At 43.8% G+C, this 144,179-nt stretch overlaps 2 protein-coding genes across 3 annotated transcripts in view; both read right to left on the bottom strand.

Annotated features, from left to right (window-relative positions):
* The window catches only part of PCMTD2 (protein-L-isoaspartate (D-aspartate) O-methyltransferase domain containing 2), a 19,441-nt gene extending 4,880 nt beyond the window's left edge, over positions 1 to 14,561 (bottom strand). Inside the window, exons 1-6 of the mRNA XM_089657493.1 lie at positions 14,421 to 14,561; positions 9,016 to 9,349; positions 7,948 to 8,050; positions 6,399 to 6,570; positions 3,756 to 3,879; positions 1 to 418 (exon numbers count right to left, since the gene is read on the bottom strand). The exon at positions 1 to 418 is cut by the window's left edge and continues 4,880 nt beyond it. Coding sequence (XP_089513619.1) covers positions 36 to 418; positions 3,756 to 3,879; positions 6,399 to 6,570; positions 7,948 to 8,050; positions 9,016 to 9,322 — 1,089 coding nt within the window. The 5' untranslated portion in view covers positions 9,323 to 9,349; positions 14,421 to 14,561 and the 3' untranslated portion in view covers positions 1 to 35. The remainder of the gene's footprint in view (positions 419 to 3,755; positions 3,880 to 6,398; positions 6,571 to 7,947; positions 8,051 to 9,015; positions 9,350 to 14,420) is intronic.
* Positions 14,562 to 32,521: 17,960 nt separating this feature from the next.
* Positions 32,522 to 111,161, bottom strand: MYT1 (myelin transcription factor 1). 2 transcript variants are annotated; one of them, XM_089657491.1, is made up of 24 exons: positions 110,822 to 111,161; positions 79,728 to 79,828; positions 73,571 to 73,622; positions 69,544 to 69,577; positions 67,519 to 67,581; positions 66,985 to 67,244; positions 63,799 to 64,620; positions 60,888 to 61,022; positions 60,632 to 60,722; positions 59,537 to 59,647; positions 58,561 to 58,775; positions 56,946 to 57,151; positions 55,573 to 55,842; positions 55,317 to 55,471; positions 54,528 to 54,629; positions 51,059 to 51,121; positions 50,875 to 50,943; positions 47,633 to 47,695; positions 46,060 to 46,143; positions 39,430 to 39,651; positions 38,830 to 38,921; positions 37,118 to 37,221; positions 36,160 to 36,303; positions 32,522 to 35,832 (listed from the first exon to the last, which is right to left on the bottom strand). In XM_089657491.1, exons 3-24 carry the CDS (start codon positions 73,620 to 73,622, stop codon positions 35,692 to 35,694), a joined length of 3,498 nt encoding a protein of 1,165 aa, XP_089513617.1. In that variant the 5' UTR covers positions 79,728 to 79,828; positions 110,822 to 111,161; the 3' UTR covers positions 32,522 to 35,691. The 2 variants fall into 2 exon arrangements, with proteins under 2 accessions (XP_089513617.1, XP_089513618.1); XM_089657492.1 differs by lacking the exon at positions 50,875 to 50,943.
* Positions 111,162 to 144,179: the final 33,018 nt, after the last annotated feature.

Here is a 144,179-nt window from a genome sequence, read left to right as displayed (position 1 = left end):
CCTCAGGCTTGGCCTGCAGGAAAAATACCCAGCATTCACTTCTCTCTGTAATAGAGCAGGTAGTTTTTCAGAGGGTCCGGCAGAGGAAGGCTAAGGATTTTCTCTCGGAGAAAGTTGACCGGAGGATCGGCTTTTGTGTCGTAGACCACCTTCTCTTCCTCCTCCCTTAGATCAGTTTCAGCGTCTTCATAATTGTTGTTGTCGTCGAAGGGGTTTGGGATCTGGCTGGCGAAGACCTCTTTGTCGAGGAAGACGATGGTCCCCATTCGGCGCCTTCGTAGGCGTTTGCGCTTGTAACGAGGCTGGCTTTTCAGCACTCCGCCCCCTCTGGCTCCGGTTTCTTGGTTGATGGTCTTTTTAAGGCGGCCTCTGATAGTAATGCGGGCTAGATCTTGCAGAGTGCGCACATTTGGCAGGGCTGAGGAGTAAGAACGAGGAGAGACAATTTGATAGAACATGATATGTCTTGTACCTGGTTGCCCTGCTAGCACTTTCCACTGAATGGACCTAAAAACTGAGCATGTACAATTACATGGTGTGTGTTCATTGGTTCAGTCACCACCCTCTATCATCCCACTGCAACTTTTTTTAAAATTTCATAATATGAAAGAAATTATATTGATAGAATCCATTAGATCAGTTTTTATAAACTAAGATTTCCCCCAGAGATTGCTAGGGGCTCCTAGAGGAATGATCAATTATTGCCTCTTTCAAAAGACACCACCAAAACCAATGATCTTAGCCATTTGTAGGGATTTGGGGGGGGGTTGGTGATTCTTCTCACTGACTGCCAGCATTAGGGGCATTCTCTCCCACTGACCGCCAGTGTAAAAATAAAAGAATACACTCTCCTATTTCATTTTGTTATTTCTAGTGCCCAGCTCCGGAGAGAAGCACAGTAAGAGGCACAGGGGCGGACTGACCATTTGGAAACTCGGGCACTGCCCGAGGGCCTGGGGTTAGTAGGGGGCCCCATGAGATGCCCCTGGTACCTTTTTCATAGGCTTTTTTGAGTTTGGGCAAGGACACAGGGGCCCCATGATCTCCTATTGCCCGGGGGCCCCATGATTTGTCAGTCCGCCCACGAAGAGGCACATTGCTGGCCTCTTGTTTAGGGTGACATACAGTGGGGATCGAAAGTTTGGGCACCCCAGCTAAAAATTTGTATTAATGTGCATAAAGAAGCCAAGGAAAGATGGAAAAATCTCCAAAAGGCATCACATTACAGATTAGACATTCTTATAATATGTCAACAAAAGTTAGATTTTATTTCCATCATTTACACTTTCAAAATAACAGAAAACAAAAAAATGGCGTCTGCAAAAGTTTGGGCACCCTGCAGAATTTATAGCATGCACTGCCCCCTTTGCAAAGCTGAGACCTGCCAGTGTCATGGATTGTTCTCAATCATCGTCTGGGAAGACCAGGTGATGTCAATCTCAAAGGTTTTAAATGCCCAGACTCATCTGACCTTGCCCCAACAATCAGCACCATGGGTTCTTCTAAGCAGTTGTCTAGAAAACTGAAACTGAAAATAGTTGATGCTCACAAAGCTGGAGAAGGCTATAAGAAGATAGCAAAGCGTTTTCAGATGTCAATATGCTCTGTTCGGAATGTAATTAAGAAATGGCAGTCATCAGGAACAGTGGAAGTTAAAGTAAGATCTGGAAGACCAAGAAAAATATCAGACAGAACAGCTCGCAGCATTGTGAGAAAAACAATTCAAAACCCACGTTTGACTGCACGATCCCTCCAGAAAGATCTGGCAGACACTGGAGTTGTGGTACACTATTCCACTATAAAGAGATACTTGTACAAATATGGTCTTCATGGAAGAGTCATCAGAAGAAAACCTCTTCTACGTCCTCACCACAAAAATCATCGTTTGAACTTTGCAAATGAACATATAGACAAGCCTGATGCATTTTGGAAACAAGTTCTGTGGACCGATGAGGTTAAAATTGAACTTTTTGGCCGGAATGAGCAAAGGTATGTTTGGAGAAGAAGGGGCACAGAATTTAATGAAAGGAACCTCTGTCCAACCGTTAAGCATGGGGTTGGATCAATCATGCTTTGGGGTTGTGTTGCAGCCAGTGGCACAGGGAACATTTCACGAGTAGAAGGAAAAATGGATTCAATAAAATTTCAGCAAATTTTGGATGGTAACTTGATGCCATCTGTGAAAAAGCTGAAGTTAAAGAGAGGATGGCTTCTACAAATGGATAATGATCCTAAACACACCACGAAATCCACAGGGGATTACATCAAGAGGCGTAAACTGAAGGTTTTGCCATGGCCTTCACAATCTCCTGACCTCAACATCATTGAAAATCTATGGATAGACCTTAAAAGAGCAGTGCGTGACAGACAGCCCAGAAATCTCAAAGAACTGGAAGACTTTTGTAAGGAAGAATGGGCAAAGATACCTCAAACAAGAATTGAAAGACTCTTGGCTGGCTACAAAAAGCGTTTACAAGCTGTGATACTTGCCAAAGGGGGCAGTACAAGATATTAACTCTGCAGGGTGCCCAAACTTTTGCAGACGACATTTTTTTGTTTTCTGTTATTTTGAAAGTGTAAATGATGGAAATAAAATCTAACTTTTGTTGACATATTATAAGAATGTCTAATCTGTAATTTGATGCCTTTTGGAGATTTTTCCATCTTTCCTTGGCTTCTTTATGCACATTAATACAAATTTTTAGCTGGGGTGCCCAAACTTTCGATCCCCACTGTATGTAGTCATAGTAGACCAGGATAACTCTTCTCCTGATCTGTTGCTCTTGTCATAACTTGGGTTGAAAGGAGTATACACATGTGAGAATCACTGGACTGGTGGATTGCATCATCAGTGGGGCTGGTATTTAAATCCAAGACATAGGTGAGAGGAAAGGAGAGGTAAGGGAGATTCTGATACAAAACTGATGACAGCTTGGAGAAGTGACAATCCTCCAGAGAAGTCAGCTTCTTCACAGCATACTGTAGATTTAGATTCATAGGCCTTTATATATGATTGTCAGGGTCCAGTTCTGCTTTAAAGGTATTAAGAAACTGACTTCTACCGTGCCACCCCCAAATCTGAGTGAAGAAAATATATGTAGATAAACCAAATCTTGCACAAAAAGTGCTTTGTTTTAGCTGCACATATTTTGAGCAAACCTCTAACTGCATTTCCTTCTCTTTGGTTTTGACAGAATGTGAAAGGGTTGGAATCTCAGTCTGGTTTTATTGCTGTGTCCCCGCTGGGTAAATATTTCTTCACTTTCTCTTCTGGTGACACTCTAAGAATTAGTCAATGAAAATCTCTACAAGTTGACAGTTGTGGCCAGATTAGGTGTCCCTACTAAGAGCAGATCTTTGTTCGTATCGCTCGAACAGGAGCAATCTCAAACTGGGGACACATGTTCAGGTGACAACGCAGAACGTTCATGTTTTCTCCTCATTATATCCAGGTGATGGGATATACAAATGTGGAGAGATGTAGCTGGCATCACAAACCGCAATAAAAAAAAACTCCAGGAAAGAAGTTATCAGCCTTTGATCTGCCCTACATTTCATCCCGTGACGTGGGGACGAGACGCGAGGGCAATTTACTCATCAGGAACACAGCAACAAAAACCAGACAGATGTTGAAACCCTTCTCAGCTCTTTAACAAACTCTAAGCTCTGTCTCGAGTTCCATTTTAACAGGTTTCTAGGTATCGTAGGCAAAATAGTAATGTTTTACAGAGCTACAATTTGTCATTTTAACTTACGGAGATTGAGAGGTAGTCTCTTCCCTATGTCGGATTTACCGGGCTGTACTAGAGGAGCAAAAGACACGGCCAAGATCTTCTCGGTCTCCCAGCTTGAAGGTCCAGTGCGCTTGATCTTTGTCAGCTGGATCAGAAGCAAGAGAAACAATGAGATACTTTGGAGATCAAAAATTCTATACTCATGAAAGTTGGAGCAGGTTCATGTGTGGAACCATTCCAGGTCCTCTAAGCTCCTTAAAAGATTCGAAATCTGCCCTAGAAATATTTGTTGGTTGTGTTATGCGAATTCAAAGATTTCAACACTTCTCAAGTTAATAACTGGGAAAAAAACTGTTCAGATCAGGACCTCCGATGTGTCCCATGTCGGGGTCTCAAAAGTACTGATTCCAAAAAACTGGAAAGAGAAACACTGATACATCATAGGTGAAGAACTACCATGTTTCCCCGAAAATAAGACACGGTCTTATATTTATTTTTCCTCAAGACACACTATGGCTTATTTTCAGGGGATGTCCTATTTTTATTAAGTATGGTACGTATGGGGAGCAGCAGCTTTACTGGTGTTTGTGGGGGGTGAGAGACCCATAGACTGTTGCTGGTCAGTGCTGCGGAGCAGCAGCTTTACTGGCGTTTGTGGGGGATGAGAGAGACCCACCAACTGCTGTTGGTCAGTGCTGGGGAGCAGCAGCTTTACTGGTGTTTGTGGGGGGTGAGAGAGACCCGCAGACTGTTGCTGGTCAGTGCTGGGGAGCAGCAGCTTTACTGGTGTTTGTGGGGGGTGAGAGACCCATAGACTGTTGCTGGTCAGTGCTGGGGAGCAGCAGCTTTACTGGTGTTTGTGGGGGGTGAGAGACCCATAGACTGTTGCTGGTCAGTGCTGGGGAGCAGCAGCTTTACTGGTGTTTGTGGGGGGTGAGAGAGACCCATAGACTGCTGTTGGTCAGTGCTGGGGAGCAGCAGCTTTACTGGTGTTTGTGGGGGGTGAGAGAGACCCACAGACTGTTGCTGGTCAGTGCTGGGGAGCAGCAGCTTTACTGGTGTTTGTGGGGGATGAGACCCACAGACTGTTGCTGGTCAGTGCTGGGTTGCAGCAGCTTTACTGGTGTTTGTGGGGGGTGAGAGACCCACAGACTGTTGCTGATTGGTGCTGGGGAGAGAGACCCACAGTGCTGAGTAAAAGAGCAGGCATAGCTTTACTTCTTCCCCCTGAGGACACACAATACGGTACCTAAAGCGTCCTGCTCCTCACTTCACTGAGGAGACTTTCACTTTCTACATCTTCACTGTCTCCCTCTATGAATCAGCTTGCAGCACACAGAATGACCGGGAGCCGACCTTGTTGATGGGGCTGCCCGTAACCTCTCCATTCACCTCTGAGATAGCAGCTGTCACAATGGGGGAGATGAGAAGGGCCGCCTGTCCATCACTATGTCTTATATTCTATTGCGCAAATGCTTAGAATTCCTGCTACGGCTTATTTTATGGGTAGGTCCTATTTTCGGGGAAACACGGTATGTTACTTACGAAGATACAAAGATAAGTCATTGCAAGTTCAAGTATGGGACCATTCCAGGTCTTTTGAACTCCTAACTAGAGGTTCTCAAAGGAAAAGTTCACCTTTTGGACAAAAATAATAAATGCACTATTTTTTGCAGTTAAAAAAAAAAAATGTGCATTTATTATTTTTGGCCAAAAGGACCCTGGAAAGCATTGCACCAGCAATCAGTAGATGGCTGATGCCATGCAGGGCTCCTGCAGACCTGTCAGAATATCTGCTTTGTGTACAGGGATGTATGGGATATACAGCCAAGCAGATATTCTGACAGGAAGCTTCATTTAACTACCACGGAGCTCCACAGCACCATGGTAGTTCACTGAAAATGACAAGCCGACAGTTGCTAAGGCTGCCGGGACTTGCAGTTCATTAATTCACAGAAGTCCATGAATGAATGACGCAGCTGTGTGGGCGTAGCCCCAAAAGGCTGCGTTGTTCTCAAATCTGACAGATAGTATGGGGAAACTTCTCCCCGTATTAGCTGTCCGAGAGAAGGGCGGCAGCAGCAGCACCAAGAACATGTTACATGTTCCACCTTAAAAACGGGTGGAACATGTAACATGTTCCCAAAGGTGAACTTATCCTTTAAGTAGTATGGTGGCTGTCCTGGATACCCTAGTTGGCCATGTTATGCAAATCCAAAGGATTACACACTTTCCAGGTTACTAAGCGGGGAATAGCTGTTCAGATCAGGAGTTCTGATGTCCCAGATCAAGATCTCAAAAATTACCAAACTAGTGTTTTCATGAGATCCGCAAAGCCAGTCTCAATATTTTAGCTGTTTAAACCAGGGGCGGACTGACCATTTGGAAATTCGGGCACTGCCCGAGGTCAGTAAGGGGCCCCATCAGATGCCCCTGGTAAATTTTTCATAGGCTTTTTTGAGTTTGGGCAAGGACACAGGGGCCCCATGATCCCCTATTGCCTGGGGGCCCCATGAGTTGTCAGTCCGCCCCTGGTTTAAACTGATATGAAGGGTTCTATGTAGTCTGTAAAGTGCTATAGGGTCAGTCAGGGCTGTAAATACAGCAATAAACTGATTCTTTGACAAAGTCATCTGATGAGCCGGAATGTTGAATGGAAGCTACCTTTTCCTCTAAAGGCATGACAAGAATCCCGCCCACTTTCAGCAGATTCTTCATGTAATCTTCATGCTCCTTCTGCACCCCAGCCCCGCAGTAGACACGATCGTAGGCAGAGCACTCCAGAGAGATGTCCAAGCAGTTTCCAGCCACAAAGGACGGCTCGCAGAACTCAAACCTTATAATAAACAAAACAGACAAAAAATTATGGACTGTCTGTCTGTCCAACAAAAAGGCCCGTCTGGTGCCTCCCTATGGATCATCGATCATGAAGGTGAATTGATGGCTAGGTTTGGGAAAAGATAAAAGGAAGGCTCAAGCAGGACTTTGGTTATGAACCAATAGTCAAGTGTGGGAAAAGGAGGGCCCCGAGTGCAAACTCAAGAATAGACGTTAGCATTTTTCATAGCAGAGCCTCCCAACCCCCGAGTTCCTGGAACTATGCATTGTACAGGAGAGCACACGTTACTCTAGGTGCCATCTATTTTCATAGCAGAGCCTCCCAACCCCCGAGATCCTGGAACTATGCATTGTATAGGAAAGCACACGTTACTCTAGATGCCATCTTTCCTTGCCATCAATTTTCATAGCAGAGCCTCCCAACCCCCGAATTCCTGGAACTATGCATTGTACAGGAGAGCACACGTTACTCTAGGTGCCAGATTTCCTTACCATCAATTTTCATAGCAGAGCCTCCCAACCCCCGAGATCCTGGAACTATGCATTGTATAGGAGAGCACACGTTACTCTAGGTGCCATCTTTCCTTGCCATCAATTTTCATAGCAGAGCCTCCCAACCCCACGAATTCCTGGAACTATGCATTGTATAGGAGAGCACACGTTACTCTAGGTGCCATCTATTTTCATAGCAGAGCCTCCCAACCCCCGAGATCCTGGAACTATGCATTGTATAGGAAAGCACACGTTACTCTAGATGCCATCTTTCCTTGCCATCAATTTTCATAGCAGAGCCTCCCAACCCCCGAATTCCTGGAACTATGCATTGTACAGGAGAGCACACGTTACTCTAGGTGCCAGATTTCCTTGCCATCAATTTTCATAGCAGAGCCTCCCAACCCCCGAATTCCTGGAACTATGCATTGTATAGGAGAGCACACGTTACTCTAGGTGCCATCTATTTTCATAGCAGAGCCTCCCAACCCCCGAGATCCTGGAACAATGCATTGTATAGGAAAGCACACGTTACTCTAGGTGCCAGCTTTCCTTGCCTGCAGTCAAAGCGACCAAGTGCTGTGTCAATCCTGTACCCCTATTGGATACCAGCTGAGCACAAATGGTCTGACTGTTATGGGAAGTGCCGCCATAGATACTTATCCATTTCTAGAAGCGTAGCGGCATCTTTTATAACCAAATAAGAGCCTCAAGCAGCCATAGACATGTCAGGACACAATGACCTGCATACTTGTTCCAGAACTCCTTAAGGAGTTAAGCAAGGACCAGATTAAAGTCTGCATCCTCATTAATGATGGCCACCACCTTATCTCTGCTGCGATAGGTTCCTTGTAAAGATCTCTCCTCACCAACGAAGCCTTACTTGTCAAAGCTGTCACTGGTGCGGACAAACTGTTCCAGCTTTTGTTTGGCATATTCAATGACATCTTGGTGAAGCTCAACGCCGTGATTGATGCCAAATGGTCCTGAAGACATAGAAGGAAAAGATTAATGTTTTTGCAATGTCCTATAGATAAAAGCCCACAATTACACACCAAAGCGTTGTGTACATGGACCTCTAAATCACACCAGTAAGCTCCAGTTGCACTTGTTCTGGAGTAAACAATATGCTTCGAAATAGAGGGAGTAGGAAAAAGGAACTGCACTTGAGCTTTGCTGGGAAGTGTATTTTGAGGTCGCTCTTAAAATGTATTTAAATACAACATTTTGGCTTTAGATACATTTTAAAGCATATGTCCAATTTTGAAGTCAAATTTGAGGAAACCCCACAATATGTTTTGCCCACTTCCTGACATTTTAACAGACAAGAGGCGAGAGAAAAATGACCAACAGCACCAGGGGAAAATCAGATTTTTACTGATCTGGCCCTGTTGCAGATTTTTCCTCGTTTTCGGTCTGTGAAAGCAGTTGTCAGCAGGACAGGAAGTTAAGGGAAGTTGCTCTAACAGACACCCAGACATTCTTCCCCACCCCAGCCAAGGTTCTGGCTTCATAAACACCTTAAGCTTTGTTTACCTTACCATTAAAACTTCCATCCATCCATTAAAAATTGCCATCAGACATGCCAACCAACACTTCCAATAGGTTCTCTGTAACGCAAAGTAAAGTGCCACCTTTCCAAGGGGAATCGTGCGACTGGAGTTTCAGAGAACATATTAGAGTCTCAAAGTATCCAAAACTATCTTAGGTCGTCGCTCTTTTATCTCTACCTGCATTACAAACCTTGCAGGGTTGCTTCTACATGGTTGGAAGAAGAATGAGCATTTATAAAACCCAAGAGTCTCCTGTTAATAGCAGCCAAAGAAGTTGATCCATCAGATTGCTTGGTGCCAAGTGTACCACCAGAGAAAAACAGAGGGACAGCCCTAGATGCCAATGGCAAACCCAGCAGAGGACACCGACATTGAAGACCAATAGAGGTTTGGCTTACCCAAGATTAACCCAACCATTGTGCTAAGGTAGCCGGTTCCACTGCCCAGATTGAGGAAGGACAGTCCAGGGTAGAGCTCCAATGCCTCCATCACTTCAGAGTAAATGCACGGTGCGGAAAGGTGAATGTTCCCATGCTTCCATGCCAAGTCCTTATAGGCATTCTCCTTAAATTCTTCCAGGTAGTAGTCAGCCCGGTCAATGGCTCGAAAAGCCTGCTCCACCTCCTCGGTGCGAATGTACTGAGCTTCTTTCAAGTTATCGATCAAGTCGTCATTGTCCTCTCCGGCACTCACAGCCCCTCCCATGGTGATTAGACTTGTGACTTGCCTAAGCTGCAAAAGAGAATATATGTAAGCCAACAACCAATAGGATTATCAGATGAGTTATGGGGGTGTTGGAAGCCTAGAGTCACCCTAGCCCTAGAGTCATTGTTCTGTTTTTTTCGGTACAAAACCAGTTCCAGGATAGTCGAAAGGAGCCCCCCTAACCTTCTGAAGAACTAAAAGCCCATTTCACCTTTATAAACATGAACATAACATGTTATATCCTGAATATGGGTGTAACATATTATGAAAGGTGAACTTATCCTTTAAATCTAGACAAGGGGAATAAGACCAGCTAGCTTCACAATGGCTGAGGGGGAGGGAAAATCCTCAGCCTATAACCCCCAACAATTCAACCCACCATCCCATAGGTGGAACATCAATTTTAATAGCTGCAATACAAGATGCCAATGTTCCAGCCAACAGTTGAGTAAGAGCTTTACAGATGATCTTAGTAACTCAACTGCACTACTATTTTATGAAACGCTGCATAATCTGTTGGCACTATAAAACCTGTAGAATAATAATAAAAATTGATAATAAATGGGACAAGTGGCGTTCTATGGTGTAGGCTAGACAGACAGAAAACTTACACTTCCATGCTCCAGCCAGAACACCATCCTGCGCAGGCCAAAGTTTTTTCTATTACCTTTCACAATGGTTAATTGGTTTATGACACCATAACTGTGGAAGGGTAAATCGTCCAGATCCACAGCAACCACAACTGTTTTGCACCAGCTAGAAGCTGAATAAAGGCTGCCAACTGGCTACTATATGTTTCAGCACTCTGCTTTAGTACATGTACGTATGATCTAAAAAACAGGTGCTAATGTAGTAATACAAACGTGGCACGTGTGCATTCAAGCAAAAATTGACACAAATTATTCTGATATTTATTTTTGCATCCTCCTGTGCCAGGATGCCATGGAGCCATAGGGTCCCTCCAGTGCCAAGCTGTGCTGACTGACCTCCAATCTGATGGTGTCAAGATGTGACAGAGCATTTTGGGTGCCATGGAGCTCTAGGATTCCTCAAACAGTAAGCTGTGGCTGACTGACCTCCCATCTGATGGTTTCAGGATGCCATGGGGCATCCTGGGTGCCATGGAGCCCTAGGGTTCCTCCAGCGGTAAGCTGTGGCTGACTGACCTCCAATATGATGGTGTCAGGATGCCACAGAGCACCCTGGGTGCCATGGAGCCCTATGGTTCCTCCAGTGGTAAACCGTGGCTGACTGACCTCCAATCTGATGGTGTCTGGATGCCACAGAGCATCCTGGGTGCCATGGAGCACTAGGGTTCCTCCAGTGGTAAGCTGTGGCTGACTGACCTCCAATCTGATGGTGTCAGGATGTGACGGAGCATTCTGGGTGCCATGGAGCTCCAGGATTCCTCGAGCAGTAAGCTGTGGCTGACTGACCTCCAATCTGATGGTGTCAGGATGCCACAGAGCACCCTGGGTGCCATGGAGCACTAGGGTTCCTCCAGTTGTAAGCTATGGCTGACTAAACTCAAATTGAATGGTGTCAGGATGCCATGGAGCATACTGAGTGCCATGGAGCACTAGGGTTCCTCCAATGGTAAGCTGTGACTGACTGACTTCCAATCTGATGGTGTCTGGATGCCACAGAGCATCCTGGGTGCCATGGAGCACTAGGGTTCCTCCAGTTGTAAGCTATGGCTGACTAAACTCAAATTGAATGGTGTCAGGATGCCATGGAGCATACTGAGTGCCATGGAGCACTAGGGTTCCTCCAATGGTAAGCTGTGACTGACTGACTTCCAATCTGATGGTGTCAGGATGCCACGGAGCTTCCTGCGTGCAATGGAGGACTAGGATTTCTCCAGTGGTAGGATGACCTCCCATCTGATGGTGTCAGGATGCCACAGAGCATCCTGGGTGCCATGGAGCCCTGGAGTTCCTCAAGTAGTAAGCTGTGGCTGACTGACCTTCCATCTGTTGTCTGGATAGATCTGTGTCTAATACCCCTTGCCAAAGCCAGCAGAATGGCCCCAATGACCTTTTTAGCTGTCAGTAAGGGTAGAATTGTGACCATCGCTACAAGGTGGGGATTCTTTCCACAGTCACCCAATGAATTTAATTCGGCAAGGGTTCCATGAGACCTTAAGCTTGTTTCAAGGGTTCCTCTGGGGTAAAAAGGCTGAGAAAGGCTAAACGTGAGCTCAGAGTATGATCTGTATTGCATAGTTATCCTGATCCATGATGTAAGTATTCATATCTCACACCTGATGGACCACTGAAGAAGCTAACAATCTGTTGTAGTTGGTGCTACTCTTGTGATTTCGGCAATCTTCTGGTTCTGTAGCGAGTGCCCTCCCCCTCTTCACACTAAGGATGTCCACCTCTTGGCATTGCCACCATTTACAGAACACCTTGTATTTTAAAATAACAAATTCAAGGAATTTTCCGATTGGATGAGGAGGGGTGGTGATGTCATGCCAATCAAAAAAATGCTTTGTGTGCATTGAAAAAAAACACACACATGATGTTCTACAAATGGCAGCCATGCCAAGCAAGTGACCCCCTGTGGTCGGTATACATAGTGGACTCTGCTCACAGCGGAGATGACAGACCGTGGCTATCACTGTAGTAGCGCCAACTACTACAATTGTCAGCCTCCCTCCTGGCCCCCAGGTATGAGATATGAATACTCACATTGTACCTCGGTGGACAAGTGTCACTATGCAAAAAAAGATCATACGGGGAGTTCAGAAAATCTTCACCGGAGGACTTCTGAACACTAAAAGAAAGTCTCCGGCTCCTACAAACCAAAGTGTTCACCACTCAGGATGGCCTTTCTCCAACCCTTTTGAACCCTTTAAATAACTTATTGGCCTCAGAGAATTCCTGCTAATAAACAGATCTATAGTTCGTGTGATGGACAGTACGAAGAATTATTACATTTGGGAACACTGGAAAGAATTACCGCCTTACAGAAAACTAAAAACATCAATGGAACTTATCTGAGAGGAAGAAATTGCTCATTGTTCAAGGAACCCCTAGCAACCTCTCTAGGAACCCTAGAGTTCCATGGAACCCTGGTTAGGAAACCCTGCTCAAGGTTTTTGTAGACCTTTGAGTAGGTGGAAGGATGGTTCTTCAGCATGCAACACAAACTGTGAAGCATGGTGGAAGGGGGGGTCCAGGCACTTTTACTGGATCTATGGCCGATGACTTGCACAGAGTGGCCAGCATACTGAACCAAAAGGCTTACCACAGCATATCGCAGAGCATGGCAATTCTCTCTGTTCTACACCTGGATAGCCAAGGCTTCATGTCACAGCAGAATGACCCAAAACATATGTCCAGGTCACAAAACCATGGAATTGCCATCTCCAAACCTGAACCCCACTGGGATGAGTGGGGAAAAAAATGGCTAAAAAGTGCCACACAATTTTGGGAATTTCTATACAAATTGCAAAAGTAGAGGTATGATAGAACATTTAACTGGTAGCGTATATGAAGACACAGGGCCGGGATAAAGGTGGGGGAGGGGGGATTAGAAGGGGTGCACTGGGAGCAGTGCTGATTTGTGGAGGGGGTGGGTGCCCTGGTCAATCTTCACCCTGGGCTCCGGGTGGCCTCCTCCCAGCACAAACCTGTATATGTTTATGTATTTATATTACAAAATAAAAAACAACAAAGTATCATTGTCAGGAAGCAGATGGAGATCACAACAATCTCCGGTCACAACAGAACAAGCAGAGGGGGGGGGGGGGACCATAGTGCTCCTGGTGTTGGTGTTCACACTTGTGCTGAGGCAGGGTGTCAGGATGGGGGAGGGGTGTCCTCTATTGGGTCTGGTGATCAGGTTGGGATGGAGAACATCAGGACAGGTCACGCTGCAGAGGATCCTCCAATCTCTGACTATGGGAGGCCAATGTACAGTCACGGACCGACCCACTGGAGACTAAAGGGGAACTCTGGGCAATGTGTGGTAGGAATATAGAAGGGTGTGGGGGTTAGGGAGGAGTCCTATCACTACCTGTCACCGTAATGAGAATAGAAGGAAACCCCCCAACACTGATCAATGTTATCTCCTGGAACCCCAACACTGCACTCCTCCCCCAGATCACTGCAATGCAGGTCCCCAGACACCGACACCCCATTCCTGTCACAGGGTCCCCCACTTACAGCTCTGACTACACCTATCAACCCCAATGTCAAGACAGCTCAGACTCCTCCCACTCATGACAAAACTGGACAGTGAAGTCTCGGCCCCTCCCACTCACTGACACCACATTACAGTGCAGTTCTGGCCCCTCCCACTCACTGACCCCTCCAGTACAGTACAGTCCCGGCCCCTCCCACTCACTGACATCCCCCCCCAGTACAGTGCAGTCCCGACCCTTCTCACTCACTGACCCCAGTACAGTACAGTCCCGGGCCCTCCCACTCACTGACCCCACAGTCCAGTCCCAGCTCCTCCCACTCACTGACCCTCCAGTACAGTACAGTCCCGGCCCCTCCCACTCACTGACATCCCCCCCCCCCCAGTACAGTGCAGTCCCGACCCTTCTCACTCACTGACCCCCAGTACAGTACAGTCCTGGTCCCTCCCACTCACTGACCCCACAGTCCAGTCCCAGCTCCTCCCACTCACTGATCCTCCCCAGTCCAGTCCCAGCCCCTCCCACTAACTGACACCACAGTCCAGTCCCGGCCCCTCCCACTCACTGACCCCAGTACAGTACAGTCCCAGCCCCTCCCATTCACTGACCCCCAGTACAGTCCCCTCCCACTCACTGACCCCCCCAGTCCAGTCCCGGCCCCTCCCACTCATTGACCCCCAAGTACAGTCCAGTCCCGGCCCCTCCCACTCACGGACCCCCAGTACAGTCCCTCACACTTGTTGTCCCCCCCATAGAGGAATCTCTGGCTCCTCCCACCATCCTCGCTCACTACTTCAGAGACAACAACACAGACAAGCCCCGCCCCTCTGCTACAGCCCGAAGCACAACCCCCCCTCCACCTGTCCTCGCACCCCCCGCATCCTCCGCTCCCTCCCCCCTCTCCTCCGTGCTCAGTACCGGCTGTGCAGGGTGCCCGGTTCTCCTCACCTCAGCTCAGCCCGAACAGCACCGACCACACTCCACCAGCTGACCAGTCGTGACGTCACCATAGACGCTAATGAGGCAGCAGGGGCGGACTCTTTATTCCGGGCTCCGCCCCCACCAGCCCTCTAAGCCTTAGCTGCTTCACCAGAGGGAGTGTCACGTGCTCTGTATCGGAGCGGCCCGGCCCTCTGCTCGGTAGCCCCGCCCCTTCGCCAGCGGCTGAGCGGCCCGTGCAGTCACGTGTCCTATCGCTGGAACATTTAATTTAAAGGGACAGTCCGCTGAAATGGCAGCTTTCCACCTGCACATCTGCTGGGAACAATCCCTCCCCATGTGGATGTATGCAAGGCTAGGAGGTGATTGTGATGGTGTGCATGCACTTCTCCTCCAATCCCAAGAGCACACACCATGCAATCTGATTGTACAATCTCTTTGTATTTTCAAAAATATACTGGGGGGGTAGTGTTGAAATCTCTTGTACCACAACATTGTAAGTATGTCGAATGTAGACCATACACAGTACAATCTGATTGTTCCATGCCTATTAGACATGTGAAGGCATGTGCCTGAGTGCATACTATACATGTACTGTTTATGTATAATCTACATACATGGCTATGATAAATCCACAGGAGATTGTATGAACAATCAGATTGTAACGTGTGTCCCGCTCTCCTGTGTCCTCTGTGCACCTTCTGCGGCTGGCCACGCCTGATGTATGTATTCCAAACAACAACAAACCTAAAATCAGCTCTACCAGATATCACCTCTAGGGGGCACACATACACATGCTGAAGAAGAAGAAACACAACTACTCCCTGCAACCAATCCGAGCTAGAGTCTGCTGTTGTCCATAGCAACCTTCTAGACTTTCTTAGCAATAAAATCATCAGTAATCTGAAACAAATTTGCCAAATGACCCAGATCACCGGGACCAATAAACTCTGTCCTTGTATGTCTGTGGCCCCTCCCCCATCTGTCTCCATCTCTGCCTCTTCTCTTTGCACCCCCAACCTAGTGCTCCCCACTTCTGTTCCTGCTTCTCTCCCCCATCCTATCCCTCACTAACCTCTCTCCATATCTCTCTCTGTCTCCCCCTATCACATTCTCCATATTTCTCTCGTTTCATATCACTCTCTCCCAATCTCTCTCCCTTTCTATCTCTTCACATCACTCTCTCCTTATTTCCCTCTCTCTATAGCTCTCTCCCTCTCCCCGTATCTCTCTCCATAGCTCTCTCCCTCTCCCGGTATCTCTCTCCATAGCTCTCTCCCCGTATCTCTCTCTCTCCATAGCTCTCTCCCTCTCCCCGTATCTCTCTCCATAGCTCTCTCCCCGTATCTCTCTCTCTCCATAGCTCTCTCCCTCTCCCTGTATCTCTCTCCATAGCTCTCTCCCCGTATCTCTCTCTCTCCATAGCTCTCTCCCCGTATCTCTCTCTCTCCATAGCTCTCTCCCCGTATCTCTCTCTCTCCATAGCTCTCTCCCTCTCTATATATCTCTCTATAATCTCTTTCATTAAGTATCTCTCTCCATAACATGCTCTCCGTATCACTCTCTCCCAATCTTTCTCTTCACATCACTCTCTTCATTTATCTCTCTCTCATCTCCCTCTCTCTCTCCATCTCTTTCTCCATATCTTTACCACTCTCCATTTCTCATTTCTCTCTCTCTCCTTATCCCTCTCCATATTTTTCTCTCTCTCTCTCCGTATCACTCTCTCCCAATCTCTCTCCCTTTTTCTTCACATCACTCTCTCCATTTCTCTCTCTCACCCTCTCTCCTTATCTCCCTCTCTCTCCATCTCTTTCTCCATAGCTCTCCCACTCTCCCCATATCTCTCATTCTCTCCACCTCTCTCTCTCTCTCTCCTTATCTCTCCCCATATTTCTCTATTGTTCCATATCTCTCTCACCATAGCTCTCTCCCTCTCTCTATATCTCTCTCTCCATAATCTCTTTCAAAAAGTATCTCTCTCCATAACATACTCTTTGTATCACTCTCTCCCTATCTTTCTCTTCACATCGCTCTCTCCATTTCTCTCTCTCCTTATCTCCCTCTTTCTCCATCTTTCTCCATATCTCTCATTCTTTCCATCTCTCTCTCCTTAGGTCTCTCCAAAGCTCTGTCTCCATATCGCTCTCTTTCTCGCCATCTCTTTCTCCATAATTCTCCCACTTTCCATATCTCTCATTCTCTCCATTTCTCTCTACATAGCTCTCTCTCTCCTTATCTCTCTCCATATTTCTCTTTCGCCTTATCTATCCCCATATTTCTCGTTCCATATCTCATTCTCCACTGCTCTCTCTTGTTCCATAGCTCTCTCCCTCTCTCTATACCTCTCTCTCCATAATCTCTTTCAATAAGTATCTCTCTCCATAACATACTCGCCATATCGCTCTCTCCCTATTGTTCTCTTCACATCATTATCTCTTCATTTCTCGCTCCTTATCTCCCTCTCTCTCCATAGCCTTCTCTCTCCATATCACTCTCTTTTTCCATATCTCTCACTTGTTCCATATATCTCTCTCCATAAAGCAGGTCATAGACGGGTCGTTTATTGACCTAATTTTCGTCCGCATGAAAAATCGGCCGATATTCACGCCGTAAGTGGGGCCAACCCGTCGGCCATTTTTCGTGGATCTTTACATTTATTTTTATCGGTCATACTGGAAAATCCACAAAAAAACGTCCATTTTTCATGGATGTTGGTGGCAGCATTTTTTGTTTATCGGCCAAAAAGTCAGCCGATAAACGTCCCGTCTATGGCCTGCATTACATGCTCTCCGTATTGCTCTCTCCCAATCTCTCTCCCTATCTTTCTCTTCATATCACTCTCTCCATCTCTCTCTCTCTATACACAGTATATGTTCCTCCCCTTAGCCATCTCTCCTTCGCATCTCTCTATCTTTCTCTCTCTATATATCCCTCTCTCTTATTCCCCCTCCCCAGCTCTCTCTTTCTCTCCACTCATAATAAAGACAATTTAATGCAGCCAGACACGGGGATATATCCTGAGAGTGGAGCTGAAATGGTGTGACACAAAGGCAGGTGATGGAGAAGTCATTATATTGGGATAATGGAAGAGATGACTATTGTGTGTCTGCAGAGATCCGCAGCCGCCGTGGCAGGCCTCGGCTTCCATTCATGCTGTCAGTTACATGTCAGTCACACATTAGGGAAGGTAAGCCTATCAGTGGCCAAGGATGAACTCCGAGTAATGGTCTGCTCACAAAGACTGCGCGGTGGTTGTCATGTCTCAAAGACCTCTGATCTCCGTCCATCACCATGCACAGCTACCTACCTCTGGTGTTGCTCTTGGCTGTGTTTGGTGTTTGTATTGTGAGTGGGAAAGGGATTGATCTAGTGGTCAGCCGAAACATTTCTACTGTGCTGGTCAATTTTTATATATACCTTAGAGTTTTGGTATTTCAGTTCTACATCTACAAAAATGTTTTGGTTAAAGTCCAGAATATGTATGTAGACAACTGAGCAGTACATGTCTTCATTGTGAATCATTAATGATTTGAGTTTGGAGTGGCAGATGTTTGATCCATCGATATGGTCTATGGATGTAGAAAACTGGTTGTGTTATAAACAAGGCGAATAATACACAGACCTGACATTATCATTGAAAAATGCGGACAGCAATTGTTCGTGACCCTTTACATTTCCTTTAGATTTACAAAGTAAGGATCTACCTAAGCAAACCATTTAAACCAGACTTTAGCTTTCTATGGCCCATGGGTCACATATGGCCCTTTGGCTGTCCCTGTCTGGCCCATGTGAGGTCATTTGGAAATTAGAAATCCCTGGATCCAAGCTGGCCAGTCAACAAGATGGTGGTGGCTGTACTTCTGCTCTCATCTCTCTCACCATTTCTCTCTCTCTCCTTATCTCCCTCTCTCTCCATCTCTTTCTCCATATCTCTACCACTCTCCATATCTCTCATTCTTTCCATCTCTCTCTCCATAGCTCTCTCTTCGTTCTCTCTCTCTCCTTATCTCTCTCCAAAACTCTGTCTCCATATCGCTCTCTTTCTCGCCATTTCTTTCTCCATAATTCTCCCACTTTCCATATCTCTCATTCTCTCCATTTCTCTCTACATAGCTCTCTCTCTCCATATTTCTCTCTACATAGCTCTCTCTCTCCATATTTCTCTCTCTCCACATTTCTCTCTCTCCTTATCTCTCTCCATATTTCTCTCTCTCCTTATCTCTCTCCATATTTCTCTCTCTCCTTATCTCTCTCCATATTTCTCTCTCTCCTTATCTCTCTCCATGTTACTCTCTCTCCTTATCTCTCTCCATATTTCTCTCTCTCCATATTTCTCTCTCTCCTTATCTCTCTCCATATTTCTCTCTCTCCTTATCTCTCTCCATGTTACTCTCTCTCCTTATCTCTCTCCATATTTCTCTCTCTCCACATTTCTCTCTCTCCTTATCTCTCTCCATATTTCTCTCCTTATCTCTCTCCATATTTCTCTCTCTCCTTCTCTCTCCATATCTCATTCTCCATTGCTCTCTCTTGTTCCATAGCTCTCTCCCTCTCTATATACCTCTCTCTCCATAATCTCTTTCAATAAGTATCTCTCTCCATAACATACTCTCCGTATCGCTCTCTCCCAACCTCTCTCTATCTTTCTTTTCACATCGCTGTCTCTCCATTTCTCTCTCCTTATCTCCCTCTCTCTCCTTATGTCTCTCCATATCACTCTCTTTTTCCATAGCTCTCACATTTCCTTTGGATTTACAAAGCAAGGATCTACCTAAAGAAACCATTTAATACAGATTTTAGCTTTTCATGGCCCATGGGCCACATATGGCCCTTAGGGTGTCCCTGTCTGGCCCGTGTGAGGTCATTTGGAAATTAGAAATCCCTGGATTCAAGCTGGCCAGTCCACAAGATGGCGGCAGCAGTACTTCTGTCCTCATTGGCCTGCTTGTTGCCAAGATGGCGGCACTCACCCTTTTCAAATGGCTTTGGTTGTGTAGGAGGGGCAGCACTGCCCTTCACGTGACTGGGATGGACCATGAAAAGTAGGCAACAATGCTATGATCACACACAAACAAAAGAGAAGAGTGCACAGGCTCTGGTGCAATAACTTTTATTGTATGGTAAAAACTAGATAAAAATGCACTCACAAGCAGAAATGAATCAGGGCTTGTCAACCACATTCCCCACTACGGTACTGCACACCAAAATCATCTCGCCACCCTTGATTGGAGCTCCAGCTGACAGTGTGGATATGGCAGCAGTCTTGGACCAAATGCAGCCACCGCTGTCTATCATACAATAAAGGGTATGGCACCAGAGCCCGTGCACTCTTCTGTCTTGTTTGTGTGCTTGCAGTTTCCAGTGCCCACTGGTTATGAGAGCAGCAAGGTTGTGGCACTATTGAAGATGAATCCTTTCAAGGTTGGAATTATATTGAACTTTTGGACCCCTTTTGTGCAGGTCAACTGTGGTGTTAGCTTAATTACTGGCATCTGTATAAACAAGGGTATGATGCAGGTGAGGGCACGTAGGTGTCGCCAGGTCTTGCTCCCCACTTTCCACAGGTAGGGGGTAAAGCCTATACCCCCGTGGGTCAGCCTTAGACCCTTTGCTTTACAGCCAAGCAATCATCATTCATAGCCTCTGTGTGATCTGCAGTTGGTGCTAAAGGCAGGGGCTGACTGACAATTCATGGGGCCCCCGGGCAATAGGGGATCATGGAGCCCCTGTGTCCTCGCCCACACTCAAACCACACCCAAAAAAGCCTGTGAAAGGTACTAGGGACATCTCATGGGCCCCCTACTGACCCTGGGCCCTCGGGCAGTGCCTGAGTTTTCGAATAGTCAGTCCGCCCCTAGCTACAGGTGTGTTTCTGCACGCAACCCTCCCACGCTCCACATGTCCAGCAGCCCATTCATTTTAATGGGCTTGCTCACAAGTGCAAAATGCAGGAAAGAAGTCCTTGGATTCTTTTTCAGAAACATGCCACACCAAACCACATGGTTCTGCGTCAACATGGACTTTGGTGCACAAAAATGCGAATTTGCAGATGCTGGAGACCAGTGATGTATTTAGGTTTTGTGATGTCCTAGGCAACACAAAAATGCCCCCCCCCACACGAAGAGACCCTGACACTGACCAACACCCCCCACATCCAAAAAGAGAGCCTGGCATTGACCAACAATACCCCAACCCCACCACCCCCACCCCCACCTAAGAGAGCCTTCCACTACCACCTCCCCCCATACACTGGCAACCCCCCTCATCCCTGCGAGAGAAGACACTCACCTTCTCAGCTCTGGACATCCCTGGGAACAAGAGTCAGGCTCTGCATACAACATCAAGCAGCCTACAGCCTCTCTCAGATCCCACCTAGTCCCCATGTTGCGTCTGTCCCTTCTTCCATCCCTTCTTTTGGGGGCTGACACTGCCCCCCTGAAAAATGCTGCCCTAGGCAAATGCCTTGTTTGCCTTGCGGCAAATACGCCCCTGTGTGAGAGTACCATTAACAATTAATGGCAGCACCACGTGTCTGCTAAATGGCAGCACAGTTGTTTGCACGTGGGGTAAGAGCACAATTTTAAGCGTGTTCCCAACACGCATAGACGTGAACCTAGCCTAAAGCACAACCCAAATGTTACAATCTTCTTCAGGTCCATCAAGAACTATATGGTGCAAGGACCAGCATGACTGGAAAGCTTAGCCTATTACATCGTTTTGATAAATCCAAAATTGATTGTACAAAAATTGTCAGCTTGTAACGTCTATGGTGACCCCAACACTAAACTCTTTCTGCGTCATACTTACCTTTTCCTGCGCCAGAAACCGCAACACTATAAGCCATCAATCCTGCTTGATGGTCTACAGAGAGATACCGGCACTGGAAACGCCGTCAAAGAAAACGATGGAACGTTGATTCTTTGATGAACAGACCCCTTTGTCTTCCTAACAAAAGATTCGTCTAATTAAAGTCCCGTTTGGCTCGTTTGCTGATCAACCCCAATTTGTGCGAGAGCGAGTTCTCACCCCATGGAGCTGCCCCATCCACACCAAAGGCCAGAAGCTGACCTGTCACCATTTGTCCCCCCCCCCACGTCTTATCAAAGGACAAGCTGGAGGAGTATGTCAGCAGCAGAGGGAGTTCAGTTTCCCATGAAAATCCTTCTCACTTCCCAGATGTCACCTCTCCTGCCCTCACTGGCTTGATGAATACATTAGCGCCGACTTCTTAACAACTGTTTCTGTGAGGTTAAGTCGGTTCCTTTGTGTCTGACGACTTGGCCGGAGGGGGGGTTGTTGATTAATTCCTTTGCTGGCTTTGGTAAAAGTTGAGGTGCGAAGGACGGCAGGAACCTGCAGAGCGAACGTAACATTCACAGCGTTTTAAATATGGCCAATGTGATAGGGGCCTAGAATCGTCAGTGAAGAATGCAGATGGCGAATGTGTTTTGCTCACCTGGAGAGAAAGGAAACACAGAGCTCATTGCCGTCCTCTCTTTCTGAAACACAGAAGTCATTGCCGTCTTCTCCTTCTGAAACACAGAGGTCATTGCCATCCTCTCCTTCTGAAATGCAGAGGTCATGGCCGTCCTCTCCTTCTGAAATGCAGAGGTCATGGCCGTCCTCTCCTTCTGAAACACAGAGGTCATTGCCATCCTCTCCTTCTGAAATGCAGAGCTCATTGCCATCCTCCTCTTCTGAAACACAGAGGCCATTGCCATCCTCTCCCTCTGAAATTCAAAGCTCATTGCTGTCCTCTGCTTCTGAAACACAGAGGCCATTGCCGTCCTCTACTTTTGAAACACAGAGGCCATTGCCGTCCTCTACTTCTGAAACACAGAGGCCATTGCTGTCCTCTACTTCTGAAACACAGAGGCCATTGCCGTCCTCTCCTTCTGAAACACAGAGGCCATTGCCATCCTCTCCCTCTGAAATTCAAAGCTCATCGCCATCCTCTGCTTCTGAAACACAGAGGCCATTACCATCCTCTCCTTCTGAAACACAGAGGCCATTGCCATCCTCTCCTGAAATGCAGAGCTCATTGCCGTCCTCTCCTTCTGAAACACAGAGGCCATTGAGGTCCTCTCCTTCTGAGACACAGAGGCCATTGCCGTCCTCTCCTTCTGAAATGCAGAGCTCATTGCCGTCCTCTCCTTCTGAAACACAAAGGCCATTGCCATCCTCTCCTTCTGAAACACAAAGGCCATTGCCATCCTCTCCTTCTGAAACACAGAGGCCATTGCTGTCTTCTCCTTCTGAGACACAGAGCTCATTGCCATCCTCTCCTTCTGCTAGCCATTTAGCCACTGTGCTGCCATGTATATATATATATACATACACACACACTGTATACATACTGTAATTATATGCATATATAATTTTTTATATATAGTTATAGTTACATATTTTAGATATTTACATATAGTTACATATTTATATGTATTTGATTTATATTTTTTATTTATTTTAGATTTATTTCTATTTGTACTTTTTATAAAATTATAACCATAAATACATATATATTTTTTAATTTATATTGTTAATAAAAGGGGCGTTCAAGTCAAACCGGGACTTTTGAGTTTATATAATAAAAGAACAGATTTCAAGAAGTGGAAACTGCATTTATTTTTTTGACATACTCCCCTGCTACATTTATACACTTATCCCAGCGTTTAACCAATGCCTGGAAAGCTTCGGCATAGAAAGATTTGTCAGTGCGCCTGAACCATCCTAGGCCAGCCGGCTTCACTTGGTCATCATTGTGTTCACCGGTCCCACAGAAAGATTTGTTTCTTGTGCAATTTCAGGACAGGTTATCCAGGATCGGGGGTTCCACGTGCTGAATGTTCACAGAAATGACTGCTGTGGGCTGGGAACCACCACGGCTGGGATTGTCAATGAAGGAGGGACGGCCATCTTTGAAATGTTTACACCATTCAAATTACTTACTGCGGCTGAGCGTCTCATCACCGTTCTGTGCTTGAAGTCTTCTGTAGATATCTGCAGAATTTACGCCTTCTTTCACAAGAAAATTCATCACCACACGCTGTTCCATGTACGCACTGACACTGCTGTCTGCCATCTTAACGGTCTCTGGAATGGTCCACGACATGTGCGCTGCCTATCAGTAATAGGACTCACTTGCCACTTACTACTGCGTGTAGTACCGCCACGCTAGCAACCATTTTTTATTATAAATATATATAAAACATTATTATTATTTATTTTTTAATTTACTTATTTATCTGTGCAGCCACACCACCAGCACAGAGGAATGCGGACCCGCGAGCAGGTGCCATTAATTCTAATGGCACGCCGTCCGCACTGGAAATCGCAAACCGTACTGGGAACCGAGGTTCCCGTGCGGGCTGCGTTTTCCAAAGAGGTGCAGGGACTTCTTCCCTGTATGTCCCGGGGCACGGGAGTCCATTCAAATCAGGGTCGGACTGACCATTTGAAAACTTGGGCACTGCCCGAGGGCCCGGGGTCAGTAGGGGGCCCCATGAGATGCCCCTGGTACCTTTTTCATAGGCTTTTTTGAGTTTGGGCAAGGACACAGAGGCCCCATGATCCCCTATTGCCCGGGGCCCCATGAGTTGTCAATCCACCCCTGATTCAAATTATTGGGCTCTTGTGCCCCGCAGGAACACGGAGATGTGAACCTTAGTCCTTGCCCAGTTGTTCCAGCTGGTGTAATGACTGCTGCCTCAGGTTTTATGTTTCATGGTGGCTCCTTTGTCTTGCAGCATCCTATGGAGTCACCCTTGTATAAAGGGACTAGACTTCTGTCTTCCTACCAGGGGCGGACTGACAACTCATGGGACCCCTGAGCAATAGGGGATCATGGGGCCCCTGTGTCCTTGCCCAAACTCAAAAAAGCCTATGAAAAAGGTACCAGGGGCATCTCATGGGGCCCCCTACTGACCCCGGGCCCTCGGGCAGTGCCCGAGTTTCCATATGGTCAGTCTGCCCCTGCTTCTTACACTGTGTGCATCAATAGAAACACACAGCCCCATAGCCTAGGATGGAAAACACTCCACTGCTCCTTCCTGCTCCTACCCCCTCCTGTCTCCAAGCTAACAGACTCCCTAGACACTGCACTGTCCATTGTTAACTCTTTCCTACGAAATTTCAGGGAAGAAGCACTGAGGTAACAGGGGCCAGCAGCATTGAAAGTTGTAAACTGCAAGTGATGGGGGAAGATAGTTTACCGGGGAATGTTTATTTTATTCTGCTTCATGTGTTAAACTGCAAAAGTGAAGGCAATAATACTACTTTTTTAACATATAATATATTGTGCGTTAGCAAACTAAATGTCATCCAGTTATGTTTTACAATGTTCTTAGAACACATATTAACAAGCTACATTTAAACAGCATGAAAAAATTTTTTTTCAACAAAATTTTAATTTAAAAAAAAAAAAAAAAAAGTGTGTGTATTTACATATATATATATATTTTTTTTAATTTTTTTTCCCCTAGTGCAGATTGTGTTCACATAACAAGCTTACTTTCAACAGTCACTCCGCCAAAACTTTTTTGTGTGTGAAGTAACAAGACAAAAGGAAGGTTCTGTGGCGTTCCATCTGCCACTTTATTTCGGAGGACCTGATTACCATAATAACTGCAACAGATTAAAGCAGAATGTCAGGGGTTTGAAAAATGGAAAAAAGACCTTACAACTTCAAATAGTGGGGGGTTAGTTACTAAAACAGAACTGTGCAGAATCTGGTGCAGTTGTGCATAGAAACCAATCAGCTTCCAGGTTGTATTGCCAAAGCTTAATTGAACAAGCTGAAGTTAGAAGCTGATTGGCTCCCATGTACAGATGCACCAGATTCTGAGAGCTTCAGTTTTAGTAAATCCCCCCCATTTAGTCAAAGTTTGTATAGAGCGTCCTCCTGCACCTCTCTCCAGCCCAGGGCTCCACACTCTAAATTGTATGTAAACCATAACCATGAACTTCTCCTATTTGCTTCTTTTTAGTTTGTTAAATATTCAATTGAAATGTGGCCCTTTGCCTTTCTGCATTTTTTGGGGCACTATTTCTTCAACTGACACCAACAATGGGGTACAATTCCTCCTACTTACAGCAGTGATGGGGCACTATTCCTCCTATTGATACCAATGATGGGGCACTATTCCTCCTATTGATACCAATGATGGGGCACTATTCCTCCCACTGATACCAATGATGGAGCACTATTCCTCCTATTGATACCAATGATGGGGCACTATTCCTCCCACTGATACCAATGATGGAGCACTATTCCTCCTATTGATACCAATGATGGAGCACTATTCCTCCCACTGATACCAATGAAGGGGCACTATTCCTCCCACTGATACCAATGATGGGGCACTATTCCTCCCACTGATACCAATGATGGAGCACTATTCCTCCTATTGATACCAATGATGGAGCACTATTCCTCCCACTGATACCAATGATGGGGCACTATTCCTCCCACTGATACCAATGATGGGACACTATTCCTCCCACTGATACCAATGATGGGACACTATTCCTCCCACTGATACCAATGATGGAGCACTATTCCTCCCACTGATACCAATGATGGGACACTATGCCTCCCACTGATACCAATGATGGGACACTATTCCTCCCACTGATACCAATGATGGAGCACTATTCCTCCCACTGACACCAATGATGGGGCACTATTCCTCCCACTGATACCAACAATGGGGTACAATTCCTCCTACTTACAGCAGTGATGGGGCACTATTCCCCCTACTGTCACCAATGATGGGACACTATTCCTACTATTGATACCAATGATGGGGCACTATTCCTCCCACTGACACCAATGATGGGGCACTATTCCTCCCACTGATACCAATGATGGGGCACTATTCTTTCCCATAATACCACTGATGGGGCACTATTCCTCCCACTGACACCAATGATGGGCACTATTCCTCCCACTGACACCAATGATGGGGCACTATTCCTCCCACTGACACCAATGATGGGGCACTATTCCTCCCACTGACACCAATGATGGGGCACTATTTCTTCTGCTGATACCAATGATGGGGCACTATTCCTCCCACTGACACCAATGATGGGGCACTATTCTTCCCACTGACACCAATGATGGGGCACTATTCCTTCCCGTAATACCACTGATGGGGCACTATTCCTCCCACTGACACCAAAGATGGGACACTATTCCTCCCACTGATACCAACAATAGGGTACAATTCCTCCTACTAACAGCAGTGATGGGGCACTATTCTTCCCACTGACACCAATGATGGGGCACTATTCCTCCCACTGATACCACTGATGGGGCACTATTCCTCCCACTGACACCAATGATGGGGCACTATTCCTCCCACTGATACCACTGATGGGGCACTATTCCCCCCACTTATACCAATGATGGGGCACTATTCCTCCCACTGATACCAATGATGGGGCACTATTCCTCCCACTGATACCACTGATGGGGCACTATTCCCCCCACTTATACCAATGATGGGGCACTATTCCTCCCACTGACACCAATGATGGGGCACTATTCCTCCCACTGATACCAATGATGGGGCACTATTCCTCCCACTGATACCAATGATGGGACACTATTTCTCCCACTGACACCAATGATGGGACACTATTCCTCCCACTGACACCAATGATGGGGCACTATTCCTCCCACTGATACCAATGATGGAGCACTATTTCTCCCACTGACAGTAATGACAGAGACTATTCCCCTCACTGACACCAATGATGGGGCACTTTTCCTCCCATTGATACCTATAATAGAGCACTATTCCTTCCACTGACACCAACAATGTACTTTTTTTACTCCCCCTAACCATAAAGCCTATGGCAGTGTTTGCTCCCACTAATTCCAGGACATTTTCTACTCCCACTGACCATAGTCAGGGCCCCCCCTAAAGCTTGAAGGGTAGTAAACTGGCCCTTTGTTTTAAAAATTTGGACACCCCTTGTTCAGTAAAAAAAAAAAAATACTAATGTGGCTACGACATCTAAGGACTGGTAAACTGCAACATATAAAATCTGGTAGACCTACATCTTTATTACCTTTACAATATTAGTTGACCACCAAACGCAGTTTTTTGCCCACACATCTGCAATAAAACACAAAATAGTGAGCATTCAACATACAAAAACATACCAAAGCATAAGCAGAATCATATTTGCTATCAAGAAATATACTTGGCAGGATCACAGGGGTTGCATCAAATGCAGTACTCCAATTTTTCCCATAGGTGTCATTTTGCTGTAGTTTTGGATTGATTGTGAGTTGACTTCCATATTTCCTCCTATGGCTTCATTGGAGTTTAGGAGACCCTTCCCATCCTTGCATGGCATAAAGGTGGTTCAGATCCCCAGTGGCACAGCAACATCTGAACATTGAACCCATGCCAGTTCAGGCAATCAGGTAATCGCATCATATCTTCACCCCTTTTACGTAAAAAAAAATGGCACCACTCGTCCACCATTGTCCAGAGACAATCGTAGGCAGGTGGACAACACAGGTGCCCACTAATGACTCCTCATGAGGCCATCATCACCATGTAAGATATCAATGGACCTGGTTGATCGGGCAGCTACATGTCAAATGAGATTAAGTATAAATAAAATGTAACACTTGGCTAAAGACAAGCATGCAACATAAAATGTGAAAGTTTGGTGGGGGCACCAGGGGATCAGGTGAGGAAAAATGTGACCATCCTAGTTGATCATACCATCATGGAAAACCAATCTGCAGCTCTAGAGTGAGCAAGGTACCTTGATATACTTAAAAAGACATAGACTGCAATGAAAGAGGCATCATTTTGCTACTATACAGAGCGTTAGGCCTTAGGGCTCATGTACACAGGCATGAAAATCGCTGCATCCAGATCCATACAGCGTATAGTCCTTTATGGATCTGAACACAGCAGTGTTGTATGTAATGGGCCCATCAGGGGTGGACTGACAACTCATGGGGCCCCGGGCAATAGGGGATCATGGGACCCCTGTGTCCTTGCCCAAACTCAAAAAAGCCTATGAAAAATGTACCAGGGGCATCTCATGGGGCCCCCTACTGACCCCGGGCTGTCGGGCAGTGCCCGAGTTTCCAAATGGTCAGTCCGCCCCTAGGGCCCATGCACACAGCATTTTCACACTGTGTTCAGTTGCTGAAGCAATTTTTTTTTTTTAAGTCCGCAAACGTGCAAACTAGAATGAAAAAACCCGTAAGTGTTCACAAAAAAGTGCAAGTGCAAAACACCACAGAAAAAGTGCACTTAGGGGTGTGCTTTGTCCTACCCCCGAAGGGGTTGGACCACTACCCTGATCCCCTGGGGCACGAAGCTCCTGAAGGGGACAAGGTTCCCATTTGGTCCTCCTGGCCAAAAGGCCTGGTGGACCACCGTTCCTTGTGTTCAGCCGAAGCCGGACACCCAGTACTTGGTCAGGGGGCTCTCCCGGAGAGAAAACCCCATGCTGTTAGTAAAATGAAACAAAGAAGACGTGGAATCAGTGGTGTATTTAGGTGTCGTGCTGCCCTAGGCAACACAAAAATTGTCTCTCCCCCCCACGGAGAGACCCTGACACCGAGCTGCATCCCCCTCCCCCACAAAGAGAGCCTGACATTGACCAACAAAACCCCACCCCCACCCGAGAGAGCCTTCCACTACCACCACCACCCATACACTGGCAACGCTCCCCCCCCCCCGACCTTGCAAGAGAGAAGACACTCACCTTTACAGCTCTGGACATCCCCGGGAACAAGAGTCAGGATCTGCATACACCATCAAGCAGCCCCTCTCAGATCCCACCTGGTCCCCATGCTGTGTGTGTCCCTTCTTCCATCCCTTCCTTTGGGGGGGTGGCGCTGCCCTCCTGAAAGATGCCGCTGCCCCCTTGAAAAATGCTGCCCTAGGCAAAAGCCTTGTTTGCCTTGTGGTAAATACACCCCTGCATGGAATACCATACCTCCCAACCTTCTGAGATCAGAATGAGGGACACATCAGAAAAAAAATCATCTGTAATGCATACGGAAAAGTAAAAAATGTGCTAAAAACACACATGCAGAAGCGCATCTGGAACGTGTCTGGAGTGCATTTTTGGGGTGTGAACTAGCCCTCAAGAAAAATTTCATGAAAAAATGACTACAGGGCTGTTGAGTAGCAGATGCATATGGATGGTTTTTGGAGGACAAGGATAGGTGCTCTTTCTGCATACAGAAAGGATTCTTTACTGTACGAGTCGTGCAAATGGTGAAACTGTCCTCTACAGCAACTGGCTCCAGCAGCGTCGGTTGATTGTTTCCAAAAACGTTCTAAAAGCCCAAAATTTAAATGTATATTCACAGTTACTAGGAATAAGTAATTGATCCAGGGGGTTATCTGACCCAGGCAGCCAATCCCTAGACCTGAACAAGTCATGTGGTGTCTACGCAAATACAGACTCTGAGATGTTTCCTGACTCTACAGCATAGCTGGTTATAAAAGCTGAACTCAAGCTTCTCGGCTGCCAGCACTCGGTGTAAATAGCAAACGGGTGGTGAAGCCCGGCTATTATCAATGACATATATCCTGCCAACATCCTGCCGAAATCTGCTAGCCCAGTTTCCATAGTTACTGGTGGCGGAAAGAGCATCTTTCACAGTGTAATCATTCATTCTTTCATTGCTCAATCTTACCAGGACTATATATACATAAACAGGTAGTGCAGAACACAGACACAGTAAGCTGAACCGATGTATGGAGGTGTAGGATGGCAGGTTCTTCTTCATGAAATGAGGATCGCTAGGTGGAACTACAAGACCCAGCAAGGCCTGCCTGGAGGAAGCATACCAATAGACTAGTGTTGTACAGAATTAGAAGTGAAATGGCTCTTCTGCTTTCAGGGTATAATTCTGAATTTTGTTTGGATTGACTTTTTATACAGACTCAGAAGCACTGAGGCTCTCGGGGTTCAAAAAAATGATTCGGCAACTTAGAACAATGATACACTCAACTTGGGGGTCCCACATCAATGACATACTGATACCTAGGACCCAAAACAGTGGTACACTGCCGCTTGAGGTTCAGAACAATGAAACATGTAAAGTTGGGGGAACCGAACAATGACACACTGACTCTTGATGTTCTAGAACAATGACACACTGACACTTGGGGGTTTATTTACTAAAGCTGGAGAGTCCAAAATCAGACTCCCTTCTGCATAGAAACCAATCAGCTTCTAACCTCAGCTTGTTCAATGAAGCTTTGGCAATGAAACCTGGAAGCTGATTGGTTTCTATGCAGAAGGGAGTCTGATTTTGGACTCTCCAGCTTTAGTAAATAAACCCCTTGATGTTCTAGAACAATGACACAGACTCTTGATGTTCTAGAACAACAACACACTGACTCTTGGGATCCAGAACAATGATACACTAAAGCTTGGGGTTCCAGAATAATGCCACACTGACATTTGAGGTTCTAGAACAATGAAACAATGACACTTTGAATCCCAGAACAATGACACGCTGACGCTTGGAATCCCAGAACAATGACACACTGACACTTGGGATCCAGAACAATGATACACTAAAGCTTGGGGTTCCAGAACAATGACACACTGACACTTGAGGTTCTAGAACAATGACACACTGACACTTGGAATCCCAGAACAATGACACACTGGCAGTTGGGGGACCAGAACAATAATATTTGACACTTGGGGTCCCAGAACAATGACACACTGACACTTGCGGGACCAGAACAATGATACACTGACACTTGCGGTCCCAGAACAATGACACACTGACACTTGGGGGTCCAGAACAATGACACACTGACACTTGGGGGTCCAGAACAATGACACACTGACACTTGCGGGACCATAACAATGATACACTGACACTTGGGGGTCCAGAACAATGACACACTGACACTTGGGGGTCCAGAACAATGACACACTGACACTTGGGGATCCAGAACAATGACACACTGACACTTGGAGGTCCAGAACAATGACACACTGACACTTGGGGGTCCAGAACAATGACACACTGACAGTTGAGGTTCTAGTACAATAACACTTTAGATTGTACGCCCCTTGAGGGTTAGGGCGCTGCGTAAATTGAAGGTGCTATATAAGTACCTGTAATAAATAAATAAATAAATGAAACACTGACACTTGGGGGACAAAAACAATGATACACTGACACTTGGGGATCCCAGAACAATGGCACACTGACACTTGGGGGTCCAGAACAATGACACACTGACACTTGCGGGACCATAACAATGATACACTGACACTTGGGGGTCCAGAACAATGACACACTGACACTTGGGGGTCCAGAACTATGACACACTGACACTTGGAGGTCCAGAACAATGACACACTGACACTTGGAGGTCCAGAACAATGACACACTGACACTTGGGGGTCCAGAACAATGACACACTGACAGTTGAGGTTCTAGTACAATAACACTTTAGATTGAACGCCCCTTGAGGGTTAGGGCGCTGCGTAAATTGAAGGTGCTATATAAGTACCTGTAATAAATAAATGAAACACTGACACTTGGGGGACAAAAACAATGATACACTGACACTTGGGGATCCCAGAACAATGGCACACTGACACTTGGGGATCCCAGAACAATGACACACTGACACTTGGGGATCCCAGAACAATGATACACTGACACTTGGGGGTCCCAGAACAATGACACGCTGATACATGGGATCCCAGAACAATGTCACTTGTCAACAAGGGGTTTATTTACTAAACCTGATTGACTCAGAATCTTGTCCACGTCTGCATAAAAACCAATCAGCTTCCAGGTTTTATTGCTGAAGCTTAACTGAACATGCTGAGGTTAGAAGCCGATTGGCTACCATGCACAGGTGCCCAAGATTCTGAGTCAACCAGTTTTAGTAAATCTCCTATCAAGTGTCAACTTGGGGGACCCAGAACAATGAGACACTGAGACTTGAGGTCCCCGAACAATGTTACATGGGGTTCAATACAGATCATATTTATAGGAAGTGCTGTAGACTCTTCACTTTATGTGTATATTAAAAAAAAAACAAAAACAAAACGGTGACGCAATAAAAAAAGACAGCTTTCCGCAAGTAGAACATGACCTTTATTTCTGAAGTGAAGTCAGGTTGATTTTTGAAAGTTCCCTGAGACAGGAATCACAGTATCTGAAAGATTATCACAGAACAACAGCAAGTCAGCCTTGACCTTCATTGCAACCTTTTATTATTAATATTCTTTTTTTTTATTTTACTTTAAATATTAACAGGATTTTTTTCACATAAACAATCACAGAACAGACTCACAAACATGACAAAATAAATATACAAGTTTCACAAGTTCATTTTCTTTTTTTTTTTACTTAAATAATTAATAAATAAATACAGCATTTTAATATACTGTTGTCAGTGCCTGGAATATCGTGGCCCTTTTTGTGATAGAGAAGGACGCAGTGGATTGTAAAAAAATGACCACTGAAGCCTTCACCAGCAAAGAAGGGGGTTACATAAATTAAAAAAAAGTTACAACAAACAAAAAAAGAAAGAAAAAAAATAACTTTTTTTTCCCTTTGCCCAATAAAATGAAACTAAACAAAAATATCAAAACTCCTGCTTTATAAAATATCTTTAAAAAAATCCCATTGCTTAAAAGAATAAATAACAAAATATATAAAAAATAACTAGGTTTCTTCAAAACTATTAGCTGTAGATAGTGTCTTTTATTTTTTTTTTCCATGGAATATAATCTGTGAAAAGTTTTTTTTTTTTTAATTACTGTTTTTCCATATTTTTTTCTTTTTTTTCTTTTTTGCTCTTTCCCCTTATTGACATGGGTGTCCAGTTAAAAAAAAAAGAATAATTTAAAATAAATTTTAAATAAATATGAAATGCTCATGTGTGGATTAAAAGGAATAAATTACAACAGAACTTCTTAAAAATTAAATAATTTACACAATTAATTAAAACTATCGCTATTTTTTTTTCCCGTGGAAGTGCAGCTGTTCTACTGGTTATTATGCTAACTGTTTTGTATTCACAAACCTCGTGGATTCTATTTACAAAACTAGGGCCTTTTTTTTTTGATTTGCAAAGTACATGCAAGCTTTAAAAACCAGACATCAGCTTGGACAGATCCAATTATTTCTTGGGGATTTCCTTTTCTAAAACATCCCTACTGATATTCTGGAAAAAAATTTTGGAGATTTTTTTTTTTGCCCATCCATTAAAAATACGTATCCACGGAAAGCCTCAGTGCACTAGTCAGTAGTTTTTTTTTTTTTCGACAGGCAGTCAAGAGTTCATGTAAGTCCTAAAGTGCACGGTGAGAAGTTAAATATTGTTTTGAACCCCCGTCAGTGCTTTGTGTCATGCAGTAAAATTTTCCTAACAGTCCCCAAAAAAATAACAATATATGGGTGGAAAAGGATAAATTAAGAAAACGATAAGGCTGGACTTAGCAAATTAAATTTTTAAAAGTTAAAGAAAACACTTAAAACTATTTTTTTTTAATCTCTATGCCTAAATACAATAACCTATTATCTCCGTTACAAAATAATTTGAAAATACGAGCTGTTGATAACTTTGTTAGGAGTGGTATTATTTACAAGGAAATGATTCTAGAACTTAGCACCTGAGGAAGGTTGCCTAGCTCTTTCTCTGGAGTTCATAACCAAGGTCTAGCCACTGGTTTGCCTGGTTTTTTGTTTTTTTTTTGCTTTTTTTTTGTTTTTATGGGTTTTTTTTTTTTAGTTCATGACTATGGTGTAGACATTTGATGCTCAATTATATAGTGTTAGGCATAGGTAATTCAATTATCTTTCTTTTAGTGGGGTCCAGGCATAGGGTTTACCTGTTTATGGTATCTAAAATCTAGACTTCTATTAAATAGTTATAGGCATTTTACTTGAATTTTGGACTAAGGCCCAGGTATAAGTTACATGCTTAGTTACTGAAAACAGATATAGGGGTGCCTGCTTGTTTTTAAGGACGTACAGATACAAGTCGCTTAGTTTTTTCACAGGAAAATAGAGGCAGGTTACCTAAATTCAACATTTTTCACAGCGAAGGATCGTTTGACTTATTTGCCTTTCACTGCGGCATAGACATAGGTCACCTAATCATCCAACTTTCCCTGAAAGTTCACCTAAAAGCCTACTATAGGATTGGAAAAATGTATTGCAATAAATGTACAACTGTTTTCAGCTGTTTTCCTGAATAATTAAAAAAAAAAAAAAAAAAGTTAATAAAAACGTCCAACAAATTTTACATTTAGGCACAGCAGACTCCATTTAACGCAACAGATATTGTTGCCCTCGTAGGTGGGGTGGTACTGCTATTTTTGTTTTTCTTCCGTTAAAAACTAAAGAAGAGGTGCCAGGCATCCAATCAAAAGGCATCCCCACCCTTCCTGCAAGATGCAAGGAACATCGTTGCTTTACAATTCTTGCACTGCAGCACACAAGGGACAAGAACAATACCAAATTTTTTTTTTTCTAAAAAAAATCATAGACACGGTAACATGACAAAGAGATCCGGCCCTCCCACATCCACTCGACATCGGCAAAATCACGTTTAAGGACGTTCACGTTAGCAACGTGTTTTGAAGCGGCTAGTTTACTGATCTCCAACTGCTCATGGTAGGGTTAAGACGCAAAAAAAAAAAAAACTGCGCAGTTGGTAACTCCAAAAGCTTTCCCTGAGAACCGATAATCCTTTGCGCTTCTGTCGGAATTATAGAACTGCTCTTCAAATGTTTTTCTCGCAGAAAAAAAAAAAGTAAAAAAAATAGTGAGGACTCTTCTTGTGTATAATACTTTGTCTTTATCTTCCCCTGCCAGACTTAGTTGCAACAGAACACAATGACTGACATGGCCCAGACAGTGAATCCGTGGAGATTACGCTCCCATTTTGGCTTCCGGTTGGGTGTGGTCCATGTACAAATCTCAGGGATTTGCGGCGGTCAAGTAATTTTTCCGGGATCTCGTACGCGGGACGTAGATGGTGGGGGCTGGATTGTGACCATTTTTCACTTGCGGGAACCTCCTTTTTCGCAAATGATCCCCACATTCTGTCTGGTAACCACATACAACTGACAGAAAAAAAAATGCAGTCCAACTTTTTGGGCTTCTTCATTTTCTTTTAAATTATTTTGGTCCTTTAAGTTTTGATTCAAAGTACAAACCGCGAAGGTTCGTGAACCTGAATACTAAATGGGAAAGTCCATCTATTCCCTTTTTTTTTTTTTTTTTTTTTTTTTAGACCTGAATACCTTTAACCGCTTGTTTGATACTTTCAAGCAAAGCTTTGTTCTCCGGGTTTTGGTAACACTCTTTGTTACTGTACATGTCGGTTAGGGTGTTGACATAGGCATCGAAATTCTGTTCACTGATGGGCTCCTGTTTATAAGAAGAAAGCAAAAACATTGTTTTATAAAAAATGATACATTTCTATACGTTTACTGCCTTAGTGTTCATTCTTCATAACCTATTAAAGTCTAATCTAGACTCTTGAAGCTGTCAAAGAATGTTAGGCAAAACAAAGATAAATGGGAACGACATTTGGTTTTTGGGACGATAAGTGCTCATGCTATAAAAATGGCTCACGAAGATCTAGAAGCACATTTGTGGTGTTAAGTGATGGCAGAGTTTGACCTTCTGGAGGTGGCTGCAGTTCTGTATTGTTATAAAAAGGTTTTTGGGTTTATCTTTGAATCAACAACTCACCAGATGTGGAAGGCGAATGTTGGTAAGACTTCGTATGAGAGCCTGACTTAGTCCAGAAAGTTCTACAAATAGGGCCTCATTTTGCTCCTCGATGACCTTGTTTTCATCTTCAATGTTCTTCAGATTCTTCTCCATTGATGTTATCTGTAGTCATTAAAAAAAAAACACCATTAATGTCTTGCAGAATTAAACCTGACAATGCAGCCTATCCATTCACTACAAACCAGTGACATCACTGAGAATGCAGCCTATCCATTCACTAGAAACCAGTGACATCACTGAGAATGCAGCCTATCCATTCACTAGAGACCGGTGACATCACTGAGAATGCAGCCTATCTATTCAGTGGAGACACATGACATCACTGAGAATACAGCCTATCCATTCACTAGAGACCGGTGACATCACTGAGAATGAGGCCTATCCATTCACTAGAGATTGGTGACATCACTGAGAATGCAGCCTATCCATTCACTAGAGACCAGTGACATCACTGAGAATGCAGCCTATCCATTCACTAGAGACCGTTGACATCACTGAGAATTCAGCCTATCCATTCACTAGAGACCAGTGACATCATTGAGAATGCAGCCTATCCATTCACTAGAGACCAGTGACATCATTGAGAATGCAGCCTATCCATTCACTAGAGATCAGTGACATCACTGAGAATTCAGCCTATCCATTCACTAGAGACCAGTGACATCACTGAGAATGCAGCCTATCTATTCAGTGGAGACACATGACATCACTGAGCATACAGCTTATCCATTCACTAGAGACCAGTGACATCACTGAGAATGCAGCCTATCTATTCAGTGGAGACACATGACATCACTGAGCATACAGCTTATCAATTCACTGGAGACCAGTGACATCACTGAGAATGCAGCCTATCCATTCACTAGAGAAGTAGCTAGGATGGAGGGTCAGAGAGACTTTGATAAATGTCACTGACCTGAGACTGTAGGTTCACCATGTCTGCTTCCATCTCGGTGTTGGACTCTGTGAGCTCGCTAATCTCCTTGTTCAGCTGTTTAATCTCTTCATCATTCTCTAACACTGAAAGAGGAAGCCAGCTGTCAGGAAGGCACAGGAGAGCAAACCAAATGTCGAGAGCGATGGTTTTATAGAAACTTTATATCACCTTGGTATTTACATGGTAAACCTGATACAGAAAATCCTAACTGGTTTCAAGACCCATCCCCCAACTCTCCTTCTTCTACCTATATATCTGTGCACAAAGCACATCAGAAGTGCACAATTACAAGTTCCAAAACATTCTAATGCCTATTTTCTTCTTTAAACTCCTTTATCCTCTGCGCTCTAACTCCTCTTCAGGTGTGCAAATCTCCATGTATGAGTTAAGATGTGCACAATAAATTTCTATCATTTCTGTAGGACTTTGTACAGGACGGAGGTGGACATGTTGATAACAGATTTTTACATAAAGCATATCACTGTCCTGTCAGAAATAGCGGTCTTTTTGTTACAGTTGATATGGGGGGCACTGATATATAAAAACAAAAGACAGCAACATATCCAGAGGTATAACTAGAACCTTCAGGACCCCAGTGCAAGAAGCCGCGAAGGGCCCCCCCTGACTGCCAGTGCCCTTTCCATTGTCCTGGGGCCCTTTCCTCTGATCCTAGGGCCTTTCCCTCCGAGCCCAGGGCCCTTTCCTCCCATCACAGGGACCTTTATAAGCCTAGGTTTACACTATTGCAACTTATTATGCGACTTGCGACACATGGGGGTTTATTTACTAAAGCTGGAGAGTGCAAAATCAGACTCACTTCTGCATAGAAACCAATCAGCTTCCAGGTTTCATTGCCAAAGCTTCATTGAACAAGCTGAGGTTAGAAGCTGATTGGTTTCTATGCAGAAGGGAGTCTGATTTTGGACTCTCCAGCTTTAGTAAATAAACCCCATAAAGTCACATGACAAGTCAAAACACATTCATTTCAATGGGTGCCGTCTTACTCAGTGCAACAAAAATAAAGGTTCTTGAACTAATTTTCTGCGACTTTGGCACAATTTGAGTGCCATAGACTGCAATGTTAAATCACAAAAGTTGAAAGTGAGATGCAAGGAATTTGTAAGGAAATCTCAATGAAATTGCAAGCAAGTCACACGGCTTTGGGGGTCACAGCAGTGTAAACCAAGTTTTGCTGTCACAGCAGGACCCTTTCACGTGTTCTGCAAAGGGCCCCCTTCCTGCCATCTTGGGGCCCTCCCATGATGGCGGTACGCCAGGGACAAGTTGCAGGAGCAACCTTTGCTATCCTGGTAGTTCCACCACTGAACATATCTGTCCAGTTCTGCTGAAACTGCATATTCTAGGACCCATTTTGCCTTTAAAGGGGACCTGTCCAAATGGTTGTTATTTGACACAGTGCAACCTCCCATCCAGTGCTGGATTCAGGGCAGAGACTGACTCTGCTGTGGAGCCAGAAGCTGGCTTGGGCTTGATAGTTAACAAAAGCATTATTATTATTATTATCATACAGGATTTAAAATGGCACCAACAGTATGATTCCCTTTTATACCTGCCTGGTTGACATGGATGTGGTAGGTGATCGTTTCCCTTTCCATTGGAGAAAAAGGAACACTGTGAAACAAAGACTTGCTGTTTGACAACGCAACCTTTCAAAAATCCAGGGCACTTACCATCGCTGGTTTTGAATTTTGTCCCTAGAAGCTCGTCACCTGAGAGTTTTCCCTTTTTGGAAGCAAAAGAAGCCCGTGGACAGCCTGACAAGCTGAGGATAAAAACGTGAGAGAAATTCAGCCTCCTTTACTGTAGGCAAAGCAGCAATGGCAGACACAAAGATCAATTTAAAACCAGCAGAAAGGGGGTATGGTGTATGTGGGCAGGGTGGTACACAGATCAATACCAACATTCCCAGCACACTTTTTGGCTTATCAGGACAAATTAATTAAACTGAAAGTCATACGTTTTGTGATGCATACATTTGCAATTACATGTAAGGCCACACTACCTTGTCAAGGCGACTCTGCAATGGGTGAACTGCTAAACAAAATATGGAACATAATGACCAGGAACAGCAACAAGAGACCCCAAGATGAGCAGAAGCAGAGCTAAGAAGGTGCAGAAGATGCTGCCATTTGAGTTTCCATGTTATCTAAGAAGCTATGTGGCGACTTGGCCCTCCAAACCCCATGATGAAGATGGGCGATAATTTGCCCCTGTCTGGAAGGTGTAGAGCCCAGCCTATAACCATTAATATATTTTTGTTATTTCCTTACCTGCGGTGGGTTAAGAAGCTTCCGTTAGCGTGGCCTGATCCATCGCAACCAGGCGTTGGGCAGGTGGGACCCTCGTTTTTCAGAGACTTCCAGGAAAAGGCAGATCCGTTGAGAGTTCCTTCTTTCTGCCTGCGAGCAGCTAACGGACAGCCGGATGCACTGCGGTGAGATGCGTATTTCCCACTGATGTGTCCCAATCCATCACACCCCGGCACTGGACACCTGTGTGCAGAGAAATGTGTTATATAAATGCAATGCATTTAATAACATGAACAATTACGATATATCTAAAGCCCAAATTTTTTCTTTTTTGGGTAGGGAACGGTCAAGTTTTTTTCTGTCATTTGTGTCCCATTGGAGAGATTCATCTTGACCAGGGGCGGACTGACCATTTGTAAACTCGGGCACTGCCCGGGGCAGGGCCCGGGGTCAGTAGGGGGCCCCATGAGATGCCCCTGGTACCTTTTTCATAGGTTTTTATGAGTTTGGGCAAGGACACAGGGGCCCCATGATCCCTTATTCCCCGGGGGCTCCATGAGTTGTCAGTCCGCCCCTGACCTTGACTTCCTGTCTTGCAGACACAAATGGAAGTGAAAGGAAATCTTTTGACAATTAAAAAAATTCTCTTTTGTCACCAGAACCATAGTCCTCAATGCGGGTTGTGCAGATGAGCCGAGTTTTTGCCACCCAACAAACCACCCCCCCCCTTAGCTGCAATAGGCAGTGGACGGGGATGTTTACATGTCGTGTGCACAGCTAACTTGACCCGACATGTATCACTCAGCGGGCAGCAAGCTCGCCAAACACTACAGATGCAAGTCAATGGGGAAATGCAGCAAACGCCCTGCAACTGTGTGCAATGCACACGGTTGTGGCACAATTGTTGGCAAAAATGGGTTTAAAATAGGCGATGAAGAGGCATCACATTGCTTCCTCACCTCCTGCCAATAGTTTCTGGAGTGTGATTCTAACGCAGATCAGGCATCAGAGGCAAGGGAGATTTAGATGGATGTCTAAATCTACCCTATTAGGCATACAGGGTACACACTACACATTTATTTATTACAGATACTTATATAACGCCGTCAATTTACGCATTGATTACATATATATTGTACATTCACATCAGTCCCTAACCCTCAAGGGGTGTACAATCTAAGGTCCCTAACCCTCAAGGGGAGTACAATTTAAGGTCCCTAACCCTCAAGGGGAGTACAATCTAAGGTCCCTAACCCTCAAGGGGCGTACAATCTAAAGTCCCTAACCCTCAAGGGGCGTACAATCTAAGGTCCCTAACCCTCAAGGGGAGTACAATCTAAGGTCCCTAACCCTCAAGGGGCGTACAATCTAAGGTCCCTAACCCTCAAGGGGCGTACAATCTAAGGTCCCTAACTCACATTCATACATACACATACTAGGGCCAATTTTAGACAGGATCCAATTAACCTACCAGCATGTCTTTGGAGTGTGGGAGGAAACCAGAGTACCCGGAGGTAACCCACGCAGGCACAGGAAGAACATGCAAACTCTAGGCAGGAGGTGCTGTAGCTGGGATTCAAACCAACGACCCTAGTACTGCCAGGTGGAAGCACTAACCATTTAGCCACTGTGCTGTCCCACACATAAAAAGCAAGAGATACCCCTGAAATCCTGATAACTTCTGGACTGCAGAGTTTGTCTCAGCAGCCTCTTCTATGGGGCCCCCTCCCACCCACAGGCACCACTGCAGACACATGAGCTGCTATGGCTATGCTTTCACCGTTGGATTAAACGGCAGAAAAAGAACAAAACCAGATTATAGCAACATAGTTGCTATATTTGTCCAGTTCACACTTGCATAGTGATCCATGCCATACTGGGATGGCTCACAAGGAACAAATATTTTAATTTATCCGCACGGTCCAGGCAAGTAGAAGCGGGGAAACGTTAACCATGGTTTTTTTTATTAAACTGGGCTATGCTGTGTGAAGTAGAGTTTAGCGGAGTCCTTCCTTAATCATCTCTCCGTGCCGCACAATTTCCTTCTAATATTGTCATCAGCGGGAACCCAGGAAAACATTGCAAGAAAGGCGCTGTGCACTGATACATTTGCAAGCAAATTAGGAGGTCCTCCAGAGAGGGGGAGCGTCACACCGTTATAGCAGTTAATCTATCAGATTTACACGGCTATTAGAAAGTTTATGACATGTTTGAGGGAATAACTCACAGAGCTGAACATCTGTCTGCTGCGCCCGTTGCACCCTCGGAGGATTTCCTGCGATACGCTTAAAAAGGCATTCTAGTCACAAAAAATGGATCTACTTGAGTAGGTATAACAGTGACTACCAGACTGGAATATCTCCTTCTGTGCAGCCAGGACTTGCGGTATCAGTGACTCTCTGACACATACTTGACCCGCTACCCAACTTTCAAGAGTTGAAACATGAGACTGCAAGATCTACATTTTCTCTAGAGAGTCTACCCCATTTCTTAACACTGCTGATTTATCACCTCCCACTTCCAGTTCTTGAATCATACATCAGCTGGATCTTTAGTTCTTACTTTAGCAGTCAGTGCAGGCGTGCCCACTGTCTGATCTAAAATTTCAGCAGGTGTGCAGGGAATGATGTGTATTTAATATGAAGAAGGAATTAGAATGATTATACTTGTTTCAAGCTGAACCTGATGCACATATACAAAAAATCACTTTTTAACTCAAGCAAATATTGAAAAAAAATCATGACGTGCCGTTTTAAATGCAGCTAGTATAAGTACCTGAGTCTACCTTTAAATTAGCTTCCTATAATCCTTTTCACAGCAATCTCTAAGTTTGGTCAGGGAGAGACAACATTGCCAGTCAGCCTCTACTGCACAGCACTGTGCTGTCAATCTTACACTGGAGGCTTGCAGACAAGAGCAAGAAGCACAAAGATGATCACATCAGCATGCTGCTATTTCTTCATCTTCTAAGCAGCTGAACGGGGAAGGCACACGGCTCTGAACAAAATTACAAATCTATGTGTGTGTTTGTGCGCGCGCATATATACGCATATATATATACAGTCATGGCCGAAATTGTTGGCACCCTTGATATTTTTCCTGAAAATCAAGTATTTCACACAAAAAAGGTATTGCATTAACACATGTTTTGCTATACACATGTTTATTCCCTTTGTATGTATTGGAACAAATATAAAACAGAGGCAGAAAAGCAAATATGACATAATGTCACACAAAACCCCAAAAATGGGCTGGACAAAAGTATTGGCACCCTTAACTTAATATTTGGTTGCACACCCTTTGGAAAACATAACTGAAATCAGTCGCTTCCTATAACCATCAATAAGCTTCTGACACCTCTCACCCGGAATTTTGGACCACTCTTCCTTTGCAAACAGCTCCAGGTCTCTCTTATTGGAAGGACACCTTTTCCCAACAGCAATTTTAAGATCTCTCCACAGGTGTTCAATGGGATTTAGATCTGGGCTCATTGCTGGCCACTTCAGAACTCTCCAGCGCTTCTTTGCCATCCATTTCTGAGTGCTTTTTGACGTATGTTTGGGGTCATTGTCCTGCTGGAAGACCCAGGATCTTGGACGCAAACCCAGCTTTCTGACACTGGGCCCTACAGTGCGACCCAAAATCCTTTGGTAATCCTCAGATTTCATGATGCCTTGCACACAGTCAAGGCACCCAGTGCCAGAGGCAGCAAAACAACCCCAAAACATCATTGAACCTCCACCATATTTTACCGTAGGTACTGTGTTTTGTTCTTTGTAGGCCTCATTCCGTTTTCGGTAAACAGTAGAATGATGTGCTTTACCGAAAAGCTCTATCTTGGTCTCATCTGTCCACAAGACGTTTTCCCAGAAGGCTTTTGGCTTACTCAAGTACATTTTGGCAAACTGTAGTCTTGCTTTTTTATGTCTCTGTGTCAGCAGTGGGGTCCTCCTGGGTCTCCTGCCATAGCGTTTCATTTCATTTAAATGTCGACGGATAGTTCGCGCTGACACTGATGCTCCCTGAGCCTGCAGGACAGCTTGAATGTCTTTGGAACATGTTTGGGGCTGCTTATCCACCATCCGGACTATTCTGCGTTGCAATCTTTCATCAATTTTCCTCATCCGTCCACGACCAGGGAGATTAGCTACAGTGCCATGGGTTGCAAACTTCTTGATAATGTTGCGCACTGTGGACAAAGGCAAATCTAGTTCTCTGGAGATGGACTTGTAACCTTGAGATTGTTGATATTTTGCCACAATTTTGGTTCTCAGGTCCTCAGACAGTTCTCGTCTCCTCTTTCTGTTGTCCATGCTTAGTGTGGCACAGACAGACACACAATGCAAAGGTTAAGTGAACGTCTCTCCTTTTTATCTGCTTTCAGGTGTGATTTCTATATTGCCCACACCTGTTACTTGCCCCAGGTGAGTTTACAGGAGCATCACATGCTTGTAACATTCTTATTTATCCGCAGTTGTGAAAGGGTGCCAATACTTTTGTCCAGCCCATTTTTGGAGGTTTGTGTGACATTATGTCGAATTTGCTTTCTTTCCTCCCTTTTTTTGTTTTGTCCCAATACACACAAAGGGAATAAACATGTGTATAGCAAAACATGTGTTAATGCAATACGTTTCGTGAGAAATACATGATTTCCTGGAGAAATATCAAGGGTGCCAACAATTTCGGCCATGACTGTAGATATATACACACACACACGAGGGGTCTTCAAAATGTTTCCACACTTTAATACACATATATATATACTGTATATGCAGACACCTTTTGATGAACTCTTGTGTGTGTGCATATTTTTATTTTATATATATATACTGTATATTAAAAAAATATATATATTTAAACTTAGGCTTTATTTTTTCCTTTAAGAGCAAGAAAGATTCCATTGAAAAAATGTGTCTGCTTGTCACGTGTGGGTAATTGCAACGAGAGTTATTTGTGTTAACATCTGTGGTGGCTTCCTTGAAGGATAATTAAAGTGGCGATGGGTTCGGAATTGCTCGTTGCCCAGTGGGTGGCTGCATAGCTCAGTCTTGTTCCTGAGTGCCGCACGGTATCCCGCCGCTGCCGCAGAATAACTTCCATTCTAGAAAACTTAGCCCCACCGCTGGGGGTGACTATTGATAGAAGGACGCTCTCCTGCCCCCAAGGGCCAGAGGCAATTGGCAGCTGTGGGGGTTCATAAATGTGCCGCTTCTACGTGATGCGCTCACCATGGTGACTGTCACTTGATGCCGACGGGAGCCCGCCGCTTAAATGCGTTTCATTTTTCATCCCCGGCTGATATCGCCCTGCATCGTTCTTGAAAACATGGGCAGTTTTTATAAGGTGACATCCCCCATTAAGATACAAAGTACAGGAAGGTAGCGAAATTATTTTGAGCGATATTTCTCATATTCAATTTGCACATATAAACATTTCTGCAGGATGTCAGATTTTCATTTGTGATAGTGTAATAGTATGTATCATAGTGACGTGTGTGTTCAATAATGAGCTAATGAGATCACGACAAGGTCCGTAAGGTACAATTGGAACGTCAGGGATGACTCTCTGGTGGCCTGACACTTGATGCAGCACCTCTTGGGAGACTGAAGAATCTCCTGGTGAACAAGTAAGAACAGGAGGGCGCCATCTGAGTGTAGTATATTACAAAAGTATTGTGAAGAAAGATAATTAGCAACTCACACGTGGCAGATCAAAACATGTTGATGTTTTTTATCTGCCACATGTGAGTTGCCAGTTGTCTTATACCACAACAGATTTGTAATGTACTACGCTCAGATTGCGCCCTCCTGTTCTCCTTACTTGTATCATAGAATAAAAGTGATATCACATGCATTAGAATCTTTGTATCTTCTTGTCCAAGTGACAACTACCCACCTTGTTTTATGGTCCTGCTGTCACGTGGACAGGAAGTGAGGTGTAATATCCCCATCAGGGGTGACAGACAAAATTAAAAATGCAACAAAATGATTTACTATTATAAGTCTATCCTAAACTTTAAAAAGAACAGTTTGGCTGAAGTTCAGTTTTGATAGTCTTTAACTTTTGACACAGCCCCACCCCCTTTTTATTATCTGAGGAAGGAATTGTATGGTACACTGCCTGCTACTACATAGTGAGCCAATCAAGTATACAAATCAGTAGAATTAGTTTTTTTTTGACAAACAGAACTTTCTGGAACTTGCATAAATAATGTTATATAGCGGCAATGGTTTGAACCTCAGGCACAAAACTACCTGCATGGACTTTGCATGTTCTTCTTGTGTGGGTTTCTTCCCAGTACTTCGGTTTCTTCCCACACTCCAAAGACAAGCCGCTAGGTTGATCAGCTCCTGTCTAAACTGGCCCTAGTATGTGTATGTATCCATGTGAGGTAGGAACCTTAGATTATAAGTTCCTTGGGGGCAGGGACTGATGTGAATGCACAATTTGTAAAAATGCTACAGAAATTGTAGGTGCTATATAAATAACTAGTAAAAAAATAAATATAATCTTTTGAGCTGTCTTTCCTGATTGACTTTATATACAAAAAACTGATTGCATTTGTATATTTTGTGTTTGTTTGCATCCTTTATTCTTCATTGCTTGACATGCCTTTTTTTTATCCTGAGCACGTTCCCATGAGGTACTCACTTCAGAAGTTCTGGGTCGTCCTTGTCGTCTTTCGTGGGCGTAACCTTCATTCCGCTTTTCTTGGCACGAGGACAACCTGACAAGCTGTAAATCGAAAGAAGAGGATGTAATTATTGCCGTATGGTTTGCTGAGATAGCGTACATCCTATTCCCAGGCTGCTGTTCACCTGAGTGGCCTGGCAGATGCTATAAGGAGGGTTCTAAGGGAAATGAAGGCCAGTGAGTCAGACACTGCTGGGTCCCCGGGGCAATTAAACCAATCGCTTTACTCAAGGCTATTCAAATGCAAAAGGATTCTCTTTCCAGGAACGGTATCAAGTCATTCAAATGTCATTTTAAAAAGATTTTCAGTTTGGCAAGCAATACTTGTAGCAAGGCAAGGTTTTCGAGATATGTCAGTATTTGGTGGATGAAGAAAGGTTATTTTACTTGACAGCATCCTGTATTTTCTTGATGGCCAGGGTGATAAGATCTTCGTGCTTGGATAACCAAGGCACTTCACCTGTCATGGCCATTATGATGGTCCCATTCTCTCTGTTGGGTTCTTAGAAGATGAGGATGCTTAGTCTGCTAAGGTGGGTGGAAACAGAGCCAGGATCTATGGTATCTCATCTCCAGAGTCTTCAAGAAATACAGGACGCAAGGGCTTGACTCACTCCACCAGGCTTCTCTATAATGAATAAAAAAGCATTGGGTGCACACAAAATGACCAGCCTTACCCCAGTTCTACTGCTATATTTATTATTCAGAAACTGGAGACCAGTGCTCTGGCTGGGGCGTTCATCTCCCAAAGCTTAAATCTATAATGTATAAACCAGCCACTTGGTGTACTCTTGATAAGAAAATCCTTTTATTGGCTACATGTGAAATGACACATCAAAAAATGCAACATGTTTCGGCTTATACAGCCTTCTGCATAGCATGGTATGCTATGCGGAAGGCTATATAAGCCGAAACACGTTTAATTTTTGATGTTGTGTCATTTTACATGTAGCCAATAAAAGGAATTTATTATCACTGTGTACACCAAGTGGCTGGCTTTATACATATTGGGTGCACACACCCTTTAAAAGGGAAGGTCCACCCAAAATTTGAGGTGGGATCTCTTTGACAGACTTCTCAGTTCTGCCTTTCTCCTTAGCCCTAAGAAAAAAGTCAGCCCGGCCTTCTTTCTGGCTTCTTTATGATATCCAAATATTGTAGGTAACTATCTTGTAATGTCTGGATAAGGTAGTTGAACCCAAATATTACAAGAACTGGGAACTCAGGAGAAGAGATTAAGACAAACCGTTTTTGTTGCTTTCTTTTTTCATCCAATACAAAAGATGCAAACAAAATGTAAAATCTTGAAACATGACATGAGGAAGCAACATCAACCAGGCATACTGGCTCCAACAATCTGATGTAGATAGCATAGAACGGGTTTGCTTTATTATCCCACTGTGATGAGGTTCATAATGAAAGTCATGGAAAAGGTTTCTCCCATGTGTTTTGGGCACTTGTTTCGGGAGGTGGTTGTAGGAACATGACTCGGGATATAAAAGAAACATAATGATGTCTCAGGGGACCATACCTCCGATGAGATGCATAATTCCCTGTGATGTGTCCAGACCCGTCACATCCTGGAGTGGGGCACCTGGAGAAGACCAAACAAAAGAAGGAAGTTAGGGCTCTAGTTTAGTTCACCTATCTGCAGGACGTTTCTTACTGTAAGTACAGTGAAGAATTGAACATTTTACAGTGGTATATCTGTTCATATAAAGAACAAATGTCTGGGAACCATATCAGCTCCTGAAAACTGTCTAACAATCTTAGGACAACACCACTGTATGGAGCCCATGGTGGACAATCAAGATATAGTTTGTTTTTGGTCTATGAATGAACCAATCATTTTTAAGACAACCTGTCATCTCTATACAATGGTGATGACTACAGATCATTTTCACATTCTCTTTTTTTTTCTTTTTGCAGTTAACTATGGAAAAGTTTTCATGCAGCAGCATGGCAATTCGCCTTGAAGAAACACAGACAAAATCTGCTTAGAGTTGGCAAGTCTTGAGCTGCTCAATCACTTTTTTTTACAATATAGAGTTTGTTTTGGAAATATAAAGCTTTATTCCACCTTTCTGAGAAACCAGATATTCCAGCCAAGGTTAATAAGAAAACAACGGAATCCTCATTATCGAAGAAGATGTTGGTAATGACCTGTACAGACAGTGAGAGTATACCTTGTGCTCACTGGGTAATGTTCATGGTATACTGGATGTCTGTCTGCTGCTGCCTAACCACAAATTACAATGGATTCTTCTGAAATGCGTAGTGAGCGTGTGAAACAGCTATAAGTTAAGCGATGAGCCTGCAGGTCTGAGGGTCTGAGTACAAATATTCAGCTAAATTAAAAGTTTGATAGTTTCTGATTCTCTTAAAACCTGAATGTCACAAAAAACTGTACTTGGACTTTCAATAGCTAAAAACCCCACGCAGAGGTTATTGGGAGGCATACTATTAGGCACAGTGGATACTTCAAAGTCCTGTACTAAAACATCAATGGGTAGGATGGTTTAAATGCCTGATAATGTCCCGAAGAATAATCTAGAAACTTGCAAAAGGTGGAATAATCCTTTAAAGCACATGTATATTTTAGGATTAAATATAATGCTGTAAAAGAGGAGGGTAAGGGTAGGAAATTCAGAATTTTCAATGAGAAGTGTATTTTAGAAGCATCATTTTTTAGGCCTACTAAAATCTGGCCATAGGCACTACAACCAATTTAAAGGACTACGTAACAATTCATTCTTTTTGTATGTAATCAGGCAGGGCATTGTGCTATATGGTTGTTTAAGATTCTACAATCAAACTTCATATGTATAAATGTACCAATTCTGTGGTGCCACCAATGATTTTGAAAATCGGTTGTTTTTCATGAATTTTCCAACATGCCAAATAAATGAAATGGGGAGGAACCACAAAAAGCGCATGGTGCCATTGCCTCACTAACAGAGCGAAAATCAGTTGATTATTCTTAGGTCCGATTTCCGCACGAAAAATGTATTTACATATGTATACAGTATATGACCATCTTTATCTTATGTTCATCTATGCCACTGGTCTCCAAACTTCAGCCGGGGGGGGGGGGGGGGGGATATGGCCCTTTCCATGCCTTTAACTGGCCCTTGAGGCACTATTCTTCCCACGTACCCCCAATGATAGGGACTATTCCTCTCACTGATACCAATGATGGGGCACTATTCCTCTCACTGACACCAATGATGAGGCACTTTTCCTCCCACTGACACCAATGATGGGGCACTATTCCTCCCACTGATACCAATGATGGGGCACTATTCCTCCCACTGATACCAATGATGGGGCACTATTCCTCCCACTGATACCAATGATGGGGCACTATTCCTCCCACTGATACCAATGATGGGGCACTATTCCTCCCACTGATACTAATGATGGGGTACTATTCCTCCCACTGACACCAATGATGGGGCACTATTCCTCCCACTGATACCAATGATGGGGCACTATTCCTCCCACTGATACCAATGATGGGGCACTATTCCTCCCACTGATACCAATGATGGGACACTATTCCTCCCACTGATACCAATGATGAGTCACTTTTCCTCCCACTGACACCAATGATGGGGCACTATTCCTCTCACTGACACCAATGATGAGGCACTTTTCCTCCCACTGACACCAATGATGGGGCACTATTCCTCCCACTGATACCAATGATGAGGCACTTTTCCTCCCACTGATACCAATGATGGGGCACTATTCCCTACACTGATTCCAATGATGGGGCACTATTCCTCCCACTGATACCAATGATGGGGCACTATTCCTCCCACTGACACCAATGATGGGGCACTATTCCCCCCACTGATACCAATGATGGGACTCTATTCCTCCCACTTATACCAATGATGGGGCACTATTCCTCCCACTGACACCAATGATGGGGCACTATTCCTCCCACTGACACCAATGATGGGGCACTATTCCTCCCACTGACACCAATGATGGGGCACTATTCCTCCCACTGACACCAATGATGGGGCACTATTCCTCCCACTGATACCAATGATGGGGCACTATTCCTCCCACTGACACCAATGATGGGACACTATTCCTCCCACTGACACCAATGATGGGGCACTATTTCTCCCACTGACACCAATGATGGGGTACTATTCCTCTCACTGACACCAATGATGGGACTCTATTCCTCTCACTGACACCAATGATGGGACTCTATTCCTCCCATTGACACAATGATGGGGCATTGTTACCAATGCCAGGACATTTTCTACTCCTACTAGCCCCTCTAAAGTCTGAAGGATAATAAACTGGCCCTTTGTTTAGAAAGTTTGGATACCCCTGTTCTATACTGTTTTTCTTTTACATGGCAGCTTTTGAGGTTGGGTTATTAGGGGAAGTTAGGTGCAAAAAATTAATTCAGTGAAGTATTTCATGACCAAATTTCAATCAGCTGTCACGGTACCATGAATATATGTTGCATGGCAACTTAGCATTTTGCACTTTTTCCTTGAAGTCAAGGGATCCTTTGCTTGACTACAACCAGTGACCTAATTTGGATGGAGATTGATTTTTTTTATACTTCCTACCCTCCCCATTTGAGTGTATTGTATAATTGTCAGGCGAGATCAAATCGGGTCAATCTAAGCAGATTTTGGCATGAAGCAGGAGGATGCAAGAGCAGGGGGGAAGAGGACAGGCAGAGGCAGCGGGACTTTCAGCAGCAGCAGCAAGTGCAGACATATCTCAGTGCAAACATACTTGAGATCAGCAGAATGGGCAGCCATGAGATTTCTGAGACTCTTGTCAGCAAGAGGACAACCAGAAAGGCTGAAAGAGAACAGATAGAAATCCGGATAAGCAAAACAAAAAAAAAGGAGAGTGCGGGATAGTACTAAACAGCCTGCAAGCCAAAGCGGAGAAGAGCATTGGAGAAACCACTAACCTGCGGTGGGAGGCATAGTTTCCTGTGATATGCCCACTGCCATCACATCCTGGGGTTGGGCAACTGTGGGGAGAGAAGACGCTATTAGTACCTGCTACAGCATATGCATCACTCAGACCTGGCAAGTGTCAGTTAATGGTTACATGTCTAGAAGGCCTCATTTGCTAAAACCTGTATCTGTATTGCAACTAATCTGAGCACAGCTGTCATTTACCAAGAGCAATTGGGAAAATAAAACATCTGCATGTGTCCTATTGCATAATTTCCTTTCTGCCGGAGGTATGTAGGTGAACCACAGAGAGAAAGGCTCATTTAGCAAAACTGCAGTCAATGATACCGCCTGTAGCAACAAGCTTGCACTAGAAACATGAGAGATGGACGACGTGCCCGGCTAAAAGCACCAGTTAACAAATAACCAACTGGAGGGAGTTTATATATTGCTAGGGTGTATTGCTAACAGAAAGAATATTTTAAATTGTAATCTGATGGAAAGCAACTGGACTTTTCGCCACATTCCATCAGAACCCATTGCTTACCCAGCAGATATTTTGTTAAATTTTATTTTTAATTCAGCTTTTTATTATTATTATACAGGATTTATATATTATTATACAGGATTTATGGCGCCAACAGTTTGCTCAGCGCTTTACAATATAACGGAGACAATACAGAAACAATACAGTTCAATACAAGAGGGATAGGAGGGCCCTGATCCTTAAAATTACATTGAAATTGGGATTAATTGTATTCCTACATGTATGGCTAGCATATTATTTTTTATTTTTAAAAAGAAAAAAGCATTATGCCTGTGGCTTAACCACTCTACTGGTAGGGCCTGAATAGTCACAGAAATCAAAAAGCGACTGTAGTCTGATCTTTGCAGATAGAGACTGACCCGACATGCTACAATGCCCCATTCCCTGGCTGCTAAGCATGAATTGAGCCATTCATTGTTTAGCATTTCAGGGTGCTTGGCATAGGACCAGCTGCCAAGGGCCCCAAAAATGCCATAGTATAACTGCTCTTTTCCAAGGAAGAAGATCATGGATAGTTCCTGTGTTTTATCTTGTGAGTGGCAAATTCATTGGTTCAATACGCAACTAATATTGTATATAATGCCATTCTATCTACTTTTATGTGCTTTCTTGGTGCTGCCTTGGCCATATTGGATTAAAAATGTATTAATATTAAAAAAAATCTAGACGTCGGCACCAAATTTATAGCACACAAAAGGAAACTTGTTACCCCAGGGAGACCAATTTAACTTCCTGTTTACATTTTCAATTAAATTAAAGCTGATTGTACAATGTCAGTACTATAAAACTTGATAAAAAAAAAGATACTTAAACATAAATAAATAAATAAAGCTGATTGTACAATGTCAGTACTATAAAACTTGATTAAAAAAAAAGATACTTAAACATAAATAAATAAAGCTGATTGGCTGCTACTGGTAACAGGTCTAATTTTCTGCTCACCATGGTTTTGTTAATCAGCCTCAACTGAAAAAACCTGGTTACTTTGCAATGCAGTGCAATTGATGCACGCGTCACAATGAACATTAAACGCAACAAAAATTGCGACACGAAAAACCACGCGCAATGCTGTGGACAATTGTCAACCTATAACACATGAGGCAACATGATCCTGAGAAAACGAGAAATAAAAATCTACAGGCTATTCTGGCAGGGAGGTCGAAGCAGGTGGCGTCCGTGGAATAAAAAACTCAAATTACTCTCTCTGCGGAGTTAAACGTTCTAGGGTTACCTGGGCTCCTAAAATTAAAGTCTCATCGGTTTTCGGCAGTCTGCTCTGTTCCAGGAAATCTAGCCAGGCAGATAATCATCTTATCTATTTTCTAACACGCTATTTCACACAATGGAGTTTCAACAAAACACGCAGTCTGAATGGGGAAGGAATGAAAAACGCAGTCCTGGAAAGACCAGAAGAAACCTAAGCTGAAATCTAGGGCCGGTTGTTTGGAGGGGGTGGCGGGAATTTAATTTTGAGAATGACGATACAGTTGTATTTCTAAGATGACAGTAACAAATCCAGTCTACAACATTGAAGTATGGATAGAGCAAGAGTCTGGGGCCAAACAAATCTAGAACTTTTATCAAATGGTCTATAACTATACTTTACATTCAAGAATTGCAGCCATATTTCTCAGAGTGGAAAATTTGAACGCTATTCTGATAGGTTTGTAAACTTGTGACCTGTGTATGTGTATATCAATGTCAATTGCCAATCTGCTGCAGATTAAAAATTTGCAAAAATAATTCAATTAGGGGGTCATGTGATTTCATACGAGATAAGACTTAAAACCCATCTCCAACAAAAACGTTTTCGTTTAGGATAGGGTGCGGAATTGCAATAGGGTCTGTCAACATTTTATTGCTATCTGTGTCCCAATTTTGAAGAATTTTCCTTACTTCCTGTGTGTTTGAGGAATGTTGGAACAGAAAATAAGGCAAGCCATAGATAAATCAATTTTATTTGGAAGGAAAGAAAATTGCTCGATTCCCCCATCAATACAGTCAGTGTTGGGGGAATCACTCCTGCAGCACTATTGGGTCGGCAGGGAGCCTTTCCAGCTGGCAGAATACAATGATTATTGCTAATGGCTATATCCTGGCAGTAATCACATGTAAAAAATCCCACAAGCTGGTTGTACCCAAGTCAACTGATGGTTCGACTTGGTACAATCATCCCGCCCATAGATAGATTAAATCTTGGCCGGTCCCTACTGAATTGTCCAAGATTAAATCCCTCTATGGCCAGCTTAAGTAAGAAAGGAGTGGTAAAATACATTTTGTTGAGATTGAGGGAATGTTAGGACTTTTGCAAATATTTTATTGCTCTCTATACCCTATGGAAGATTTCCCCTCACTTCCTGTCCAGGTTTTATTGAGGGAAATCTCCCCGACAGGAACACATGGACAATAGGAACATGTTTTCCATTAGAGTGTTGAAGGTTTGGAACCTTTTGAAGGTACTTTATTGCCATGGGTTCACACTGGGGAGAGTTCTCCTCACTTCCTCTGTCAGATTTCAGAAAGAACAGAAAGAGACAGAGAGCTTTGAAAATGTGAGGTTCTAGAAAAAAACTGTTTGGCTGGAGGCGGGTTTTGAGCCTCTGAAAGTTATTTAATAAAGTAAATTCATCAATTCAACTAACTGCTGCTTTACCTGTTCTCAGGAACCTTTAAGACAAGTCATGAACAATTAAACATTACTATCTCGCTTTTCATGAAACATTACAATCCGCACATTTCCTAGAGTATGTATCTATGCAGCAAAAGAAGCCATGAAAGTCTAGTCTGGTTTACAGTGAAAAACTAATCAATGCACTGGTTGACCCATCATGCCAAATTTTGTAATATCCCCATTCTCATGGTGCTCTTGCTGTACAGATACATGGCTCCCAACAGCTACATCATTCTACTTTAATTATTGAAGCACAACTTACTCATTCAGGAGAGCTCCTGCCTTTTTTCCAGCTTCTCCCCCTTTTGGACTTGCGCACCCCCCATCACGTACTGGCCGAAAATCCCGTTGAGCAGCAAAATATCTGAGAAAATATCGGTTTCAAGTAAGTTCAACGGGAGGGCCATCTTCTGCCAGACTTAAAGTGTACCTGTCCACCTACACATGGCAGAGGCTGACATTTTAAAAGGCTCAGCAGCTGCCCAACAAGTAAGCAGCCAATGACATCAGGGCAGGAAGCATCTTGTGAGCATGTGTTGAGCCTACGGTATGTCTTTCTCAGCCATGTGTGGGTGAAGGTTACGCTTTAATGCAGGGGTACATCTCGGCAAAACAGGGGACCCTTTATATTTCTTGAGGAAAAAAGGAGCTGACTTACCTGGACCATGAAGCTCAAGGCTAAAAAATGGGACACTTTTTTGTGTACCGTTTTGTAGCCTTGAGTAGTGCTCCACAAATGCAAAAAATACAATATCATACATCCTATAACTGCGCAGTAGCCAATATATCAAAGCCTATCTTCTTGCTGTTCTTCAATAAACGTTGGCTATATCTCGTATTTGAGAACCATTACTAAAGAAAATCCTCCTGGGCAACTCAGGGCACTCCTTTTGTCCACTTACCTGGTCGTCCTAACACACGTATGGGAGGCCATAACTGGAACCTTCAGAAAAGCCTACTGGTTGACTTAGAACTCACGTTTTTGGCTCCCAGACTAAGCTATTGACCCATACACAATTTACTTAGCCAAGTCCCTTCTAATTTTACTTACGTCAGTAATTCTTTCTTGCTGTCCTTGGAAAGAAACTTCAGTTTGAAGTTGCTGAGTGTGACGTCGCCAGGATATTTGCGGTCTTCAAAGCTCTCCTCCTGCATCTCTTGATCATCGGCTTCTGATGAAGCAAAAGAGGCGCCGGCGGGTTCGGACTTTAAAGGAAGATTTTATAATTAAGTTTTACTTTTTTTAAGTTAATTAGAAACTCTGCATCACCAGACAGGGTTGAAGGAACATGTCCTCCGCAACCTACTTCTTCTGGCTCTTCTTCTCGCTGGCGATTTGGCTTAGTGTAGTCGATGGGCCCATCCCAGTCATCCTGTCGGGAAGTCTGGCTGGACTGGGGTGACGTCATGTTGCTGCTGGTGGCACTTGTGCAGTTTTGGCGTTGTGACTGTTCCGGGGATTTCATGCTGGGACTGCTACTGCAACTGCTGCTACTGGGGAATGTGCTCTCCCGTTTCCGGTGTTTGTTCATGCTTAAATCCAAAGTGCCGTTTTCATCTACTTCAATGTCCATTGACTGCAACCACAGACAGATCATTTTTTTTCTTTACTGAACCATTATCAAAATGTACTGGTATAACTGGATAACATCTCCAGAACAGGAAGGAAAGAGTGTGAAATGATCTTCTACCAGTGACTATACATAACTGAAAACTTATTTAAAGTGCCCCTGTCACTTTAGGACCAGATTCAGTATATAATGGGCAGCTCTGCACTTTGTCAGTTATGAAGATTTTGGTCTGTTTTTTTTTTTTTTATAGTGAACCTACCTAGATATTTCAAACTGAGCTCATCATGAATACATTAGCTGAGGTCTTCTTCAGTTAAGACTGCATGTCAAAATGACCAGTTAGGCAAAGTCACATGCAAGTCTTGACTTTGATAGAGTCTAGTTTGGCCTCACTATCTTCTGCTTCCCGAGCATACTTGTTCCTTTAATGTAATAGGAGGCCTAACTAATTAATGGCAGATGTTTGGGTGGTTCCATATTCAATGTTGGCTATAACTGTAGCTGCCTATATCTCAGGGTCTACTAGTCTTTTTGGTATACATTTTTTTTATTTAAGGTAACCAATGCTTATGTAATTTTTTCATATACTCAGTTTAAATTACCCAAGTGTGGCACTGGTTTATTTAAGAGATGTATTTCTTGTGCAGATGTTACCATTGCAGCAATGAGAGGTTAGGTTCTATGAATTAGGTGTAATTAGCACTGATGTTATCCTTAGAAGTCTATTGGAAAAAACTACACAGAGTAAACCAGTGTGATATAGTCACCAAACAATGACAAACCAACCCATCTTACAACACTGTCAACATGTTGACTCTGATTTTGAGCTTGGCTTGGAGTTCTCAGCTACTTGATCTGTCCAAACCTTAAATTCCACATTTTCAATGGTTTTCCTAAAACTGATAGGTGATCAAAGATGTATTTACAAAACATGGGTGATATTGCTCTGAAGATGGGGAAAAATCCCCTGAATTTCAGGCATCCAATACATAACATTCTGCATGTCAGCAGGTATGGACGTGACAGAGCTGGAGGAGTACCAGTTATCTGAATAGACATTTTTATTCAGTGCTTGTCAATAACACCTAATCTTTTAGAACTGAACTCACTTTGTTTGGCAGGTCCTGCTGTTTCGTGCTAAGATTCTCTGGCATCTCCCAGCACCGGGTGGAAAGGTTCAAGATAGCTGTTGCTGCCATGTGAGCAGCCTCTGCATCATGGGTGTAGTCAAAACCAGAGGAAGAAGAGGAAGTGCTTTTAACATAACTGCTGGATGGGCTGTGGTTGGGGGATGAGGCCTTTGGGTATGGTTTAGCTGAAAAAGATTAAAACACAAGTTAGCATTCAAGACCCAGAGGGCCAACACGGTATAAGATCATCTTTAAATCACTCGGAAATGATCACATCATAAGAGGGGCAGCACCCTGAACCAGTGAATGTCATCAGGCTATCATTGCTTTAATGCTTACCCAAGGGGAAAGGTTATCAATGACCTTGCTGGCGTTCTGCTGCTTTTTCATTGTCCAATCAGAGGCATGGGGGGAGGTAAGGTGACTAAAAAAGACATTTCTAGTCACCCATTAAATGAGGAAGAACCATTACCATGAATTCAGGGGGAGAAGGTTGTCAAACTTTGTTTTTAAAGGATAGTTAAAGTCATAGTAAACTAAGGTGGGACATATATGCGGAACTTATAATTGAAATCCTAGATTATGATTTTTCCTTGATTTCGGCCTTAAAAGTCAACTTGGTTGCATATTTAAATCACTGACTGCAAGGAGAGGAGTCTCTGTTTGCTTTGCATGCCTTAATTTTTTCAGTGCAGTTACCCTTCTCTGCCATTCGTGTCCTTAGTCCTTTTCTGCCATTAGTGCAACTGAGCAGATCCTATTACACCAGAAAATTATATTTTCCAATGGAGCAAAAATGACTCTTTCATTGGGGCTAAAGCGAGCTATCAGCAGCACAGGCATATTTGGCTAGCTGCCAATGTTTCTGGTGTGCCGTGTGCATGTTTGGCCTTGGCAGCAAAGGAGGGCATACCAGTATGTTGCAACAACCAGGCCTGTGTGCAGCCTGAGCGCTCCTTGCTGAGCATCTGTGGCAGGATTACATAAGGCTCTTGGAAAGTCGGATTAGTTATGAACACTAAGGACTCTTGAGGCCACTGACATCCTTAAAACATTTTTCTACAGCTTCAGCATGGAGATCAACGCTTCCAAATGCAGACTGCCACCACCTCCTCAGACTACTCATCAAATAAATAAAAAAAAGTTTAATCCAAGTATTTATGCTTTCCTAAATAGTAAAATTATTTTTCATTACTACTTCTGAATGAGCTGAAAAAGTTGAAATCAGGCTTGCAGTGAAAATGTCTGCTCTGCAAGCTAGTGGGTGTTAAGGAAAGGACTTATTCTGGACATGACCGTGACCAGTGTGGTTAAGTGTACCAGTAGTTTAAATATCAGGCTAGAGGGAGGCATGCTCTGTGCATAACTGCAGATACTGAAAAGTGTTGTGACCTCCTTATGTTATGTGGTATATTAGCGCACGAGGGGGATTAAAAAAAAAAAAAAAGTGTGTAAAACTTTTTTGTTGGTTCTCTGGTAGAATTCACAAACTGCACAAGCCATAACATACCAATGTAAGTGGCATTGTTTGGTACAGTTGTCATTCTAAAATCTAAAGCTCTCTTTTCGTTATGGCTTGGCGTCTTTTACTTACATTTAAAGGCTTTGGGTGAGTTTTCGCTTGTCTGAATCTTTGGGGCAATCAGGCGTTTGCCGAAAACCTGAGCGTCGAAACTTGCATAATCGAAGGTAACCTTGGAGTACTTTTCCAGTTCCTTGGCTAGATTGGCTCTTGGCGTCGCAGGAACCATATTGGGTCTGTAGCTGCCATACTGAGGGATCTCCAGCTGCTTCACGAAGCACATGGGCCTGTCAGATACAAGCAATCAATTGTTTTTTCAAGAAGCCTCTGTGCCAGAACCCAAATATCCTAGATTTCACATGTGGTGGGCAAGTCTATTTCTTGAATCTGAACTGCGTACCTTGCTCTATCCATGGGGTTGATTACTAAAGGCAAATAGACCATGCACTTTGCAAAGTGCAATTGGTCCAGAGTTTAGTAAATGAGCAAGAGCTCTGATGACTTCCATCATCCAATCATGTGCAAGCAAAAATGCTGCTTTTTTTAAATTTTCCTTGTATGTGATTTGGAAATCTTTTCAAAATGAAGCTTTACCTCATTTACTAAGCTCTGGAGCAACTGCACTTTGCAAAGTGCACAGTCTATTTGCCTTTAGGAAATCAACCCCGATGTGTAACATTAATTAGGTTCACATTTCCAATGCAAATATGAATTTGACAAGTGGCTGTGGGGAAATTCTTAGTATTATCCCTTATTACATCAGGCTTTATGTATGTGAGAGACAGCAAGGAGTCTACAGTGGGTGTGGTGAGGAATACCTCTTCTTTATTACAAACAAGTCAGCAAAGAGGGTTCCCAGATCACTAGTTCTCCTTTAAAAGAAGAGTTGCATGCAAATGTATTACAGCAATGCCTGGATGGAAAATTAAAGCTATTAGCGGGTAAGCTACTTTTAAACCTTTGCAGCATTGCCCCACTTTCCATTTACCTCTCCTCATTTTCCATATCAGTCAGTAATCTATATGTAGGCCACTTGGCATTATCTAACCTGAGTATCCTGTCGGAGTTTGTGTTATTTTTGGTGAGATCTCCAGGCTGTTGTTGCTTCTCGTGGGACCGAGCCAACTTTTCAGCTGCAGCGATAGGACATCCAGATAAACTGAAAAAAAAAATACTATCAAGACCCACAATTCACATGATCTGCAGTATCCAATTTGCTTCATGTAATATTTAAAAGAGTACCAGGCTCAAAAAACTTTACTTGCTTCTTGGTGTTAAAGTAAAACGATATATTTGCCTAACATTCTTAACACCTTCATAGAAACTATGAGAAAGTTCTAGCACAAGAATACAAAAAAAATCCCTAAAAAGAGGTTCTTCAGGAAACGCTTGTCTCATTTAGCAGCCTTCTCATAGATTTGCAAGCATCAATTTTTTTGTGAAAAAAAATTCTGCTCATCTCAGCATGAATGATCTAAGACAGGGCTCTCCAAACTTTCTAAACAAAGTACCAGTTTTCTGTCCTTCAGACTTAAGGGGGCTGGACTGTGGCCATTGGGAGTAGAAAAGGTCCTGATGTCAGTGGGAATAAACAATGCCCCATCTTTGATGTCAGTGGGAGGAATAGTGCCCCATCTTTGATGTCAGTGGGAGGAATAGTGCCCCAACTTTGGTGTCAGTGGAAGGAATTGTGTCCCATCAATGGTATCATTGGTCCCCATTGTTGGTGTCATTGGGAGGAGTTGTACACTATTGTTGGTGTCATTGGGAGGAATAGTGCCCCATCTTTGGTGTCAGTGGAAGGAATTGTGTCCCATCAATGGTATAATTGGTCCCCATTGTTGGTGTCAGTGGGGGGAGTTGTACACTATTGTTGGTATCAGTAAATGAAAATAGTGCCCCAAGGGCCAGATAAATGCAAGAAATGGTCCGTAGCTGGCCCCACTGGGTCACAGTTTGGAGAACACTAATCTAAGATAAGGGCTTGGTTCTTATTTACCTCAGAGCTTTATTATGGACGTTAATGAGCTGAAGATTCTAAATCATAGAACAGTAGCCTAGTAGGCCAAGTTTAGGTATTTCACAAAGAACATCCAATGGAAAAAATTAAAATAAATTGTTATCTAGTCACCAGCGCAGTTACCTTCGGTGTGTGTTGCGGTTGCTGTTGACATGACCCTGTCCTGTACACCCAGGTGTTGGACACTTTAATACATTCTCATGCATGGCCAGAACTGTATAATAGTAAAAGGACAATGAGAAAACTGTACAAAGAATTTGTTAAAGAAAACACAGCACATCTACATCCTATTACTGTTCCTGTCCTTGATTATAAAGGCAGCAAACACACTTTTTTGATAACTTTGTGGCCCAGTTTGAGGAACAACAAGTATTCTTACTCTCTGGAGGGATTCTGTCTTTGTGAGGACATCCTGAGAGGCTCCTGTGATGGGGATAAAGGCCGGTGACGTGGCCGGTGCCATCACAACCTGGAGTAGGGCATTTGATCTCTCGCTTTTCAGGTCTTGCTGCATCTGAGAAACAAATGCAAAATTTTAATGAGGGAAACATCAGAGCAGACCTCACCAAGATTCATAAAATTTGAATATCTAAATATTCCGACATAGTGGAGAGAGTAGGGAGGGTTTAAAACCCCTAGCATGTTTGGGAGAGATTTCCCTTCAACTTCTTTCCTAGAGAAACAAGAAAAAATGAGGGGATATAGTCTCTAAAATAGGAAAATCTTCTCTTAGATAGGTGTCTCCATTGGACAATATGTCCACTATTCTTATTCTATTGTGACAGCTCAAAATGTTGGAATTTCCCTCACTTGCAATCCTGGTGAAAATGGTGATTGGAAGAAAAAGAGAGCAAAAATCTATATAAGAGGCCCATAAAAAACAACAAGAACCTCACAGAGGTTCTAAGCTCTCGCCATACTATCTTAAATTCAATTTTGGCTTTAATTGTGCTTTAATAGATGACATGAGACTGGGGTTTTTGTTCAAGCTGGTGGCAGAACTTTCCTTTAACTCAGACCTGGGCAAATTGCAGCCCCAAGGCCACATCCAGCCCTTTAGCTGTCACTATATGGCCCTCAATGCCTCCACTGTCAGCATGCCCCTGCAGGAGACATCTTAACACTCTCCCGCAACTCTGCTACCTGCCAAGTTCTTTCTGAGTTAACTCCTTCATGCTGCAAACCCCAGGAGCCGTGCACCTGTTCTTCACTCCAGGTCAGGATCTGCAGAAATCCCTACAGTACCCATTTCAGGCTCTCTCCTTCCAATCACAATGCATTACAGAGGACATTTGACAGGTAATGAGGAGGAGTTATGTCGCTCAGCCCCCCACCCCACCGCCCCTCTGGAAGAGAGCTCTTTCATGAGAAGTTGTAGCTATTATTTCAAGTGTGATGTGTTTGCTTTTTGTATGTTTTCATACTTACAGACCTTCCCAGGTCCAAAATTAATATTGAGCAGAATTAAGTTTGGTTCTCCACAACAGTCCCAGTTTCTCATGTAGCCCCTTTAAAAATGAATTGCCCACCCCTGCTTTAGCTTAATCATTTATTTATTTTTTTTAAATCTTTAAGGATGAAACAATTCTTGGGCACATTTGCATCTGACTGGCGAAATGCATGTGGTCAAGCTGGTGATAAAAAAGGAAATGTCCTAGTATCACGGGCTTGTAATTCTGATGGGAAAAATGTGGTCCCAAAATAATCTGAGTTTTTCAGCAAGATGAATTAGTAGCAAGGTGCTTTTTTTGAGAAAAGTGATGCAAAAAAAAAAAAAATTACACATCAGCTAAAAATGACACGAGAATCGATGGTGAAGATTGTTTTTCCCTCTCAGTTTGGAGGATCTGTTTCCGGTAAACCATCAGACGGCCTCGAAGGGATTATTTTACACGTTGTGTTCATGAAGCTCTCAGATAAGCGAGAGAAAGCCGCGGCAGGGATCAAAGGCTGGTAAATTGCTTAGGAAGCAAAAGTTTTAATCACCCTTGGCAACAGAACAATGATCATTATACTGAAGTGCATTCTGCAGTGATTTTGGAAAGTGTGTTTCCTTCACCAGATAAAAAAATAAGACTTCATAACATGTTTCTGCAGAGTCAGAACCGTGAGAGCATTTGCTGATTATTTAAAGCTGAACTCAAGGTTGATTTAAAAGACATAAATTAATGATATGAAGGCCTACCTGAAGTGGAACTAGACAGCATCTGAGCACCACAAACTGAAAACACTGATTAATTAATTTTTAATATTCAAAGCAAACTTCCTATTCATCCAGGTCTCCATGAATTATTTTGCTGAGAAATCACTTTGAAAAACACCCCCCTAGCATTTCTAGCCACAGTCACCAGATTATTCATATAGCAGTTACTTCCTGGAATCTATCTGCCTTAGCTCAGGCAGGCAAGCAGGAAGGTGTGCTGAGCTGAGAAAGCCCCTCCTCCCTTCCTCCAGATGAATGGAAAAAAAAATACCCATGAAGACTCCTAGGATGTATCACATCATTTTTACCTAGGCCAGAAACCAGAAAGCAACTGAAGAAATGTAAAAAAAAAACCTGAAAGTTTAAAAATAGTTGATTGAGAGAGTTTAGTTCTGCTTTAGGGTTACCAAACTGCTGGAACCAGTAGCAAGGTGATGGACATTCATATATTTACATATTCCTAACATACTGTCAATGTTGTTTAAAACAAGCCCTCATTGACCTCTGTAGCTGCAAGCAATGAGGAGCAACTCATCCTGGAAAATCAGAGCAAGTCCTTCAGCAGCTCAGCCCACCCTGTACCTCACTCACAGCTTCTGGTTTGCATTTACATTAGAAATTAGAAGGTTGAAAGGCTGCTGAGTCACTGCCAAAAGAGGGGAGCAAAGCAATTGGGTCATTGCTGGGATGGGAAGAATGGGGAGCTAAGCCTCTGAGTCATTCCTGGGAAGGGGAGCAGGGGAAGAAAAACTGCTGAGACCCTGCTGGGAAGGGGAGCTGAGCTGCTGAGAATAACTAATAAGAGAAGCAGGGGGAGCTGGGTTGTTGAGAGAAAGACTTGAAGTACCTGAATGCATCTGCTGTAAACTACTCCACATTGCCTGCAGCTATGTAGGTCAGTGAACGTTTGTTTGAAAGCCCATTTACTGCTTGTTAAGGTGATATAAGTAAAGTACTTACATTTTCATAGCCTGGCCACAGGTTCACTTTACTTTTTCCTAAAGGTCCCATATTGGCCAACCTATTTACCCAATATATACATCAATTATACTATATATAGTAGTAGATAACAAAGAAACTGAATTACCATAGAAGCTTTTTCTCATGGTGTCTATTGATCTATTTTGCTTCTCGTCAGTTTGAAAGCTTTTAATGTTGTCCGACGTCACCCTGCTTGGTTCCCGGACAACTTTAACTTGCTCGGCTTTCAGAGCTATTGCCTGTTCCAGAAGCCCCAGGTTCCCTCGGGTCATCATGTCATACATTTCAGACTCGTCGGTCACAGCCGATTTTTGTGAGTGGCTGTCGTCATCCTTATCGTCATCCGACCTGACTTCCACAGTGACCGAGTATTCAGGTTTTGGGCTAAACTGTTCTTCACAGTGAATTTTTGGGGAGCCCTGAGAAACGCGGGGGGCATCATGAGTCATAATTTCTGATGTCTGTTCTTCTTCTTCATCATCATCTAAGTCATCATCATCATCGTCATCGTCAACATCATCATCCTCGTCGTCTTCATCCTCGTCGTCCATATCTTTCTTACAGGTCTCCTCGGAATTGGCGTCCTCTCGAGGCTCCAGACATGATTCGCTACTTCGTTCACTGGCCACTTCAATGACTTCTTCTGCATCTTCTGTCTGGATGATGATCTCTTTCTCGCACACTTCCTCCACCGCTGCTTCTTCCACCTCTGGCTGGACAATCTGCACTACCCCGGAGCTCGGTTTGGGGGTTTCCAATTCACTTTCTGGCAAGTGTCCCTCTGACACCAAGGTTTCTTTAGCAATTTGGCCCAGATTTAGGAGGGAATTGGCAATGATTTCTTGATAACTGCTGTAAGTGGCTTTTGTGGGCGTCTCATTGTTCGATGGTTGATCTTCATAGGTCTCTTTCGTGGAAGAGTTTTCAGCTGCAGCACAGAGAAATTGAAAATAGGTTATCTTTATCACGTCTGCAATTACCGCCTGAAATGTTCAGATCTTGTAATTATGCAGTTCAAAAGCACAGCTGGAACAAAAGCCTGATTAGCAATGTCACGGAGAAGCAACAAAAAAGACGAGGTAATGGATAAACACCAAAATTACAATGATGATGTTTCCACTAGAGAGACCCATTTGAAAGATTTTTGTTTGACACCTTTGCAACTGAAATTTTACAAACAGAAATCTGGAGCGTACATTAAAGCTTCAATCAGCCTAAATAATAGGTCATGTAAACAAATTGCTAATGCCATCAATGAATATATGTAAATGTATACCAGCAGAGGAAATTAGACAAAAGTATTTATCTAAGTTTGCTTGAAGCCTTTTGCTTTGTACTCAGCTAAAGGAAGCTTTAAAGTCTTGGTGTCCAACCTGTGGTCCTAGGGTTCCATGCAACACTTTGGTACTTATAATGTGCACCTTGGGTCCCAGGAGCCATTAGCAGATTGGAACCCTTAATTTGTGATGGTCTGGGGATCTCTAACACTCTCATATGACATGTTCCCAGTGTCTATGTCCTGCAGCATGTCACCAGTCTCCATCCACACCAGTAGGATGTGGTCAGTCTCTTGTAGGCAGGTGCAGTCTACATTCTCCACTGCAGGTGGCGCTCGTCCAGAATGGCAATACAGCTGGAGGAGGAAGTCAAGAGAAACTGGTTTTCTCTATGATTCCTTCAGTTCCCTGGAGCAGAAATCCGGTTGGCTATGCTGGATCCAGGTCTCCCTGGCAGCCATCTTGGGTCACACAAAGTGTTTTAAAGTCCCTACCCCCAGAATTTGGTGCGCATTTTGCTAGTGGCTAGTGTAGGGACGGGTTACGCGTCTGTAAGGGAGAGCACTAGCGGTAGGGAGAGGTTCTGCAGGAGTAGAGTAAGCATAGGGCCTATGTTTTCAGCTTCAGCAAGCTTCCCTTTGGGTTAGACCGGCCAGGCCGTATTCTGCTCTCCTTGACAGGTGCTGTCTCCAGCTCCAGCTTGTACTTTCCTGGTCATGTGTGTTTCCCCTCCGGGCTGTTGTACTGTTTTACATGTTCTGCAATACATCGTTATCTGCAATACGAAACTTTGTGTGCTTTCTGCTGCCACGCCACACTGCACCTACCCAACACTCTGACAATCCACTGTAGTATGTCTGGAGTTTCTGACACATCACATAAAATTAATATTATGTGACTGGATCAAGTGCCAGTTTAGGGTTTTGCAAGGTGTTTTTATTTCATTATTATTGTCTTTTGGTTGAACCTTCTGGTGTCTTTCTATAAAGAGCTCATTGTAATGTGGAGGGTCACGGTTGAGGCTCTTTATATGTTGAGTACCATTGCTTCAAAGTAATCATTGGAAGATAGCTGCATGTTGGGAACTGTTGCCCTGCGTTGTACCAACTTCCTTTTAAATACAACTCTTCCTTAAGATGTTATCTATGGATGTTATTATAAGCTGACACAACATTCTCTTTGATTGGTGTAAACCTCTGAAATAGAAAGTGAACAGAGCATATGATGTGTACTAGCTTGAATCCAAGACACAGAGTGTGATTTCTGTCTTGTCTCTCTTCCCTCTGCTATCTGCACTTCTGGCAGATTATCCTGACATCACAGAATCTTTGAAAATGGCCCCACCCCCCACTGCACACAGAAGGAGATTGACAGTCTCAGATGTGCATGTTTCCCTATGAGACATTGTAGAGTGGGTGTGTCCTTTCTCTCCATCCAGATCTCAGATTACACTCAGCTCCCTGCTGTAGGATGTGCAATGTGTGGTGTCAGATCCCCGCCCATTGCCTGCTGAGCTGAAAAAAACTCTTTGGCCTATGTGTTTTTGAAGGCTATAGAGAAGAGATATCTGCAGATAAACAGGTACAATGTATGTCAGAGGACTTGTTTCATATCTGTGTATCACCTTAGATGTGTCACTTCAGTGGGATATATGTAAGAGTGTACAACCACTTTAAGAATTCCCTGGACCAATGTATTAAAGGGTTAGTCCATCAAAAAGAGATATTCCAGCTATGGGTGGATTCTGGTGGGTTGTCAAACTAATTGGTTTGTTTTTATATTTCTAAAGGATTTGTCTACAGCATTCCAATAGGATACAATAAAAGAAAGATTCAACATGGAGACAGAGGACCCATCAAAACAGCCATGGAGTGTGGGTAGAGTTTGGAACACCGGTGCACTAGAACCCAGTGACTTACTCGAAATACTTAGCAGCATCTAACTGAACTTGAAATGTTGGTTTTAGATGGACCAACCCTTTCATAGTCATAGACAGGTGTAAAATAAAGAAGCACCTTCTCTGGGTTCAGGGCTTGGAGTCTCTTTGGGTTCAGTGCTTTCAGATTCCTCTTCCGTTTCTACTATTGTCCCTTCGGAGTCTTCTGTTCCTGATTCCTCATCTTTCACTTCTGTCTCCTCACTGCCATCGCTGTCCATGTTGTAGCCCTCGTCCATGGCCAGTTTGAGAGGATGGGACTTCCTCTTTGACGATGGAAGCTGCTCAGTCTCTGTGTCTTTCAGCTTGCGTTTCCGGGCCAGGGGGCAATTCTGTAAACTGCAAGACAAAAAAGAGCCTGATAAATACTGAATTGTATAGTGATTTCACATGCGGCTTCCTGCTTAATGACAAAGCATTGATTGTCAAAACAGCACACAACCAGAGCTGCTTATCCTTTGACTGGTTTACTTACAGCGGTCATTCAGCAGGTATGCTGATTGCATTGTCTAATATCTGGATGGCCAATAGAGGGTGCACCAAGACATCTCAATATGAAATATGGGAATTAAAAAATCATTATACACTGGTTTCATGCATAATGTGACCTTACCTTCTGTGTCGTGCGTACTTTCCGCTGATGTGTCCTGAGCCAATACAGCCTGGGGTTGGACAGCTACAGAAAACAGAAGAAGCACAAAGCACAGAATTTTATTGCTTGAAAGCAGAAATGAACCATTTCTGTTTTTTTCCCAGCTCAGAGTTGTGCTGCTCGTTTGGATTGCGTTCTGGTGAACCATGTGACCCGGCCTCCACGTGCTCCAAAACAGATGAAACACTTCACCTACTTTAATTAATTGAGTGCTTCATTACGGTTTTATGGCTATGCTTAATTAAAGATTTGTATGTGCAACTACAGACGAAGACACCTTCCAAGCCGACATTAACTCGGTGACTGCATGAAGAAATAATTAACGAATGCTATTTGACATCGGATGTGTGGAGGATGATAGCAAGGGGGAGATGAGGCTCAAGGCGCTTCTCTTACTACATTTTTAATTGCTGCGTTCTTCTCAAATCTAGTGAGTATGAATTTTACTTTTTTTAAGAATAAAAAAAATAATAACTAGAGACCGCTTACATCACTGAGAATGAAGCCTATCCATTCACTAGAGACCGGTGACGTCACTGAGAATGAAGCCTATCCATTCACTAGAGACCGGTGACGTCACTGAGAATGAAGCCTATCCATTCACTAGAGACCGGTGACGTCACTGAGAATGAAGCCTATCCATTCACTAGAGACCGGTGACGTCACTGAGAATGCAGCCTATCCATTCACTAGAGACCGGTGACGTCACTGAGAATGAAGCCTATCCATTCACTAGAGACCGGTGACGTCACTGAGAATGAAGCCTATCCATTCACTAGAGACCGGTGACGTCACTGAGAATGCAGCCTATCCATTCACTAGAGACCGGTGACGTCACTGAGAATGCAGCCTATCCATTCACTAGAGACCGGTGACGTCACTGAGAATGCAGCCTATCCATTCACTAGAGACCGGTGACATCACTGAGAATGCAGCCTATCCATTCACTAGAGACCGGTGACATCACTGAAAATGCAGCCTATCCATTCACTAGAGACCGCTTACATCACTGAGAATGAAGCCTATCCATTCACTAGAGACCAGTAACGTCACTGAGAATGCAGCCTATCCATTCACTAGAGACCGGTGACATCACTGAGGATGCAGCCTATCCATTCACTAGATATCGGTAACATCACTGAGGATGCAGCCTATCCATTCACTAGAGACCGGTGACATCACTGAGAATGCAGCCTATCCATTCACTAGAGACCAAAGACATTACTGAGAATGCAGCCTATCCATTCACTAGACACTGGTGACAACACTGAGAATGCAGCCTATCCATTCACTAGACACTGGTGACATCACTGAGAATGCAGCCTATCCATTCACTGGAGACTAGTGACATCACTGAGAATGCAGCCTATCCATTCACTAGAGAGTGGTGACATCACTGAGAATGCAGCCTATCCATTCTCTAGAGACTGGTGACAACACTGAGAATGCAGCCTATCCATTCACTGGAGACTAGTGACATCACTGAGAATGCAGCCTATCCATTCACTAGAGAGTGGTGACATCACTGAGAATGCAGCCAATCCATTCACTAGAGAGTGGTGACATCACTGAGAATGCAGCCTATCCATTCACTAAAGAGCGGTGACATCACTGAGAATACAGCCTATCCATTCACTAGAGACCGGTGACATCGCTGAGAATGCAGCCTATCCATTCACTGGAGACCAATGACATCACTGGGAATGCAGCCTATCCATTCACTAAAGACCAGTGACATCACTGAGAATGCAGCCTACCCATTCACTAGAGACCGGTGACATCACTGAGAATGCAGCCTATCCATTCACTAGAGAGAGGTGACATCACTGGGAATGCAGCCTATCCATTCACTAGAGAGCGGTGACATCACTGAGAATGCAGCCTATCCATTCACTAGAGAGCGGTGACATCACTGAGAATGCAGCCTACCCATTCACTAGAAAAGTATATATCTCATCATAACCCTTCTAAGAATTCACTCCTTACCTCACTTCCTGTCCAATAAGTTCAACTGGGATACCTGAAAAAAAAGAACAAACAATATACACACATTTACAATGGCTTCAGTGAGAAGCAGTAAATTGTTTCCTGTGGGGGCGGGGCCAGGTAAGAGTTGAGTGTGATGTCATCAGTAGGGCCAATAAAAGAGGCGGCAGATCCAGACAATGGGTTGATTTCCTAAAACTAGAGAGTAAAAAGTCTGATGTAGCTGTCCATGGGAGCCAATCAGCTTCTAACTTCAGCTTGTTCAGTTAAGCGTTGGCAATAAAACCTGGAAGCTGATTGGTTTCTATGCAGAAACTCTCCAGTTTTAGTAAATCCCCCCCTCTGCCTTTACTGATAAATCACACACAGAAATAAAATGGAACAATCAATACCTTTTTCCTGATCTGGTTGTGAATCAATAAAGAAAATGTAAGAGACAGCGGATTCCTTTAAATGTACTTTAATAAAATCCAAGGCAATCTATTGATTGTTCTTATTACAAGTAAAATGCAGGCAACAAAAAATACTAAGCGCTAAACTCCAAACACTACTTAGGAAGTGCTGCACTAAAGTTAGACACTCCTCCCAGTTTAATCTGGATTTTGTATCATTCACATCAGCTAGATTCAACAGGATTTTCACAGTGCTTCTAATGGGAAAGCAGAGCAGTCTCTGGCTATATTATTCTCCTCCTCAGAGTACTACAGAGGGTGGAAATCTCTGCCCGTGATCTCACGGCCTTCAGAAATAAAAAACTCAGCTGAATCTGAACACCATGTCCTCGTAGACAGACCCAGCATGTGTGCCCTCGCGTCTCTTACCAGCCAACCGTTTAGTACCGGCCCCCAGGGACCCCTCACACTCTCTGCTATCTATGCTCTGGACGTGAATCCTTGTACGTAATTAAAGGCTTTCTGGAGTTCACACAGGATTAATGAGAATCTGTGTTGGTCTATATTTGTGAATGAATCTAATGAGAGATGACTTAAAGGGCCACTCTGGAGGGGAAAAAAAAGATATGCAAGATGGGCCATTTCTAAGACTTTTTCCACCAAGAACACTATTAGGATGATTTACTCCGAAAATGGTGAAATTATTTTCTAAACTTGCTTTCTTCTTGAAACACGAGACTGTCTGATCTACAACGAATTAAAGGTACACTCCAGCCAAACACAAACTCTTCCTATTTAAACTGACTCCGTGGGCTCAGCGGGGATCAGTTGCTGCAATTTGCAATGCTATTTCCTCATGGGTGGGGCAGGTATCTTCTGATTGGTCCTGAATCCAGTCTAGCAGCCAGAATATGGCTTGGTGTGTTTACTGGTTCCAGCACTGCACTCACTTCCAGCTAACTGTATCCTCAGACTGCACAGCACAGAATCATGGGTTGAGAAGCTGTAGTCCCTCCTAGAAGCTTTAATCTGGTTGTATTGGATTTTCTAAAACACTTATAGGAGGCAAACAGAACAAAGGTTCTGAAGTTAGCGTGGCTGCAGAGTTATCTGGACTGAATGAATGTACAAATAGACTGTGCACTCTGCAAGTGCAGTTGCGCTTATTTTCCCCAGAGGTTAGTAAATGTGGTAAAGCTCTGCTGATTTCCATCATCCAATCATGTGCAAGAAAAATTGCGTTTTTTTTCCCCTTGTTAAATATTTGCTAAACTCTGTGAAAAATGAGTCAACTGCACTTGCAAAGTGCACGGTCCGTTTGCCTTTAGTAAATTCACCCTATTGTCTAAAGTTGTCATTTAAAGGGACCCTATAAAAGAAACGTACTTTCTACTCAAAGCGGAACTAAACCCATTGATTTGGCGCATTTTCAAAACGGTTACATTCAAAGCATGCCAGGCATGATAACTGTCACAGTTACCTGTGCTCTCAGCCGAACTGTCAAGCCATCAAATGGCCGGTGTCATAATGGATCACATGTGCAGCAACATGGCAACTGCAGATCAGACAGAGGCTAAGATGGCAGCTTCCTTGGCTGTAGGAGGGTTTAGTTCCACTTCAGGATCTGGCACCTCAATCTGCATGCTTGTGCCTATAAGTGTGCAACCCAGATTCCCCAACCCAGCAGCTCCGAGCAAGCAAGGGCTTGACTTTTCTCTGACTTGGAAACTCTTAGGCCTCATGCACACTGGACGATTTTAATGCTGCTCCTACGGGTGTCTGGCATTTTTTTTTTTCGCCTACAAACACTCCTGCATGTTAGTCTGTGGAGTTGATTTACTAAAAGCAAATAGTAAATGCTGTTTTTTTTAAATTTTCCTTGCATGTGATTGGACATTGTTTGCAAAGTGAAGCGTTACCTCATTTACTAAGCGCTGGAGCAACGGCACTTGCTAGAAACAAACGCTTGACGCCTGAAAATCTGTCTAGAGTTCATTAGCGCTAGACACGTTTACAGCTTGACTGTTAACCACTTGCCGTCCGGCCGTTGTATATAAACGGCCGGACAGTGGCAGTCCAGGGGTGGGTTGCATTTCATAAATAGCACCTGCCATTATGGACTGTGCGCGCTCCCTGGGAGCGTGCAGCACTGCGATCCGGTGTCTGCTGTGTCCTCCGGACACAGTGGAGCACCGGTCCTCGTACGGGACCTCTGTGCGAGGTCCTGCTCATGCGATCACTGATTGGCCAATCAGTGATCACATGCAGAGTAGTAAGCAAGATGTCACTTCTGACATCATTGCTTACTACATGTGAAATCTGTGAATGATCACAGAGGTCACATGGTATAGGGCTATTCACAACAGCCTTGTACCATGTGACAAGCTGTGACCAATCACAGCTCACACAGTAGTTCTCAATGGCTGCAAGAGAAGGAGAAATGATTGCTTTTACAGCCTTTATGGGTGTAAAAGCAGCCAGTGTAAAAAAAAAAATCTTCATCACCCCCCACAAGTAGTACAGTGTCACCATGGTGACACTATACTGCTAGGGTGACAGTATGTAGAAAAAAAAAATAATAATATAAAAAAAAAATTTAAATTTAAAAAAAAAATTAAAAAATTATAATTTTTGGTTATAAACTAATTTGGGTTATTTTTCTTTTCATAAAAAGATAACAGAATAAATTTTGGCCAAGATTTATGATGAAATATTATTTATTTGCAAAATTTTATAAGAAAAACACTTTTTTTCAAAATTTTTGGACTTTTTCATTTATATAGCAAAAAAAATAAAAATCCCAGTTGTGAATAAATACCACCAAAATAAAGCTTTATCTGTCTCAAAAGAATGCTAAAAAATTCATATGAGTACAGTGTTGCATGACCGCGCGATTGTCATTCAAAGTGTGATAGCGCTGAAAGCTGAAAATTGGCCTGGACAGGAAGGGGGTGAAAGCGTCCAGACTGGAAGGGGGTGAAAGTGTCCGGACTGGAAGGGGGGGAAAGTGTCCAAACTGGAAGGGGGGGAAAGTGTCTGGACTGGAAGGGGGTGAAAGTGTCCGGACTGGAAGTGGTTAATTTGTTTCAATGGCCTGAATAAGTGATTACCCTGGCCAATAAAATTAATTAATGCCCAAGCGCTTGACGCATCTAAACGTGTTACACGTTCTTACAGGCATCAAGCATTTTCCAGGACAAAAGACGTCTAGGATAGATAGCAATTCACCCCGTGTGCATGAGACCTTATCTATACTCCACCATCCCACTATCAATGGAACATTTCTCTATTGCTTGGGAATGCTCTCAATTGGATGGCAAGGCCAAGAGCTCCAAATCCAAGGTGTGGCTTGGTAAGTGCAGCTACACGTAAGCAACCTTGAAGTCCCTGCCTCTTAGTACTGCTGGTAAATGGGAATGTAAAATTCAATGACAGGTTCCCTTTAAAGAGAATTTGTGCTGCTCACTCCGGCTCTCTGCCTTCTCTCTCATTCTGGTGTGCAGGGAATGAACATGCAGGAGGAATACAGAGATTGCACAGAGCAGAAACGAGGGGAATTAGTAACACATACACTAAGCTGGGGGTTTCCTGGAGTGATAATGTAACAGAGAAATAAAATGATCGGGGGGCCTTACCTCTGATTTTGGATCTTGTGCGTGCCCTTTTATCATCATGGTCTACATTCATCTGAAATGAAATATTTCCAGGAAGTGATGTCAGCAGATTTTATAGTATAATTCACATTTTAGAATCACACCGAAGAAGTTGGTTTTACATGGACAAGATACAGCAAAAGCTAATAATAATTAATGCTGCTCTGTACTCATTCATGCATTAATAAATGTATTTTCTAAATGCAGTGCCCTGTACAGCAGAGCTCTGAGCGGGGGATCGAGAAGCAGCCCAAGCAGTCAATCAGAAATGCTGCAGTGCTCATGTGCTGAGAATAAGCATGCTGATAGAAGAAGAGTGCAGAGTGACAGAGAGAGGAGCTCATCAGTTTACTGCTTCTCCTTTCAAAGGCTGGGGGAGGGACAAGACCTATAAGTGGGCAGCACAATGGCTAAATGGTTAGCACTTCCGCCTGGCAGTACTCGGGTCGTTGGTTCGAATCCCAACCCCGGCACCACCTGCCTGGAGTTTGCATGTTCTCCCTGTGACTGCGTGGGTTTCCTCCAGGTACTCCGGTTTCCTCACACACTCCAAAGACATGCTGGTAGGTTAATTGTCTCCTGTCTAAATTGTCCCTAGTATGTGTATGTATGAATGTGAGTTAGGGACCTTAGATTGTACCCCCCTCGAGGGTTAGGGACCTTAGATTGTATGCCCCTTGAGGGTTAGGGACCTTAGATTGTACCCCCCTTGAGGGTTAGGGACCTTAGATTGTACGCCCCTCGAGGGTTAGGGACCTTAGATTGTACGCCCCTCGAGGGTTAGGGACCTTAGATTGTACGCCCCTTGAGGTTTAGGGACCTTAGATTGTACGCCCCTTGAGGGTTAGGGACCTTAGATTGTACGTCCCTTGAGGGTTAGGGACCTTAGATTGTACCCCCCTTGAGGGTTAGGGACCTTAGATTGTACGCCCCTTAAGGGTTAGGGACCTTAGATTGTACACCCCTTGAGGGTTAGGGACCTTAGATTGTACCCCCCTTGAGGGTTAGGGACCTTAGATTGTACGCCCCTTGAGGGTTAGGTACCATAGATTGTACGCCCCTCAAGGATTAGGGACCTTAGATTGTACGCCCCTTGAGGGTTAGGGACCTTAGATTGTACGCCCCTTGAGGGTTAGGGACCTTAGATTGTACGCCCCTTGAGGGTTAGGGACCTTAGATTGTACGTTGAGGGTTAGGGACTGATGTGAATGTTCAATATATATGTAAAGTGCTGCATAAATTGGTGGCGCTATAGAAGTACCTGTAAAAAATAAAATAAATAAATAAGTGTTACCTACCTGCAGCAGGGTTCACCCCAACAGACAGGACCAGGGGCAGACTGAGCATTTGGAAACTCGGGCACTGCCCGAGGGCCCGGGGTCAGTAGGGGGCCCCATGAGATGCCCCTGGTACCTTTTTCATAGGCTTTTTTGAGTTTGGGCAAGGACACAGGGGCCCCATGATCCCCTATTGCCCAGGGGCCCCATGAGTTGTCAGTCCGCCCCTGGACAGGACTGTGCATTGTGGCAGAGCTGTGTAAATCTCAGTGCTGGATGGCAGGTAAAAGAGCTCCCTTATATGTCATTAATCTGTATATTATAGCTGGAGTTCATTTCATCATTATTTATGATAGTGTTATCAAACTAAATGCCATCTGGTTAGGGTTTGCGTCTACGTCAATGAACAACACAATGGCCTTGATAAATAAAAGCATCGGTAAAATAACAGCCTGGGTTCTTATTTTACATATAGTTTTAATTTAATATATATTTTACGACAGAAAGCCCAAGGCTCCCCGCTCAAATAGATGGGCTGTTTGTGTGGAGCCAGGAGAGGGCATCTAAGCTCCAGCAGTGAACAGAAGCGACTCCATATTGTTCTCTCCAGGGAACGGCCATGAACTGCTGCTTTGTATAGTGTTTGCATAGCAAGAAGAGTTCTTTCAATTTTTTTTTCTCAGCTCAGATTGCTCTCTGGGATGTTCCATTTCCTGGGAACAAAAAAGCCCCAGGCCAGATCTGCTTTCTAATTATTGTGCGTGCGTGTCCTATAGCACACTCACTGATCTGTGCTGAACGCTTCCTCTGTTAATAAGTGCACAAGACAGCCAGGTTTGTTTAATGATGTAAAGTGTAGTAACCAATAGCAATTATCTGAGGATCAAATGGTGATTGGTTGTTAGGGTTACTGAACTTCACTGAGTTCCTGGGTCAGTTAGAGGGGCTCCTGCCACCATCCTTGTGCTGCGTTCTCAAGTCAGTACACCTGTTGTGCACATTATGAGGGGTTCCCGCCATCCCTGCCCTGAGTTCCAGGATCTGTACAACTGCTGTGCCCATTATGAGGGGTTCCCGCCATCCCTGTGCTGTGTTCCAGGGTCTGCACAATTGCTGTTATTTTTATGGGAGGCTACCACCATTCCTGTGCTGAGTGCCCAAGTCGGTACACCTACTGTGCTCATCATGAGGGGTTCCCATAACCCACAGACTGAGTTTACAGGTTTGTACTTCTGCTGTATCTATTACAAGGGGTTCCCTCCATCCCAGCACTCAGTTCCTAGGTCTTCACATCTGCTGTGCCTATTACGAGAGGTTCCCATCATCCCTGTGCTGAGTTACTGGGTCTGTACACCTGCTGTATCTATTATATGGGGTCCCAACATCGCAGCACTCAGCAATTAACTGAAGTTCAATTAAGTGATTGCTTGTTAGGTGTTACTGAAATTCATGTAGCTTGAGGTCCTGGGTCTGCACAACTGTGCTCATTATGAGGGACCATCCCTGTGCTCAGTTCTTGGGTCTTCACACCTGCTGTGCTTATGAGAGGCTACCATCATTCCTGTACTGAGTTCCCAGGTCTGTACGCCCACTGTACCCATTATGAGGGGTTCCCATCATCCCTGTGCTGAGTTCCCGGGTCTGTACACCTGCTGTGCCCATTATGAGGGGTTCCCCCATCCCTGTGCTGAGTTCCCAGGTCTGTACACCCGCTGCGCCCATTATGAGGGTTTTCCATCATCCCTGTGCTGAGTTCCCGGGTCTGTACACCTGCTGTGCCCATTATGAGGGGTTCCCCCATCCCTGTGCTGAGTTCCCGGGTCTGTACACCCGCTGTGCCCATTATGAGGGGTTCCCATCATCCGTGCGCTGAGTTCCCGGGTCTGTACACCTGCTGTGCCCATTATGAGGGGTTCCCTCCATCCCTGTGCTGAGTTCCCGGGTCTGTACACCCGCTGTGCCCATTTTGAGGGGTTCCCTCCATCCCTGTGCTGAGTTCTCGGGTCTGTACACCTCCTGTGCCCATTATGAGGGGTTCCCCCCATCCCTGTGCTGAGTTCCCAGGTTTGTACACCCGCTGTGCCCATTATGAGGGGTTCCCACCATCCCTGTGCCAAGTTCCCAGATCTGTACACTTGCTGTGCCCATTATGAGCAGTTACCACCATCCCTGTGCTGAGTTCCCAGGTTTGTACACCCGCTGTGCCCATTATGAGGGGTTCCCACCATCCCTGTGCCAAGTTCCCAGATCTGTACACTTGCTGTGCCCATTATGAGCAGTTCCCACCATCCCTGTGCTGAGTTTCCGGGTCTGCATACTCGCTGTGCCCATTATGATGGATTCTCACCATTCCTATAGGATTTAGTTATTTATTGTATATCATGGAAAATCTAACAGGAGGAGGTGGGAGACACAAAGGAAGGCAGGAATACACAAAACTCCAATTATGAACAGATCCAACATTTGTAGCATTTCTAGCATTGTTATTACAAATTAAAGCCAGGGGCTGATTCACCACACCAGTGTCCACATCTGAATAAAATGTCACTATTGGGTGGACTGACCCTTTAGGCAATCCCATGAGTCTGTATGGAAAGGATCCATTCATAATTCAGTTTTAAAAAACACAATTTGGAGCAGCAATATTCGAGCGTTATAAATATTAATAATGTTTCCGATCTTTGTAGTCACAGTTTGGAAAGGGCTGAGGTATAAGTAGGGTCTAACTGTCGAGGGGTTTAGGTAAATCCGGAGTGGCATTTTCTTTATTAAACTTAAAGGAAACCGAATTATAGGTGGATCGACTGGAAAAATCTAGACTTGATGCTGGGGGTAATTAGGTTTCCATAGATCTCCACGTATCGGAGCTCAATAATACCAATTAGCATTGGAATTTCAAAGCATCCTTTATTTTATTTGTATTTATAGATCATGTGACTTTGGCTGCCTAGGCTGGGAGTTCAGGAACAGCTTTTGCTCTTTTTCTTTTATTAAAGATAATCTTGTAATCTTGATGTAATGTTTTCACATAGGACAGCGTCCATGTTGCCTTTAAAGGAAAACTCCTAATTGAGGTTTCCTAGTGTGCAAAGTTGATGCTTGGAGGCAGGGGCGGACTGACCATTTGGAAACTGCCCGAGGGCCCGGGGTCAGTAGGGGGCCCCATGAGATGCCCCTGGTACCTTTTTCATAGGCTTTTTTTGAGTATGGGTAAGGACACAGGGGTCCCATGATCCCCTATTGCCCGGGGGCCCCATGAGTTGTCAGTCCGCCCCTGCTTGGAGGAGCCACTGTTGGATACAAGTGTATTGTGCGATGGCTGATGTGTTCCTAGAAAACCCAAAATTGTAAGGAACTGGCTTACATTGCATGTCAGGCCAAAACGTTCTTCCTTCTCCTGGATACATTGGGAAAAAATGTGGAACCTATGTCAGGTTTCTACAGCTATGCAGGGCTGTTAGAAAGATTTCCCTTGACTTACGGTCCTGGTGACCACGGGATTTACCAGACAGGTGGTAGCAGAAACCAGTGTCACCATGGCAGTAAGTGTGGAGAAATCTCTGTTAAGAAGTAGTAGAAACCCAACAGAGGTTCAATTAATGTCCTACTTGACCCAAAACTAAAAAGAAAAAAACATTTGGTGGAAATACATTTTAAATTTAAATTCTCAAAGGTTTGTTAATTTTTTTTTCTTCCCAACAGTAAATCCAACAAGCAGAAACGTTCTATAGATATAATTCTGAATTCTCCTAGAATCCCCCTATAAGGAGCGGTCCTCTTAAAACTCCAGTCACGTGTGAGACTCGGAGGCATGTTTTATTTTGATGGTATTCCCTCTGGGGGTGTCTTCCCCGCCGCTTCATTTAAATACCCCTGACAGCGGGTCCATTGTTAATGCCATTCAGAAGACAAACACGCAGCAGTGGCTTCCTGATCGGCTGACACAAAGGATTCCATAGCTGTCTCACTCCAAATGACATTAGCGTGGGTGCGTGTGTTTGTGTGTGTGTGCATTCATTTGTGTTTATTGCAGGGCAGGCGGCGCCCTCAGCTCAGAGTCATATTCATTAATGGTTTACTGTGTGACCTTCTTCTATTTTCGAGGGACTGTTCCTGATTTTTAAACTTTGTCCCTGTTTTCCTAGAGTGCAATAAAGAACAACTCTGACCGCCAAAAGAGCTCAATATTAAACACAGAGAATTTCCAACTTCCTAGACAATTTTTGTAAAACAAAAGTCCCTTCTGTACTCTCCTTCCAAGGAAAAATAGATGTCTAATTGCCCACTGTTCTTGGCGAGACATCTCCTGTTTATGGGCAACTTTCATATGTATTTGCATCTAGGGAATACTTAGTGACAGTTCCTTATGAGTAAACGTTATCGACCAATCAATATGTTTATCCCTCGTCGGTAAGAACAGGTCAAGAATGGCCAATGAACAGGCGAAGACTGGCAAATAAACAGGCCATGACTGGCCAATGAACTGGTCAAGACTGGCCAATGATCAGGCCAAGACTAACCAATGAATGGACATACACTGGCCAATGAATGGGCAAACACTGTCCAATAAATAGGTCACACCTGAAGCCAGTCATTTCACTGGGCATATGTAAGGGTTTACTACTGCCAGTTCTGTGTAGCTTCTCCTATGTTCTAGCAGGAGTCAGATGACCAACCAACTTAACACAGTTGGCCAAAGACTGGCCATAGAATGAGTCAAGACTGGCCAATGAATGAGCAAAGACTGGCCAATGAATGAGCAAAGACTGGCCAATGAATGGGCAAAGACTGGCCAATGAACAGGTCAAGACTGGCCAATGAGTGAGTCAAGCCTGGACAATTAATGGATTTTGGTCTCTTACCTTGGACTCTCGGCTGGTTAGTCTTGGTGTTGTGAGACAGCTGTTGATTTTCTCCCCGCGGGTCCACCTTTGGTTCAGAAGCTCACCTCGGAATTCATTTTCTGAGGGAAAAAAAAAGAAAAGGTGACATTAGCAAACAAAGACTCAACTTCACCAGCATTGTCAGCAACCCAATTTTTAACGCAAGTGAACACGTGGCTTGGACAAGCTGTGAAATGTCCTCAAAATTCCAGTTGAATGTGACCAACTACAACTAGCTATACCGTGACCTTGATAAGAGAGATTCTTCACAGACACCAACATGTACAATACATAAATCAGCTAATTTCCACTACAAACAGAAAATTGATAGAAACTGGTAGAACAGTACTGGTTAAACAAAACTTCAGCACTAATAAAGTGAACATCAGTAAAGTTTCGAGACAGATATGTGTTGGGCACTTGAAGTTTAGAAGAAAGACAAAAAGGGACAAGTCCATCAGGTATTAAGGCTCAAAGAATAGTCTTTTATTATAAGTTGTAAGTATATGGCACGCAAAGCACATATAATATTTTACAGAAGCAATAATAATATTGGAGATCCTAAATCAGGGTCATTTACTCAAACCCTAACTGGGTCTGCACAACAGCAACTACTATTTTCAGAAGAGAGAATAACATTTTGTCATGCATTTTAAAAATGTGTGGCTATCATTGAGAATGTAAACCAACTCTGTGTATAATGGGCCCCCTGAACCTGAAGTGCCCCGGGCCCTCCCAAGGTCTAAATCTGGCTCTAACACCCATGGCTCGAAGTTTGGACAATTCAGCAAGAATCAGCAGGAATGGATGGCTGGCTGAAATATTGTTCATTTACTTTCTACTTTCCCAAAACAAGTTTAAAGGTGAACTCAGATATAAAAGGAACAGCATTGATGCAGCACTGCAGTGGTGTATTTAGGTTTTGTGCTGCCCTAGGCAACACACAAATTGTCTGTCCCCCATGGACACCACCCAACACCCCCCCTTTCCCCCCTCCCTCAGGAGAGCCTGACATTGACCAACAACACCCCTGCCCTCCACCTGTGAGAGCCTTCCATTATTCCCTCCCCCCCCCCCGGCGAGAGAGAGAAATACACCCATCTTCACAGCTCCAGACAGCCCCGGGAATGAGAGTCAGACTCTATATACACCATCAAGCAGCCTGAAGCCTCTCTTGGATCCCACCTGGTTCCCATAGTGCTCCTGTCCCTTCTTCCATCCCTTCTTCTGGGGGGAGGTGCTGCCCCCCTGGAAAATGCCTTGTTTGCCTTGTGGTGATACATCCCTGCAGCACAGTAATTGTTTTTACATCTTTTTTTTAAAAAGCAAAGTGCAAGTACTTAAATATTGCTGTTCCTCTTGTCAGCCTCTTGAAATGGCCCTGTACAGCAGTGCTGAGAGTGGGGAAGGGAGAAGCAATATAAGGAGCCAGTCAGTTGAGCTACAGTGCAGGGAGCATGCTAACAGGAGGAGAGAGCAGAGTGACAGAGAGATGAGCTCATCATTGAGCTGCTTACTGTCCAGTAACAGGCTGAGGGAGAGACAGGACCCGCAGACAACAGTCAGTGGCAGAGCTGTGTAAATCTCAGGACTAGATGGACACGAAATACAGTTCCTGTATAATTATTTCATCTGTGTATATAACTGTTTGCTAGAGTTCAGCTTTAAGTTGTAGCGTTTGACTGAGACCCAACTGTGCATGTTTATGGCAAGAACCATGGCCACAAACATCTTCGGATGGTCAGACTGAGTGATTATGAAAAAAGTCTTTAACATAAAGCCGCTTATATTGTTTCCCATTCTTTATATCTTAAAATGGGAGCTTAATATAATCCACAGCCAAAAGCACTGCATTGATGGCTGGAAGGAGAAATGGGAATTGATTGCAGGGCTGCGGTGCGGCAAGGCAAGAGGGCTAATAACTCATCCTTCTGGAAATGACTAGCCTAGGCGAATCCCAGCAGCAGCAGCTATTTAGGAGAACAGGCAGTGTAGTGATTGATTGTTTGAGGGCTGTGCACCTGTCATTGAGATAGAACAACAAGTACAAGCATGCCCTGGGCTGCGGGGGGCCTCTTTACGCTCGCACGCAGCATGTAAGGAGATGTGGATTTTACGGTGATCTCATTTGCCAGCCCTCGGCAGCTTGCCTTGATAGGAGTGGATAGATCACAGAGCGGCGGTGGGGTGAGGGGCTACGCTATTATATTGCTTTTCCCTCCTCCTTCACTCTCTCTTTTGCATTCGCTGTAATGAATTTCGCCTGCAGTAAAAATGGCATTTTATCCTTCCTCCAACCAGGCCCACAATGCCCTCTCCCTTCTCTCATTTGCTCTACAGCTAATGTTTGTTGCGTGTCGAGCGATCACAACATGCCAGTCACGAAGGAGCGGTGGTGGCGTTCTGGCGGTTTTAATGCTAATTGTGAATATTTGCTGCTGACAAACACGAAGGACAGATGACTGACAGCTGCGCTCCCCGACAGGCGCTGGCAAACCTCGGAGAGGAGCAGGTGGAGATGTGCTGCCTGTTTATCAAACGCAATGTTCAAATCTCTACAGCGCCGCCGACTCATTATCTGGGGTTGATGTTCTATTAAGCTCCAGCCAAACGGTTAAATAGTGGGAGCACAGATACGGGGATTGTTTACCTGACAAAGGATTTGTAAAGTGAAGCATTTCGTTTTGTGATTACCCCCCCCCCCCCACACACACACACTTCCCACCACTGCTGCGCTACAAAGCAGTTTCCAGACCCAGTGCCACTGCCCCGCCTCCTTGTGAACTTCACCACACTGGTGACGCCCACTGGGAGCCTTCTACCTTCTGTAAACCCCCCCACTACAAGACTGATATCACTTTTCAGCTGGCAATTGCCAGATTAATGGCAACCACATAGGTTCCAAAAAAAGAAACATGTGACCCAACAACTGTATTATTCATTTGCCTAAATGTATTCCATTAAAGTAGGGGTCTTTAAACGATGGCTGGTTGGCCATATCTGACCCCCTACAAAATTTTATCTGGTCCTCAGCTATATCTTCAACACGCATTTACTGAGGATTAAGGTCAATGGAGCCCATATGTGGTCTCTGCCTCTGATGTAAGCAGCGACTCTGGAGGGGACCCTGATGTAAGGGGGAACTCTGGTGGGGATCTTGATCCTGATCTAAGGGGGAACTCTGGTGGGAATCCTGATCTAACGGGGAACTCTGGTGGGGATCCTGATATAAGGGGGCACTCTGGTGGGGATCCTGATATAAGGGGGAACTCTGGTGGGGATCCTGATCTAACGGGGAACTCTGGTGGGGATCCTGATATAAGGGGGCACTCTGGTGGGGATCCTGATATAAGGGGGAACTCTGGTGGGGATCCTGATCTAAGGGGGAACTCTGGTGGGGATCCTGAATTAAGGGAGAACTCTGGTGGGGATCGTGATATAAGGGGGCACTCTGGTGGGGACTCTAAAGAGAACCTGATGTAAGGTGGGACTCCTAAGGCAGACTCTGATGTAAAAAGGGGGGGGGGGGCATTGATGAGGACCCTGATATAAGAGGGATTCTAATGGGGATCCTGATGTAAAGGGTGCCTCTGATAGGGACCCAGATGTAAGGGGGCCCCGATAGGGACTTTTTTCATCCAGCGATTATTTATAAAATATAAAATGCAGCCCTTGCACTGAAAAATGTGGAGACCCCATGCATTAAAGGATACTTGATGCATGAAAACTATGAAGGTTGCCATCACCAACCTTCTGAAATACTAATTTGCCTGGCTGTTTTTTTTAATCCTGTGGCTTCAATGCTTTTCGGGTCACTGATCAAGCACATAGGGAATTCAGAATGAAATTAGGATCTCAGGGCCAGGTTACACTAGCGTTAGCAGTCCATGGTGGATCGCTCTTCAAAGGTTGTTTGATAGATGGTAAGAAGGTGGTATTTTTCCTCCTCACTACCTGTTTTAACACCTAAAAATCCACCTCACTGAAGGCGGTTGCAGCCCGGATCAAATAAAGTAACTGGGTCGCATAAAGCAGGCAGTACTGCCCATTGATCGTAACAGGGGGCATTATTTTGCTACACCACGACGCAGCCATGACATTTGTACACCCCAATCCTCTGCGTTTCCAGTTTAAGGAGGAACGGTTAGCGGCAGGTAAAAACAGTAAATCAGTTGGAGATATTGTCATTTGAGCAATCGTGTGACCTGATGATATTAATCTCTTTTCAAAAAATTCAAGAATGATAGCAATATTCTGATCACAAAAATTTCCACTGACCGATATAAACTGGAGATACTGGGTGGCGTTCCCTACGGCTCTTGTTTTAAATACAAGTCATCCTGTAAAGTCTAAGACAATTACAATCTAAACAACATCAAAACACAAGTGAATGCCAACACCCATAACCCAAAAACAAACAGTTGCAAAATAGAACTGACTGCCATTCTTTTACACATTGAAACCTGAAAAACTGTCCATCCATGAGTATGCTAGAAACAGAGATATCTTCCATCAGTATAATGAAATAAGCCCCACCGCCTGGCAGTAACCGGAGAACAAGTCCTTTTACACTCTCCAAGCTGCGCTACCAGTGTTTAAGAGCCATAAAGTGATCGTAAAGCAAATATCCTGCGGATAAAAGGATTCTTCATCAGCCTGCGGGTGGGCGGCAGAATCTGTGAATGAAAAATTTACAGTGCCTTCCGACTCGCAGAGATTGGTAGTAATGTTTACATTTTTCATATGCTGCAGAAGATAATTCACAGAACACAAGCCAGGGTGACAGCCGCCCTAGGAAAGCAGGCACACTTACTCATAGCTGCGTTCTCTGGCAGGGAAATCGGCAAACTTATCTCTCTACGATGGCTTGTTTTATTCTAAGGACTGAGGTGGGAAGGTGCAACTGTGACTGTGTAGCATCGCTCCATAACATGGCAGCACTCTGGTCACATGGTCATTTACTAGCACTCTGGTCATTTACTGGCACTCTGGTCACTTGGCAGCACTCTGGTCACATGAGAGCACACTAGTCACATGACAGCACCCTGGTCATTTGGCAGCTCTCTGGTCACATGATAGCACTCTGGTCATATGACAACACCCTGGTCACTTGGCAGCACCCTGGTCATTTGGCAGCTCTCTGGTCACATGATAGCACTCTGGTCATATGATAGCACCCTGGTTACTTGGCAGCACCCTGGTCATTTGGCAGCTCTCTGGTCACATGATAGCACTCTGGTCATATGACAACACCCTGGTCACTTGGCAGCACCCTGGTCATTTGGCAGCTCTCTGGTCACATGATAAGCACTCTGGTCATATGACTGCACCCTGGTCACTTGGCAGCACCCTGGTCAGTTGGCAACATTCCAATAATATGGGGCATTCTGGAGAAATGCTATTCTTCTATCATGATAGTTTGATTTTATAACATGACACTGCCTTTGGTAGTTTGTTGGCTCTTCTGTATCAATAGCTGGTGCTACACTGGTCACCTGACATAGTCGGGGATCACATGGCACCAGGGGTGGACTGACCATTCGGGCACTTGGGCACTGCCTGAGGGCTCGGGGTCAGTAGGGGGCCCCATGAGATGCCCCTGGTACCTTTAATAGGCTTTTTTGGGTGTAGTTTGAGTGTGGGAGAGGACACAGGGGCCCCATGATCCCCTATTGCCCAGGGGCCCCACGAGTCGTTAGTCCACCCCTGCATGGCACTGATTATGGCCATGTAATATGGCTCCCTTCTGTCTCTGAAGGTTTTAATTCCAATACTAGTTGGAAATGTTCTGCCAGCCAGCCAGCCAAAAAGCTTATGCTTGAAGCCAATCATTTGGGAGAGTTTGTTTGACTTCTGGAAGGCATTGGTTGTTTTGTGCTTTTCTGCTATAAACCATTCTTTATCATTAAAAGATTTTGGATCCTTGATCATTCATTTGGCACTCGCATTAGACAGTACACACCAAGGCACAATATGGCCACCACAACAGCCCAAGGGCATATAGAAAACACTCATTATAGCCATATATTTAGTAGTCATTCCTACAGGGAGTCATGTCTCTTTGATGACACACTGGGACAAGGAGCTAATTAAAGATAGTGCAGGGTAAAAATTACTTCGCTGCTTGCAAACAGTTACATCATCAGAGGTGTTTTAAGAACTGGTATGATTAAGCTCTTTCACTGGTATTAATCAAATAACTCCTCAGTTCCTCTCTCATCAAGAAGAGCTGTCACTGCCGCAAGCTCTAAACTTTCACCAATCAACCAATAGAAAGTCTGTGTTGGGAAACTACTAAAAGCAACGTAAAGGATAACTCTACCATGCTATTAACTGAAAAGCTATATATTAAATGCAGAGCAGAGTAAGGAGTATTAGGCATTTGATCGGCAGAGGAGCTTGCCATCTTTCATAGGAATCCTAAGGCACATCACAAATGGATTAAAGGATTAAAGACTTGGCGTTCTACCCACTGAAAAAGTTGCAGGACCAACTTATTCGCCTTGACTTTGAGTAGCCCCAACCAGGGGCGGACTGATCATTTGGAAACTCGGGCACTGCCCGAGGGCCCGGGGTCAGTACGGGGCCCAATGAGATGCCCCTAGTGCCTTTTTCATAAGCTTTTCTGAGTTTGGGCAAGGACACAGGGGCCCCATGATCCCCTATTGCCCGGGGGCCCCATGAGTTGTCAGTCTGCCCCTGGCCCCAACAGTACATGTGAGAGGTCTTCCTGGGTGTCACCCAAATTCCAACATCCCTATCGTCACTGCCAGTAGAGCAACTCTACACCCTTCTCTACACACTGTGCCAAATCTATATATCCCCGTCTCCACAGGCTGTTGGGGCTAATGCCATGCAATGACTGGCTTGTCCTGGCAGGCCCATTCACACCTATAAAATACATGCAACACTATGTTGCATCTGCACGTTTGTTGCCTTCAGGCTTTCAGTGAGGATCAACATGCCGAAAACCATACCTGGCTATTTTTGGCCAAAGCACTGTACTACGAAACATGTGAATTCACATCTATGTATTGTGGTGCTATGTTTACTGAACTGACATGTGTTGGGGGTCCTTTAAAATGAATGGGCTACCCCCCCAGGAATGCATGCACAATAAGGTAACACCTATACATAGGAGTGAATCCAGGCCAAGAGAGAACTCCTGACTCTGTAGTCCACTAGGCAGTGAACTTCTGGAGCAGAGTCCTCACTACATCCTTCATCTTAAATGCTGAACTCCAGGCAGATATAAAAAAAATACACAAATTAATGCAGCTCTGTATTCATTATTATATCATTAAATATATTTTTGTAAAAACCTAAATTTGACCTGATATCAGTCTGAGTCCCAGGCAGCACAGCAGAGCTCAGAAGAGAGCCAAAGCAGGACACGGGGCCAATCAATTGTGCTCAGTGCAGCGGACATGCTGATAGGAGGAGAGAGCAGAGTGAAAGATGAGCATATAAACTGCTGCTTCTCCTTTCACTGACCAATCACAGGTGGGGGGAGGGACAAGACCTGCAAGTGTTACTTATCTGCAGCAGATAATAAAATCAGGTCGCCTACCCTGCTAGACAGGGCTGTGCTTTTTGACAGCGCTGTGGTAATCCCAGGACCAAATAGACAGACATCCAAGTACTTTGGCAGGTAAAACAGCTCCCATATATACATTTCATTTGTGTGTTGAGCTGTTTGTGTGGAGTTCAGCTTTATTAAAGGCTCAATAAGGCGGTATAGTGCATTTCTCTGATGCTAATGGACATAATACGCACATCCATGTCAGTCATAATGTCATCCAAACTAGAAATTGGAGTCATCCACTCCAAATTTAAATCGGGTGTTGCTAATGATGAATTTCAGGACAAACAGCCAATCAGAAACTGTATAAGGAACCATGCTGTACATCAACTGAGCTCCTAAGCTCAGAGCAGCATCAATGCATCACCATTTGTACCGCAGCTAAGCCGCGTGAGGGCTCTTTATTAATCATCACTGTGCCGAAATAGATTCTCTCAGTCACTCTGCCTGTGCATACATCCAACCCACTCCCAGAATATATTTTCCACACTTGCTTGTTCTATTATTATTCTGCAGCCAGCGAAAAACCGAGAAAGAGTGAAAAAAAATGGATGCAGGGAGGCGTGAAAGAGCCAATGGGAAGGGGTTGCATTACAATCTAGCGCAATGTAATAATAAATGATGGCATCACATATTCCTGCCCACTTCCTGGATGATATTTGTGGCTGGCGGACAAATTGAGAGAAAGATGCATTGTTAGCAGGCGGGGAGGGGGCTATAAAACAGGTTTTTTTTTCATCTCCATTTCAGCATTATTGAAAAACTGGCCTTTTACAGGATTTCCGCTCCAGCCATTCCGAGAATTTGCCAAGGAATCGCGTTTAATGGGGGATAAATAGGATAACTCTGTTTTTAAGGTTGCTGATTTTCAGGTTGGGTTCAAAGGATGTATTATTACTGATAATTGAATACGCCATATAGAAGAGTGGGGAATACACCTAGAAAAGGGGACTGATACACCTAGATTGTAACTTGGGCTACATCAAAATGTGACATTAAACTATGTATAAATATTCCAGAACAGGAGACAGGCGGTAAAGTCCTGATCATGGGTGCAGGCAGTTTCCTGTGCACTGCTTGCTTCATTTCCTGTATTCTTAATGGAAATTGTTGCCAAAAAGTGGCCGGACTTAAAGTATATCTAAAGTCAAAACTTTTCTTTTCATTCCACAATGCTTTCACCATGAAAAAAACAATAGCAATGGAGCTAAACCTTTCCTCATTGGTTAATTCTCAGGGAATGCTTGATTGCTCCTGCTCCATAGACATTGGGCCACCATCTGATCCGACCAATAGGGGTCACACTCGATCACCATCTGATCCAACCAATAAAGGTCACAGTGGACCATCATCTGATCCAGCCAATAAAGGTCACACTGTCCCACCATCAAATCCAACCAATAAAGGTAACACTGGACCACTATCTGATCCAACCAATAGAGATCACACTGGACCACCATCTGATCCAACCGATAAAAGGTCACACTGGACCACCACCTAATCCAACCAATAAAGGTCACGCTGGACCACTATCTGATCCAACCGATAGAGATCACACTGGACCACCATCTGATCCAACCGATAAAAGGTCACACTGGACCACCACCTAATCCAACCAATAAAGGTCACACTGGACCACTATCTGATCCAACCGATAGAGATCACACTGGACCATCTGATCCAACCGATAAAGGTCACACTGGACCACCATCTGATCCAACCAATAGAGATCACACTGGACCACCATCTGATCCAACCAATAAAGGTCACACTGGACCACCATCTGATCCAACCAATAAAGGTAACACTGGACCACTATCTGATCCAACCAATAGAGATCACGCTGGACCACCATCTGATCCAACCGATAAAGGTCACACTGGACCACCACCTAATCCAACCAATAAAGGTCACACTGGACCACCATCTGATCCAACCGATAGAGATCACACTGGACCATCTGATCCAACCGATAAAGGTCACACTGGACCACCATCTGATCCAACCGATACAGGTCACACTGGACCACCATCTGATCCAACCGATACAGGTCACACTGGACCACCATCTGATCCAACCGATACAGGTCACACTGGACCACCATCTGATCCAACCGATACAGGTCACACTGGACCACCATCTGATCCAACCGATACAGGTCACACTGGACCACCATCTGATCCAACCAATAGAGATCACACTGGACCACCATCTGATCCAGCCAATAAAGGTCACACTGGATCACCATCTGATCCAACCAATAGAGATCACACTGGACCACCATCTGATCCAACCTGTTTTTATTTGCCTTCTGTGTCCCATTGGAGAGGCTTTACTTCCTGTCCTGCAGACACAACAGGAAGTAAGAAGAAATCTCTCCAAGGTGAAGGAAATCCCATCTTCGCTGTCACTGGAATAAGTGTCCTCATTGAAATATTTCCCCTCTTATCCTGTTCTGGTGACAGCTCAGTATATTAGATTCCCTACCACTTTGACAGTGGCCACTAGAACAAATAGCAAGGATGACACAGACAGCAATAAATAAGGGTGAGGCCCCATGTATTGTTCCACCAACAACCAGGCCTTCTCCCATAAAGAGTTCTTTTTCCTAAATGCAGTGTCCCATGGCAACCAGCATCCCCTTCCAGGTCCTACATCTTTAAAGAGTTTTAGATGCAGTGCCTCATAGCAACCAGAACCCTTTTCAAGGCCTTACTCTTGTAAAGAGTTTTTATTCTTAGATGCAGTGTACCATAGCAACAAGATTCCCCCTCAAGGCCTCACTGGTATAAAGAGCTCTTATTCTTAGATGCAATGCCTCATGGCAACTAAAATCTCCCTTGAGGCCTAAGGCTACTTTCACACTGATCCCTAGCAAAAACACAGCAAAAACGTGTTTTAACGCATTTTTACGAGTTTGTGGTGTGTTAATGAGGTGCAACATGCGACTCAAAAATTCGCACCAAAAATGCAATGCGGGTGTGTTTTTGCCATGTTTTCTATTGATTTCAATGGCGAGGTGCATTTTTGGTCAGTTTTTTTTACCACACCAAACCTGCACCAAAATGCAGCAAGCAGGTTTTTAAAAAACGTGCTGGACCCGTCACTTGTGAAATTGACCACCAGAACAAATAGAGAGGATTACACAGACAGCAATAAATACCTGACAGGTAACTTCTCAACACTCTATCCAAAACTACGAAAAAGTTCAGTCTTTATATATACTTTAATGGAAACATGCCAAGACAATTTGGAAACTGAAATTGTAGGAACATTTTTTTCCCCCCAAAGTGAAAGGAAATTCCCTGGTGGACAGTTGTCACTAGAAGAGGTATATCTATTGAATGGTTTCCCCCCACCTCCTGTTACTAATGTTGAAAATCGAATACATTTTGGATTTCTTATCACTTTTGATACAGGAGACAATGGTCATCAGAACAAGCAGAGAGGGCGAATCTCCTGGGGGAGAATCTCAGGGATGCAGACTGTAATAATAGCTAACTTCATAATAATAAAAAAGTGGGTTTTTATACACTTTCAAAAAATGTTTTACCTTTTATTAAACCAAAAAATTTACTCGTAAAATGAGTTTTTAACAATGGAAAGAAATTAAACATTACATTGGTGGTGAGTGTAGAAGTGACTCTTTGTGTTGGTGGTCAGTGTAGGAGTACCCCCTTATGTTGGTGGTCAGTGTAGATGTAACCCCTTACATTTGGTGGTCAGTGTAGATGTGACTCTTTGTGTTGGTGGTCAGTGTATATATGACCCTTTATGTTGGTGGTCAGTGTAGAAGTGACCTCTTTCATTGTCAGTGCAGAAGGGACCGTTTACATTGGTGGTCATGGTAGAAGTGACCCCTAACATTGGTGGTCAGTGTAGATGTGACCCCTTATGTTGGTGATCAGTGTAGAAGTGACCTGTTACATTGGTGGTCAGTGTAGGAGGGACCCTTTACATTGGTGGTCAGTATAAAGAGGATATCAACCTGCCACTGCTCTCTTCTCAAAGAACCCCTGGCATACTTTGGAGGAACCCCAGGGTTCCCCAAAACTCTGGTTGATAAAATCTGTTGTAATCTGAGAACTTTGGCACACAGCATAGCCAATCCGACGTTACATAGAGGAACTGGGTCACCTTCAGGTGTGCTCAGGGCCTGTACATGTCCCTCGCTCTTCGTCTCTGGGAATACAGTGACATGAGAAGTATGTTATCCGCAGACTGAGGGGGAGGAGGTGGGGACAGGATGAGAAACAAAAGCTCTGGCAGCAGGTTGAGAACTGAGAATCGAGCAGGTGGGTCAAGTGGTTCTTATCTGCTGTCACTCTACGCCTCGGTAACCAGGGAATAGGAAGCAGACGTTAACCATCCATCTGTCCTCGGTTGACAAAGTGAAGGTGGCAAGAGGAGAGTTCATACTACTGGGAGGATAAAGATACTCCCTTGGATGTTGTTAGAGGCCTCTCTTGGTTATTGGTGCCACACCTTTTCTACCTACATTGCTCCCATCTCCCAGAGGCATTGCCTGCCCATCTGTTACTCTGAAAGTGGGAGAAGAAGATAGAATGTCTTTATACCACATGGCTCAGATGGAAAAGTACCCAGAGATGGTAGAATTATCATGCCAGTCTCATTAACGATATGTCACCCAACTTATTATATGTCCACCAGAGTCCAGGTTGTGTGCTGCCACCAGTATGCATTTTTGGGTTGCCTCACCCAAAAATTTAATCCAGAGGTGTCAAGGCCTGAGCTACCCATTGGTTTGCTTTATCTCTTAAAAGGTATGTCAAACTTTTTCCTTAGTTTTGGATAGGGAGGGGGTATTAGGATCCCTTTTTTTATTGCTATCCGATGCTCCATTAGAGAGATTTTCCCTTACTTTTCATCCTGCTGACAATGGTTTCACCAGACAGGAGGTGAGGGGAAATCAGCAAGAGGGACATGGACAGAAATAAAGATCTGACAGGGTTTCTAGACTTCTATTCTAGTTTTGGTTTGTGTTACTATTTGAGAGTTCCCCTTACTTCCTGTCTGGTAAAACATTGTCAACAGGATAGGAAGTGAAGTGAAATGTCTCTAACAAAGCTTTGGATGAGTTCTAACCTTTCCCTGAACTATTCAAAACTAAGATAACATTTATGGCTGAACATACACCCTTATCAAGCACATATATCTCCATCCAAAATTGTATTTGTTCTGGTTATTTCTGTGTCATTGTCACAGGAATTAAGGGGAAATCTCCAAGAAGGATACAATCAGCAATAAATGGAGATTCTCAGTAAAGTAGGGTGTCACACTTTAATGCTCTGCTCACCAATTCAAATACTTTCATATTTGATTCCAGCCTGCAGAGTTGAATGAAATTGATCAAAATCCTAGCGAAACATGATTGATAAGTGCTAGGTTTGATCAGAATATTGAAATAATCATTTAGTCAAATAGGGAGGAAGTATGAAGTTATTATTGCTGCCCTACCCCTCTGAATAGACCCCCACCTGTCATGATGATCCAAAGGCTTACTTTTTCCATTTCTGACCTGGAACAAGCATATGGAGTCCTGAGTTTCCTCTGACTTTACTGGTCCACACGGTCGTTCCAAGTCAGGGACTCAAAAAATAATAAAGCTGGTGACATCCAGGTAAGTAACATTTTTAGAGGGAGTCCACCAATGGCAAGCCTCCAAGTGTCTCACAATACAGGGAGTTTTGTCGAGCGTTAGTGTGAGGCTTTCTATAACAATACAAAATTAAACATAAACATGAGGTTTTTTTTACTAAAACTGGAGAGTGCAAAATGTGGCGCAACTCTGCATATAAACCAGTCAGCTTCCAGGTTTTATTGCCAAAGCTTAATTGAACAAGCTGAAGTTAGATGCTGATTGGTTACCATCAGGGGCGGACTGACCATTTGGAAACCCGGGGTCCGGGGTCAGTAGGGGGCCCCATGAGATGCCCCTGGTACCTTTTTCATAGGCTTTTTTGAGTTTGGGCAAGGACACAGGGGCCCCATGATCCCCTATTGCCCAGGGGCCCCATGAGTTGTCAGTTCACCCCTGGTTACCATGTACAGCTGCACCAGATTCTGAGTGCTCCAGTTTTAGTAAATCTCTTTCAAAGGCTCTGTAAAGCCACTAAAGATTGATGGCTAAGAGTAATAACTAATCCAGCCTTTCCCAACCTTTTCAACACAGAGGAACCCTTGAAATATACTTTCTGGTCTCAAGAATCCCTGGTAACAATGACTATACAGGTGTACCTCGGTTTACAAACGCCTCGGTTAACATAATTTTCGGTTTACAAATGAAAAGTCATTGAAAATAATGCCTCGGTTTACAAATTTTTTTCGCAATACGAAGTTAGTTTCCCCAAGATGCATTGCGCCTGGGAGGTTTATAACGCTAGCCCCGTGCCTTTAAAGTGCACTTTATAAAGAGTTTTGAACAGATAAGACTATTTTTTACTTTTTTCTGACCTCCTGAACGGATTAATTGGTTTTCAATGCATTTACGAATACATTTTTAATCATGTCCCTATACAGTATTTATGTCTTTAAAGTGCACTTGATAAAGAGATTTGAACAGATAAAAGACTTTTATTTTACTTTTTTCTGACCTCCGGAACTTTTTTTACTTTTTACTGACCTCCTGAACGGATTAATTGGTTTTCAATGCATTTACGAATACATTTTTAATCATGTCCCTGTACAGTATTTATGCCTTTAAAGTGCACCTCATAAAGAGTTTTGAACAGATAAAAGACTTTTATTTTACTTTTTTCTGACCACCGGAACGGATTATTTTCAATGCATTCCTATGGGAAACGCGTTTCAGTTTATCAATTTTTCACAATACAAAACGTTCCGGAGAATGCAATAAATTCGTAAACCGAGGTACACCTGTATCTACAATTCATGATACTATAGTGCAGCCTTTCTCAACGCAGAGGAACCCTTGACATAACTTTCCAGTCTCAGGGAACCCCTGCTAAAAATGACTATATCTACAACTCATGAAACATTAGTGTTAAAGAGGTAAGAATGCCCCTTACAATTGTGGTCATTGGGAAGAATTACCCCCTTACAGATTACTAAAAAGATCAATGGTGTCAGTGGGAACTTACCCAAGAGGCAAAAATTGCTCATTCCTCAAGGAACCCCTGGCAACCTCTGGAGGAACCCTGGTTGAGAAACCCTGCTATAGTCTGATGGTCAGTGGGAAGAATGTTCTTTGCACTTCCGCTTGTTCAATTAAGCTTTGGCAATAAAACCTGTAAGCTGATTGGTTTCTATGCAAAGTTGCACCAGATTTTGCACTCTCCAGTTTTTAATAAATAATACACATTGAGTTACCAAAAATGTTCCTATGTAGCTCTGATCTTTAGTGCTTATGCCTATACTTTAGATTGTACACCCCTTGAGGGTTAGGGACCTTAGCTTGTACGCCCCTCGAGGGTTAGGGACCTTAGATTGTACACCCCTTGAGGGTTAGGGACCTTAGATTGTACACCCCTTGAGGGTTAGGGACCTTAGATTGTACACCCCTTGAGGGTTAGGGACCTTAGATTGTACGCCCCTCGAGGGTTAGGGACCTTAGATTGTACACCCCTTGAGGGTTAGGGACCTTAGATTGTACGCCCCTTGAGGGTTAGGGACTGATGTACAATATATATGTAAAGTGCTGCGTAAATTGACGGCGCTATATAAGTAACTGAAATAAATAAATAAATAAATCCACAGAATCAAAACAGTGAGGGATCTCATGAAGCGTACAAGGATAGCCAGATGTCTTCTGATCATTATTGAATAGAGACCTGCTTTTCCTCTTTATACAATGCTATCCACATACATGCAGTGAAAAGATCAGCATCAACAGCATAAAATTTCCAGTGTGCCGTTTAGTTATTGCAACCAGCACCATTTTTTTTGCCACACCTCCTATAAAAAAAAAAAAGACATTTATTGTTGCATCGCGCTCGGGCTAACATCCTGAATCTATTTATTTACCTGCGTAAACATGGGCTAAATGTCGCTATCCTCCACTGCCGGTCTCCATCTTGTTTCCTCTTTTTTTTTTTTTCCCTCATTACTTTGCCTGTGATTTAGCATCTGAACCCTTTCACATTTAGCAATAACCAAATGCAAGCTGTGTACTTTAATCTTCCAAACACAGGCGCACCGCTGTGAAAATCATACACACGCGGCTCCCCCTGCATCGCGTGCCCCCATCCTTTTCCATTTATATGCAAATGCCGACCTTTCACCCCAGCTGGCTATGCACAAGAATATTCCTAAAAATGCAAATAAAAGCGTGCAGTCATTTTCACACTGCTGGAAGGTTTTATTCCCTAGTGCGCGAGTGAGAGGCCGGGCGTAGTGGCCGGAGTAATTGTGTTCTATGTATCGAGCTGGGGATTTACAACAGCCGCTGAGGAACTACAAGTTCCAGCACGACAACCCAGCCAGTTTGCACTCCCGCGCCGACTTGGAAACATTAAAGGGATAGTCTGATTGGATGATTGGCATCAAGGGTGCTTCTAGTCACCAAGTGCTGTGTGTTGCCCATGGCAACTAGAATCCACCTGAAGACCTTATTTGCAGTCATTTTCACCCTGCTGGAAGGTTTTATTGCTCATTGCATGAGTGACAGACCTGGTGTAGTGGCTGGAGTAATTATATGCTATTTATCTAGGCGAGTATCTACAATGGTCACTTAGGAACAACAAGTACCAACAACAACAAGTACCATCGTGACATGCCAGCCAGACTTACACAAGCAGTGTACTGCTTTGGAAACATCAATAATCTAAATCATTGATCGGCGTCAAGGGTGCTTCTAGTCATGAGGCCCCGTATGTTGCTTCACCAACAACCAGGACTTCTCCCATAAAGAGTTCCTATTCCTAAATGCAGTGTCTCATGACAACCAGCATCCCGTTCCAGGTCCTACATCTGTAAAGAGTTTTAGATGAAGTGCCTCATAGCAACCAGAACCCTTTTCAAGACCTTACCCTTGTAAAGAGTTCTTAATCTTAGATGCAGTGTCCTATGGCAACCAGAATCCGCCTCAAGGACTCACTGCTATAAAGAGTTCTTATTCTTAGAGGCAATGCCTCATGGCAACTATAATATCCCTCGAGGCCTAAGGCTACTTTCACACTGATCCCTAGCAAAAACATGTTTTGGCCACATTTTTACCGTGTTTGCGGCGCGTTTTTGCAAGACATGTGACTCAAAAACCGTACCAAAAATGCAACATGGCTGCATTTTTACCGTGTTTTCTATTGATTTCAACGGGGAGGTGTATTTTTGGAGAGTTTTTTTTACCGCACCGAAAATGCAGCAAACAGGATTTTAAAGAACGCTCTGGACCTGGACTGAATGAATCAGTGTGAAGAGTTCCATAGGAATATGTTTTTTTTCGCTTTTTTTTCGTGCAAAAGCAGAAGAAAAAATGGATCAGTGTGAAAGTAGCCTTATAGTAAAAAAGAGCAGTGCCTCATAGCAACCAAAATACCCCTCAAGGACTTACTCCTAGTAAATGTTCTTAGAAGCAGGGTCCCATAGCCACCAGAATACCCCTCAAAGATAAACTCCTAGTAAAAATTCTTAGAGGAAGAATCCCATAGCAGCCAGAATACCCCCCATGGTCATACTCCTGTAAAGAATTCTTAGATTCAGTACCCCATAGCAGCCAGAACCCCTCTCAAAGCCTAAAGCAGGCCATAGACTGGTCGAAAACCGGACGTTTTTTAAAAAAAAATGAAAAATCGGTCGTTCGATCGGCCGACGTTATCACCAACGATGAAAAAATCATCCGGTTTTCAACCTGTCTATGGCTGGCATAACTCCTATTAAAAGTTCTTAGATGCAGTGCCATAATCTGAATCATTGATTGGCGTCAAGTGTGCTTCCAGTCATGAGGCCACGAGTGTTGTTTCATCAGCAACCAGGCCTTCTCCCATAAAGAGTTCTTATTCCTAAACGCAGTGTCCCATGGCAACCAGCATTCCCTTCCAGCTCCTACATCTCTAAAGAGTTCTTAGATGCAGTGCCTCATAGCAAACAGAACCCTTTTCAAGGCCTTACCCTTGTAAAGAGTTCTTATTCTTAGATGCAGTTAGATGCAGTGTCCCATAGCAACCAGAATCTCCCCTAAGCTCTTACTCCCATAAAGAATTCTTAGATTTAGTGCCCCATAGTAACCAGAACCCCCCTCAGCCTTACCCCCATAAAGAGATCTTAGAGGCAGCACCCCATACCAACCAGAACCTCCTCAAGACCTTACTTCCGTAAAGAGTTCTTAGATGCAGTGCCTTATAGCCCCCAGAATCCTTCTAAAGGCATTACTTAGTAAAGAGTTCCTAGATGCAGTGTCCTATAGCAATCAGAATCCCTTTCAAGACCTTACTCAGCAAAGAATTCTTATTTGTAGATGCAGCACCCCATGGAAACCAATCAGGATCACACTCTTGCCAGGCCAGGAAAATTCAGGTTCTGATTGATTGCAAAAGATTATGGGCATGTAATTAGCACCTAAATATTGAGCCCAATGCGTTATCCACCCTACAAAAAATAAAAGGCGGAATCTGAAGAGTTGCTATGGTCAATACACAAGACCTCTAGACTAAGAATGCCTGAAAGAACTCATCGTGTTGGCCAAACCACCCAATTAGATTTGCCCTTGCATAGTTTAAGTGAGAATAGGTCATGGTCATTGGAGGAAATAAAAAATGCTGTCCCTTCAGTCTCTTTTGAGGTCTGAAAATATAAAGTAGGGTCTATCTTTAATTTGGAGCCTGTGACATCACACTGTAGGTGGCCATTTTGTTTGCTTGACCAACTGTCATCAGGAAGAACTGTATGTAAACCTGCATATGGAGAAATTGGCCTCATAATTAGCACATGGGGTATGATTTGACTTGGAAAGGTTACAAATTCTGGCTGCCAATAATGAGCCAGCTGAAAGAATGGCCGTCGAGGCATCAGCCACACATTACGACAGAATGTATCATAAAGCATTTCAACGAGCAAAATGGCTCATCATCGGTGGAGGTCTAAACCCCCCCAAGAAAATACAACCAGATTGAACATATATTCAGGCTTCTTTTGGGCAGTGGGCACTAGCCATACCAATGAGACGTCTTCCATTGGCAACCAGTAGCGACCTTTGCTGCTATGGGTAACTGCACTTTGCACACAGCTATTGCCCTGCCAGTTCTCTTATTGGATAAGGCCCGCAAGTGTCAAATTAATTTGCAAGCTAATAAAATTATTTCCAAAACAAACCATAGCAAGTATCTACACATTTTTTTCTCCCAACGTAGCCAAAGCCGGAAGCTGAAATCCAGGCAGGAAATAAGAGACAGCTGTGCAATCTGGACAAGCTGATTATACAATGTAATAGAAATTGAGGAAAATGAGCGGCCGGCTACCCAGTAAATACCAGCTTTTAAATAAATGAAAGGCACGCGCCTTCAGAGTTCGTGTTTAAACTGGTTCAGGGGGCTCAGCTACCTGCTGGCTGTCTCTTTTTTTTATCCTGGCATCCATCTGGTACACCGTACTGCATCCCCACTAACTAAACCTCTGTGCTTGCTGGTATCATCTATCCCTGGTTTCGGCATTCTACCCACATTGCATGATGGACTTAAGCTACACACAACTTGCAACTGATTGTTTATCCAATAAAAACTGTGAAATTTTGTTACCAGTATTGCTGGTAAAGGTCTTCTTTTTCCATAGTGCAGGGAATATTTTTCCATGTCCAAACAGCTAAACATACAGTTGAAATTAGAGATATGTTACCTACTAAAGGATTTCTATATTTGTCCATCCAATCCTGAGATTTACACAGCACAGCCAATTCAGTGATCTGTCTTTTTTCTACTGCAGTTAAGCAAGGCAGCTAGGTTGCCTGCCTGCCCCCTGCCTGCGATTGGACAGTGCCTGAGCAGCAGAATACTGATGAGTCATTTCTTTCTTCTCTTCTTCTGTTGGCATTTTCCTTGTCAAAATATTTGCATTCAGCACTTAGTGTTGCCCCTCCCTCTCTCAGTTTGAAATCTGCTGTTTGGCAGATGAAAAGAGGCTGGTGTCAAATCAAATTCAGCTGCTTTCACTAGTTACATGTAATGATTTTATACCGGCCTGGATTTCAGCTTTAAGATAGTCTTTCCTAAGCAGGGTGCCACAGCATCCTGGAGTGCCATCTGGGTTCCCTCTGGAATGCCTCAAGCATGGGGCCCAATTTGCCTTGGATCAGTGTGAGTTGGACGGGCCAACTCTGTGATGGGGGAACTATGTGATTCAGGGGCTTTGTGCTGATGGGGGGACTCTGACACGATGGGAGACTCTAATGTATAAGGGGGCCTCTGATGTGCTGGGGGGACCTTTGATGTGAAGGGGAACCTCTGATATGATGGGGTAGACCTCTAATGTGAAGGGGGCACTTCTGATATAAAGTGGACCTCTGATGTGATGGGGGGACCTCTGATATAATGGGGGAACCTCTGATGTGATGGAGGGACCTCTGATGTGATGGAAGGACCTCTGATGTAATGGAGGGACCTCTGATGTGATGGAGGGACCTCTGATGTGATAGGGGCACTTCTGATATAAAGGGGACCTGTGATGTGATGGGGGGAACCTCTGATGTGATGGAAGGACCTCTGATGTGATGGAGGGACCTCTGATATAATGGGGGGAACCTCTGATGTGATGGAGAGACCTCTGATGTGATGGAGGGACCTCTGATGTGATGGAGGGACCTCTGATGTGATAGGGGCACTTCTGATATAAAGGAGACCTCTGATGCGATGGGGGGAACCTCTGATGTGATGGAAGGACCTCTGATGTGATGAAGGGACCTCTGATATAATGGAGGGAACTCTGATTTGATGAGGGGACCTCTGATGTGATGGGATGCCTCAAGATTTTGCATACTTTTTAAAGGGGGCCACTACTGAAAAAAGGTTTACAAATGCTGAGGTAACCAAACAATCGCAACATCGGTGCAAATGATAGCATTGTTTTGATTGGGTTGGGAACTGCTGCTCCTGTGTTTTGCCAATAAATGATCTTGTTACTAAAAGAAACTCCAATTGCATTGATGGGATGATCGCTTGGATGTATGGAATCTTTTCTATAAGAAGAGGAGGAAGGTTGCACCTTAACACAGCTGCAGTGTTTCCTGAATAGCATATCTGCCATTGTCTTGCCTGAATTTGCTGTGGAACAGCGTAGGCCTAGAGAAAAGGGTTAACAGCTGAAAATATGTAAAAAGCATGCATGCAGCGGTCGTGATTCTGCACACTCAGCTACCTCTGGTGGGTCACGTGACTTCCAGCAATAATTCAAACGCTTCTGGTGCAATTTCACTCCTATCTAGTTACACTCAGACGCGCAGCGTCCCCTCTCCCCCTGTGTTGCTTTTTTTTTTTTTTTTTGCTTCTCATTTCCAAACCGGCATCAGTGTTAATAAAAGACTCAGCCTTGAAATGACAGAGAAAGGAAATTGATTTTTTTTTTTCACTGCATTCAAAAGATATTTTGCAAATTGCTGCACGCGCGAAACCCGCTGAAACGGTTGTAACTTCTTCGGTGCTGGAATACATATCGCATAGAACTTAAAGAGGACCAGTCACCTTTCTTTTTTAATGGGTGATCTATATTTATATCAGTAAAATAAGCAATTTGCCATTTGATTTACATCTTATTTAAAAAATATGCCCGGCCCCTTTTTTGTTTTTTGCCATAGAATGTATGATAGGCTATTGTTGATTCAAATAAATGAAACCCCAGTAAATAAAATGACAGCCTTATTGTAATAATGCCCTCCCCTTTATTCTACATAGTTGATGGTAAATCTAAAGGTGGCCACACACATTACAGTATGATATTAGATTTAGTATGTAGTATGAAGGCCCACCTATATAGTCCATTCAATTTTTATCCAATTGGATAGACCCCCAGGCTGGAAAGTTAATAAAGTTAGTAAACTCTCATTCCACTCTTCTACCTACAGGGAAGCCCTTTAATGAGTCTTACTCATAGGTACAGTGATTATCTCCTAAACATGCGCCATTTAAGTGATCAGCTGTAACTGTTGACGTCACTGCGCATGACTGCGCCGTGACGCTCTGCACTGGGTGCACAGTGTGACATGCAATGTCTCTTCTGCAATGAAATACAACTACCTGCCTGCTTGCTGTCTTCTCCAACAATGTAAATTGAGCTGCACATGCCCAGCTTAGCTTTCAGCATCGGCCTGATCCCTCTGTGCCGGGATGACTGGGTTCTGCGCATGCACAGGAGTGACATCATTTGATGCCCATTAAGACGGACGAAAACTGGCACACAGCAAAAGATGCCAATGAGGGATGGTCACCGTTGGAGGAAAGGTAAGTATAGACCCCTTAGGTTCTGCTTACATTTCATTTCCTATGGATCTACAACTCCCCTTCACAGCAATATGCTATATTAAAGTGGAACTAATTCACTGTTACTTACCTTTGATTCAATGGTCATATGCCTGCGTGGTCCCACAGCATCTTCCCCCTGGCTTCTTCCACATGTTGATCTTTGGCCATCTTGATTGGCCGGCACAGGATGACGTCTCTCCCATGCATGCGCATCCCGGCACACAGACATTGGCAGAAAAGTACACTGAGCTGCACAGAATCTACAGAATATAGCGAGCAGGAAGGTACGTTTATTTTATTTCAGAAGCACTTGCATGTCTCCTCTGCAATAAAGAGCTTGCCTGCTCCCAGTTTTGCAATGCTGTGGGCGTTTTTGCATGAGCCCATATTGTCAACTAACCATCAGCAACATCTGGAAAATGCAAAGAATTAAAGTGGTAGTAAACTTGTTTTTTTAATTTTTCCGACAGGTAAGCTAATAATAAAACTTACCTATAGGTAAAATGAATATCTCCTAAACGTACACCATTTAGGAGATATTCTCTCTCCTAAAGCTGGCGCATGTGCTCTGAAGGAAAGGCATACCTGTGCCCATTTTTTCAGAGCTGTGTGCAGTGGCCCAGAACTCCCGCGCGCATGCTCCACTTTAAGTAACAGAATGAACAAATGTTAATTTTCTGCCCCATTGACCATTATGAGTTATTCTCAGGTTAGTTATGAAAACAGGGCCTATGATGTAAGAAAACATTCACCTAATGTGGCCAGTTATGAACACATTGGGCTAAGTTATGCAAAATTTGTATTTCTATTGGTGTTCCCTGACCACTTGACACTGAACCTGATCTTCCAGTGGAGAAAAATCAGTCCAAGATGTTTTTCTGGCTATTGAGGAGCCAGAACTCAGATGCCTTACCCTTCGTACACCACAGCCTTCATTTACATCCACTACAACCAAGCATATGTGTATGCTTGATGAGCGAGCAAGAGGGGATGGCTACATACAGCGGGACCATGGAAAACAAACATGGCCACCCTCTAACAGGATGTCAGATCACAGTAGCAAAAAAGGGATTTGGAGATCTGAAGGAAGCTGAGAACATGAGAAGGTATGCTTTCAAATTAAGAATGCATACCATCTTGCATGTGTGACCACTATCTAAATCTAAAGGTGAATATTCAGAGCTTTTGTTGCCCAAAGTGACACTCAACGTCTTCAACAAAATTAATGGCAGATACATTTCTTCTGCTCACACAGTCTTCTTGAAAATATACCTTTCTGTACAATGACCTCAGCCTTTAGTCATTTTACGCCTGACTCTATATCTATCATTTTCTATGACTCTGACGTTATAGGGATGGAACTTTACCTAAAGCAGCCATTCGATTTCCCATTTATGGTTGCTTCCCCCTGGAGCTTCATATGACATGCACTGTGCGTGAATGCCACATACAATCAGGTTAGGTTGACTCTAGCAGCCATTTTGGGGGTTTCCATGTTTGCAAAGGCCTCTTGTAATTACCAGCAAAATTATAAAAATATGGTAGGAGGAATACTAAATTGCAAGGAGCGATGGTACATGTGTACAAACGAAAAAAAAAATTCCTTTCTACTTTTGTCTGTGTTTTGATAGTTACTCTTGCTTATGTTTGTACCAAATACATTTTATAGCTCTTTTAAATCAAATATGTTATATCATCGAGGCCTAGGTCTTTCCATCAAACTAAGATCTGCGCCTTCCTTCCCATCCCAAGGCCAGGCATCTCCTCCTCTTCGAGCTCCAGGCCTCCTCTCTCTCTCTCTCTCTCTCTCTCTCTCCTTCTCATCCTCTCTCTGGGGCTGCTTCTTGCATTTTATTGGTCCCTGATGAAGTCTCAGCTGTTTAATTCCCAGTAATTATGAAGAGCTTGAAAAGTCTGGTGAAAAGTCACCTGGTCCTACAGCCACCTCTCGGCCCCCTGTAACCTCGCTTCGAGTCATGAGCCGTGCAAATCAGCTGTTGGCAAGTTCATTTGTAAAACAATGGCGAGCCGAGGCCTATAAAAAGCTTATGAATGTATGAGGCAACAAAGGGAGACGGAGACTGTCAGGCGTTCGTCCTTTACGCTAAGCATAATAGAGACACAAGTGGGGCTCCAAAGAAAGACACTTAACCCACAGCGGTACTTCGCAGATTCCGTGTACTCTGTTGTATACGAGTGATATGAACAAGCTGAACTAATTATTTCTTCATGCTGGGCTGAAATTCTTCCAGCTCCGATGTATCACTCATGGTTCTGCTTTATAGTAGACCAAGCAATCAGCGCCGAGCGAGATTGGGGGCACGTAGGTAATAATGATGTGTTTAATAAAGAAACTTGGTGGGTGACTTGCTAGGTATGTTTCCTATAGAGATGCCACTATGATGCTATGATCTACACATCAACAATCCATAAGAGTAATACATATAAACACATTTTTTTCTCTAGTTGTCCTGTTGGTGGTCAAGTTAGAACTTCTGTCAAGTTTTTGTCTCACTTCTTTTCCTGGTGACACATGAAAGACACCCAGACATCAATACAATTCAGATGCTGGATCTAACATTCTTGAACTTTTTTAAAGTATAAAGACTTGGCCAAAGTCTTTCCTATGAGATGTTGTGGTATTCCTACACCATTTGTGAGTATACTATAACCCCACTAATCGTGCTGGGTTTGCCCTGGAGGTTCCACTTGAAACATAACTTCAACATAAGATTTATATAAAAGATTTGGCTAAAGTTGGCCTTTGCCTGGCCAAGGACTAAGTCGTTTCCCGGGAGATGTCGTGGTAGTCCTACACCAGCTAGGGAGTATAATATAACTCCACTATTGGGGATAGGTTTGTCCTGGAGGTTCCACTTGAAACATCTCCTGTGGGTTACTTCAATCTAATATTTAGATAAAAGATTTAACAGACGTTGGCCTTTGCCTGGCCAAGGACTAATTATTTTCTTAGAAGATGTTGTAGTATTCCTACATCAGCTAGGAAGTATAATATAACCCCACTAATAGGGATAGGTTTTTCATGGAGGTTCCACCTAAAACCTCTCCTGTGGATAACTTCAACATAAGATTTATAAAGCAGATTTGTCTGAAGTTGGCCTTAGCCTGGTCGAGGACCAAGTCTCTTCCTAGGAAATGTTGTGATATGCCTCCATCAGATAGGGAGTATAATATAACTACATTAATGGTGCTAGGTTTGTCCTGGAGGTTCCACCTAAAACCTCTTCTGTGGGTAACTTCAGTGTAAGACTTATATATAAGATATGGTTTAAGTTGGCCTTTGCCTGGCCAAGGATCAAGTTTATTCTAAGGAGATGTTGAAGGATGCTAGGATCCAGCTAGGATGCATAATATAACCCCACTAACAGAGATAGGTTTGTTCTGGAGGTTCCATTTGAAACATCTCCTGTGGGTAACTTGCATGTAAGATTTATATACATGGTATGTTGAATAAGCTCAAAATGAACCATATTGTTGTCCTAAAGGACACTCATCAACTAAAGCCTAGAAGCACCATAAAGAAAACCTATACTGAGAGACTGGAAACCTATAAAGAAAACCTATCCAGATGTAAGCTGCCATTGCTGATCTCCTTTTGAAAATGCTAGCTCCTTTGCTGTCTCTGGCCATCCTGGAACAAATGTGCACATGCAAATCATTGAAGCGAGCTAGCATAATCAGAAGGTCAGAAATGGCAGCCTGTTGTGGCAATGGCAGTTGTACTTTTATTTTAGAATGACATTCTCATTGAAAATGCCATTGTTCTAGAACAAGACTGAAGGCCAAAAGCACAATGCATTAAGTATTGGTGCCAAACAGGACATCAAGGCACTTGTTCCTTAGTGAAGTCACTGGCAAGAAGTGCTCATTTATTTTACTTTAGCTCCCCCCACAAAATGGAGACTTCCTCTAATGCCTAGTGAACACCAAGCTTTGACCTACAGCAACCAATCAGACTTTAGTCTTTAGCCTCTATCTGGAAAAATAAAACTGTTTTTCAGCTAGTTAACCTGCTTTTTGAAACCTAACTTCGTTTTCATCTGGGTCCTACTGTAGGGCTTCAGCCTAAAAACTTTTCAGCAACAATTTGCTGTTCAGGAAACCTCTATCTAGTTCCAAAGTCTGCAATTATGCAGGCCCTTATTCACAATTAAAGGTTCCTTGCTGTCTAATCACAATAGCATGCAACAAGAGGCAGCAGCCATGTCTGGAAACTCATGCAATTGCTGGTGGAGCTAAAGTTGCAATGGATCACATAAACTCAAGCTAACAATAGTGGACTTTAGCACAGCCACAGCATTTCCTGGACATCAGTTTGCTTATGGATTTACTTGCCCTGTAGGATGGATCTGCTGGCATGACTGATATGCACAGCTGACTGTGGCTGCCATATAAAGGGTATATTACAGGCCTGGTGGGTAAAAATAATCTTTGTTTCTAAAGTTATTAATAGGAAGGTTATCATAAGGCAACCATAGTCAGCAGCTGGCTGCTGGGAGAGCATCAGGAACCCAGGCTGAGCAAAGGGTCTAGATGATCTCCTTCTGCATCCCGGGCCCCTGTAGACTCGGCCTTGCTTCTTCAAGGACTGGAGAAGCTTTTGAATGATGCTAATGCGCAATCAAATATTTGCTGTCAGTGCTATAAAAGAAGCGAGGACTTCTCTGACTGTGAATGCATCCGTACTTTCCCTGCCCTCAGGGGCCATTCAGCAGTTATTACAAGGCCCGCTACAGTGACAAAATGAATCCCGTGATGTGATTCATTGTACGCTAGTTCAGGCAGGTCTGCGGAATTAATGAGCACGATTACAAAGCGCTGTGGAATATACTGGCACTATATAATGAATGTGTAAGAACGGTAATAGTTGTGGCTCATTTATTAACAGCAGTTAGATACAGTAACACATAGCAACTGGATCTATAGCCCATAATCCAGCTCTTAAGGGCAACATACAAATACTTGGATGTGCAGTTCACTAACTAGAGAAAAAAACATGCTTCTCTTGGATCCGTCAGCATCCACGTGATGCAATGCTGAATTCACACGGGGGGCAGCCATTTTGAATATTTATCTGTACTTCTCAGGCATTACGGTTTTACCAAAGCCTGTGAACTGTAAGGATTACTGGAATTAGAATGGGTTGATTTGCACCCAATTGAAGGAAATTGGACAGAGGTTATACAATTAGATTGCAACTCATGTAGTTATCTCAAATGATAGGAAAAATGTCCATGTTGCTCTTAACAGCCAGTAACATTCTTCCTTTTATTTTCTGACTGCCACCCAAAATAATTATAGCTATATTTTGATTGGCTTCTTGCTTTGACCAATCTGTTTCCTTTAGTTTTTTTTTTTCCAACAGCCTCTGTGTAGTATTGTCTGCCTGTGCGTGACCCTCTATTCTGCCAAGAATGGGGCTGAAGTGTTTATAGTATTTTAATGAGGTTTACAAAGCCTGGCAAGCCCTGCTTCAATGTTCCCGAGGGAGGGACTTTGATTGGCCGGGCAAAGTTAAAGGCTTAGCCTGGGGCACTGTACAAGGAGGTGGGCGGGTGGCAGGGACCTTTGCATTGCCGCAGGCTGAGGCCTAGATGCCTCATGCATAAGATGAGCGAACTGGAATTTTGTAATCCTGCACATGAAAGATAATGCGGGTTCCATTGTATTGCTGGTCACAGACGCAGGCAGCCTATGGGTCCATTGAGGCCTTGGAACTACAAGCCCCAGAATGGCATTACAAACATATCATATGTCAGATCCCAGGAGCCTGGTGGAGGATTTGCCTAAATAAGCCTCCTGTTGCCTATCTTTTTTGAGCCTTTCTCTTGTTATGAACTGAAATAAATTATAAATGCCCGCTGTATCATGGACTGGACATAACGATTTTAGACATTGAAGATATTTATACACATTCAGAAGCATTTGCAGAGTAAAGTCACAGGTGCCATGGGAGCTGACCATCTAGTGTCTTTACCAACAGGGGTAATATTTGGCCCTATAGTCAACTCATAAATCTTCTAGAAGGAAATCAAAAGACCTGGAGGAAACCCACACAAAAGAAGGAGTGAACATACAAACTCCAGGATGAAAAATTCTTCAATCCATCACAGGACACCAGTTTAAGTTCGACTGGATGCAGACTTTTTGCTTTTAAACTTTCTCAAAGTTTAACCCTACCAGGATAGTGTCTCTAATGCTAATCACGGGGTTGATCTTCTGCACCTGGATCTCTATAGATGCCAGTGGAATTGTCTTGAATCTGCTCCTATGAAAGTGGAAGGCAATCTGAGTAGAAGAGGGAGGAAGGCAAACACAGAATCGTAAAACATGAGGCTGCAGTGCATAGAAGTACTGTGAAATGGCTTCCATGGATCATATAAAAGGCACGTAAAAAGTGAATAAAGTGAATTAAAGTAATACTAAAGGTATTTTTTTTATTCAAATAACAAACATGTTATACTTACCTGCTCTATGCAATGGTTTTGCACAGAGAAGCCCTGATCCTCCTCTTCTTGGATCCTCCACCAGCGCTCCTAGCTCCTCCTCCCTGCTGAGTGCTCCCATAGAAAGCCGCTTGCTATGGGGGCATTTGTGCATGTTTGCTCCTGAGCTCATAGACACACAGAGCGAGGCTCAGCCCCACCCCCTGCTCCCTCCTCACTGGCTGTGGATGACAGAAGTGAGAACCATTGGCTCCCGCTACTGTCTTTGAGCCAATGAGTAGGGAGAGAGCCAGGAGAGCCACATTAAATTGGCCATGGTTTGACTTATTGCATGGCGTTTTTTTGTAACTTTTCAGTTCTCAACTGTGTCCACCCAACTCTTTATCTAACTACTATCTTACAGCCTTCATCCTTAAAAAAAAAAACTCTTCAAAGACTTTCATAAACCACCGGGGTCGATCCAGTGCTTACATACTTGCCCATAGCAACCAGTTCCCAGATTGAATTTTTCAAAACATCACATACACAAAGATTTAGTCTTAATAGTTCTCAAGTGCTCAGTGAATACGACTAAGGAATTACACCTATTGTGTTCATCCTCGCGTTCAAGGTTAATATGCAAATCTGCATCTCATCATCAGTTATTGCTAAAACCCAACAATATTGGATGAACATAACCCACGTGTGCATGAATGCATGGTAAGAAGTTGATATACTTAAAGGGGGTGGGGGTGGGGGGGGGAGAGGGGAGTGGTTAAGCCAGAACAGCAAACCTGTGATCACATTAGGTTAAAAAAAAAAAAAAATTACGTCACTAACAATAAAAAAATAAACACATTCCAAGTTCCACCTAAAACTACTAGGTTCATTCCATAAAGCAAGAGAAAAGGACAAAGCGGATCAACTAATTACGCTTTGCGCGCCATTATTGATTCATAAAAAATATTTAAAAACAAACCTAGCATAAAAGCTTCAGAAACCAAACCAAAAAAATGTATTCAAATCCAAAAGTGTAATAAATGATATGTTTTTACACTAGCTAAAGGTAAAGAGGTGACCTTAAATGTGTAAATAGATAGTAACTACATGTAAAAGGTCATAGAGATAGCTAAACCTGCTATAGCTAATATGCACACATAAATATAATAAGGTATATAAGGCAAAGCCAACAGTCAAGGACAATGCATGGAGCCCACCAGGCCGATGTAGTGTTTGTGTGGAAGTTAATAGTACATAGTAGGGCAGCGGATGAGTCAGTTGTGTTCTTTACACACACACGAGCGATGGCCTTGTTGGTTGTAGTGCTCGCCTCTTGTATAGCACAATAATCACAAGATACAAAGCATTGTTGGGCAAAGGGAGGCTGCTGACAGCTTCGGTTTCTATGACAGCATAAAAGGCTCACAGCAAAACCTAGGATTCCTGGAATCCTAGTCCTTTGTTTGCCATTAATTAAAGTGACCATATGGAGCAAGCTGATAATGGTAGCAGATGATCCAGAGGAAAAAGACAGACAGAGAGAGAAAGAAAAAAAAATGAATTCGGAGTCGGAAGAAAGAGTATGAAAAGGCTTTTCGGAGTCCGGATAGGTTTAAACATGGGAGGCTTGACAATGAACGCTTGCTAAGGTAGCAACGCCAATCACAGAATAGGGCTTACTCACGGGAAGCCTAAACTGGCAAATACTACTTCCCACAATAAAAACAAACATTAAAACAACAATATATCAAGAAGAAATTGAATTAATTTTCACAAGAAACAATTTTATAAAGCATTCATAAACCTTCAAATTATATATATTATATTATAACCTCAATTATTCTGATATTGTGATCGGTCAATCTCAACACAATACATAATATTAAAATAAAACAATATATTGTTTAATTTGGTAAGAAAATAACTGATAAATTTACTTGTCAACTTTAAAAAAAAAAAAAAGAGCAACTCTCCAACACCAACCAGAAGCCAGCAAAAGTTCTCCAGAAAGTCTATGGATACTCGATTTCCGTCTTAACAGGAAGATTAAAACAAGCACAAGAATAAGCAAATATATATATCTAAGGGCAATAAAATGGTTTAAAAAAACAAAAGAAAAGAAAACTGATTTTAATGGCTTGCACATATTCTTTTTTTTAATATAACCATATAAAAACAAAATCTCTTGATTAGAAAACTCTTTCCTCTCGTGACGGTGCTGTGTTTTGTAAGTAATTGCCATCTTGATATGACGAGGATAGTGGTCTGAAGGTTATGAAAATATATAGCAGGCAAGGGGTGGGAGGTGGCTAATGAAATCACTCTTTATATTTATGGTCATGCAAACATCTCTGAACTAGTTATAACAGGTTTTTACTCTACAGTCCAGGCCTACAACACAATATCTGCCCTATAACTGATCCAGAGTTTGCTCTCGAGGGGTGCACGATAGAGCCCCCCCCCCTCCTCCTCCCTCCCCCACAAAGGAATCACAGCCCTGTACACAAAGATATGACTTGACATAGTCCTGAGTGACCATGCAAGGTCTCCAATGAACGAGAACTGTCCAAGGTGCTGAACTGGCTGTTTTCATTGTCCCCCCAGCACAAACATAACGTGACTTACCTTCTTGTTACAATGACATCAAAGGGGAGTAGTCACAGGATGTGCATGCTTAGCAGGCTATGATGGAGAGCAGTCCTTAGTAAGCTGTTTGTGGGTCCCACTTAAAGCTTTCTTCCCCTTCCAGCGAGCAATGGTGATGACTTGGACCTCATTCCCTTGATGACCGAGCTCAATAGGAGACCAAGCTTACACCAAGAGTAGGGGGTGGGGGGGTGGGGGTCTCCGTAACTCCAAGCCTTGCAATGTATCTGTTTACTCTTCGAGGTGAAAGAAATTTACAGTACAGCACCAAAAAAGATGGAGCAGCTCATTTCCTCCAGGGGAGCCAGTGGGCAGGCCCAACTCACTACAACAACCTATGATTGCTTTTGCTCCAGCCAACAGAAGGTGCCTAGCTCAACCAAACTGTTTAATAATTAATATGCAAGAACGTTGGAGCTTCTTCAGCGGGGAGGGGGCTGTGAACGGCTGCAACTGTCATCCCAGCCATCCCCGCACGTTGACAGCTTTTGGTAGAGTCCAATAATTTCCAACAGAAACACCCAGCGGATGATCTACGCTTGTGTGTGCAGGGCTAAGGGAAAGTTCCACTTCAGATTCATCTACGGGGTGACCTTTTTCCCTGGTAAGGAAGAGGCAAGTTGGCATTGGACCTCCATGATGCCGAGCAAGCTCTCTCTGTAAGCCTCTTAAAGTGCTCGCTACACAGTAAACAACTACACATGTCACCAGCGGCAAGAAAATGGAGCACTTAACTCCTTCCTGCCCCCGCTTGTGCAGGCAGCTTTAATCTAAAGACAGCTAACTAAGCCTGACTAAGCAAAAGGCTGGAACAGCAATAAGGGACATCAAACCATTAGAGGAAAATAAAACCTCATTTTTTTTAATATCCATTTTTCTGTATTTGCAGGATAATAAATAATGTTAGTTTTTACTACTTTTTAAAAGACTTTTTTTTATTATTATTTTAACTATTAGAGTATTGTGCAAGTTTGTAGATGTGTGCAAAGGGTATAAAAAAGATTGCTAAGTTTGAAGTAAAAAAAAAAAATGCTGCTGTTCAAGGAAAGGACTAAGCATATCAAATGCACAAAGAATCTTGTTTTTCAGCAATCAATAATTGCTTCGATATTAAGCAAAAGACATTGTGCTCACCTTCGACTTTGTACTATTAAGGTCATGCGTGCGCACAGGAACAATAACAGCTTCAACTAAACACTGCAATGACTGTGCCACGCAATAACACACATCGAAGGTTGGGTTTTACTCCTGCTACTATAAGCTTCCGTTATGATAAAACTATGAATTTCTTATACAAGGCTCAACATCCTTTGCAGAAAACACCATAAATATTATTAGAGAAGAGAAGATCTGCAGGTGCATCCTAAGTAAAGGTCTACATCACATTGTTTGATCAACATTTACACAGTTATGCAATAACATACTTAGACAAAGACATAGTTATTATATATCCTATTCTCATTATTCCTGAGCACCGAAGTGTTAAAAGAAGCATAATGCTCACCCATAACAATGAGCGCAGATATGACGTCATAGAAACAACTTGTGAGTTATTAGGAATTTTATCAAATTGTCTGTTTGCTGGGAGTCTCATCAGTTTATGAATTGGGGATATCAACAACTTGTGATCTGTAAAGCTCGGTCAGTGTTTATTCGTTATTTAAGAACATATGACAGCCATGAAATACAAGCAAACTCATCTATCCTGAAACAGAAAATACTGTCAACAATGATAAATGAAAAACAAAAATTCTCTGGAGGCTTGACACAAGAACACAAGTTGGTAACAAATAACAAGGTGGACATACTATATTATATTTCAAGAATATAAAGTGTGAAAAAAAAAGGTTTTACTGTGCGGTTTGAAGTATGGATGGACTGGGTAGTATATTGCTATTTAGCCTGTAAAGATTTCCGTTTGATCCTAGTGGAGAATAATCAGCACCAACCGGCTGTGGACAGCTCCTCAATGACAATAAACTATGAAGCCTCCACACTCCGCCAAGGCTCCCTACACAGCCAACATCAATAATATCATACAAGATGTGCATGGAGATCCATTCAGGCTTTCCATGGCAGAGTACAAGGCCATTGTAATATTACACTACACATAAGGGGCATTGGATTGACTTCTGCAGAAATAAATACATCTGTAGAAGGGTGATAAGATGTCTAACTTTGCTGGGGGGGATGAGCAGAGAGGATACTGTTTTCTAAGATATGGAAGAACACAATGTTGTTTTTTCATTACTTTAGTTTCAGAAAGCCAAAGAGGGGAAGTTTTCAAACATTCTAAAGCTTTATATATATCCACACAAACACTTTCTCTCTTTATTTCTCTCTATTTCTATCTCTCTCCCTCTATTTCATTCTCTCCCCCTTTGTCTGTATTTATTCTTTTCTATCTCTCTATTTCCCTATATTTCTTTCTTTCTCTCTCTCTCTCTCTCTCTATCTCTCTTTCTTCCTCTTTCTTTCTCTCTTCCTCTCTACCCCCCCCCCTTTATTCCCTTTCTTCTTTTGTATTTATTTATCTCTCTCTATTTCTAACTCTCTCTGTTTTGTTCCTCTCTTTCTCTCACTTTCTCTCTATTTCTATCTCCCTCTTAATCTCTCTTCCTCTTTATTTCTCTCTCTATTTCTTTCAATTTCTCTTTATTGTTATCCCTTTCCCTTTCTCCCTCTTCCCCTCTCTCTCCTTCCCACTATCTCTCTCTCTCTCTCTCTCTCTCTCTCTCGCGCGCTCTCTCTCTCTCTCTCTCTCTCTCTCTCCCTTTTCCTCTTCTCTCTCTCTCTCTCTCTTTCTGTTTCTTTATCTCGCTCTTTCTCTCTATTTCTATCTCCCTCTTAATTTCTCTCTCTTTATCTTTATCTCTTTCTTCCTATTTCTTTCTCACTTCCTTTCTATGCCCTCCTCTCTCCCTCTTTCATTCATTTTCTCTTTCTCTGTATTTCTCTCTCTCCCCCCTTCTCTCTATTTCTGTTTCTCTCTCTCTCTCTCTCTCTCTCTAACTCCCTTTCTCTATTTCTTACTTTATCTCTCTTTCTATCTCTCTCTCCTAAGATTGCTCCCTCTCTTTCTTTCAGTCTCTCTTTATTTGTATCTCTTTCTTTCTCCCCCTATTTCTGTCTCTATTTTTATTTTTCTCTTTCTTTCTTTCTTTCTTTCTTTCTTCCCCCCCCCCCTTCACTTCCCCTCATTCACCCCGTTTTCCATTATCAGAGCCACATCACTGAACTGCCAAAGTAACAAACAAATTTGGGCATAGAGACATTAGATGTATTCAAACTGTTTTTACATATCTCATGCATAATGCATTTTCTAGAGGACATTAAGGTTCACCTAACAGAGGAGTAGAGAATGTTCACTTATGAAAGTGAATGTTAGTTAATAAGGCAATGCTGTGTACCCAATCAAATATTAGAATATGATCTGTTTTGGTTTGTTTGGTTGTTTTTTTGGTCTTACACATGATATGCCTTATTCACCAACATTTACTTTTCAAAGTGAACAAACACTTTTGTAGGCAAACTCCTTTCTTTCTCTCTATGCCAATTAAACTTTACAGCTCTGAGAACCTTTAACCAAATTCAGATTGTGCAGAAACAAAGAGAACAGTAAAATGATGAAAGTTGGATGCATTTGCCTGCATGCTGGAAAAGTTTTACTGGTGATATTTTGAACTTGAAAGTGATCCCTTCGCCATGCATTTATAAGCAAATTTTTGTTTGCATTTGTAATTGCTGCTTTTGAGATCTGGACAGGTGTCTCTTTCAGGGACTAATTATTCTCTATGACTAGCTTAGTATCATTCAGCTATTGTGCTATACATCTTAATGCTGTTAAGTACCCATACATGGCACGAAAGTTTATTAAAGTCTTACAGTTGTGATCATTTAAGGTACCCGTGTACATGTACACAGTAATCGAACTGCGTTAGTTGAATGAATGGCTGAATGGACTCATTTTTGCTCATACGCAAAAATACTTTTTTTTTGTAATTCACTACTGTTTGGGTGTGTAATTGATGACAAACATTGCTGTTTGCCATATAGGTACAATCTAAAAAAGTTTGGTGACCATCCAATCGCTGCTTAAACCATTGTTTCCACCCTCGTCTGGGCCCCTTTAATTCTGTGAGCAAGACCCACCGATTGTAAATAAGCCCCCCTCTTAATGAAAACATGGAGACAGCCATTCTTAGTGGACTCGCTAACTCGGGACCTCAATGGGAAGAAAAGCAAGTTGTGCCTGCACTTAGCCTAATTGGCAAAAAGTCTCCTCAGCTAGCAGCTGGGGAAAGATTTGCCTTTCTCTATTCCCTCCTATGCAGATGGGCACCCTTAATACTACAGACTACAATTAATGCCGTTGTATTTGATGAATTTAAATGGCCCTGCATTAATATTGTATATGGAACAGCTGAAGGGCTGGGCATATCGGCAAGAAGAGACCCCTGGCAGATGGAAGAAAAAAAAGTTTTAATAAGCCCTGGAGCTAACATTGTCATAAAGCCCCCCTCCCCCGCCTAATATCCCACCCCTCAGGACATGCAATTGCCTTTGTCTGCAAAGAAAGTACAAGTCTAAACTTTTCTCTCCCTCTCAATGGGATGACAGATTTACATTCAACTTTTTTTTTAAGCAAATTCTGTGAGTCGGTTTGTGGGACAGACGTTAAAACATGACTGAAATTCGAACGGTCTGTGCTGACCTTTCTGATCATTTTTATTAAATAAACGAGCAACTACTACTTCTACTAAATATATTATTCTGTTCTTAAAAGTTTGTAAAAGTCTTTCAAGACTACAGGAACACCATATCAAATAGTTGAGCTTTCTAAGCCTACCCGTATATGAGAATTAATTTTTGTACATTGTTCAGTAGAGACTTGAACAATGTCCAGTTTATCCACAGTGCTCAATGGTTCCCTAAAACGTGCACATTTGATAGGGTACAATGAACTATGGCTTTCCAGTGTAGGCAATGATTTGTGGTACAATGGACTATAACTTTCCAGTGCAGGCAATGATTTGGGGTACAATGGACTATGGCTTTCTAGCGCAGGCAATGATTTGGGGTACAATGGACTATGGGTTTCCAGTGTAGTCAATGATTTGGGGTACAATGAACTATAACTTTCCAGTGCAGGCAATGATTTGGGGTACAATGGACTATGGCTTTCTAGCGCAGGCAATGATTTGGGGTACAATGGACTATGGGTTTCCAGTGTAGTCAATGATTTGAGGTACAATGAACTATGGCTTTCCAGTGTAGGCAATGATTTGGGGTACAATGGACTATGGTTTTCTAGTCTTGGTGATGATTTGTGGTACAATGGACTATAACTTTCCAGTGTAGGCAATGATTGTGGTACAATGAACTATGGGTTTCCAGTGTTGGTGATGATTTGTGGTACAATGGACTATGGTTTTCCAGTGTTGGTTTAGATTTGTGGTATGATGGACTATGACTTTCCAGTGTAGGCAATTATTTGGGATACAATGGACTATGGTTTTCCAGTGTAGGTATTAATTTTGGGATACAATGGACTATGGTTTTCCAGTGTAGGTATTCATTTTGGGATACAATGGACTATGGTTTTCCAGTGTAGGTATTAATTTTGGGTACAATGGACTATGGTTTTGCAGTGTAGGTATTCATTTGGGGTACAAAGGACTATGGCCTTCCAGTGTACGCAATAATTTGTTGAAATCCATTTTATTGGAACACACCAAACAACTGATACATTCCAAGTATGAGTATCCTGACTATAGTTTATGCAATTTAACCTGATTCTAGCACTGCTAATGATTACTGGGTAGCCCTTAAGAAGGAGCAACATCAAGAAGATGTATGAGGCAAAACCCCTTTGAGTTGGTTGCAGGATTTTTAGACATAAGTGAAAATCTCAGAACAAATTGGTATGCAAATAAAAGCAATTGGTTGGAGGATTTTAAACTTGCCATCCAGTGACTGTATTGTACCAGATTTTTAATGCCATGCAATAAAAGGTTCTAATGGTGCATGGCTGACCTAGGATGAAAACCTTTTCGACTTCTTATGAAGAGTATTGGAATAAGCCTGTCTTTTTGTTACAGTCAACATATCAGGAGAGGCTGCAGGAACTTAATATGTACAGCCTGGAGGAAAGAAGGGAAAGGTGGGATATGAGTAGAACCTTTGAGTAAGGTTCAGGAGGGCAGTATGTTAAATATGAAGCCAAGGATCAGGAACTTGGGGACATGGCCTCGAGGTAGCAGGAGATAAGTTCTAAACTAATATTAGAAAGTATTATTTTAAGAGTAGTTGATGCTTGGAAGAGACTTCCAGCAGCAGTAGTGGGTCAGCCAACAGTAAATGGATTAAACAGTCTTGGGACAAACAGATCTATACTCAAGACAATTAAAAAATATATTTTTTTTTAAATGAGGCTAACTAGATGGACCACTTGGTCTTTTTTCTGTTGTTAGTTTTCTATGTAAGAACATATTTATTTGGCAGCTATTGCATAGCCAAAATATATGCTGCTAACTCAGGGCAAGATAATCCCCACAGTAAGACTTTAGACAAAAAAAGTGAACAGATGTACTCGCCCCTCCCCTTTAGATTGTAAGCTTCCATGAGCAGAGCCCTCCCAACCCCCTTGTATTGAATTATATTTCATCTACGCTGTTTCCCTTTATACTGAGTAGGTTGCTGGTGCTATATAAATCCTGTGTAATAATAATAATGTTCATTTTTTTAAATTACTTTTAAACAATGTTCTTCACTTAAAGAAATGTATCTAAAACTTTAGCTTTGGAATAGTTATCTGATGTCATCAAAGCAGTTATCTGATGTACTAAACATCCTTCAACAAAGGAATACGGGATGGGGAACACATGAGAACCCAACTCTACCACAATGCGTGTTCAGATCCTAATAATTTGTTAACTCAGACAAGTCAGTGCTTGTTCATGGGAAGCTGATATTAGCAGGTGTTTTCTTTTGTTGTAATAAAACCGGACGAGGAGAAGGAAAATCCATGCAACAACGATAGTTGCGAGTAAATCAACCAATTAAAATGTTGTTTGAGATAACTGATAATAGTTTTGAGATCAGCCGATTACAAACATCAATACGGTTTTTTATTGCGCAGGAAATTTTTCACCAGGTTTTGAAAAACTCTGCTACCAAAAAAATATACAAAAAAGGGGGTGATTCCTTCTCTTGTGTGTGCCGTAGTTGCCACAAAAAAAAAGTTTACAATTGTGACAAGGATTAGTACCTGTTTGCAGCCTAAACATGATCCTAAGTTTCATCCAAATAAAACAAAAAACTTAACAGGATGCATACAATAACTTATTAAAGTTATACAAAGTCATAAAGCGAAGTAGTTGTTTAAAAAAAACAAAGTTTGCAGAAAAAGTTTACTGACCTAGAAAAGTTTCACACAACGTCATGTTGGCTGCTTGTCTGTTTCACCATCCACTTTAGAACTGTTCTCTAAGTAGTTACTTCATTCCTGTAAACTTGCAGCAAGTACCAAAAGCTTATGTGGACAAGAGGCCGTGTCCAGCCCAATCACAGCGGGCCTGGGATAATTACACAACAATGGCAAGGACGGCCAGCCAATCCAACCCTTGTAAGCACAAACAATTGCTATAGAGCAGAAGGACAATGACAAGCTGCTGACTCCCCCCCACCTTTTCTGAAGACTGTTCACAAAGTCCATGCAGTAACTTAGCTGCCCTGTACACTTGGATTTGAGTCACTGCACTTCCTAGGAAAATTGTGTTTGCCTTTTATGTCATTAAGGGAAATGGAAAGATAGACCTGGACCTATGAAGTTATCTTACTGGTATTACTATCCTATGTTACAGGATAACTAAACACAAGAACAAATAATATATTGCAGCTTACTGTCCTTAGATGTGGTGGCTGCAAAAGTTTTCTCTCTTTTCAAGCGAAGAACATTTTCAGCAAGCACAGAAATATCCGTTGATCCTGCTAGAAATGCAGTGTCCTTGTCACTTTTTTGAGCTGCACCAAAGATTTTTTTCCTTCCTGGCTATCTTCTGTAAACTACAAACTCCTCTGCCCCCCCCCCCCTCCCATATAAAGGAGATGAATAGATACAGACTTGTTAGTGTTTCAAATCAGGAGAGCAAGTTAGAGTGACAACAATGTCTCTCTTCATAGATGCATTGAAGGAATGATGTAGCCACCCAGGGACCGGCAGTGTGTTATTTGCAGGATCACCAGGTTAAAAAAAAAAGCAAAGGAGCCTGAAAAACTAAAACAAATGCAGCCACCACACCAAGGATTAGTAAACTTAATTATATTATTGGTTTTGAGTTCAGATACGCTTTAAACCCTTTATGATCACCCAACACATAAAGGGGACTCTTTTCAAAAGTAATTCCTGCTCCTTTTTTTGTCTAAGACAGGAGTCTACAAACTTACTAAGCAAAGGGCCAGTTTACTGTCCTTCCTTCAGACTTAAGGGGGCCGGACTGTGGCCACTGGGAGTAGAAAGGGTCCCGATGTCAGTAGTAAAAAAACAATGCCCCATCTTTGGTGTCAGGGAGAGGAATTGTGCCCTATTGTTGTATGTACAGTCATGGCCGAAATTGTTGGCACCCTTGATATTTTTCCTGAAAATCAAGTATTTCACACAAAAAAGGTATTGCATTAACACATGTTTTGCTATACACATGTTTATTCCCTTTGTATGTATTGGAACAAATATAAAACAGAGGCAGAAAAGCAAATATGACATAATGTCACACAAAACCCCAAAAATGGGCTGGACAAAAGTATTGGCACCCTTAACTTAATATTTGGTTGCACACCCTTTGGAAAACATAACTGAAATCAGTCGCTTCCTATAACCATCAATAAGCTTCTGACACCTCTCACCCGGAATTTTGGACCACTCTTCCTTTGCAAACAGCTCCAGGTCTCTCTTATTGGAAGGACACCTTTTCCCAACAGCAATTTTAAGATCTCTCCACAGGTGTTCAATGGGATTTAGATCTGGGCTCATTGCTGGCCACTTCAGAACTCTCCAGCGCTTCTTTGCCATCCATTTCTGAGTGCTTTTTGACGTATGTTTGGGGTCATTGTCCTGCTGGAAGACCCAGGATCTTGGACGCAAACCCAGCTTTCTGACACTGGGCCCTACAGTGCGACCCAAAATCCTTTGGTAATCCTCAGATTTCATGATGCCTTGCACACAGTCAAGGCACCCAGTGCCAGAGGCAGCAAAACAACCCCAAAACATCATTGAACCTCCACCATATTTTACCGTAGGTACTGTGTTTTGTTCTTTGTAGGCCTCATTCCGTTTTCGGTAAACAGTAGAATGATGTGCTTTACCGAAAAGCTCTATCTTGGTCTCATCTGTCCACAAGACGTTTTCCCAGAAGGCTTTTGGCTTACTCAAGTACATTTTGGCAAACTGTAGTCTTGCTTTTTTATGTCTCTGTGTCAGCAGTGGGGTCCTCCTGGGTCTCCTGCCATAGCGTTTCATTTCATTTAAATGTCGACGGATAGTTCGCGCTGACACTGATGCTCCCTGAGCCTGCAGGACAGCTTGAATGTCTTTGGAACATGTTTGGGGCTGCTTATCCACCATCCGGACTATTCTGCGTTGCAATCTTTCATCAATTTTCCTCATCCGTCCACGACCAGGGAGATTAGCTACAGTGCCATGGGTTGCAAACTTCTTGATAATGTTGCGCACTGTGGACAAAGGCAAATCTAGTTCTCTGGAGATGGACTTGTAACCTTGAGATTGTTGATATTTTGCCACAATTTTGGTTCTCAGGTCCTCAGACAGTTCTCGTCTCCTCTTTCTGTTGTCCATGCTTAGTGTGGCACAGACAGACACACAATGCAAAGGTTAAGTGAACGTCTCTCCTTTTTATCTGCTTTCAGGTGTGATTTCTATATTGCCCACACCTGTTACTTGCCCCAGGTGAGTTTACAGGAGCATCACATGCTTGTAACATTCTTATTTATCCGCAGTTGTGAAAGGGTGCCAATACTTTTGTCCAGCCCCTTTTTGGAGGTTTGTGTGACATTATGTCGAATTTGCTTTCTTTCCTCCCTTTTTTTGTTTTGTCCCAATACACACAAAGGGAATAAACATGTGTATAGCAAAACATGTGTTAATGCAATACGTTTCGTGAGAAATACATGATTTCCTGGAGAAATATCAAGGGTGCCAACAATTTCGGCCATGACTGTATGTCATTGGGATCAATTGTGCCCCATCGCTGGTGTCATTGGGCCCCATTGTTGTATGTCATTGGGAAAATATGCGCCCCATTGTTGGTGTCATTGGGAGGAATTGTGCCCTATTGTTGTATGTATGTCATTGGGATAAATTGTGCCCCATCGCTGGTGTCATTGGGCCCCATTGTTGTATGTCATTGGGAAAATTTGTGCCCCATTGTTGGTGTTATTGGGAGGAATTTTACCCCTCCATTGGTGTCACTGGGGCAAAATAGGCCCCATTAATGGTATCAGTGGATGAAATAATGCCCCAAGGGCTGGATAAAAGCAAGCAAAGGGCCAAATCTGGCCCCCGGGCTGCAGTTTGGAGACCACTGCTCTAGGGGATTGGAGAGCTGAGATATACCCACCTAATCTTCCGATCCTCCCAGCGCAAGACCGGTCCCTGTGGCTCCTGTCCCCAGCAGTCTAGCAATTTTGTGCAGTGGACTGTTCCTGACGTCATCACGCCCAAAGACTGGCTCTGGACATGAGGACAGAAGGAGCAGTCCATAGCTGGACATAGGGGAGCACTGTTTTCAGAGGATTGAAGGATCGGGTGAGCATAGGCTCTGTGTTCAGTCCTAGACCCACACTGCATGGTAGAAAAGAATTGCCTGGAGTTCTGCTGTAAATCTGCAGTATTTAATCTCTGGTGATCCTGCCATGAAGATTTTGGCCATTTCCTGTTATAGGGTGACAGCACTTTGTTCATCTCTAAGTTGCGCTCCTGCATTGTCACCCTGGCACACAAGCTTTCACCGAAGACTACAAGAGACTATTTCAACACACATGACGCAGGCATGGTTCATTGTTGTCACCATTAGCAAACCCACCTACAGAAATGACATGCAGCCATGTAACAGGAGATGGCTCAAAGAGTCTACAGGAGATCAGCAGCACTCAGATAGAACACAGGATGGAGAAAAGTGAAAATGTCATTTCATTAAAAAAGGTCAAATATTTATGATACAGAGCTAACCAGTTAGGGTTTACATTTACTTTACCGCTTACTTTTTTAGCTTTGGAAAGACATGTGAAGGGTTAATTACTGCCTGTGTTCTCTTTGGGGAGATCCACCTTATTTGACCATTTTCACTGATGGGAATTTCAAAATTTTACAGCTGACACTACAAACAGGAGTAGAGGGGAAATCTTTCACTGGAGACACTTGTTCTTATGACAACTAAGGTGTCCGTTTATGAACCAGCGGTAATAGATCGCTGCTGAGTTCTCCGGCATTCTCGGAGAACACAGTTCTCCTGTGAATGCAGTTTATGAAGCAGTTCTCCAAACGAAGGGAGAACGGTCTCCAAACGCTGGAGAACGGTCTACAAACTCTGGAAAACGGCTGATTTTACTATAATCTCTCGAGATTATAGTAAAAGATCAGTTTACTAAACAGAGGTAAATTATCTCTGCTTAGTTTTCGGTCCCTCTGATTCTCCAGCTCTGGGCTGGAGAATCTGGAGGGAGAACACAGATCTCCAGCAAAGGGCTGACATGATCTCCTGAGTGTCATAAACTGTGAATGACCAGAGAATAGCTGAGATCCGTTGAATTGCAGCTATTCTCTGTGTCATAAAAGGACACCTAAGAGGGGATTTTCCCCATTTTGGAGAGATTTCCTCTTACTTCCCAATGTACAGTATCTTCCAGACAGGAAGCGAAGTAAAATCTCCCCAACCAGATACAGACAGTAACTCTTTGGCAGGCAGTCCGCATTTTCTTCACTCTATTTAAAAATAAAAAAAATAGCTTTAGATACACTTTTTCAGCTCTATGGCATCAATAAGAGTCATTGGCCACCTTCTTCTAATGACCTACAAGTCCCAGAATGACTGTCAAAAGGCATGATGGGATATGTTGTTCCCCATGACAGCTACAAGTTCATGGCTGCTGGGTATTAAAGAATGACTCTGGGCCAATTTAGCCATAAAGATTAACTGACTGTAACCATAATCCAGACAGCACCTCACAAGGTCACTGGAGCATACTTACTGAGTCACATGCTATGGAACTTCCTCTCTATTTGCTTTCTGACTCACCAATCAGATTTACACTTACAGGTTTAAAGATTGGCTATGAAAATTTCCCCAAACTGTGGCCCTTTGCTTGCCTTATTTGGCCCTTGGAGCACTATTCCTCCCACTGACACCAACGCTGGGGCATTATGCTTTCCACTGACACCAATGCTGGGACACTATTTCTCCCCCTAACATGAATGATGGGACACTATTCCTCCCACTGACACCAAAAATGGGGCACTATTCCTCCCTTGGACACCAATGATGGGGCACTATTCCTTCCACTGATACCAATGATGGGGCACTATTCCTCCCACTGATACCAATGATGGGATGGGGCACTTTTCCTCCCTTGGACACCAATGATGGGGCACTATTCCTCCCACTGATACCAATGATGGGGCACTATTCCTCCCACTGATACCAATGATGGGGCACTATTCCTCCCACTGATACCAAAGATGGGGCACTAATCTTCCCACTGACACCAAAAATGGGGCACTTTTCCTCCCTTGGACACCAATGATGGGGCACTATTCCTTTCACTGATACCAATGATGGGGCACTATTCCTCCCACTGATACCAATGATGGGGCACTATTCCTCCCACTGATACCAATGATGGGGCACTATTCCTCCCACTGACACCAATGATTGGGCACTATTCCTCCCACTGATACCAATGATGGGGCACTATTCCTCCCATTGATACCAATGATGGGGCACTATTCCTCCCACTGATACCAATGATGGGGCACTATTCCTCCCATTGATACCAATGATGGAGCACTATTCCTTTCACTGATACCAATGATGGGGCACTATTCCTCCCACTGATACCAATGATGGGGCACTATTCCTCCCATTGATACCAATGATGGGGCACTATTCCTCCCACTGACACCAATGATTGGGCACTATTCCTCCCACTGATACCAATGATGGGGCACTATTCCTCCCATTGATACCAATGATGGGGCACTATTCCTCCCACTGACACTAATGATGGGGCACTATTCCTCCCACTGATACCAATGATGGGGCACTATTCCTTTCACTGATACCAATGATGGGGCACTATTCCTCCCACTGATACAAATGATGGGGCACTATTCCTCCCACTGATACCAATGATGGGGCACTATTCCTCCCACTGATACCAATGATGGGACACTATTCCTCCCACTGATACCAATGATGGGACACTATTCCTCCCACTGAGACCAATGATGGAGCACTATTCCTCCCACTGATACCAATGATGGGGCACTATTCCTCCCATTGATACCAATGATGGGACACTATTCCTCCCACTGAGACCAATGATGGGGCACTATTCCTCCCACTGATACCAATGATGGGGCACTATTCCTCCCACTGACACCAATGATGGGGCACTATTCCTCCCTCTGACACCAACACTGGGGCACTATTCCTTCCACTGACACCAACCCTGGGGCACTGTGCCTTCCGCTGACACCAACGATGGGGCTGTATTCCTCCCACTGACACCAACCCTGGGTCACTGTGCCTTCCGCTGACACCAACAATGGGGCTGTATTCCTCCCAGTGACACCAATGATAGGACACGGTTTCTCCCACTGACACCAATACTGGGGCCCTTTGCTTTCCCATGATACCACTGATGGGACCTATTAGCCTTCCATAGTGCCCTCCTGTTACAATGCAACCTGGGATTTAGCGATTACAGCAAATCAGGAATTGCACAGGGCTGTTAGTCTGCAATGTTTTCAGGCTCCTGAAGCTTGATTATGTCTCAGAACAGAGACAACTTCACTAGGGTGGTAAATGACTTTGGAGTGCTGGGGCTTCAGAACTGTCCTAGGATTGGAATGGCAGTTTTGTTGCGGTACACAGCTTGGGGGTATGCTGCCTCTCTGCTCCCTAAGATCTCCACTGAAAATCTAGCCTACCACTGCAGAACATGAAGACTGAGGTGCTGCATTAAAAAATGTGTACTTTCAGATACAACATTATTCCAGAATCAAAGGATGGTCACCGTCCAATGCGTTTCAGGGGCCAAAGCAATGCTTTATCAGGGCTTAAAAATTATAAAAATTGAGCACTGGAATGGAAGCTGGTTGTGATTGTACATTGATCTTTTAACTAGTTTGAGTGGCAATGCACAGTCAGGTTTAATATTTTTTAAACCCTGATGACGGGGACATTGCTTTGGCCCCTGTATCGTATTTGCGCCTTTTATTTGATTTTGTAATAAAGCTGTATCTGGGTGTACAAATGTTTGGTGTGGTGCCTCAAGTCTGATGTACTGTTCATGGTAGTGATATTCCTCCATTTCCTACTCAGCAGCTTGAGAGCTCGATTATACATGCATTGCCCTCTAAAGAGTGACCAGTGCTGGATCGCTTCCTAGAGGGCACCTGTTTTAACCCCCGAAAACCCTCACCACTGTTCTGTAACTGCAAGCATTGAGAGTATTGTGTTTGATGACTGGCACTGCCTGCTGATCATAACATTAGGGATTTTTGCCACTGCATTTGCAGCTTAAGGGGGAGCAGTTGGTGGTGGTAAAAACATGGCTCAATCATGTGTTTTTACCATTCCAAACTGAAAGCTTATACCTAGCCTGAAGGTGTGGATATGACCAAATTGTTTCATTTGTTAATAACGTGACGTGTAGGGATGACAACAGAGGCTAAAAAAACATTTTGGAAGGGGAACCCTACGCACTTCTAAACTTTAATTTACGGGTTTGTTAGTGATAAAAATTACTATTGTGTAAATAACGACACATGGGCCAGTCACTCCAAAAAAACATTTTTGGATACAAAATGATTATGCAAACCAGCAAAACATTATTTTTGCAACCTTTTGTGTACACATAAATAAAAACCTAAAGATGATAAGTTCAGAATCCTGGATAGTCATAAACCAGCAAGACAGAGGAGATATTTTCAAAGTCGGGAGAAATCACTTTTAGAAACTTGTCCATACCATGGAAATGGTGTCCGCATTGGAAACTTCCATTCATTTCCTGTTCCAGTTACATCTGTAAAATGTTAGATTGCTCATGGTTTCCTACTCTGGTGACAATGGTCATTAGGACAAACTGGGGTGAAGCTTCCCTAGCGGAGACACAGATGGCAATAAAAACCTGACCACAGTTATATATTTTCCAGCACCATCCAAAATTAAATAAAAAAAAAAGTCTTTAGATACACTTTAAGAAAGATAAACATCTAAAGTTAAGGAAAACAGTAAACAAGACCTAGTCTGGAAAGGACACGTTAGAGATCAATACAAGCTAATGGTTTTCTTGATTGGCTACTGAACATCTGGAGTTTGTAAACAATTATGTAAATAATCTTATCAATTTATGTTTAATCTAAACTATATGAACTCTTGATTTCACGTGCTGTTTGTAATTCTATAGAAACATAGAGGCAGCCATGTTTGTTATTGAATATGCAGGCTCTGCTTCCTGCTGGGTAGTGCTTCACAAGGATTGTGTCTTCTCGATTCTCCTACATCAGTGTAAGTCCTGTTAGATATATAGATTACACAGAGCCTCTTCTCTGTGTAACAATGGAAAATTAAAATGTAAACTCACCCCCCCCCCCCATCCTCTTAAAGTGGACCTGTCACGCACCCTGCATGGGCAAAGCACAATTAAACTTTAAGCTACCCTTCAGACCCTTGTTGTCCATGGGTCCTCATATTCACCTTTGTGGTGGACTAAAACATGAATAGTCAGCCGCAGTCATCCATTTTGGATACAAATAAGAGAGCTGATATAGGGTTGCATCATCCCACCAGCCTGGGAGTAATTAATATTATAGATTACAGTGCTCACACATCGTTGTATGAGTAATGTCCAGGAGTGAGGAGCACCCACTGCCAATGCTGGAGGAGAAGAGGAAGTGCCCGTGATGTCACCTGTACCGTCATAAAAATACAAAGTTTAAACCGACTCTGTCACCAAACGTAATACCTGGAATAGAGGGCAAACTACAAAGAAGAAGTTACCCCCCTATCCTGCTGCCCTTGTCACTGATCACTGCAGTCTTAGGAATCTTAAAGTTGAATTGCATGCTAGATCTAGGGTTAAACCTGCTCCCAACGCCTCATAGCTCCTGTTCTAATTACCTTGTAGAAGGAAGATCCGTATACTTACCTATTGATCCAGTCTTGTCATGTGATCTCCCCAGCAATCAGCTTCAGGAGAGAGCGGATGGAATGCCAGGGTGGTGGTGTCACCCAAAGGCTTACTATACATTGTCGGCTCTTTCCTGAATCCAGCCCCTGGAAGCCGATCACATGACCGCCTGTACAACCCTGTAGAAGCATCTTCCTTCTACAGGGTTGTTAGAATAAGAGTTAGATGGGGGTGACAGCAGATTTAAACTTAGGTCCAGCCTAGAATTCCATTCTGAGAAACTGACATTTCCAGGAGTGTCAGATATCTGGTGCTTTCAGTGGTCCCATACAGTGGCCCCTACATCACTACTGTACCTGTAATTTTCATTTAAAACAGGCCATTCAGACAAGCCTACCAGAGTGGTCTTTCAATTTTACACTAGAATCAGATAAACTGCTATGGGCAGAACTTGCTGCAATTCATGAAGCGCTGGGTGTTATAAAGGGTAACATCAGGCAGAGCGCTAAATGCCCTCCTAGCAAGGTTTTTAGCTGCCAGAAAGTTTGTAAAGTAGCACATAAACTTTCATGACCCTCCTAGGGCTGCAAGCATAACATCAGGAAATGCAATTCTAACATTTATAGGTAATAACATCAGGTAGTGTTGATCCAAGGAATATCTGTCTTCTGAGGGATCAGGAAGGGATTCATTTTTGCTGCACTGGAGCAAAATAGACCATATTTTATAGAAGTTTTTTTGCCTTCCTCTGGATCAATTGTGTATATGGAGCATTTCTATTTTTTTACTCTGCTTATTTATTTCTATTGGTTGAACTAAATGGACCTTTTTCCTACTTATATAATTGTTTAGCCCCAGTAACACTGTTACCACCTATCTGCCTACTGGTGAAGTCAACCCTAAGCTTGCTCCAGCTACGTGTCTCTACTTCCTTCTAACCCTTCTGACTGCAAGCTCTTATCAACTTTCAGTTGGCAGGTACATGTAAGATGTAAGGGGGAACTCTGAAGGTAGACACTGATGTAGGAGGAGACTCTGATGGGGACCCTGATGTAAGGGGGAACTTCTGAGGTGGACTCTGATGTAAGGGGGAACTCTGATTGGGAACACTGATGTAAGGGGGAACTCTGATAGTGGATGCTGATGTAAGCGGGGACTCTGATGGGGATACTGATGTAAGGGGGAACTCTGATGGGGAGTTTGATGTAAGGGGGTACTCTGATAGTGGATGCTGAAGTAAGAGGAGACTCTGATGGGGACCATAATGTAAGTTCTATCTCTTTGGTTCTAAATCACATCATGCTGATTCCAAAACAGATCCAAATAAATCATATGTCTAATTATTAATCATTGATTTGTACAAATGATGTTTTTTTTTAGGCCCACAAATACTCATAAAATATATGATGTGGCCCTTGTAGTGAAAAGTTTGGATACCCATGCCTTAAGTCAATTTTAAAAAAAACTAGGAAAGGCTGAGTGTCTACATTGTCAGTAGCAACCTATAACGAGTGTCTTTTCCTGATTTAACCAGAACCCTTTCTATGTACATTAAACATCTCCCGTGTGTTCGGCAACACCGTCATCAGCTGCAGCTGTGCTATCCTCTTAGCAGATGTGCTGTTTTATCCTCCTGGGTCCATTATTACATATCCAGTCGGAGGATCTGTAAACACAGCACCACGGTATACGCTGTCTTGTCATGCCAGCGAGATCATGCAATCTGTGTTGAGAGCTTTGGGTAGGGGTTGAGCCGGCAGCTGTTGGGGTGCAGAGGCATGGCTCAGGCCAAAGATCTCATTACGGGAGACAGCAAGCAGATGTATTGCATTAGTCCAGCGCAGGCCGTAGCTCTGTACTGTGTCACTGGAATGTCACAAAGATCAGATGGACCTGTCATTCTTCCTCCACTATCCCAACAATCAAATCACGCCATAGGATCAGCACTTGCAGGAAGTGCGTGTGCTCAACTGTCACTTGTCCACAAAGTGAACCTTCTAGAAACCTAGGAAGTCCATTCTGAGTGTAAGATGAAAGCATTTGGAATACAAAAGTCATCTTTAGTGAAAACTGCATGTCAAAGCAATGACTGGAACTAGAGATATAGGCAACTGAAGTTATTAGCAGATCTTGACATCTCCTGCTTGACTCTGTCTCCTCCTACTTTCTGAACATTTGGTGCTTTAACAGACCCAATCATGACACCCCTGCCCATAGGCCTTAATATTTGAATAATGGAATGTTCACACAGAAGAATAAATAAGTTTTCTGAACTGTACTGTAACTTGCAAAGATGGCCGTGACATTTGACATCACATTGACATACACAGAGCAGACCTTCTGTAGCAGCGATGTGGGTGCAGAATGCCAGCACATGACTGTTAAACCATCTTCCCTTTGATTCTCCTTTCTCCTAGATTGTAAGCTCTAATGAGCCGGGCCCTCTGTTTCCTCTTGTACCAAATTGTATTGTAACTGTAATGTCTACCTTCATTTTGTAAAGTGCTGCACAAACTGTTGGTGCTATATAAATCCTGTATAATAATAATAATCATAATAATAATACTTGGGAGCACCACACAGGGGCGGACTGACAACTCATGGGGCCCCCGGGCAATAGGGGATCATGGGGCCCCTGTGTCCTTGCCCAAACTCAAAAAAACCTATGAAAAAGGTACTAGGGGCATCTCATTGGGCCCCATACTGACCCCGGGCCCTTGGGCACTGCCCGAGTTTCCAAATGGTCAGTCCGCCCCTGGCACCACAGTGTTGGGACCCATCTCCCTGTATACTAGATTTACAACATTCCACTTCTGTCATCGATATTAACAAGGTGCCTTTCTGTAGTATACCAGTCTCCGTTTCTCTATGTCCCATACCAGTGTCCTAATATCTATGATTGAATCCCAGTCACTACCAGCTGCTGCAGCTATTAAAAAAATACCATGATGGCGTCACACTCCCAACTCCCAAGTTGCAGGGTGGTTTTAGGGTCAGTAAAGTAAAACAAGGGTCACCAAGAAAAGGGGGTTCAATTCTTGAAGTGTCAAAGCTGGACAGACGTTCGTAGCTCAGTCCCCTGGTACTATAAAAAGTATAAAAAAAAAAAAAAAGCATTAAAACGGGACAAATGGCAAACACTTCAGATTGGTCATGTGTATGATTAATAATCCAACCGGATGATCATCTGTAGAAGCTTTGAACTCCTTAAAGAAAAATTCCAGCCACTTACTTTTTGGATAGAATTGAAGGGTTAAAACTTTTTTCCATTCTTATTGCTGTATGTATCCCTGTAAAGGAGAGTTACTGTAATATTCACCTCTTCTGGGATCCAGTGGTGGGTCTCTTCTCTGGCACTTCTGAGTTTCACCTGAAGTGCTGGTGCTCCTGATTGGCATTGCAAAGTGAAGTATGGATTGGAGATCAAGCAATGTCAATGATCAAGCAATGTGTAGCTATGTCTAGCCTGATGTTGTTAACACCTGCATCCCCTGTGATACCTGTGTCCCCATGGCTCTCACCAGCCTTCAGTGTACCTTATGCCTCCCATGTGCCACTTTGCACCCTCCTGTCCTGCAGAGCACCCCTATGTTCCCCTCCAACCCTGAATGTATCCTGTACCTCCTTTTCTCCCATGTGCCCCCCCCCCCCGAGTCTCTAGTACACCCCTCTGCACCCCCCCATAATTCCAAGCATGCCACTGTGTGTCCAGTCACTCCTGAGCCACCATTGTGCTCCTGTACACCTTTGTGATACCTGTGTCTGTGCCCATCCTCCAATATGCTCCTGCATCACTTAGCCTGTTAGTCTCCTAGTGGATATGCACCTCTGTCTGTCACAGCAATGTTGTTTGGTATGCTAGGGTCCATTGTCAGTATCCTCTGTTGCCTCTTTACCCTCAGGTACACTATATCTGACAACAGGAAGTAAGAGGAAATCTTCTAAGTGTTGATACAGACATCAATAAAACAGGAGTATTAGCTCTTCCCTACTCTACCCTACAGGAGCATAGTGGAGGCTCAGGGGTGACTGGATACACAGGGGTGCCCTTGGAGTCATGGGGGTACACAGGGTGCACTGGAGATGTGGAGGCACAAACAGGGAAAAAGAAGATTTGGGAGGGACACAGGGGTGCAGAGGAAGAACAGGATACACTGTGGGCTGGAGGGGCACATAGGGATGCACTGGAGACATGGGAACACATAGGGCGCACTGGAGACACAAGGGTGCACAAGGCCTCTGGAGACACCAGTATGTATATGGATAGAAAACTGGCTAAAAGATTGTATTCAGAGAGTAGTGGTTGATGATTCATACTCTGAATGGTCTAGGGGTGTTAGTGGTGTACCCCAAGGTTCAGTGTTGGGACCCTTACTTTTTAATATATTTATAAACAATATCGGGTCTGTAATCAAAAATCCCATTTCCGTCCTTGCAGATGACACCAAGCTGTGCAGTGGAATAACGTCCTTACAGGATGTCTCCAACTTACAAGCCGACCTCAATGCTCTGTGTAATTGGACAACTATGTGGCAAATGAGGTTTAATGTTGATAAATGTAAGGTTCTGCACTTGGGGGCTAAGAATATGCATGCATCATACATACTAAGAGGGTACAACTGGGGGAGTCAATGGTGGAGAAGGATCTGGGGGGGTCAATGGTGAAGAAAATTCTGGGGGTTCTGGTAGATCACAAGCTTAATAATGGCAGCAATGCCAAGCTGTGGTTTCTAAAGTGAACAAAATCCTCTCTTGTATTAGGAGAGGTATAGACTTCAGAGAGAGATATCATTTCCCCTGTACAAATCATTAGTAAGACCTCATCTAGAATATGCAGTTCAGTTTTGGGCACCAATTCACAAAAAGAACATTGGGGAACTGGAGAAAGTACAGAGAAGGGTAACCAAACTGATAAGAGGCCTGGAGGAGGTCAGCTATGAGGGAAGATTAGAGGAACTGAATTTATTCTCTCTTGAGAAGAGGAGATTAAGGGGGGATATGATCACCATGTATAATACATGAGGGGGATATGATCACCATTAGAGATGAGCGAATCGAAGTAGGCGAAGTGGAATTCGTTTCGAATATTAGGAAAATTTCGATTCGCGACGAATCCGAAAATTAGCAGACTTCGGATGCGCGAATCGAAATTTTTCCTAAAATGGCGGCGACATGTGCGGCGACGGATTGGGGATGTCTGGGAAGGCGCGCAGACAAGGCGCGCTGACCCATAATGCATTCATTCATGACATGTGATCGCATTAGCCAATCAGCAGCCAGCCAGCCAGCACTGTGTAATGGTCGAGCTATAAATGGCGGCCATTTTAGAATTCTCCATTTGCCTCCAGTCATTCAAGAGAGGCAGACCTGGCTGTATTCAGGGAGAGAGTTAGGGCCAGAGAAACGTTACTTAGGGCCAGAGAAACGTTACTTAGGGCCAGAGAAACGTTACTTAGGGCCAGAGAAACGTTACTTAGGGCCACAGAAACGTTATTTAGGGCCAGAGAAACGTTACTTAGGGCCACAGAAACGTTACTTAGGGCCACAGAAACGTTACTTAGGGCCACAGAAACGTTACTTAGGGCCACAGAAACGTTACTTAGGGACACAGAATCGTTACTCAGGGCCACAGAATCGTTACTCAGGGCCACAGAATCGTTACTTAGGGCCACAGAAACGTTACTTAGGGCCACAGAATCGTTACTTAGGGCCACAGAAACGTTACTTAGGGCCACAGAAACGTTACTTAGGGCCACAGAATCGTTACTTAGGGACACAGAACCGTTACTTAGGGCCACAGAAACGTTACTTAGGGACACAGAATTGTTACTCAGGGACAGACACAGAATTGTTACTGAGGGACACAGAATTGTTACTCAGGGACAGACACAGAATTGTTACTCAGGGACAGACACAGAATTGTTACTCAGGGACAGACACAGAATTGTTACTGAGGGACACAGAATTGTTACTGAGGGACACAGAATTGTTACTGGGGAACACAGAATTGTTACTCAGGGACAAACACAGAATTGTTACTGAGGGACACAGAATTGTTACTGAGGGACACAGAATTGTTACTGAGGGACACAGAATTGTTACTCAGGGACAGACACAGAATTGTTACTCAGGGACAGACACAGAATTGTTACTGAGGGACACAGAATTGTTACTGAGGGACACAGAATTGTTACTGAGGGACACAGAATTGTTACTCAGGGACACAGAATTGTTACTCAGGGACAGACACAGAATTGTTACTGAGGGACACAGAATTGTTACTGAGGGACACAGAATTGTTACTCAGGGACAGACACAGAATTGTTTCTGAGGGACACAGAATTGTTACTCAGGGACACAGAATTGTTACTGAGGGACACAGAATTGTTACTCAGGGACACAGAATTGTTACTCAGGGACAGACACAGAATTGTTACTGAGGGACACAGAATTGTTACTGAGGGACACAGAATTGTTACTGAGGGACACAGAATTGTTACTGAGGGACACAGAATTGTTACTCAGGGACACAGAATTGTTACTCAGGGACACAGAATTGTTACTCAGGGACAGACACAGAATTGTTACTCAGGGACAGACACAGAATTGTTACTGAGGGACACAGAATTGTTACTGAGGGACACAGAATTGTTACTGAGGGACAGACACAGAATTGTTACTCAGGGACAGACACAGAATTGTTACTGAGGGACACAGAATTGTTACTGAGGGACACAGAATTGTTACTCAGGGACAGACACAGAATTGTTACTGAGGGACACAGAATTGTTACTGAGGGACACAGAATTGTTACTGAGGGACACAGAATTGTCACTCAGGGACAGACACAGAATTGTTACTCAGGGACAGACACAGAATTGTTACTGAGGGACACAGAATTGTTACTGAGGGACACAGAATTGTTACTGAGGGACACAGAAGTGTTACTGAGGGACACAGAATTGTTACTCAGGGACACAGAATTGTTACTCAGGGACAGACACAGAATTGTTACTCAGGGACACAGAATTGTTACTCAGGGACAGACACAGAATTGTTACTGAGGGACACAGAATTGTTACTGAGGGACACAGAATTGTTACTCAGGGACACAGAATTGTTACTCAGGGACACAGAATTGTTACTCAGGGACAGACACAGAATTGTTACTGAGGGACACAGAATTGTTACTCAGGGACACAGAATTGTTACTGAGGGACACAGAATTGTTACTCAGGGACACAGAATTGTTACTCAGGGACACAGAATTGTTACTCAGGGACAGACACAGAATTGTTACTCAGGGACACAGAATTGTTACTGAGGGACACAGAATTGTTACTGAGGGACACAGAATTGTTACTCAGGGACAGACACAGAATTGTTACTCAGGGACAGACACAGAATTGTTACTGAGGGACACAGAATTGTTACTGAGGGACACAGAATTGTTACTCAGGGACAGACACAGAATTGTTACTGAGGGACACAGAATTGTTACTGAGGGACACAGAATTGTTACTCAGGGACAGACACAGAATTGTTACTCAGGGACAGACACAGAATTGTTACTGAGGGACACAGAATTGTTACTCAGGGACACAGAATTGTTACTCAGGGACAGACACAGAATTGTTACTCAGGGACACAGAATTGTTACTCAGGGACACATAATCGTTGAATTAAAGAGTATGTCAGACAACATGCAGAGGAGTGGCAGAGGAGGCAATGTTTTAGGAGCGAGCAGACGTGGCAGCAGAGGAAGGGGTCGAGGCAGCACTAGTCGCAGCCAGAGGCCATTGCTCCCGGTGTCATCCAGCGGTCGTGTCTCCACCGACAACCCTGCCGTCATCGATTGGTTGGCTCGGTCGTCTTCCTCTTCCCAGGTCACCTCTGACACCTACAGCCAACGGTCGGTGGGTACGTCAGACACAACCGTTAGTTGGCATGGCCCGGGAGCAAGCCCACTGAAATCACGTGTCCTCTACCTGCCCCTGTCCTTTGGTGTTCCCTCACCAAGCGAAGTATCGCATGCTGTGGGCTCAGCCCCACTGTACAGTGAGGAAGAGCTAACAGAGGGCGGTCAGGAACGGGGGGAGACATCCGCCTCTTCAGCAGCCAGGCGAAGAAGTAGTGGCGAGGAGAGTGGCTCGGTAGCCGGTCTAGAGACAGGTCTGTCTCCTGACCCACACGCAGCCGAGGGGGCTAGTAGTGAGGCGGAGACCCTAATTGATGATGATGAGGCTGATCGCACTTGGCAGCCTCGTCGTCATCAGGCTATTGCTTCCGCATCATCAGGAGAAGAGGGTGGCAGCTTGGCAGCGAGCAAAACAGTCGGTGGGTTGCCCAGGAGGCAGCAGGGTCGCAGCAGTGTCAGTGGAGGCAAACGGCCACGGAGTAGAGCACCAGCTCCACTGCAGCCTACCACCACGGCCAGTAGTGGTGCCGGTGTGCACGGAGGAAGTAGCAGTCAGCCAGTGAGGAGTATCGGGGGCAAAGTTTCCTACTCGGCGGTGTGCCAATTTTTCGTCAAGCCGCCCGAGGAAGTAAACGTAGCCGTATGTCGACTATGTGGCCAGAAAGTCAAGCGTGGCCAGGGGGCCCATGTTGGGACTACAGCGTTGCGGCAGCATATGCAGCGTCGCCATTTGGTGGCCTGGGAAAACCGTGATAAAGATACGGCGGTTCTGCCTGCCCCAGCCCCCGCTCCATCACCCGCTCCGTTACTTGCTCCGTCACCCGACGTCAATCGCCCTCTATCAGCCAGTCAAGGCTCCAGCACCTCTGCTGAGGGGAGTTGTCGCTCGTTGGCATCTTCCGCTCGTTCAGATGCTCCTTCTCCTGCTACTCCTCTTCACGGATTCCGTCAGCAGTCTTTCTTGGAATCCGTTTCCAAGAGACAACAGTTTGCGAGCACGCACCCGACGGTGCAAAAGCTGAACGTCCTCCTGTCCAAGTTGCTGGTGCTGCAGTCCCTCCCTTTCCAAGTGGTGGACTCAGCACCTTTCCGAGAAATGATGGCTTGTGCCGCGCCGCGGTGGAGAGTGCCAAGCCGTCATTTCTTCGCCAAAAAGGCAGTGCCAGCCCTGCATTCACATGTAGAAGAGATGGTGGGCCAGTCTTTGAGCATGTCGGTCTCTGCCAAAGTGCACGGCAGCGCCGACGTGTGGAGCTGTAACTACGGTCAGGGACAGTACATGTCATTTATGGCCCACTGGGTGAACGTGGTGCCGGCACAGCCGCACCAGCAACTTGGACAGGTCACGCCGCTTTTGCCTCCACGTTTGCACGTCCTTGGTCCACAAAAGATGTCCGCCTCTACCACCTCTTCTTCCGCCGTGTCCTCAGCCGCCACCCCCGTGCCAAGTCCCATTACCCGACCAGCATATCACATGTGCAGGGCGCAACAGTGTCACGCTGTGCTGCACCTGGTATGCCTTGGCGAACGTAGTCACACAGGGGAGGAACTTCTCAGTGTAATGAACAGAGAAATCGACAGATGGCTGTCTCCGCGCAAACTGAAAATCGGAACCATGTTGACCGACAACGGAAAGAAAATGGTGTCTGCTCTGCGTCAAGGAAGGTTGTGCCATGCGCCATGCATGGCTCACGTGTTCAATCTGGTTGTCAAGCGGTTCCTAAAATCCACCATCCCACTGCAAGACATCCTTAAAATGTCACGTAAACTTTGCATGCATTTCAGCCATTCCTACACCGCAAAGCACACCCTCCTTGAGCTGCAGCGGCAGAACGGAATTCCACAGCATCGCCTGATCTGCGACGTTGCAACAAGGTGGAATTCAACCCTACACATGTTAGACCGCCTTTAGGAACAGCAAAAGGCCATCACCGATTTCCTGATGTTACAAGCGGATAAAGGTACTCCCCTGTGTAACTTCGATGTCAGCCATTGGCAGCTCATGCGTGACACCTGCCGCTTGCTCAGGCCCTTTGAGGAGGCCACGCTATTCGTGAGTCGGCAGGACTATGGGATGAACGACGTCATTCCTCTGTTGCACGTCCTGGAACAAATGCTGTTAACAATGGCTGGTCAGGGTGCGGTAGACGTGGCGCACAGATCTCAACGCCACATGACCCCTGTGGGGGCAGGACAGGAAGAAGAGGAGGAGGTAGAGGAGGACATTGGTGCTCAGGAATTATTGAGTGAAATGGGTGGTTTTTCCACTCAGCGGACAGGAGTGGAGGAGCAGGAGCATCTGGTAGAGGAGGAGGAGGAGACAGAGGACCCAGACGCACCGTGGCAGTATGCTGTGGAGATGGAGGCAGGGAGTCCCTCGCATTCCTTGGCACAAATGGCCCATAGCATGCTCGGTTGCTTGCGTAGCGACAGCCGAATAATAACCATCAGACAGAGGGATGACTTTTGGCTGTCCACCTTGTTGGACCCTCGCTACCGTTCAAAAATGGTGGCCTTTTTCACACCTGCTGAGAGGGAGGCCAAAATAAAGTACTATAAAAACCACCTATGTAGTCAGTTGGTCTCTGCCTTTCTGCGCCAACGTCCATCCTCAGACACTGTGGGCCCTGTGCGCTCGCGTTCCGCTGCCATGGCAGCAGGGGAGGGGTGGGGTGGTAGGAGCAGTGGCAGCTCCACCAGCAGCGGCTGCCTCAGTCTGCAGTCGATGATGAGTAGCTTTCTTCACCAGCGCAGTGAGGAAACTACTAACCAGCCGCAGCAGCAGCAGCATCAGGTGGACCTGGAGCAGGACCTCAAACAACAGGCTCGGGCCTACTTGGACAGCACCCTGCCAACCGAGGTAGACAATCCCCTTGACTACTGGGCAACGAAACTTGACCTTTGGCCCCAACTAGCTGAATTTGCCCTTGAAAGGCTGTCATGCCCGGCCAGTAGCGTGGCATCGGAGCGCGTGTTTAGTGCGGCAGGAGGTATTGTAACTCCGCGGAGGACACGACTGTCCACCCAAAGTGTGGAGAGACTCACGTTTGTGAAAATGAATCAGGCGTGGATTAGTCTGGATTTCAAACCACCAGTTCCTGACACAACTGACTAAATCCGCCATGAATCATGCCCCAAACATGTTATTATTTTTAACATAGGCCTCTGTATGGCCTTCAATTTAAGCTGCTTACGCTTCGCCACTCTGCCATGGGCCCCTGTATCGCCTCCTCTTGCTGCTGCCAGGTCCAGAGTGTGTCATGGGTCCCTGTACGGCCTCCCATTGCTGCTGACTTCATCGCCAGACTCTGCCATGTGCCACTTTCAGGTCTCCTTACACTGTTGGTGGGTTCCATTTTGTGATAGGGTGCTGTATGGCCTTCCATTGCTGCTGCCTCCACCGCCACCCTGCGCCATGTGCCTCTGTCGTCTGCTCACGCTGCTGACGGCTTCCGCTTTTTAACCGAGGCCTGTGTTTGGCTTCCGAATACTGCTGCATCCACCGCCACCCTGCGCCATGTGTCTATGTCGTCTGCTCACGCTGCTGACGGCTTCCGCTTTTTAACCTAGGCCTGTGTATGGCTTCAGAATAATGCTGCCTACACCGCCACCCTGCGCCATGTGCCTCTGTCGTCTGCTCACGCTGCTGCCAGGTCCATACTGATTCATGGCCCCCTGTACCGGCTCCTCATGAACGTGGTTCAGCGGGTTTGCATCACTTAACGGCAAATCGTTGACAAACGCTGGGACGTTCAGTGTTGTGCGCATTAAGCCAGTCACCAAAGGGCAGCACAGACCTGTTATTACTCGCTCAAGCATGGCTGAACAAAACCAGTCTCTACCACAAATTGGACCCAGACCTGCCCAGGGTCTCGTAAGTAGATTGCACGGAGGAGTAGAGTTCGTTATTGGAATTAACTGTGAGGGACTTTTAAACCTAGGCCTGTGTATGGCCTTCAATTGAAGCTGCTTCTGCTCCGCCACTCTGCCATTGGACTCTTGATAGTCGTCTCCCCACGCTGCTGCTGGGGGGACTTTTTAACATAGGCCTCTGTATGGCCTTCAATTTTAGCTGCTTACGCTCCGCCACTCTGCCATGGGCCCCTGTACCGCCTCCTCATGCTGCTGCCAGGCCCGTAATCTGCCATGGGCCCCCGTACCGACTCCTCATGCTGCTGCCAGGCCCGTAATCTGTCATGGGCCCCTGTACCGCCTCCTCATGCTGCTGCCAGGTCCAGAGTGTGTCATGGGTCCCTGTACGGCCTCCCATTGCTGCTGTCTCCATCGCCACACTCTGCCATGTGCCACTTTCAGGTCTCCTCACACTGCTGGTGGGTTCCATTTTGTCATAGGGTGCTGTATGGCCTCCCATTGCTGCTGCCAGGCCCGTAATCTGCCATGGGCCCCCGCACCGACTCCTCATGCTGCTGCCAGGCCCGTAATCTGTCATGGGCCCCTGTACCGCCTCCTCATGCTGCTGCCAGGTCCAGAGTGTGTCATGGGTCCCTGTACGGCCTCCCATTGCTGCTGTCTCCATCGCCACACTCTGCCATGTGCCACTTTCAGGTCTCCTCACACTGCTGGTGGGTTCCATTTTGTCATAGGGTGCTGTATGGCCTCCCATTGCTGCTGCCTCCACCGCCACACTGTGGCTCCACACTCTGGTTTTGGCCCCGTGACTGCCCAAATGAGTGAAGTGTGCGGTGATTCTAAGATCGACGGCACTCATCTGCATGTCATACTGACTGACAGTATTATTTCTCTTCCCCAGCAGACTCCAAGGGCATTTAAATTAAAGGTACCGTGTTCTGCACTAATATAAAGGCTCTCTGAAGCCTAGAAACACCCTTTTTACACGTTAAATTCGCAGCGAATATATTCGCCTCGAATCGAATTTATTCCGCGAATTCGGCGAATCAGCCGAATCGAATTTTTGAATAATTCGCTCATCTCTAATCACCATGTATAATACATAAGGGGGGATATGATATCCATGTATAATACATAAGGGGGGATATGATCATTAAGTATAATACATAAGGGGGATATGATCTCCATGTATAATACATAAGGGGGGATATGATCTCCATGTATAATACATAAGGGGGATATGATCTCCATGTATAATACATAAGGGGGGATATGATCTCCATGTATAATACATAAGGGGGATATGATCTTCATGTATAATACATAAGGGGGATTATGATCTCCATGTATAATACATAAGGGGGGGGGGGATATGATGTCCATATATAATACATAAGGGGGGGGGATATGATCTCCATGTATAATACATAAGGGGGATTATGACCTCCATGTATAATACATAAGGTGGGGATATGATCTCCATGTATAATACATAAGGGGGGATATGATCTCCATGTATAATACATAAGGGGGGATATGATCTCCATGTATAATACATAAGGGGGGATATGATCACCATGTATAATACATAAGGGGGGATATGATCTCCATGAATAATACATAAGGGGGGGATATGACCACCATGTATAATACATAAGGGGGATATGATCTCCATGTATAATACATAAGGGGGGATATGATCTCCATGTATAATACATAAGGGGGGATATGATCTCCATGTATAATACATAAGGGGGGATATGATCTCCATGTATAATACATAAGGGGGGATATGATCTCCATGTATAATACATAAGGGGGGGATATGATCTCCATGTATAATACATAAGGGGGGGATATGATCTCCATGTATAATACATAAGGGGGGGATATGATCTCCATGTATAAATACATCAGTGGTTCATATAGTGAACTCGGTGTAGAGTTATTCACCCTGAGATCATCACAGAGGACAAGGGAGCACTCTTTACGTCTGAAGGAAATTTAATCTCCAAACACGGAAAGGTTTCTTCACAGTAAGAGCTGTGAAAATGTGGAATAGACTCCCTCAAGAGTTGGTTTTGGCCAGCTCAGTGGATTGCTTTAAAAAAGTCCTGGATTCTTTCCTAGATACACAGAATATAACTGGACGTAACATTTATAGGTAAAGTTGATCCAGGGAATATCCGATTGCCTCTCAGGGGATCAGGAAGGAGTGTTTTTCCCTGCAGGAGAAAATTGGGTCATACTTTGCTGGGTTTTTTGCCTTCCTCTGGATCAGCTGTGGGTATAGAAATATAACTTCTTTTTTTTTTATGGTTGAACTGGATGGACTTTTGTCTTTTTTCAGCCAGACTAACTATGTAACTATGTAACATGGGGGTGCACAGGACACACTGAAGTCATGGTTGCACACAGGACACATTGGAGACAAAAGGGGGCATAGTGGTGCACTGGAGGCACACAGTACACTGAGGGTTAGCGGCAGGCATGGGGACACAGGTGGCATGGGGGTACAGGTGAGTTAATAGCAAGCTATAGCATTGCTTGAAAACTGATCCTCACTGACGCCAATCATAAGAGCTGTGTCCTGAAAGGCCATGCTGCCGATCAGTAACCAGTAATCACAGCACCAGCACTATAGGTGAAAAACTGAAGTGGCATAGGCCACTATAGGTGAAAAACTGAAGTGCCACTGGATCTTAGAAGAGGTGAATGCCACAGGAACTCTACCGTTTAGGTCAGATTCTTTACTGTGGGGTATAATTCTTCCCTTTCACTTCATCTCTCTAATGGGGGCATAGATAGATGCAAAAGTCTCTGGCTGAGATTCTAGCTCTTTCCTTAAAAAAAAAGATTTACCCTGTGTGTCCCCGTTTATGAGATTTTCCACTTACTGTTTTGTGACTACCTACCACCAGCACAAGAAATGGAGAAAAAACTCCCCATTGGAGACACAGACAGCAATAAATATCTGTATATTTATATCTATGATTGATAGGGTAAACCCCCTATTAAACTTTATCCCAAAAATATAAAAAAAAGTACAAAAAAAGTTTTGGTTGAAGTTACGATTTACTATTTGTACATATTGAATTAAAGAACAAGTTTCTATCCCCCATACGTTCACTAAACCAGCTGCAATATCCCGCAGGCTTTTTCCTCTTAAACTTTTTTTATTTCTCATCACCTGTCAAAAACACATCAAAGATCAGAACTGGTAAGTGCGGTCCCACGCCGTTGTAATGGAAGGCAATATGGGGGGGGCTGAGACACAGAAAATGAAAATATATCTATAGGCCGTGAATGGAAAGCAGCAGTCTGGCTTGGCCTTTGAATTGAAAGGGCAGATGGAGCCATTGCCAAACCTCAATCACAGCTGGGGTGAACTGGCTAAAATTCTGTGAGAACCACTTTCACCAGCTCTCCATATGGAGCGGGATGGGGGCTGGGTTACCGAGGAATGCACGGGGACAAAGACTACAACTCGGGACAACTGAAAGGACAAAACTTGCCCATTTATCGAGCTTATTACTAATTTAGGAGGCCAATATCTCCCTTGAACAGATGTTGTTAAATCGGCGATATAAACAATCACTGCTGTAAATACGGGACTGCAGTAAACATTTTTTTTTAAAAAACGTTCAGTGAATTAATTCACTTTTTTTAAATAAATTTGTTTTTGACAAAGTTTTAAAATTGTGTTAAAAATTTCTAAAAATAAAAATAATGCTGCCAGATTAATCAGAAACTTAATAGTATATGCAAATTAAAAATGGAGTGATTTGTTCTTTATAAATAAAAATAAAATAAATAAATAGAACAACAACAAAAAGTTTAAAAAACGTGTCAATTCAAAATAAAAATCTAAGTTGTAACTTAGGAAGATTTTTTTTTCGTTGTTGTATTGATAGTGATAAAATTGTCATACAACTAAAATTTTAAAATGTTAAAAAAAATTTTTTAAAAAGTTCCAAAATAACTTTATAAAAAAAGAACTAATTCTGTTTTAGACAATGAAAATAAATGATCAAGCAAAGTAATTAAAAAGACAAACAAAACGGGATAGCAAATAAAATTAAAACAAGACTTTGGAAAAGAACCCGCCACGCGATCACAAGAAAACGAACAAACACAACAACAGAAGCATTTTAAAAACGACCATAAAAGATTTTTGCAGTGATTTCATGTAAATGCGTACCCTTACAGTCGAAGTAAAGCAAGCAGCAACTAACAATTTCTGCAGATTGCATGGCTGCTCTTGTGAAAAAAAAAGGAGAGAAAAGTTTTTGTGGGGTAGGACAGGTGGCAGAAGTAATGGGTGGCTGGAACAAAGCTGGGCTATTAATTCAAGAATAGGGTATGGAGTCATTTGGCTCAGCGGGGCTGGGGATGGTGGAGCTGAAAAGAAGATCAGGAGATAATGGGCCACTGGGTACGTCTGGGGTGGGGATTCAAAGTTTGTTGAGGCCTGATAAGCCCACTTTTAATTCTTCTTGTTCTCCTTCTCAATAGTTCAACCCTACTTGGCAATATATATTCTTGACTGACAAAAAGTACTTTGTTACATATTTACTGGTGTTTTTGTTCCACAAAATCCTTAGGGTGGCAAATTTGTATTTCTAAAGTCCAACACACAAGGAAGTTATTAAAAAGTTGAATAAAGTAATATACAAAAAGTATATTTATTAAATAAAAAGCATTTGGCTTGTCAAAGTTTGAAAACTGTATTTTAAAAACATGTGTACTAAAATCTGATTAGAAGACATTTAAACAAAGTTAAACAATTAGGGCTATACAGTAGATCCCACTGATCCTGACCAAAGAATAGTGATGACAATTTTTGTTTTGTTCTACTACATTTTTATTAAATTTTGCAAAACATGCCAAAGTGTCAGTTTTAATAAGCAATGTGGATCCTGTAAGTTTGTGCCTTTTTTCTTTAAATAATAATAGGTTAGTGATGAAGCGAAAAAATAACCAAACATAAAAACAATATAAAAAAATTTTGTAGCTTAAATTTTAAATGCTAAACTAAGGGTTTTTTTATTTGTCTGTGTGATAGTTGCAAATATAAAAAATGTGATGCTACACAAAAAAATGTTAATACATGGTGGAGAA

Source organism: Staurois parvus, unplaced genomic scaffold (genome assembly GCF_062004578.1).
Source record: "Staurois parvus isolate SC_StPar_1 unplaced genomic scaffold, SC_StPar_1.0 ptg001004l, whole genome shotgun sequence".
Classification (NCBI taxonomy): domain Eukaryota; kingdom Metazoa; phylum Chordata; class Amphibia; order Anura; family Ranidae; genus Staurois; species Staurois parvus.
The sequence above is the reverse complement of the archived record's forward strand: the minus strand, read 5'-3'. Positions and strand labels throughout refer to the sequence as shown.

Coding starts and splice junctions, on each gene's coding strand:
- MYT1 (XM_089657491.1), bottom strand. CDS start 73,622: ATGAATGTAGACCATGATGATAAAAGGGCACGCACAAGATCCAAAATC. Junction 67,582..69,543: donor CTTATTGGACAGGAAGTGAG/GTAAGGAGTGAA, acceptor TGTTTTCTGTAG/CTGTCCAACCCCAGGCTGTA. Junction 36,304..37,117: donor TGGTGAACCTACAGTCTCAG/GTCAGTGACATT, acceptor TAATGACTACAG/ATAACATCAATGGAGAAGAA.